The 144,179-nt window shown below is 40.2% G+C and overlaps 8 protein-coding genes across 15 annotated transcripts in view; 7 read left to right on the forward strand and 1 right to left on the reverse strand.

Annotated features, from left to right (window-relative positions):
• The first annotated feature begins 19,793 nt into the window (after nucleotides 1–19,793).
• Nucleotides 19,794–29,645, forward strand: LOC128456178 (uncharacterized protein C21orf62-like). Its single transcript, XM_053440260.1, is given in 5 exon segments — nucleotides 19,794–20,022; nucleotides 24,204–24,341; nucleotides 24,344–24,467; nucleotides 29,298–29,393; nucleotides 29,552–29,645. Coding segments are annotated over 5 exon segments (681 nt in total).
• Nucleotides 29,646–32,659: 3,014 nt separating this feature from the next.
• Nucleotides 32,660–47,796, forward strand: crfb1 (cytokine receptor family member b1). 2 transcript variants are annotated; one of them, XM_053440707.1, is made up of 8 exons: nucleotides 32,660–32,802; nucleotides 33,508–33,628; nucleotides 33,808–33,928; nucleotides 39,375–39,538; nucleotides 40,171–40,331; nucleotides 45,129–45,285; nucleotides 45,811–45,935; nucleotides 46,355–47,796. In XM_053440707.1, exons 2-8 carry the CDS (start codon nucleotides 33,580–33,582, stop codon nucleotides 47,186–47,188), a joined length of 1,611 nt encoding a protein of 536 aa, XP_053296682.1. In that variant the 5' UTR covers nucleotides 32,660–32,802; nucleotides 33,508–33,579; the 3' UTR covers nucleotides 47,189–47,796. The 2 variants fall into 2 exon arrangements, with proteins under 2 accessions (XP_053296682.1, XP_053296683.1); XM_053440708.1 differs by lacking the exon at nucleotides 32,660–32,802 and having other exon boundaries at nucleotides 33,808–33,903.
• A 1,216-nt stretch (nucleotides 47,797–49,012) lies between these two features.
• On the forward strand, nucleotides 49,013–62,974 carry LOC128456509 (interferon alpha/beta receptor 2). Its single transcript, XM_053440709.1, has 8 exons — nucleotides 49,013–49,092; nucleotides 49,663–49,757; nucleotides 51,139–51,259; nucleotides 55,473–55,648; nucleotides 56,459–56,607; nucleotides 57,713–57,872; nucleotides 60,477–60,592; nucleotides 61,029–62,974. The coding sequence occupies exons 2-8, from the start codon at nucleotides 49,709–49,711 to the stop codon at nucleotides 61,722–61,724; spliced, it is 1,467 nt and encodes a 488-aa protein (XP_053296684.1). The 5' UTR covers nucleotides 49,013–49,092; nucleotides 49,663–49,708; the 3' UTR covers nucleotides 61,725–62,974.
• Nucleotides 62,975–63,230: 256 nt separating this feature from the next.
• LOC128456515 (interferon alpha/beta receptor 2) lies at nucleotides 63,231–69,174 on the forward strand. 2 transcript variants are annotated; one of them, XM_053440720.1, is made up of 7 exons: nucleotides 63,231–63,409; nucleotides 64,013–64,164; nucleotides 64,738–64,913; nucleotides 65,100–65,260; nucleotides 67,381–67,543; nucleotides 68,307–68,428; nucleotides 68,751–69,174. In XM_053440720.1, the coding sequence occupies exons 1-7, from the start codon at nucleotides 63,362–63,364 to the stop codon at nucleotides 68,769–68,771; spliced, it is 843 nt and encodes a 280-aa protein (XP_053296695.1). In that variant the 5' UTR covers nucleotides 63,231–63,361; the 3' UTR covers nucleotides 68,772–69,174. The 2 variants fall into 2 exon arrangements, with proteins under 2 accessions (XP_053296695.1, XP_053296696.1); XM_053440721.1 differs by having other exon boundaries at nucleotides 63,236–63,409; nucleotides 64,013–64,145.
• Nucleotides 69,175–70,384: 1,210 nt separating this feature from the next.
• LOC128456513 (interleukin-10 receptor subunit beta) lies at nucleotides 70,385–82,493 on the forward strand. Of its 4 annotated transcripts, none has more exons than XM_053440713.1 (7): nucleotides 70,385–70,588; nucleotides 73,124–73,247; nucleotides 74,382–74,581; nucleotides 76,690–76,844; nucleotides 77,795–77,945; nucleotides 79,063–79,208; nucleotides 80,297–82,493. In XM_053440713.1, exons 1-7 carry the CDS (start codon nucleotides 70,531–70,533, stop codon nucleotides 80,528–80,530), a joined length of 1,068 nt encoding a protein of 355 aa, XP_053296688.1. In that variant the 5' UTR covers nucleotides 70,385–70,530; the 3' UTR covers nucleotides 80,531–82,493. The 4 variants fall into 4 exon arrangements, with proteins under 4 accessions (XP_053296688.1, XP_053296689.1, XP_053296690.1 ...); XM_053440714.1 differs by having other exon boundaries at nucleotides 70,387–70,588; nucleotides 74,400–74,581; XM_053440715.1 differs by having other exon boundaries at nucleotides 70,552–70,670.
• A 3,515-nt stretch (nucleotides 82,494–86,008) lies between these two features.
• Nucleotides 86,009–116,350, forward strand: LOC128456510 (interferon alpha/beta receptor 1b). Its single transcript, XM_053440710.1, has 8 exons — nucleotides 86,009–86,203; nucleotides 88,885–89,056; nucleotides 93,949–94,139; nucleotides 95,050–95,210; nucleotides 99,992–100,145; nucleotides 113,658–113,815; nucleotides 113,982–114,154; nucleotides 114,346–116,350. Exons 1-8 carry the CDS (start codon nucleotides 86,149–86,151, stop codon nucleotides 114,554–114,556), a joined length of 1,275 nt encoding a protein of 424 aa, XP_053296685.1. The 5' UTR covers nucleotides 86,009–86,148; the 3' UTR covers nucleotides 114,557–116,350.
• A 1,026-nt stretch (nucleotides 116,351–117,376) lies between these two features.
• On the forward strand, nucleotides 117,377–125,699 carry ifngr2 (interferon gamma receptor 2). 2 transcript variants are annotated; one of them, XM_053440718.1, is made up of 7 exons: nucleotides 117,377–117,583; nucleotides 118,145–118,265; nucleotides 118,519–118,688; nucleotides 120,399–120,544; nucleotides 120,870–121,014; nucleotides 122,771–122,919; nucleotides 124,625–125,699. In XM_053440718.1, exons 1-7 carry the CDS (start codon nucleotides 117,544–117,546, stop codon nucleotides 124,712–124,714), a joined length of 861 nt encoding a protein of 286 aa, XP_053296693.1. In that variant the 5' UTR covers nucleotides 117,377–117,543; the 3' UTR covers nucleotides 124,715–125,699. The 2 variants fall into 2 exon arrangements, with proteins under 2 accessions (XP_053296693.1, XP_053296694.1); XM_053440719.1 differs by having other exon boundaries at nucleotides 120,873–121,014.
• A 3,598-nt stretch (nucleotides 125,700–129,297) lies between these two features.
• The window catches only part of wdr4 (WD repeat domain 4), a 23,804-nt gene continuing 8,922 nt past the window's right edge, over nucleotides 129,298–144,179 (reverse strand). For both annotated transcript variants that reach the window (XM_053440711.1, XM_053440712.1), the window contains exons 6-11: nucleotides 143,746–143,806; nucleotides 140,746–140,850; nucleotides 138,818–138,882; nucleotides 137,824–138,010; nucleotides 135,491–135,560; nucleotides 129,298–129,609 (exon numbers count right to left, since the gene is read on the reverse strand). In XM_053440711.1, coding sequence (XP_053296686.1) covers nucleotides 129,440–129,609; nucleotides 135,491–135,560; nucleotides 137,824–138,010; nucleotides 138,818–138,882; nucleotides 140,746–140,850; nucleotides 143,746–143,806 — 658 coding nt within the window. In that variant the 3' untranslated portion in view covers nucleotides 129,298–129,439. The remainder of the gene's footprint in view (nucleotides 129,610–135,490; nucleotides 135,561–137,823; nucleotides 138,011–138,817; nucleotides 138,883–140,745; nucleotides 140,851–143,745; nucleotides 143,807–144,179) is intronic.

The raw sequence follows: 144,179 nt of genomic DNA on the forward strand, positions 1-144,179 counted from the left end.
TCTACTAATTATCATATAGCAAATGATAAAAAATACTATAATTATATTTTGTTTTATTCGTTTGATATCATTTTGGGGATGTCAGAAACTGACACAATAATTATAATTACATTAATACAACCAAAATTTATATAATCGATAATGGGGATAAGATGATGTAGTTGGTATTCCGTTTCTATTGCATTGTAATTCAGTGCAGTTTTTTATTAATATTTTACCCATTCTCTAGTGACTACATGTATTAGTTTGAAAACAAATGATCAGTATGTTACAGTAACTGCCTAATTGAAGCACAAAATGGACTTCCATTTGTTTTTAATAATGTAATTTTACATGGTCAGCCCTCCAACGTCCCTCTATCTTTCCAAGACCATGTTCCTGTCCCAAATGTATGAAGAGGTAATTTTATCAAGTTTTCTAAACAACTTGGCAATAAATATTGTAAAGATTTGCTAAGCATGATCGTCATTTAACTGACTCAATCATAGATATGTAAGTTTGTCTATGAATATATCCTGATCATTTTCCAAATTCTTTGATTTTTAAATCTTTTGGAATGGAATTATAGGGTCTGATAAAAGCAGCAGGATGTTTGCATATAATGAAAGTTTGTGGAATTATCAAGCTCTTGTAAAACCTTTTATACCAACTTCATTTCTTAGGGTGCATGCAAGGGGAAATATGTAGACACAGTATAGTTTTTCCGGACTATGGTTTTGAGGGTCTTTATATATTAAGAGTGAAAAGCAAATATTTATTTACTATCCTGCTGCTGGGGAAACTAATCATATTTAACACAAGGCGAAGATTGTTTTAAAGTTGTGTACCCCTAATAGTCATCTATATCACAAGGATTAGTTAAAGTTTCCACAGTGGAAGACTTAAAGTCAGTTAATAAATTGTAAACCTCTGAAAAATGCTATATTAGTACCATAAATATTAAGACGGGTGATACGGGAATTTTATTAATGCTTCCTGAGACAATCTGTTATCCACCAGAAGGGTCGGAATTCAGGAGACATAATTGAAACAGCACCAAATTCTAAAAACAAAATAGCTTCAATAATCTTGACGAACAGATTCCAACATGTTCCTTTTTTATTTTGTTCTGGATGGCATTTGATGCACTGTTCTTTTCCTGCCTAACTTCACCCGGATTATGTTCGGGCCCAGTCCTGTGGCTGTTGGTGGCCAGGGAGAGTAAAGAAGAAGCCAGCCAGCCCGTCAAAACCAAGGTAGCACACCTGGTGGAAGCTGACGCAAGGCCCACGTCACAGCCAGGGGAGAGAACCCTGCGGACCGGCGACACATCCAAAGGTAGAAGGAGCTGCAGCTTGAAGGGGGCCACAGGAGACCGAGCATCTCAATAAGCTGCCGAAGGTTACGAAAATAAGGACAGTTGTGTATCATCACAAGAAGTTTCTCAGTGCATTATGAAAAAAGTAACAGAAAGCCCGCCATTTTGGATTTAGTGGCAATTTTGGCCATATTCCACATTTTTACTTTGATGTACTTGTCGTAGAGCTTTCATCGGATCAACTTAAACACGCCATCAAAACACAAGCTTCTGTATCTTGGACATATTTGGTCCAATCGAGTCCAAACTACACATGCAAGACAAGAGTCGCGACCTGATGACATCTACAAAGAAACCATGACTTAAAATCATAGCGCCACCTGCTGGCTACAGGAAGTGAAGCGTTAATCCTTGCCGCAGTGCTCAAACCCGTCCAGACGGATTGCAGCGGAGACGAGCGCTTGGTCATCGAACTCTGTCTCTGCTCGGGCCCGTTAGTGCTACAACGTAGCCCTAGTTTCTACTTGGAGCTGAAACAATAAATCTCTCTTGTTAAACACGACTCTGGGAGGAGACGTCAGTCTCCTGGTTGGATGACTGGGCTCAGCAGCGAGTTGTCATGCCAAAAAGTAGAAGTTTGGAAACTCTGTGTCTGCGATTTGATCTAAACGAGCAGAAAGTGAGAAGTTTGGAAACGATGACGTAGACCCTGAGCGTGTGGATGAAGCCTGGAGAAATCTGAACGTATTCAGGACTAAAAGGACCTGTTCTCTGTTCTTCAGGTCTTTTCTCACCTCACCTCCGAGGTCACAAGGTCCGATGAGGTTAGAGTTTTCCACAAAGTAAAAATGTCAAATAACTGAGTGGAACTCTGCTTGATTCGTTTCTGAAAAATTTGACCTTTAGTTTTTAAGTAAAGCACAAAGTAGTGTGCTCCATGTCCCATCTGTTAACATGAAGGAGGATGGTTTATGAACTGCAGCCAGACCCAAGAAGAAGACACAGATTATTTGGCTTCACTTTTTGTTTTAAAAATTCAAGATGTAAACGTTGACACACACGTTATAAATGTGGTTCTTCAGGTTCCTCAGGTGAGAGAAATATAAACGCCTGAGCAGCTGAGATCTCTTCCTCAATTTCAAGAAGAGTCTGAGCAGCAGAAAACACCACCCTAACCCTAACCCGGAGCCCAGATCCCGAGGGCCTCAGAGCTCCATATTACTCTTTATCTGAAAGCTGAATTAACAATGTATTTACATTACCACAGCAACTGCAAAATATTACATGCTGCCCTGAATCCCTCACGGTGATGTCAGAGCAAGTCCAGAGACTCAGAAAGGATCAGTGTCTTTTTACTGAGATTACCTTCATATGCTGTTTTTGACTTCGACTCTGCAGTGAAATATTAAATAATAACTGAATAAGTGCGATTGCATGAGGATTGACGAAGGGGTCAGAGGTGAAATTGAAGGATTACAATCATACACAGGAGATCAGGGAGAATGTGGACTGAGGTAATGACTCCAAACCCAAGGTCGGGTAGTAACATTTAATCAGAATGATTTAATCAGATTACCAAATAAATTGTTACTACAATCAGCTCAGACAGAAATTTGTACTTAGATCAAGTATTACATGATTGTATTTTCTCCCAAAACTTTGAAAATATGGCAATTTCACAATGATAACAAATATGATCAAGTAATGAAAAGGCTGTGTTGCTGTACAGTGAAGGGTTTCTCTACTTTGAGGAAGAGCAAAATAGAATGGTGTCAAGTTACACTTTTCTACAGCAGAGGTTGAGTCCAGCCCCCAGTCCTGCTCCTCCAAGACCCAGTCCAGGTCTGTGAGCTCTGCAGACACAGAGCTGACCCCGGGTCTGAGTGTGAACTCGCTCACCAGCTGCCCCAAGCTCCCTTGCAGAGACGTACCACTCGGTTTGGATCAGGCCGACGTCTGCTCTCAAAGAGTCCAAACACACACCCTCTGCAGGAGACATACAGAGGCTGACAGATGTGTAAATACACAAATAACGAATTTTTACATTATTTATTCTTAATGTGTCAGAGCCTGTGTTGTGAGGTTTTGATGGAGGAAAAAGTTGACAGAAGAGAGTAGATAAAAAACTGGCACCACGGAAAACAATATAAATTAAATACTTTTTTATAGCCAATTTTTTACTCTTATCTGATTCCAGAAACAACCTAAAATTACAACGTTATTCTGAGTCTGAGTTTATGCAAAATAAATGAAATAAATGCAACTTAAAAACATATTTCAGGAAAGAAAACTCAAACAGGAAACTACAATTTTTAGGACTGCAAAGCAGCACTGAACGTACCCGAGCACATGCATTTTGAAGCGTTTCATGCGTTTTGCACACTGTAGCAAGGATAAATGCTTCACTTCCTGTGTCCATCACGTGATGTTGATTCTTGCCTGCTAATTGCTCATTACGGTCAACGCTATCAATTGCAAATTAAATGATAGTTGTAAAACAAAGCTTATTTCCTGTTGCTAGTAGCTGGCGCAATCAGTATTATTATGTACTGACTAATATATCTGTTTAAGTAGGGGCTCTGATGTAGCGTGAACAATTTTGGGTCAATTGGACAATGTTACAACAACTTCATTTTCACACTGATCAGTAGGTGGCGCTATGACCCTGAGAAAATATTGACACAGGGCTGTTCAGGCTTGAAATCTATTCATGAGACAGACGTTTGGTGGTGATAGGACAATGCACAGTGGAGTTATGACAACATCATCTCCTTTGGTGAAGAATGAACCTTCGCTGTACCTCAATGTTTACACTGTTTGAGGAAATGTTCCAATTCTGAGAGATTTTTTTTGTGATTGTGATTTTTCATAAACACTTTATTTACATATTTTTCATTTTACAAACACTTGCTTACAGTAATACAGTATTATTCAATAAATAAACAAAAAGTGCTGATGTTTAAAAAAAACTCAGTCTGTTAAAAAGTGTGGAAAGGACAGGACAGTTGGTGACGGTGCAGAGTATATCGTTAAAACACCAAATTCTTATAAAAGACTCTAGATCAGATACCATTGTGTAAAAGCTGAACTCGAGCCGGAGTCTGGCCCGGAGGTTTATCACCCACACCGCCCCCGCTTCCTGCCCGTCTCTGTTCTCCACCCTGATCTTTCTACTGATGTAAAAGGCCATCTTGGCCTCACCTGAGAGGTGGTTCAGGAGCTGCCACTTATTTTTATTTGTTTTGTTGTAGGCAGCTCCCATGATAAAAACATTCTCAGTAAAGTGACGTTAAAATTACTAAAAACCGCAGTTAAAAGAGCGAAGAAACTTGCAAGTCTCTTGCACTCAGTAAAAAAGATGATAAATAGTCTCACACAGGTCGCAAAATGGGAACTTGTTAAGAACGTTGGGATTAAGAATAGAAATAAAAGCGTTGGAAGTGACGGCGCCGTGTAAAATTCTCCACTGGAGGTCGCCTGTTCGTTTCTTGAGGGGAGGTTTGTATAAAATCCTCCACTGCGGGCTGGGTCCATTTTCTCCCCACCTCTGTGACCACAAAGTGGGGGGTCTGTTGCTCAGTCCGGTCTGGTGGATGCTTTTGACACACTTCCTGTGTATCGTTAGTTTGTGTTTGTTTATTTCAGTTAGTAGGGGGCCGGTCTTTTCTTGGGTGCAAGGGTCCGTCGTCGGTCCGCCGCCCTTTTTGCACTGATAGAGCTTCTTAGAAGGAACTCACGGACCCCCAATCCAGATCCGACAAAACCGATGGACGAACCTCTGGGCAGAGGGGACATTGACCTCCTCCTCTAGTTCGGGGAACAGTGGAGGTTGGTAGCCATAGGCACACTGAAATGGAGAAAGGCTGGTAGATGCAACCGGTAACGTATTGTGTGCATACCCAGATGAGATGATTACTCCAGGTGGCCGGGTTTTGGGAGACCAGGCATCGTGGTCCGGTCTCCAACTCCTTGTTCATCCGCTCTGCCTGGACGTTGGACTGGGGATGTTATTCGGAGGAGATACTGACTGTGGCGCTGAGGACGGAACAGAACGCCTTCCAGAACTGTGAAACAAACTGTGGACCCCGGTCTGACACCACATCTTTCGGGAACCCATGGATGCGAAAATCATGCAGCAGGACAACCTCCGCAGTTTCTTTGGCAGAAGGCAGCTTGGGCAAGGGAATGAAATGAACCATCTTCGAGAATCTAACAACAACTGTTAAAATAGTGGTGTTACCTTTCGAAGGAGGCAACCCGGTAACAAAGTCCAGAGAGATGTCAGACGAGGGGCGATGGGGCACAGGAAGTGGCTGCAGGAGACCAGAGGGTGGACGTTGCGAACTTTTGTTCTGGGCACAAACAGGACAGGCAGTCACCTATTCCCTGACCTCTCCCTCCATGGACGGCCACCAGAAGCGTTGTCTGACCACAAAGAGAGTCTGCGGTATCCCAGGGTGACAATAAACCCGGGAGGTATGAGCCCAATGGATGAGCTGGGAACAAAGTGGAACAGACACAAACAACCGGTTCGGGGGACAGCCGTCCGGCCCCTGACAATTAATATTTGCCTGTCTGACCCTTTGTTCAATACCCCAGGTAACGGCCCCTACCACACAGGATGGAGGCAAGATTTTAGAGGGAAATCTCTGGGCATTCTTTGAACCAGGGCGATATGACAGGGAGAAATTAATTCGATTAAAAAACAAAGCCCGGGTTTTTCAAGATGGCGGCGTGAGGGAAGGTCACGTTCGGGAGAGCTGCTGCGCTTATTAACTAATTTATTCACTTAATCCTTCAAAAATAGCACTCCAACCTCTTAATGGTTCATTAGCCTAACATGAACATTGACAGCTACTTTCTGAGGCAATCCGACAGCATGCCACGTAAAAGAAATCAAGTTCCCGATGATGCTGAGCACAGCCAGCAAGCTGGCGAGGTCCATGCGGGAGCTAGCATCATAGCCGACACCGGAGCCGAGGCTAGCTTACGGGCGCTTCGCGAAGCGGTGGGTGAAATTACAGCCAACATCTCTAGAGTCATCGACGAAAAACTCGGCCCACTGTCAGAGCTCTTAAAAATACACAGAGAAGAACTGGACAGCCATGAGAAGCGGATAACCGAGGCCGAGCAGAGGATTTCAGCGCTGGAGGACGTCACGGACCCGGTGGAGGAAAAGTTGAAAGCTCTGGAGAGGTTGGTGTCTGAACTAAGCGACCGGTCCGACGACCTGGAAAACAGAGGACGACGCAAAAACATCCGTATCATCGGACTCCCAGAGGGGGCTGAAGGAGATGAGCCGACTCAGTTCTTTGAGGCTTGGCTCCCTAAAATCCTTCACATTGAAACTAAGTCTGGCCGCGTGAAGTTGGAGAGAGCGCACCGCTCGCTGGCCCCGAAGCCCCCCTCCACCCAGAGACCGCGGCCGGTGCTGGTCAGATTCCACAACTATCAGGATAAACAGCGTGTGATGAATGCGTCGTGGGAGATGGGAAGGAAAAATCAAGCGCTGAAACATGAGGACGTGACGGTGATGATATTTCAGGACTTTTCAGCTTCCGTTTTCCGCAGGAGAAAGGGATACGACGGAGTGAAGAAACAGCTGAGAGCGCTCGGCGCTGAGTACAGGCAGGTGTACCCTGCGTCACTGAGAGTCACCTGTCGCGGATCCACCAAGATGTTTCACGACCCAGCCGTGGTGGAGAAATACATCCAGTCACTGAAGAATGCCCCCCGTGATGATGATGATGTGTGAACATTAATCTAAGTTTTCATGCTGAGCAGCGGATCTGTCGGACCTTAAGTAAGTTTTGCAGTTAGGTAATGGATATGCATTACACTTGATTTGGAGCACTGATGATGTCTTTTAGCTTTGTAGGATCAATATAAGCAATGACTCCGGACTTCCCGGATAGATATCTTTCTTTTGTTGCTAGAGAAGCCTTTCGCTCGAGCTCTTCCAAGTTTAGGAGAAGGACAGTGTGTACAATTTATGCCAGTTTTAGGCAGAGGGTGCCTTAGATGCACTATTTTTTGTTATAACCTTTATAATGTTTTGTTTTTGGTTTTGTTCTGTTCGGCTCACATCATTATGGATTACATTGCAGGCAGTGTGTTCAGGCAATATTTTAGTCCATAGCCCATGATCACGTCAGCTTTAAAGCTATGCACTTGGAACGTAAACGGTGTTCATACACCTGTCAAACGGAAAAAGGTTCTAACTTATCTTAAAAAGGAATGCGTTGACATAGCGCTATTGCAAGAGACACATTTAAATGACAGTGAACATCTGAAACTACAACAGGGAGGTTTTGGACAAGTTTATTTTTCATCTTTTACTTCAAGGAGTCGAGGCGTGGCCATTTTAATCCAGAGGAATGTACCATTTAAACTTCTAGACTGTACAAAAGACACAGCAGGTTGTTATGTGATTGTGAGAGGCATACTACATGGGGAAGAAATTGCTATAATGAATATTTACAACCCACCTGGATACCCAAGCGACCTTCTTACTTCTTCTTTCTCTAAAGTGATAGATCTTAATGTCAGAAACACGTTTATTGGAGGAGATTTTAATTGCCATTTAAATCCTATCATGGACAAATCTCCACCCGGTAAATTATCACTTTTACCTCAAGCTAAAACGATCTCAGCACTTTGTGAAGACCTAGACTATGCAGATGTGTGGAGAGCCCAACATATTGCTGAGAAAGAATATACGTTTTTCTCAAATGTTCACAAATCCTATACAAGGATCGACTATTTCTTTCTCCCGAGAACTCTACTGCCGTCAGTTATCTCCAGCTCTATAGGAAATATAGTTATTTCTGATCATGCTGCTGTGTTCATACAATATAATTTAGAGAACCCAGCCAACCAAACCAGACATTGGAAGTTCAATCCTTTTATCCTAACAGACAGCAAGTTCTTATCTTACTTTAGAGAAGAATTTCAGTCATTTATTTCTGTTAATTCAGCCTCCACTAATGACTCCTCATTGTTGTGGGAAACATCTAAAGCTTTCTCCAGAGGTATTATTATATCCTATATGTCCACTAGGAGGCGAAGGCAGGATGGACAAAGGAAAATCTTAGAGTCCAAACTGAAACATGCTGAGAAAGAATATGTCAAAAGCTCATCTGTACAGAAACTTAAGGAGATTTCTGCACTTCGGTGTGCTTTAAATTTACTATGGACAAAAGCTGCAGAAGGTAAAATCAGACTTGCCAAACAAAAAATGTACGAACATGGAGATAAAGCTGGGAAATATCTGTCATACTTGACGAAAAAGAAGGCTGACTCCCGAGTTATCGCTTCAATCATAGACAGTCGGGGTAAACAGACATTTAACACTGTAGCCATTAATGATGCATTTAGAACTTACTATGAAAGTTTGTATAAATCTGAACTACAAACTGATACAACCGAAAAAATGAACAATTTTTTCTCCTCTCTTAACCTTCCTAGCTTATCTGAGGACCAGAAAGCATCTCTTGAAACTCCTATATCTAAGAAGGAGGTACTCGATGCTATTAAAGGATTACAGTCTGGTAAAGCCCCAGGTCCAGATGGATTCGGTAGTGAATTCTACAAAGAGTTCTGTGATTTACTGATTGACCCACTTCTAAATATGTTTAATGACTCTTTTAAGAGGGGCGTTTTGCCGCAGTCTTTGAGAGAAGCGCACATCTCTCTAATTTTAAAAAAAGGTAAAATCCCCGAAGACTGTGCGTCATACAGGCCTATCTCCCTATTGAATACTGATCTGAAACTTCTCTCCAAAATACTAGCAACAAGACTAGAAGGCTTACTCCCTATTCTTATAAATGATGACCAAACTGGATTCATTAAGGGTCGTAATTCATACAATAATATGCGCAGATTATTAAACACAATTCAGGTTTTTCAACAGCAGTCCTTGAATGGTGTAGTGCTTTCTTTGGACGCTGAGAAGGCGTTCGATCGCGTAGAGATGGCTTGAGTGAAAATTTTACAAACTGGATAAAGTTACTTTATACAAATCCCCTGTCTGCAGTGCTTACCAATGGGTTACAATCTTCTAACTTTCCAATTTTTAGAGGTACAAGGCAAGGGTGTCCTCTGTCACCCCTGCTCTTCGCCTTAGCAATTGAGCCACTTGCTGAGGCTATCAGGATAAATGATAACATACATGGTCTCACCTTGGCCACTAAACAACACAAGATTACTCTTTATGCTGACGACGTCCTGATTGTTTTGACTGAACCTGAGATATCTATTCCAACCCTTATTGAGACCATTAATATGTTCAGTACTTTTTCTGGTTACAGAATAAATTTTAATAAATCGGAAGTGATGCCATTAGGCTGTCTGAAACAGATGCCTAAAACCCCATCTCCCTTCCCGTTTAAATGGTCGCCAGAAGGTTTTGTCTATTTGGGAATACGTGTAACACCCTTGTTTGAACAGCTATACAAAGCAAATTTCCCACCCATATTTGAGCGCATAAGGCTAGACCTGGAAAGATGGAATACCCTCCCAATTTCCTGGTTAGGCCGTGTCGCACTTCTAAAAATGAACGTTCTCCCTAGGCTACTTTACCCCATACAAATGATCCCAGTCATGTTCCTCCATAAGACTATCAAACAGTTAAATAGTTGGTTTAGCTCCTTTATATGGTCTAAGAAGAAAGCCCGCCTGAAAATAGCTACATTATGTCTTCCATCCTCAGAGGGGGGTCTTGATCTCCCGGACATTAGAAAATTTCAGCTTAGTGTTCATTTGCGTATCATAGCTGACTGGGTGCATAATAAGTCCACGTCTCTCTGGTTGGATGTAGAAAGTTCAATGTCTAAACACCCTTTGGTTAATCTTCTGTTTATTAGGAAAAATACATTTTTGAAGTCTGCTTGTACTAACCCTATTACAATCTCCACAGTTAAAGCATGGTATGCCATTAGAAAATTAGAGGGCAGATCTCGATTCACATCTGTATTCACTCCAATATGTGACAATCCTGAATTTCCCCCTGGACTAATGGACAATAACTTTCGGATTTGGGAAAATAAAAGAATATCTACTTTACACAAACTATTGGAAGGCTCTACCATGATGTCTTTTAGTCAGTTGAAAACGAAATATGATATTCCAAAACAGGATTTCTTTCGATATTTGCAAGTGAGAGATTTTGTCACGAAGGATACCTCAATCCTTCAGTGTCAGGATATCTCACGCCTAGAGAGACAGCTCTTTTTGCAAAAATCTGTCAGTTCTATTAGCCTATTCTATAATATCCTTAAGGAGTATAACATCACAAACACCTCCTCTTTGAAGGGCTTATGGGAAATGGAACTTAATGTTAGGATAACAGATAATGACTGGAATGATGCTTGGAAAAGTTCTAAAATACTGAATATCTGTAACCGAGTGAGAGCTATGCAACTGAAGCTCCTACACAGGGTTCATATCTCTCCCTCTCAGCGTAATAAATACAACCCTAATACATCTCCACTGTGCCCCAAGTGTAAGATAGAATCTGGGGGTCTGACACATTGTTTGTGGAATTGTAGAAAAATACAGCAGTTTTGGCAGGTCATAGGGCAGGAAATTAATAAGATTCTGTCTATTAACAGTAATAATATCCCTTTATACCTGCTACTTGGTATATCTGACATGTCCATCACTGACAAATTTAAAAGAAGACTTTATCAGACACTTGCTTTTTGTGCTAGAAAGTGTATTCTTTTGAATTGGATCACAGATAAAGCTCCATCTAAGGCTCAGTGGCAAAGGGTTGTATTTGAATATGTTGTGTTGGACCATTTGACATGCAAACTTCACAACAATGATGATGCCTTTCGTAAAACATGGGAACCCTTTCTGTCATATGTTGGTCTGAATGTTTCCACCATTCTCACAAGAGGGTTTGTATCATAGATCAGAATGCTCTGCCTCAAAAGAGGCACTCTGTTTTACCATTTAATTGATTTACTTTTATTTCTGTATACTTCTATTTTACTCTGTTTTTAATTTTTTCTTACTTGTATAGGACGTGATCCCTGAATCTTCTGCCTGTATTGATTTGAATATGTGTGTGAGCCAAATGTTTGTCTTGTTTTTGTTTTGTTTTGTGTTGTATTACCTGTTGGAAAACTAATAAACATATATATAAAAAAACAAAAAAAACAAAGCCCACCTGGCCATGAGTGTCCTCATCTGGGGAGAAGATGAGGATATCATCCAAATAAACAAAGATATATTGGTTCAACATGTCGCGAAGTACGTTGTAACCAACGCCTGGAATACTGCTGGCGCATTAAATAAACCGAATGGCATCACGAGGTACTCATAGTGACCATTGGGGGAATTAAAGGCTGTCTTCCATTCATCCCCTTCTCTTATCCTCACCAAGTGATAGGCGTTCCTCGGGTCCAGCTTGGTGGAGACCTTAGCATTCTTTAATAGCTCCAACACAGAGGAGATGAGGGGAAGAGGATATTGATTATTGATGATAATCTCATTTAATCCCCGATAATCAATACATGGGCGGAGCGTCTTATCTTTCTTGGCAACAAAGAAGAACCCAGCTCCAGCAGGAGAGGAGGACGGCCGAATAAGTCCTGCCGCCAGGGAATAGTCAATCTATTTGGTCATAGTTTTTACCTCCGGGCAAGACAAAGAATAGAGGCGCCCCCTAGGGGTTGAACTTCCTGGTTGCAGGTCAATGGCGCAGTCATAAAGTCGATGAGGCGGTAGAGAGGTAGCCCTTGTCTTGTTGAAGACTTCCTTGAGGTCTAGATAACATGGGGGGACTCGGGAGAGATCTGGGAAATCAGCGTCCGACGAAGCTGTGCGGGGAGAGGTGACAGCAGATCGAGAAGCAGGAAGTTCTAGACAGCTGGGAGATGAAACCTCAGAGGAGTGGGATTCTTTGGAGATGGAAACAGCGTGCATGCAGGTTACAGAACAGTTCCTGTTCCAACTTGTTATCTCCCCTGTGACCCATTTCATGTGGGTGTTATGTTTGGAGAGCCATGGAAAACCCAATATGAGAGAGTGTGACTGAGAGTCGAAAAGGTAAAAGCTCAGAGATTCAGAATGTTGTTTTGGAAATAATCATTTGAATCGGATAAGTCCGGTGAGTTATCTTACATAGTAAGCGTCCATCTAGAGCGTGAGCCTTTAATTGCATTGGAAGATCAATTCATTTTAAATTGAATCTCTTAGCTAACCTCCAGTCCATAAAATTCTCATCAGCCCCGGAGTAAACTAAGAAAGGATTAATGACAGTCTAAATGACAGGAGCCGGAGCTCGCCAGGACTGTTGAGTTGTAGTCGACTGCCCCCTCTGGACATGATCAGAATAGTCCAATCTGGATTTCCCACGGTCCTGGAGATGTTTATCAATCTTGACGACCATTGCTATGAGAGAGTCAACATCTTCTGGCAATTCACAGTTGATTAGCTGATCCTTTATGGGCTCCGCTAACCCATACAGGAAAGAGTCAAACAAGGATTCCTCATTCCACCCACTATCGGCTGCCATTGTGCAAAATTCAATTGCATAATCAGAGACACGCCGATTGCCCTGGCGAAATCCCACCAGTGCTCTCGTCGCCTCTCGACCGGGGTTAGTTGTGTTGATGATCTTGCTCAGTGTCTCCATAAACAGCTGAACCGAGGAGCAGATGTGCGAGTTTCTTGCCCACTCGGCTGTCGCCCATCTCTCTGCCCTGCCAGAGGGACATGAAATTACATAAGCCACCATGGAGCGTTCTGTCTGGAAAGATGGTGCATTTAACTCAAAGTGGAGACCACACTGAACCAGAAAGGGCCGACAGTCTCCAGAATCCCCAGAAAATCTTTCGGGACGAGAGAGACGGGCGGGACAGCAGGTGGAGTAACAGCGGGAAGTGAAGCTGGAGCTGGAGCTGGAATTGGAGCTGGCACAGCACTCGGAGCGGTGAAGGTGTCCAGTCAATCTATGAGCCGTTGGAAGGGATTAGTCAGAAAACTAACCTGACTGTGAATGTTCTCCTGACGTTCCAGCATCCCTTGCAACTCGAGGCTAACAGCTTTAAATTGTTCCTCCGTCTGCTGAAGTAATGGTGCCGGCAGGACAGTGCGCCCGGAACCGGAGTCGGCTGAATCCATCTTGTTGGCCAGTTCGTATTGTAATGTACTGAGAGGTGTTGGATTCAAATGCTCGAAGATTATGGTACACGGAGTGGCAGTCCAGGGACAAAACAATTCCAATAAGGGTCGGGCAGTAGCAGAAGTCGAGGGAGACCCAGTCCAGGGTCGGTACACGGGTAGACAATAGAACAGGCAGAGGCACAGACAGGGAAGAAGCAGAAACGGAGTCGGTTACATGGTCCGGGGTCGGAATCACGGGAAGCTTACTAATCATTGGAATCGCTGGAACGCTTGAAACAAAGACCAACTGTCAAAGCGACACAGGAACACGCAGACTAAATACACGAGAGGACAGGTGAGTAAAACAATAACAACACAGAACAGAAGAATAAAGAATTAAGGCCAACTTAACCTCAATAATCAGGACTGGACGTAACACCTCTGGGCAACCCGGGTAGACTGTAGCCCCAGCAGGGAGCCAAGGGCCTGGGTGTTGTTGAGTGCCGGCCTTACTGCATCCACCAGCTGCTGCAAGGTCACCGTTCCAGACCGGGTCAGCGCCGCCATTAGGCCGGGTGTTGATGTATTGCTAACATCAAGTCTGGCTCCATTTACGAGTGGTTCTTTCAACAACCAGTACAGAGAGTCTGCTTTTTGGCACCTTTTTTTGTTAAAAAGGGCCCATGAATTAAAAACACCTCAATAAAAAGGAGGCAACCCACTTAGTTTAAATAATTTAGAATCTGTTAAAAACAGAGCATCATCCAACCCCAGGTTAATGGGCAGTCTAAGGATGCTGCTGGCCACATCTCTCCACACCATATCTGCTGGACCTGTGAGGTACTTTTGATTAAATTGAGGTCTAAAAGTTGGCCAGGTGGACAAGGCCCTGTCCCCCCTCCTCCCTGGCTAAAGACAGCATCCCTTGTGGCACCGAGTGTAGACCTCCCCAGAAAAAATCCACCATTTTTTTTTGTAATTTGGCAAGCAAACCTGGGGGGGCGGGGGGGGGGGGGGTCCACACACATTAGACGGTGCCACAGTTGAGATACCACAAGGTTATTTAAAACCAGTACTGTCACACCGCAGTGAGGGTTGTCTTGTCTTGGGGTTTCTGTCTCGTAACTTCCTGTTTTATTTTGAAATCCTAACTCTACTCTCGTTTCAGGTCACTTGCCCTTCCTCATGTGTCACTGATTCCGGATCGTTTCCACCTGTTCCTTTCACCCTCATGTGCTTATAGTCTGCGTCTCCCCTTTGTCTTCGGCCAAAGTGTTTCGTACTTGTCCGTGCACCTAAGCCCTTTTCCACAGTCATTGTCGTTTTCTGCCTATGAGGTTTGCTAGGCCACGTAAGTTGTTTTCTGTTTCCTCCTTGAGAGTGATTTTTCGTTTGTTAAAGTTTTCTAGTTTAGCTTCGTTTTGTGTTGTTTGTAATCTGTTTTTCTTCCTCCCTTTTGGAGCGATTTATGTTTAGAGAGTTTTAGTTAGTTTGATGAGCCTCCTGTTTAGGTGAGCCTTTTCTTTTGTACCGATTCATAGTAGTTTGGTTTTCCTCCTTCGGGAGCACTTTTGATTTCTTGCTCTAGCCTTTTGTTTGTCATCCTTCGGGAGCGATTTATGTTTTATACCTCTTTCTTTTTTTAGTGAGTGTTTGAATGTATTAGGGAGTTTTTCTATCCCCGAGTTATTCTTTCAGGTCTTAGATATATTAAGTGAGTTTTTTCGTAGCCCGATTGTTTTGTCACTCTTCATAGAGGATCAGAATTCAATAAAGTGTGCTGGTACGTGTAATCCTCTGCATCTGAGTCCTCATTTCAGTCCAGGCCTGACAAGTACCCTCTAAGAGACATTTTTGGGAGCAGCCATTTCCATTTTAGAAGCCTGATTTCTATTTTTCAGTGACATTCTCTCAATTCTTCTTACATATGTCATTGTTTCCTAAAAACACCCGAGCTATTTTATTCCCTCCCGCTTCCATTATAGGTATTGGGGGAGAACTGGGAGAACGCCAGGCCACTCCCTGACAGCGAGGGCTTCGCTTTTTTTCCAGTTGAACCTCCCTGCTGATGCCACGCTAAAATCTTTTTATATTTTGGCTAAAATATCCACGTCTGTCTGGTATTTAATAAAAACAATAAGATCATCAGCGTAAGCAGATAAAATCATGTTGCCACTAAAACCAGGATAAAACACACCTTGAATATCTTCAGGGGGGGGCTGTTAATACACACATGTAGTTTGAGGGAGGTTTAACCTCGAACCAAAGTTATAGCAATTTCTTGTGTCATGGCGAGCTAATGAACTTTGATGCCACGCCAATAATAATGCGCTTCATGAAAAGTCACGGTAATCTTATGCCTAAATTATCAATGTCTTAAGACCCATTTGACACAGTTTGACAGTTTCGCAAAGTGGATGAGGAGGAATACTTCCAAGTGTAAGACGTTCCAAAAACAAGACATTTCCTGTTGCTTGTGCCGCTGTGATTTTCAGTCACGCTTTCTGTGTAGATGTGATCAGGTCGCGACTCTTGTCTTACATGACTAGTTTGGACTCGGTTGGACCAAATATGTCAGAAATACAGAAGCTTGTATTTTGAGGGCGTGTAATCCAACTTGGACGCCCAGTCACACCGTGTGACGAAAAATCGATCTTTGAGTTACTTTTTATCTCCATCTTGTTGTGATGAAACTCATCTCATTTTGAATCTGATGTAAGCCCTGGTAAAAGTACCGCAAAGTAAAAATGTGGAATATGGCCACTTACTGCAAAATAGCAATTTCCAATTGCCCCTATAGACTTTTAGTTTTTCTGGTCATGAAACACCTGGGCTACGATTTTTGTGAAGATCGGTGAAAGCTAACTGAGGAGCTTTTCCTTAGATGGTGCTGTTGAGCCATTTTGCCACGCCCCGTTCAAATTACTCCAGAATACAATAACTTTTTGTGGGTTTTGAATTTCAAAACTTTGGTAAGAATTTGACTGTCTAGGCCCTGAAAAGGCCCAAAAGGGTAATACAAATACTTTGAAATACAATAGGACCTCCCTTCGTGGGTGCTCGGGCCCTTATAATCCTTTCAATTTCAATAGGGCCTCACCCTGTCTCACTCTGTTCAGTGCTCAGGCCCTTATAATAATCCTTACAATTTCAATAGCAAGGATTGTCCCTGTCTGTCAGTGCCTGTTAGTGCTCAGGCTCTAATTACCATCACACATGTGCATAAGTGAGTGCTCGCATGTCTTTTATCTGTGCACTTTTCAGGTAAGGGTGGAATATTTTGTTTGTGTATGTCTCGATTCCCTCTTTGGCCTGACTTCCATCTTGTTGTGATGACACTCATCTCACTTTGAAGTCGATCTGATCGACAAGTACCTCAAAGTAAAAATGTGGAATATGGCAAAAATGGCCACTAAATGCAAAATAGCAGGCTTCCTGTTGCGTTTTTCAAATTGCACCTCAATACTCTTTTGTTTGTCTGGTCATGATACACATGTATCGATTTTTGTGAAGATCGGTCAAAGTGAACGCGTTCCAGGGGTCTGGGGGGCAACGTAGTTAGAGCTAATTAGTGCGCCAGAACGTTACTTGTTCTATTTTATGACACATGACACACGGAGCTTCTCTTTCCAGTTTCTCCTTCCTCTTCTCCATCCCTGTCCCCCTTCCCCGGAATCCCTTTGCTTTATCACCCGCAGATCCAGGGCCTCTGTGGCCGCACCATGGATTGCAGTTTGTGGATCGCGCACCGGGGGTTGCGGTGTTGGATCCAGTGTGGCGGATTCTGAGTCATGTGGGCTGATCGTGGTGCTGGTGGCGGACCCTGTGTCGCGTTGGCATTGGGCACGGGCGGTGGACCAGGACCACGGTGGTGGCTTGTGATGGGTCCTGATGGGCGGCGGTGGACGGTGACTGAGGACTGGAGTGGCGTCTGGTCTGGATGGTGGATCGTGGTCTAGATGGTTGCTGAGCATGGACTGTGCTTGCAGCGGGACTGCTTGGCATGTCATGTTGGGGTTGTCCTTCGAGATGTCTACCCTCATCAAATGCTGCTAGAGACTTTGATTATTGATGATGTTCTCCTGCACGTGGCATCTATTGCACTTCTGTCCGTCCTGAGAGAGGGATCCCTCACATGTGGCTCTCTCTGAGGTTTCTACTTATTTTTACCCTGTTAAAAGGGTTTTTAGTAGTTTTTCCTTACTCTTGCTGAGGGTTAAGGACAGAGGATGTCACACCCTGTTAAAGCCCTATGAGATGAATTGTAATTTGTGAATATGGGCTATACAAATAAAATTTGATTGAACGTTGAGCCATTTTGCCACGCCCCTTGAAAATTCCTCCAGAATGCGTAAATGTTTACCATTTTCTAATTTTCAGTAAATTTTGGTAAGAATTTGAGCATGTTAAAGCCCTCAATGTAAAACCTATATTCACATTACAGTATCACTCGAATGACAAAGATCATAGACATATAGATAAAAGGAAGGAAAGCAGACAGACAAAAGAGAGAAAAGAAACTTTAATCATTAGCAGTGGTAGTAATAGTTATCCACAGTTGCTCTTTGATCCCGAGCCAACATATCCATAGGCAGTGGTTCTCAAAATTCTCTCAAGCCCCACTTTGGAGCTTGAATATTTTTCATGCCCCACCCGCTCCCCTTCCCCAACAAAATGATGACAAAATAGGCCAAGTTTAACATGTGTATTTACATACACATGAAAATTAAATCCACATTACTTTCAGGAATTTCCGACATCCAAATTTAAAAAAAATGTCAAACAACTTTTACTGACCTCTGTCATGTCCCTTGAGCCACAACCTCATGAGGTGACATGATGCAGCACCTTAAGGTGTCTTGACATAGGTTGCATTTTTTTTTTTTCTTCCAACAGGGCTGGCTGATATGGCCGTGCACATCACCAACACTTTCCGTCAGTCTTTATCCATTATTTTAGCTGATCCTTGTGAGCTTATAGCAGAAGTTAATAAAAGGGACAAGTGTTATTTTAAATATACATTTTTCAAGTAAATTCGTGTTATTTTCTAAGATTTCACAGGAAAACAATCAATGCAAACAAAACCGACAAAATGACAAACACACACACACAGTATGTTAAGTGTGTTTGTCATAATACAAGACTATAAGTAAGGAGAGGAGAAAAAATGCTAAACGGTCAAATCGGAATGATATTCCTACTTACATCACTACTTTTCTATCTCATTCTGGGAAATCTGAAATATTGTCATAGAACATTCTATAAATAACATCCCATGTGAGCAGTAAACAGGCTTGTGGGTCTTTGGAAAAAAGTCCATGTTGTGCACTTGTCACCAGATGTGTCCAGCTTTAACATTTCTCTCTTTTAAAGAAAAAGACAACAGGAGAAAAGCTGACTCTGCTAGTCAAGACATCTTATTCAGTCAAATTTTCCAATGTTCGTGAATACGGACATAAAGAGACCAGTGCTTCATTATTCCTAAACAATTAATGTAGCTGGTCACTGCCAGTTTCACCACAGCACAGTGCAGGATCAGCTGTATGCCATCCAAAGTGGCATGGGGCCTGTAGGGAACAAGTAATGTGTGTGTGCGTATTGTGAGGGGCCAGCCTGTGAGCAGTGCCCCACATGGCTGAGGACAGCCAGACAAGAGAGATCAAGGGGTGTGGTGTTGGATGGGCGGTACTACTCCACAGGATCATCATAGGGAACTCCTCCCCTCCCAGGTGGCTCTGATTATCCCTCACAGGTGAAGGGAATCAGCCGGGCAATCTGGAGCCATCTTAAAAACCCCCAAACAAAGGAGTGAGAGGCAGAGCTGCATAGGAAAGAGACCCAGACGCTTACAGCCAAACACTATCAGGGTAAGAGGCCAGCGGCCTGCCTGTCTACTCTCATGAAGAAGAATAATTGCTGTCTCTCTCTCTTGTTGGATCAGAAATAGCCCGACGGAGCCCCAGATGCAAACTGCCAACCAGGTGAAGAGTTTTGAGTTACCTTTGGATGCCCTCCTCCCTTTTCCCCTCAAGTTATAAATAAACCTTATGTTATATTCACCACAACCCCTGCGTCTGACTGCTCTTTTTCTGGTTTTGTGTACCCACTGTTTGCTTTTGCAAAGCCAGGCTCCCACAGTATGCGTGTGTGCTTGCGTCTGTGCAAGCTTGTGTGCGTGTGTTTGTGTGAGAGACAGAGAGAGCTGGGGTGGACATTATCCCTATTTTATCTAACACTGTGACGTTATGGCTACATGACGATACAGCATACAATATCTTGTACAAACACATGGTAACTTTACTTCTGTCTGTCAACGGGGTTGTCCAAGTCTGTATTATCCACGCTCCCTCAGCATGGTGAAGATGTAGTCTGTTTGATCTCCATGGAGATGTCTCCAAACAAAGGTTCCTCTCCCTTGTTGCTATGGGTATTGTGGTTGCTAGTCTTCAAGACCAACATCATTCAGACAACGGATTCTGCCCCCACATCTGAAACGTCTCTGCTGATCAATACCACCTTGTTGTTTGAAGGTGGAGCCCCAGGCTACAACCTGCAGAACTGTAGCTGCTCCACAGCTGTACAGGAGTGCATGAGACTCTTGCCGACCGGCTGTGCATACAGTTGCAATCAGAAATATTCAACCCCCCAAAGATTTTAAGGGTTTATCAATTAAAGTTGACAGAATCTTGCTCTTTGAGCAAGATTCTGCTTTGGATGACTTCTTTATGAGTTGAGTGATACATAAATTCAACACGGAAAATGCATGATGTAGCATTTGTGTGTAGCAGTATATTTTGTGAAGATAGCTGTTGTGCAATAGTAGGAGTAGAATTGACGTTGGCTAATTATTAATAATCATGAAATATGATTATTAAAATAACTTATTTCTTAAAAATAATCAAAAATGATAAAGCTATTAATTAAGAAATGTAACACATTTAATTAGAAATGATACGGTTATCCATTAATAATAGTTAAAATAATTATTATTAATGAAAACAATAAAATTATCAATTAAGAATAATACAAATCTGTAATCATTGCTTATTGTCGCGGGGCACCACCCTGGTTACAGGGACCAACGAGTCAATCTATAAATATCAGTCTCATAATGATAAATGTCAAATCAATAATCTCAATATTTAATATTAATAATTATTTAATTAACAGTGAAGGCTTCTAAGTTCGAGCACAGGCAATCATAATCCAGCTGCAATCACATACATATGCACAAATAATCACAGACTACAGATACTTTAATTACAAAAGCATTTATTAAAAAGGGGAAATAAAGTTATAATGTTATTCAATGATTCATCATTTTAACAAGCTCCGATATTTCAAAGATAAACACAGCAGCAGCACTTATCACAATTCAGAAAATACATGTAAAACCGGCGGTCTACCTATGTATGTCTGTCTCGGTGTGTGTGTGTGTGTGTGTCAAAGTGTCTCTCTGTGTGTGTGTGTCTATGTGTATGCATGTGAAATAAAGTTAGTGTTATTTAATGATTCATCATTTTAACAAACTCCCATATTTCAAAGATAACAACAGCAGCCGCTTATCACAATTTAGAAAAACACATGTATTCATCTGTGTGTGTGTATCTGTCTGTGTCTATCAATGTGTCTCTGTGTCTGTGTGGGTGTGTCTGTGTGTGTGTGTGGGTGTGTGAGAGAGCGAGAGAGAGAGAGAGAGAGAAAAAAAAGGGGGCGTGGCGATGACGCAGTCACTTGGTGACGTCACATCTAAGATGGCGGCCGATCATGATTCGTGGAATCAAGGCCTAAAAACTCTCAAAATGGCGGATTGACTACAAAACAAGATGGCGGAGCCGTTATGAATTTAGAGCCAGAATGGGAGGAGAGGGAGAGAGGAGGCGTGGCAATAATAGATTCAAAATGGTGGTTTAACTTGCGTTATTCAAAATGGAGTCTATGTTAATGACACCATGTGGCCGGAGCTCACACTGGTGGTCGTCACATGAATTACACCAAGGGATTTTCAGACAAAGAGAATTCTTTGTCTCTGCTTTGGCGTTCGGCCGCATGGCTTCCAGATGTGTCCAGCCTCTCTGAATATAGATTTAACTATGTTACATGAACTGTATTCTAAATACAGGTCGGATGTGTGTATAGGTCGGTTTAGAAGGAGAGAGAGCATACAAGGAGAGAGCAAAGCTCTTAAAAGCACCGTCAGAGACAAGTTACATTTACTTTAACACTCAGCACCCAAGTGGCGTTGTGTGCTGAGGTTTGACCGGTAAAGTCTCTTTAAAGTTGTTCAAACGGTCACAATGAGCTGGAGACGCTGCTCACGGCGCTTAAAAACTGTGGCACAAGGCCGTAACCGGAAACCGGAAGTGGCGAATCGCCGCTAAACATTAGAGACTCGGCGGTCTCATACAAAACAAATACGTTCAAGTATTAAAACAATACGCTACGTATTAGATTAACATCTGCCCAGACAATAAAGCCTCTTACTGTGACCTTCGCGGTGTTGCTTGCGCGTGGCGCGCGGATTTTCCAGAAGTCCAGTGAATGATCGTGGCCTCTCAAGCTCGGTGGCGCTGGTTCCTTGGTTGCAGCGGCGTCGGCTGGGCCGAATAGGAACGGATTCGTCTTGCTCCTCTACGGGATGAAACATCGTCTCTTCTGCAGGGATGATCAGCTGTGGCGCAGTTGTGGGGATCGTGAAAAAGAAAGTCTTTGTCTCGGCCTGCGAGTGGACTTCCTGTGGCGATCTCTTTCAAGTTAAAATAAAAACAGTCTTTCAAAATAAGATTCAACTTAAGATAAAAGAAAATAACTCTGATTGCCTCCTTTAGAGCTGGAACATCTGGGAGGCCCCGAAGGGGCCTGGTTGAAATCCTTAGCAGGGAGAAATGGCGATTGCCTCCTTTAGCAACTAAACCATCTAGCTAGACCGGGAACGGTCTATTGACGTCTTCAGAGAGCAGGAAATGGCTGATAAACTAAAAGTTAAAGTTGCCCCCTTTAGCAACTAAATCAGCTGGGAGGCCCCGAAGGGGGCCTGGTGTTGTCTTCAGAGCAGGGTAAAATGGCTGCGATTATTGATGTCTCAGTGGTTTTGTTCTACCTGAGAGGTCCTCCTCCTTGAGGAGTTGGTCATAGGAGGATGCTGGCTTTAAGCCAATTGAGTGTCAGAAATGGATCTGAGTGGGCGGGGCTTGGAACTGAGCAGGGGTTTCTGGGAAAACCCCAGGACATTTTTCCACCACCAGGGGGAGATTCTTGAGCCTGCAGGAGGATGTTTTCCCGCCCAAAGTTTAACAACCCTTTGTTCCTCTCGGCTCCAGTGTCTGGTGGCACCCCGCTGGGCTCTGGCCCAACATAGCCATGTCCCAATTATTCAACCCCTATATAATATTGTTGTTTTTAAAGCTGTCTTGACAGTTATTTTGTCCTAAACTTGAGTTGAAACATTAAGCCTTTGGGAACTCTATACTGATCCTTTATTTGCTTCAGCTGTGATGCATATATAAACCCCACCCATGAAGGTATTCAAGGTGAGTTGCAATCATGGGAAAGACAAAGGAGCTTCCACAAAAGCTGAGAGAGAGGATTATTTCATCACACCTGAAAGGCCTTGGGTAGAAGAAAATTTCCCTCAAAAATGATATTCCAAGAGACACAATTGGGAACATTATAAGGAAGTTTAAAACTGATGGAGCAGCTTCAAACCTGCCTGGCCATGGAAGAAAGCCCAACATTTCATCAAGGACCCTCAGCAACTTAGTCAGAACAACTCTGATAAACCCCTGTGTGACTACAAGACACCTACAGGATGACCTGATGAAGGCTGGTACAAGTGCGACAGTGGCAACTACAAGACGTGCACTGAATAAAAAAGGACTTCATGACCGGCTTCAAGAAAGACTCAGCTCTTGACCACAAGGAACATCAAAAGTCGACTAGAATATGCCAGGAGGAATTTGGATAAGACTACTGAGTTTTGGGTGACAGTTCTATGGACTGATGAAACCAAACTGGAACTGTTTGGACGTATGGACCAGCGGTATGTCTGGCGTGTGAAAGGCCAGGCTTAGGACCAGAAGAATACCATCCCCACAGTCCAGCATGGAGGTTGGTCAAAGATGATGTTGGGCTGTTTTTCTGCGGCAGGTACTAGCAATCTTTATTTTGTACATGGCATCCTGTATTCACAGAAATACCAGGCTATTTTAAAGAGGAATGTGATGCCTTCTGTTGACAAATTAAACCTTGGTGATCATTGGACTTTCCAGCAAGACAATGATCCAAAGCAAAACCTCCAAGTCCACCAAAGCTTGGTTGAGAAAAAGATCCTGGAACGTCCTGGAATGGCATTCACAGTCACCAGATTCAAATTTGATTAAAAATCTTTGGTGGGATTTAAAGAAGGCAGTTGCCGCATGGAAGCCATCAAACATCACTGATCTAGAGGCTTTTGCACTCGAAAATAGGCAAAGATTCCAATTGAGAGGTGTGAGAAGCTTGTCCGCACTTACCGAAAACATTTTTTAGAAGTTATAAAAGCTAGAGGATGCGCCACCAAGTACTGAAGCTGGGGGGTTGAATAATACTGCACATGCACATGTGTTGAAAGAGTTACATTTTTCATTTGAACTTCCAAGTCAAGTCAATTTCTGTTGTCAAAATAACTAAAATACGTATCAATAAATATCCTTTGTTTGATGAGGTTTTTTTGTCATTTATTGTCATTATCTGTCATTCACATTACTATAATGTCTATTGAGGTGAGGGGGTTGAATATTTCTGATTGCAACTGTATGCCACACTGTCTTGCACTCTGCTTTGACCCTTTCTGGGCTCGGAGATCCTGGACGACTTATCGTCTGGGTAAAGGATCTCTGGGTTCTGGATGAGCTGCTGAACAGAAGCAGGGTTGGCCATTTACAGCTGTCTTTTTTGGAATAAAACCAATGGGAAGACAGTACATCGCTTTGCTTGGTCTACAGACCCTTAGGATTCACAGTTCAGCACCAGAAGCATCATTACCGGATCAGGAAATAACAATTTTCTCTGCTGTGGAGTTAGAGACACTCTCCTTTGACCGTTCCTCATTCTTTTTTGTGACCATACTGGATGCAGCAGTGCTTAATGCAGGGGTGTCCAAACTTTTTGTCCCGAGGGCCACATTCCAAAAAAATGTGAAGGTCTGGGCCACTCACGCAGCCACGCCCCCCTGCCCTGGAGCGGACTGTTGAAAGTGCGCCTCAATCGTGTTGCTTAGGGCGGGGGGCGTGGCGCCACCTACTGTCAAAACTGAGAAGTACAATACAGTGGGCCATAGTCCATTACATTACAATTCATTTAGCTGACGCTTTTATCCAAAGCGATTTACAATCAGTGCATTCAAGGGAAGGGGAGAGCGGGGTAATGTGAGACACCCCCTGTATCTAGGCAACGGACACAGTTGTGGTCATGTGATCATTACGTTTTCAAGCCCCTCCCATTCCACCCTTGCCATGAAGGAGAAGTTGGTGCAGGTGCTGTGGTAAGAATGTTTTTTCACAAAAAAATTTCTTGCATCAACTCTTGTGTCAAAACAAATAGATTCAGGTAGAAAAACTTATATCATACATGTTGATGAACTTCCAACATATAAAATCATTTGATTGATGCTAGCTGAAGATTAGCCTGAATTGCTAAGAGATGTTGTTTTTTATAAAATGTTGGCTGTGGGGTAAAGTGAGACAAATGCTGTGGGGTAAGGTGAGACATGTAGCACAAGTTAGGTTTAGTCTTAAAAATATTTTAGTGTAATATTACATTACATATGTTTTATTTTTAATGTCAAAAACATTGTATAAAAGCCATCATGCTTAGAAACTACACCAGGAAGACAACCTGGGGCCAAACACCCCTCGCAGAGATGGAGAGTGTAGCTGGTGAGGTCATGCAAGGAAAGAAGTCCTTAAGAAAAGCTGGACGGGATAGAAATATTGATAAGAAAACCCTCAAAAGATTCATAAAGAAAAAAGAGAAAGGGAAAGTAAAAACAGTTGCCAGGGTGCAGTAACTTAGGCAAAGAGAATATTCACAGATGAGATGGAGGAGGAGCTTGCCAATCACTTGAAACAACTAGCTGACCAGTTCCACGGCCTTGCTCCAGTTAAGTGCCGTGAACTGGCATTTGAAAATGCAGAGAAAAACAATGTCCTTGTCCCTGCCAATTGGACAGAGAAACAATGTGCAGGTAAGCTAGGGTGTGCAAGAGATCACATGAATCATAATAATCATAAATGTGCCTAATTGACCTATTACAACATGTGTTGTTATGGTATTTTTAAAGCGGAAAAAGTAAGTGGATCACTTTACCCCCTTGATTTCTCTGGTCTGTCTCACTTTACCCCTAAGCTGGGGTAAAGTGAGAAACAAGACCACTTTTTTAAAAACAATCATATTTTCACTGCCCTTTGTCCTGAAGACATTCTGATAATTTCTATTGCTAGGAAACATCCTGAATTAATGGGAAATGTGTAAATTTTACTGATATATAATTTTAGCTCGCCTAGAGGGGAGCAAATGTAAAAAAAATTATCATATTACCCCGCTCTCCCCTACCCGAGGGTACAAACCCAGAACAACAAGAATCAAGAAAGTACAATTTCTTCAAAAATAGAGCAAAACTACAAAGTGCTATTAGTAGGTGCCATTTAAGTGCTACGAAATTATTAGTTTAAAAAAAAAAAAAATTAATATATATATATATTTTTTTTAATTTTTATTTTTTTGAGGCGGGCCAATTTAAAATGGATGGCGGGCCGCAGATGGCCCGCGGGCCGTAGTTTGGACACCCCTGGCTTAATGGGTTCTCTACCCTGAAGGCGTACAGTGTTGTAGGACCACATGCTTACACTTTCTCCTAGCACTTTCCCCACCTGACCATTCCCCTTCCTCAGCCATCCTCTGCTACTCCCGATGACCTTAGTGAGAAGTATGCAAAGTTTCTGCAGAGCCTGTTCATTACTTTTGTCAACCAATAAAATGTTTCCATTCAAGGGCACAGTTAGGTATGCACAAGTGATACACCGGAGTTACAAAGAACACATCTGGATGTTTTTTGTTCTTTTTTGTAAAGACACATATAACTGACGGCCGTGCTGAAGTTCTCTTTTAAGGTATGGCTTTGAAGTTTGACTGTAGGGACAAAAACTTCCCTTTTACTGGTGGAATTTCCTCAGGGACACTAAATTTTATTTGTGATACACTTTGGATGCTGTTTTTACATCCCTGAAAGAAACTACCCAGATATTTCCTCTCTCATTTCATCCCTCATCCTTTTCAAGTGTATTATAATCTTGCATGCTGTTCTTGGTGATGGCATATTAGAACATAACATTTTGGCTATCTCCTCACTAAGCCCATTAATTATCTACCCACTAACCTACCTACCTACTCACCTAACTACCTACAAAGCTACCCACCCACCTACCTACTAACCTACACTATACCCACCCACCTACCTACACTACCTTCTAAATTACAACTCAAATGCATCCTACTCAGCTGACATCCTTTTACACAATAAACCAAAACAATTGTACTTCGATTTATTTGTTGTCAACACCACAATATAAACACTGACTTATTAACTATATTTGAATTATTTCAAATAAATTAAATAATGGGTTTAAATATTTTGATTCACTAAGCCACCCCCTCAGTCTCAGTGCATATTAGGTGCATTAACACCTGTATTTAAATCTTTCAGGATCCCCAAGATGACTATTGCTACTCAAGGTTGGAACAGGTCCAAAAGCATGTTTAGTCACTCAGGTCCATCCTCAGTCATTATGTTTCCCTGGTTTTAACTTTCAGTATAGTCTGTACATGGTCATACAAATGCACTGTGTTTTGAGAGTGTGGTATGGCACAGTTTTATATTGTATCTATGCAGTGCTGCTGCTAGCCATTTTGGTGCCCTAAGCATAACTCCTTTATGATTAGTTTTTTTTAACAATGATTAAACATGGACTTACCTGAAAGTGATGCACGGACATCATCTCGCAGTTTCTTTCTCCTTCTTTTTTCTGCCCCTGACTCCTGTTGTCTTTTTGAGGCCATTTTCGAAAAGTTGACCTAGCCTACTGTCAAAGTTTGATGATGATTTTTCAGTTGCTTATTTTGTGGTGCCCCCTCAAAGCTTGGTGCCCTACGCACAGCGCGTAGTGCGCGTTATGGGAGCGGCGGCGCTGTATCTATGTACAGTGCCTTGCATAAGTATTCACCCCCCTTGGACTTTTTCCCATTATGTACTGTTACTAACTGGAATTCAAATAGACTTAAATAAACTTATTCCCGTTTGATCAACAAAACATGCATAGTACTTTGGAGGTGCAAAATAAATTTTATTGTGACACAAACAATAATGAGAACAAAAAAGTTGACATCTGTTGGGTGCATAAGTATTCACCCCGTGTCAATACTTGGTAGAACCCCCTTTCGCTGCAATTACACCTGCAAGTCTTTTGGGGTATGTCTCTACCAGCTTTGCACATCTAGAGATGGAAAGGTTTGTCCATTCTTCTTGGCAAAAAAGATGAAGCTCAGTCAGATTGGATGGAGACCGTCTGTGAACCGCAATCTTCAAGTCTTGCCATAGATTCTCTATTGGATTGAGGTCTGGGCTTTGACTGGGCCATTTTAAGACATTAACATTCTTTAATCCAAACCATTCCTTTGTAGCTCTGGCTGTATGTTTAGGGTCATTGTCCTGCTGGAAGATGAACCTCCGCCCCAGTCTCAAGTCTTTTGCAGACTGCATCAGATTTTCTTCAAGGATTTCCCTGTATTTGGCTCCATCCATCTTTCCCTCTATTCTGACCAGTTTCCCTGTACCTGCTGAAGAGTTGCATCCCCACAGCATGATGCTACCACCACCATGTTTCACTGTTGGGATGGTGTGCTCAGGGTGATGGGCAGTGTTGGGTTTTCGCCACACATATCGTTTTGCAATTGAGGCCAAAAAGTTCAATTTTGGTCTCATCTGACCAGAGCACCTTCTTCCACATGTTTGCTGTGTCTCCCACATGGCTTCTGGCAAACTCCAAACGGGATTTTTTATGGATCCCTTTCAACAATGGCTTTCTTCTTGCCACTCTTCCATAAAGGCCAGATTTGTGGAGTAGACGACTAATAGTTGTCCTGTGGACAGAATTTCCCACCTCAGCTGTGGATCTCTGCAACTCCTCCAGAGTAACCATGGGCCTCCTGGTTGCTTCTCTGATTAATTTTCTTTTTTCAGTTTGGGTGGACGGCCTCCTCTTGGTAGGTTTGCGGTTGTGCCATATTCTTTCCATTTTCTTATGATGGATTTTATGGTGCTCAGAGAGATGTTCAAAGCTCTGGATATTTTTTTATAACCTAACCCTGCTTCATATTTCTCCACAACTTTATCCCTGACCTGTTTGGTGAGCTCCTTGGTCTTCATGATGCTGTTTGTTCAGTAATGATCTCCAACAAACCCTGAGGCCGTCACAGAACAGGTGTATTTATACTGAGATTAAATTGCAGACAGGTGGACCCTATTTACTAATTATGTGACTTGCAAATGTGACTTGTGAATGCAATTGGTCGCACCAGATCTTTGTTAGGGGTTTCACAGTAAAGGGGGTGAATACATATGCACTCAACACTTTTCAGATTTTTATTTGTAAATAATTGTGAAATCCATGTAATATTTCCCCCCACTTCCAAATGATGCACTATTTTGTGTTGGTCCATTACATAAACTCACGATGAAATAAATATTAATCTGTGGTTATACCATGACAAAATGTAGAAAAGTCCAAAGGGGGTGAATACTTGCAAGGCAAGGCATCTCTGTACCGCTTGGTTGTATCATCCTTCAACATAGTCTTAACTTCCACTCCTACGCCGACAACACCAAGCTCTATCCAAACCCTCATCCATCCAAGCTCATAGTTGTGGCCCTGAGGCTCTGCTCCATAAGGTTGGAGATATCCTCCTCGACATTGACAGCTGCTCACTCATCTCATCCCATCTCAAGGTCCGCAAGCCGGGTGTTATTCTTGACTCCACCCTCTCTTTCCGATCCCACATAAAAGGTGTTACGAAATCTTCTTTCTTTCATTTCAAAAACATCTCCAGACTCAGGCCTTCATTCCTTGACTTTGTGGCAGAAACCCCTGCTAATGCCTTCATCACCTCCAGCCTAGATACTGCAGATAGATTACTTTATTGATCCCTGGAGGGAAATTAAACTCAAAATGCTTTACAGTATAGTTTTGCCTTTCACCCATTCACAATCAATCATACATTTCATCTATCTGTTGCACTTCCTCTACTACACACCACACACTGCTGGCACAGCAATCTGGCACAACAATCAGGGGAAACTTTGGGTTGAATATCTTGTCCAAGGACACTGTGGCACACAGCAATTGAACCAACCTTCTGGTTAATGGATGAGTAGCTCTACCTCCTCCTGCCATAGCTGCCTTATAAAAATGTTTCCTGTCTCCTCTGACTTGCTTCAGAATAATACATTTCCATCACACAAGCTGGTTTTTGTACACCTGCCACCAAAACCTCCCTGGCATTCAAGAGCACATGACACTCAGGGATTAAATGTGATCCCGTGGCCAGAGAAAGCCCAAATGGTATACAATTTGGGCTTTCTGCCATCAGCAAGAACAGTACGCAAGATTAAAACACACTTGAGAGGGATGAGATGTGGATAGGTAGAAGGTAGGTAGTGTAGGTAGGTGGGTTGGTAAAGTGTAGGTAGGTGGGTGGGGAGGTAGGGTAGGGTAGGTAGGTGTAGGTAGGTCGGTGGGTATGTGGGGGGGTTAGCGAGTAGATAGCCCAAATGTAATGTTCTAATATGCCATCATCAAGAACAGTATGCACTATTAAAACACACTTGAGAGGGATGAGATTCAGGTGGCTAGAGAGGTAGGTAGAGTAGGTGGTGTATGTAGGTAAGTGCATAGGTAGGTAGTGTAGGTAGGTAAGTGGATGGGTAGGTAGCAAAGGGCAGGTGGGTGGGTATAGTGTAGGTAGGTAGCTTGCTAGGTAGGTTGGTGAGTAGGTAGGTAAGAAGTTGGGTTGGTGATTAGATAGGTAAGTAGGGGGGTTAGTGAGTAGATAGGTAGGTAGGTAGATAACTCAGGCAGCTTCATTCTAGCGTAGCTGTAAGGGATAAATATACACTTTCATATGAGCAGCATATGATAGCAGTCTGTAAGCATGGACAAGTTTACTCTTTGCAATATTTCTTAAATTATATATTGTTTTTTACGTTTTAACTATGCTTTTAATTAGGGATGCACCGATATGGAAATTCTTGGCCGATACCGATATTTAAAATAACAATCTGGCCGATAGCCGATACCGATATTTGTTTATTTTCTTTTTGTTATTATTCATTCACCTTTTTGTGCCAGAAAAATAATTAAATCATTATTTAAAAAGCACTATTTAAAAAAAATTCAGCCCTTCATCACTCTTATCTTTTAATGAGCACAAATTGAATCAGATTTATGAAACAATCTTTGATTTAACTAAACTTTATTTAACAGAGACATATTATGCCCATTTTACCGCAAGTTGAAATGGTTCCTCGGGATCTTAATGAAATGTCTGTAACATATTTTGGTCAAAATACCACAAGGATAATTTAAAACAGCACCTTTTTACCCTGTCTAAAACAGCCCTGTTAAAGTATCATTATAGAGAACGCTCTTCTCATTGATTTACGGTAGCAGTATTGCCCTCTTATTAGATGTGTTATGGCTTCTGTGTGTATGACGTATGTTGTCAATTCCCTAGTCACCTTTGCATGAGACGGATGAATAGAGCCGATGCAAACGAGAATAAAGTACTGACGCTACGCTCATAATTTTTTCCCAAAGTTACACTGCGTGAGTCAAGATAACTTAACAAGCCCTCCTCAGTTTTACCTGTTTTTAGTGTCGGGCAGAAATCCCATCGCGTCAACACCCACCGTGGCCCTTCGCGATGCTTGTTTTAATTAAACAGTCGGATTCCCCTGGTCCGCACCAGTTCTCAGTCAGCTGCTAGGCGCCAGCAGAGGCGCACCGCAGGGTGACCCCTCCCCCCCCCCGCGCGAACAGAGGGTTCCCCCAGCGGTCGCCGTAGCTGAGGCGATCCGCGAGAAGGGCCCGACACGCGTCCAGAGTGGCCGCCGCTGACCGCGTAACCGGTCCCCTCCAACGGCCCGCCTTCCGTGCCGGCGATGGACACCGCCCCGCGGTCCAAGAGAAAGAAAGCCCCCGCACCAGTGACGCCGTGAGGTGCCACCGGATGAGGACCTCCCGGTGCCGCACACTGAGCCTCCGGCGGCGCGGAGAGGAGGGCGACGGAGGGACTGCTCCCCCAGCCGCGGCACGTGCCCAGCGGTTTTACAACAAATATGAACATCGGCCAATGATATCGGTGAAAGTCAAGTTTATTACCGATAAGCCGATATCAGTAAACGAGGCGAATATCGGCTGCTACCGATGTTCGGCCGATAAATCGGTGCATCCCTACTTTTAATGTGACTGTGGAGAGAAAGGGATTTCTGACCTGTTTCCAGAGACTATAGTGACAATTTAAGAGATTTCCTTTCTGTTTGTTTTTGCCCCAATAACGGTGACTTCTGACTATTTAACTGAAAACTGTCACTTTTTAACTGAAAATGATGAGAGTTCTGTTAATCACTTCCTTCAATGCACTCCTATAATGTACAAAATATAATCCATCAAATCACTTGAGATCAAATCTCACACTTGAGAGTGATTTGATTAAATAAATGTTGCTTTTAATGTATTTATTCATGTATAAGTTTAACATAATTTCATCAAATCACTGTCAAGTTATTTGAAATTTGAAATAAATATATAAAGCCAACATTTTAGGCCAAATGTTTCTTGAGTGTATTTATAGGGGTGAGATCATTGGAGAAGAGAGACATATATAACATCCATAGATATGGTACAACATGTGTTTCTAAAGTTGCAACAAACACAGATTAACCACCCTAAACTATTTTTTACCATAATTGGTTTATACAGGCAAAGGCTTTCTATAATTGCAATGGAGTGTGCTTCGTCTTCTATTACTGGCTCTAGTTTGGATTATGAGAGACATCGGCAAAAGTTTCTGTTCCGACTTCCTCAAAATCCGCTGATCATTTAAAGATCGTGTTGGGACCGTTTGTGTGTGCGTGTGAGTGTGAGGGAATTTACCCCGGCTTTTACTTTGAAGATGACACAGGAAGTCAGGAAGGTGTACATCTCAGGGTTGGACTAACAGATGAGTCCACAGGAGAGTCCCTTCGCTTTTGCTTTTCGAATACTGGAAAGACGACAGGCGGCATGGGCAGGTGTGTCTGGGTAAGTCACTGAACATTTACACCATGACAAGGGATGTTTGATCGCGTTTAGTCGGTCGCTACAACCACGTCTTTACGGTTAAAAAGTCTGAAGGAACCGCTCTTGACTGACTGACTGATTATACGTAGTGGTTGTGATGACGTATTCAACTTCTCAAAGCGCTGTTCTCAGAACTCTAGACTCATGTCAGGAGAAACTGTTCTTGGCTCACTTACACATATGTGTCCACACAGTTACGTTATATTTGATCAATCGGAAATTTGTTTTAACACCTACATATAAGCCTGTAATTACATAAGCCCAAACATAAAGTGAAGTGTGGACATCTCTCAAATCTTAGATACATCACGATGCGGACGTGGACTACTATGCGTTTATGCATACGTTAATCATGTTCCAACACTTAATTATAAACAGTGCTGCTTCAGGATCTGACAGACGCTCTTCAAAGGTCGTCAGAGGCTCTGTCGGAGTCTGCTTCCGCCTCTGACCTGCGTTCACTTTACACTTTAACAATAAACACCATCACTGATCACAAGTTATTAGGACACGTACAGGACCGATGTTTACTTTCCGTTTATTTGAGTGGCTCTAGAGTTCATTAGACACATCTTTTATGCTACACAACACGAGACGTAACGTGACGTAATGTCCACCTGACTCCTCTGCACTGAACTAAAGCAATATGTTGTGGTATGTTTGCAGAGAGTACCAGTGCAGTGACCAGAGTGTGATACATACAGAGGCTTCTACCTGGTGCTTACTGAGTATGCAAGGATGCACTGTTTGGCTCTCATTCTGTGTTCCATGTTACTGCCTGATTCTGGTGAGTTACTCAGACTAGCTAATTGTACTTCAGAATAGCTCAGATACCGTTCTCCTCAGCTCAACCACTTAATCAGTGCTAGCAACTCATGATAGTGCTCTGTCATGTGTTTTGTACCTTGTAGTTTCATCGCACCTCTGAGTCAGACTGCATCACATGTGAACTTGTTGCTCCCACAGCTTCCACTGGCCTTCCTGTTCCACTCAATGTTTCTGTCATCTCTGTTAACTTCCGCCATGTCATGCGATGGGATCCTGGACCTGGCACCCCACCAGGTACACAGTACAGGATTGTCACAAGGTAATTTCCCTGTCCAACGACGTAATACATATGTCCAAAACGTATGTATTAAGTTTTCCTTTACTTTTTTTAATTTTTGTTAAAACAAATTCACTTGACAGTCTCAACAAATGTTCTAACAATTATTACTCCTTTTAACAACTCAACAGCTATAAAATCCCATTTTTCTTGTTCAGAGAGAGGAGTGAACTCTAGCTTAAGCTGTCAGCTTTTAAAATCTGGGCTGGCATCGTTTTATTTTGTTTCTTTGATGCTTTTAACAATTGCTACAGTCTGATAACATATTAGACACACTGTTTTTGCCCTGCGCATGAGAAAAATATATAAAGAGGGTCAATGAGTGTCGTGGGTCACTGAACAAATACCATAAAAATGTTTTATTAGTTGAAGTTTCAGGTCCCAATAGGACAGCAACTGGGTCTGGCTGTGGGCTATGCGCCGGTTATAAGTGACCCCTGCTCGAGCAGAACTTAACTCAGTTGTTCCCAGTTGTTGGGAAGCCAATGCCTTGACCGGTTGGAGAGGAAGGAGATCAATGGGGAGAGAGGAGAGGTGGATGGGAATGGGGGAGAAAAGAGAGAGAGGGGGAGCCATCTTGTTGGCTATTACTGCTCTCATTTCCTACCACAACTGCATTATGCCATTTCCTCTTTTGGCTAGAGACACTGTCTCATTCGACTGTTCTTTTGATTCTGTACATTTGTCTGTAGCACCAATAAACACAGATAACAATGAATATCACAATATGCCAATGACCATATTTCCCAGTCCTTGTGCTGAAATGAGGTTATTGAGGTTATTAAAGATATCACAATAACATCAATCACAAAAATATAGTAAACATAAAGGAAAGTAGGGGAAGGAGTGAGAAGCATTGAAGAATTTTAGTTCTTCAATAATGATACCCTGAATAAGAAAAGAACATCTCTTTACTCCGGAACAAATCTCAAAGGTTCCAAAATGTACGCAACTTGTTTTTTGTGAAGCAGCTTAGAAGTTCTGCCTTTCAGCCGCTGGGGAATTCTACAGCAGTCTGCTTTTTCCCCCTATCAAGTGAATATACAATGTCTATCTATTAAGTAACAGAAGATAATTAAATACATTCAACTTCCCTTTGCAATTCACAATACTCCAAATTCTTGTATTGAAAAAAAACAAAACTGTCTACATAATAATACAATCAAGCTGCGCTATTGGTTAAGAAAATCAAGTTTTCACACTACTGTAGAACAGGTAGAAACATGGATCATCAGGTGTTTATTTAATATCACAATAAATAAGTCCAGCACAAGTGGACAGATTATCAAACATTGACAAAACCATCCACGTCTGTCTCGCCTCAGCCTTAGTCTAACATACTTGCCACAGTTGCATGCCCTCGCAGTTTTCTGTACTATGAGAGATTCAGGGCTGCCATTGTGCTTTAAATTTCTTTAAATTCTGTTAAATTGAAAAAATGTAATACATTGTTGTCTTTGTCCTAAAATTTATTGGAATTGAGCCTTGAAACTAGTTGAAAACTCTTTGAATTTGATGTATAAGAAGGTGTTGGAACCCATGGAGAATTGTAGCAGCAAATTAAGGTGTATTCACTTTCAGTTTTACGATTGGAAGCTGATTTTAATACATTTTTGGCTTTTTTAAGGATTTCAGTTTTTATCAGCCTCTCTGACGCTCAGGATTTTTGTGACCTTTAAATTGGTCACATTTTCAGTCGGAACATGGTCTGTCTGATAATCTATGGTTTACTTTAGCATTTCCTTTGATGGAATATCTGTGAGGTACCTTTTCTCTCTAAAAGCTCAGCTTGGGCTGTTTCAGTTTCCAACCAGTGTTTGTTTCCATTGATGGAACACATCTTCTGTGTCACCTCACTGTGTGATCTAGCTGTGACCACAGAGAGGCCAGCTGATACTTTAGAGCGGTTATTCTCAAACTGTGTGGCGCGCCCTAGCATAACAGGTGGGCGTGTGATCGGTGGGCGTGCGATCGGTGGAACTAATGTTGTAGCGGAATTAATGTTTTGACGTCAAAATCTTTTTAACGGCCGAACAGTAATCGGATCGTTCTTTCACCGTAGCTATAGTGTTCGGTCAGCAACAGGGACGAAAGGAAAGCAAGCGATGCTTCCGAGACAAACAAGACAGTGTTCAAAAACCAAGTTGAAGAGAAAGTATGACGAATCCTTGTATCTTTCGATTGGTTTCACAGTTACTGCGGTAGGAGATGAGGAGAGACCAGTGGTTATTTTTATGCCTGAAAACTCTGGCAGCTGACAGTATGAGACCCAAAAAATTAAGAAGACACTTGCCCTCTCCAGTAAGACAGTTGCAAGACGTATGCATATTTAACATTTTAGATGACCTCGAAGAACAACTCACCAAAAACAATGAAAGATAAACAATTGCTATCCAAGTGGACTGGGCTACTGATAGCAATAAAGTCTGCTTATTTATTGCTTATATTCGCTTTGTCACATCAGAATCACTGTGGGAGGATTTGTTGTTTTGCAAGTATTCAGCAGTGCTGTTTCTCAGCGAAGCGCGGTGGTTCTCCCGAGGTAGTGTTTGTCGCAAGCCTTTGAGCTCAGAGTGGAAATTGGGGTGTTTTTGTTGGAGGAGAGGATGCATGCAACTTAATTCAGTGATGAACTATTTATGATAAAACTGGCCTACCTCAGAGATGTATTTGGAAAGCTGAATGAATAAAATCTTCAGCTTCAAGGCAGAGACAAGCACCTTCCACACCTGGCTGACAAGATCAGTGCATTCACCCGAAAGCTCGAGATGTGGGGCAGGCGACCTGATCAGGGAAATACTTATTCCTTTGAGAAACTGAGTGAGTGTGCTGACATCAGTGATACTGGAGCCACCACAGTGATTCCATGTCTTTGGGAGCACATCTTTTCACTGAGAGGATTCTTTCAAAAGTACTTCCTAAACAACAGTGCTCAGTAAGACTGGGTGAGAGATCCATTCAGTCCATCACCTCCTGCTGAGTGAATTCTGGCTTGGTGGGGAGAGGGAGCCTCCACTCATAGGGCAGAGGGCTGTGAGGATTCTGTTCCCTTTGCCACATCCTATGTCTGTGAGATGGGCTTTTCTGTTGTTGCTTCATTGAATACAAAGTATAGATCTAGGCTCAATATTGAAAGTGACTTAAGAGTGGCATTATCAAGCCTGCAACCCATTCTGAAATGATGTGTAGTGCAAAACAGTCTCATTGCAGCCACTAATACAGTTGATAAGACTTAAATTCTCACATAGTGACTTGCCCATCTTTCTTGCCAAGAATCTTCATATGTTGTTTTTGGTTGAGCTTTATCATCTTTGTGACAGAGTGATTATAATTTAATTAATGTTTTCTCTATTTTTTTTTAAGTACGGACTGATGTAGCAAAGTAGTGACAAATCTCACAAAAAGTTGTTGAGAAAGGTTTTTTATCTGCACATCAGAAAATACTGAAAGTAAGGTGAAATTAATGTTTGTGTGTATGTTATGTAAATACACAAGTTAAACTTGGCCCATTTTGTCATCATTTTGTTGGGGCAGGGGAGCGGGTGCGGCATGAAAAATATACTCGCTCCAAAGTGGGAAATGACAGAAAAAGTTTGAGAACCATTCGACTCTAAAGCAATGGTAACCCTAACCATAACCCACTAAAGTTTAGAGGAACCAATGATTCAATTGTTTTTTTTGTTTTTTAGTTTTGGATATTCTAATGGTCTTCTTTTTACTGACATGAAGGTTCACATTACATTTAATTGTACTTGCCTGCATGACAGAAAGGAATACAATGGCCCATTTGATGGGTGGATTTGATTTGTAACAAGCCAGAAGATTATGTTTCAAAATGTTGGTCACATTTTTTCTATTTTAAGAAAACGTAGAGGATAAATCTGATGATATATTTCCTGTTTTCATCTACGTCTGGCAGTTTATAGGCTCAGATTTGTGTAAAATTGATAGTGTGAAAAAACCTGCAGACTACTTTAATAATAATTTTAAAATAAGAAAAATGTTCAAATTAACTTTGGTAACACTCACTCGTTTCATAATAAATTCCATAATAATCAAGAAAATAAGCCATAAGCTTAGTTTTTATCAAATTAAGAAGTGAACCTTTAAATGGTTTTGATTTATATAGTGCTTTTCTAGTCTTGATGACCACTCAAAGCACTTTACAGTACAGTTTTACATTCACCCATTCACACAAACATTCATACAGTGCATCTATTCGCAGCACTTTGTTATTCTCTGGGGGGCCATTCAGGGTTCAGCATCTTGCCCAAGGACACTTCGGCATGCAGATGTGTCAGACTGGGGATCGAACTGCCGACCTTCAGGTTGGAGGACAATCATTTTACCCCTCAGCCACAGCCGCCCCTTTGACTTTCATAAGCTGTCTTCTCTGTCACACTTTTTTTCTTTTCATTTTCCGCTGGCCCACTAGACTACAGTTATATTTGGCACCTTGTGTTTTCCCCCATAATTTGAAAGGAGCCCTATATTGCCACACTGATGACCGTCTCTGTAAGATTATCCAATATGTAACTACATGGGCGGGTGCTTTGTTATATTGAACCATTTAAAATTTGTAATTTCATGCAATCGGATACTATTTTATTGATGTTGACATTCATTTTCTATTGTAAATTTGAGTGAGCCAAGTCTATAAAAGCATTTTTAACCTCCAAATATATTTTATAAAGGACAAAATCTTCAATATTTATTTTCTGTTCTTTTTGACACATGTAAAAATGGAGGATGAAATGGATGGTTTCAGAACTTGCTTGAATAGGCACAGATTGACAAAATTTGAATGAACAGACATTTCTGACAACATGATGTGATGTCTATCTGGCCCACTAATGCCGACGTGTCTCAATTTGGCAGATACTTTGGGGGGTAATATTTCAACCAAATAAAGTCTACAACTGCAATTCATGAACTTTGCCAAGTCCCTCTAACACTGAAGACAACCCTATTATAAAATGTTCACTAATAGCACAAATTAGAGCCAAAGAAACTTGCAAAGTTGTCAGCTCAGTGAACATGCTATTGACATGATATAATATTAAAACATAACATCACCTCTCTGGGAATCGGGTATGTCTTGCTCACTCAACAGTGAGTTGATGCAGAATGGCCTTGTGCTTCTCTCAGATAGAATGAATAAGTATTCCTCAGTGTTCCTCATATTCACTGTTAACTTCTCTTTTCTTTGCCTTACCAGTTTAAAAAAAATTTGATCTCTGAGCTCTGACCTCTATTGAGTATGTGTGTAGTAAGATATAACTTAACCTTATAAAGGGTAGTAGGCTCTACCATTACATTTTCACTTAAATCAATATTACTTATGTGGTGAGAGAGATAATAGGCATAAAACTAAGAGTACAGGGCTAGCGTGAAATAAAAGGTTTGAAATCTGTTTCTTATTTTGCAGGGTCTATGGGGACAAAACAAATAAACAGGAACTGAACTCAACGACAACATCATTAAAGCTGAAGCTAAGCAACGAACCCATTTATTACCTGACTGTCCAGGCATTCTACAACCAAACCTCGTCTCCTGTGACCAACAAATACCGTTTCAGCCCTTACAGAGACAGTATGTCAACACGATTGTCCTTTGAGTTGCATGCATATATTGAAATTGTTCTGATATTGCTTATTCGTCAGTGGTAAGTCTGTTCAGTCAAGTAAGTAAGTTAACCGTTAACTATACTGAAATGATCAATTGATAATAAAAAAAAATTGAGTAGAAGAAAAATAAATCCAAGTAGATAATTGGTCATATAAACAAACCAAGCAATTATCTTCTTTATTTTCATACATTTACTGGATTAAATTGATTATAAATTATCTGTCAGCATCAATCAGTTTAGTGCTGATTGGCAAATGTTAACATGCTGACTTGCTAGCTAAAATATACATTACTTCATCTATACTCAAAGCACAGCTGTTTCTAAGACCAACATTGCAGAGCTGCCAAATTGGCTGGACAGACTTCAATCAGACACCTTTGTGTTCAATCCTTTTATCCCTGTGTCTCCTACACATTTTTCAGACTAATTAATTCTATTTATAAATAGAATATTTCAGTTCCTATCCTTTGAGTCTATCCAAAACTTAATTGGCTTAAGTAGCTAATCGCATAGAGATCTACTTGTGGTCGGAGAAAATTGCCCTTGGTAAAAAAACATGTGTGCAATTTATTTTTGTGTTTCTTCTTGTGATAAGCCACAATAGGTCCTCCAGAAGTCTCTCTTGCTGGATGTGGCAACTGCATACAAATCAACATCACCTTGCCAGAGGCTGACAGGAGCTCAGGAATTGATGATATTCAGAAATTCTACTATTCCCATTTCAGAATTGTTTGCACGAGGGGAGAAAAAGTAGTGGTAAGAAATACATTTTGTTCCTATTTCACACCACTAAATTCTTACTGGTTCTCAAGTGTTTATGAAGTACACTAGTGAGCACTTTATTAGCATGTTCATACTAATACTGGGCAGGGCCTCCATTTGCACTCAGACACAGCCTCAGTTCTTTGTGTGGGAAACCTCTTGTAGTATCTCATAATTTCTGCAGATTTACCGCCTCTCTGCCGCAACTCTAATGTGTTCAACAGGAGCGAAACTGTCGATGTGGTCTTTTCTGTCTCAGAACATCCACCTCAATGTTGGGCTGGTTGTCAAGCCTTACATGTAGAAGACACTGAAGTAAATGTCAAGATATCTCATGGTGATTGGAGCCCACACCAGTGTCAATGTGCTGTAAACAAAAATGTAATCTCCACAACAGAATTTATGTTACATCCTGCCTCTGTCTGCTGCACCATTCCTCACCTGAATCCTCTGGAGGATTTTTTGCTCTTGAGAACGGAGAAACTCCTGCTGCGTTGTTCAGTGTCAAAGGCCGGAAAAAATGTGGACCCAATTCTCCCGAGTTCCTCAGCAGGACATGTTTGAAAAATATGAGTGTGTGCAATTCAGTGAGGCTGAGGACCTTGAATGAGGAATGCTGAGTGCTATAATTGCTTTATCTCCATTCTATCAATCAATCAATCAAAGATTATCTGAATAGCCCGTATTCACACATCACAATTTGTCTCATAGGGCATTAACAAGGTGTGACATCCTGTGTTCTTAACCCTCAACAAGAGTAAGGAAAAACTACGAACAAATGAACATAGAAACCTCATAGATACCAGCATGTGAGGGATTCTATCATCCCCGGCTGATTGATGGTCTCACTCTCCTTTACTTATGGGTCACAAAACTTTATTGCCATCTCCATACATGCTATGTTAAGTGTGAACACACTGTAAGAGCTTGGAGGAAAAGAAAACAAATATTACTTCCCTTATGCACTTATAAACGACCTGTATACCCCTTTAAAGTAGTGCTAATATTACACTACTGTCTTTAAGATCATCCTGCATAAGACTTTAACATGAATTTATACAAACATCAAATCCCTATGACCTTTTATGTAGCTATTTCTCTTCACAAAAATAAGAAACTCTTAATAGAGGGCTTCATGTAAACATATTCAACTTAAATTAAATGATTTGTCACTTTATATACCATATTATCATAAACATAACGAAAATTTCTCTGAATGATACACAGTCTCGGTATGAACATACTTTGTACAATTGAACACATACACATATGGTAATGAGCAAACATTTTCCCCCAAGTGTAAAAAAGCCAGGGCATGCTAATGGTACGTTTACATGCTGTTATTAGGGCTAATACAGTTTACACACAGTGGTATTGATAGTTTACACTCACTCACACAGTTGTCCTTAAACTCAGCAAAACTGCAAATGTACATTTCGAATTCAGTCTATACTAACAAAAATAACCCAACAAACATCTACAAACCTTGTGCCCTTATCAACCAAATAAACAATGAAAAGTAATGTTTTTCATTAATTTGCGGGTCACATCTGCCATATTATCGATCATCTTTTGTTTATCAGAAATATATTTTTAAAATAAGAGTATACTATTTCTCCCTAGCGTCTACACCCTTTCAAAAATAAATGCATCAGATTCCAATAGTGCATCTGTTTGGACAAAATTAACGCACAATTCGTAATATATCTATAAATTACATTATAATGAAAACAAAATGTTATTTAGTTAATTTACAGCAGGGGCGTCCAAACTACGGCCCGCGGGCCATCTGCGGCCCGCCATCCATTTTAAATTGGCCCGCCTCAAAAAAATTAAAATTAAAAAAATATATATATATTATTAAATTTTTTTTTTTTAAACTAATAATTTCGTAGCACTTAAATGGCACCTACTTATAGCACTTTGTAGTTTTGCTCTGTTTTTGGAGAAATTGTACTTTCTTGATTCTTGTTGTTCTGGGTTTGCACCCTCGGGTAGGGGAGAGCGGTAATATGATAATTGTTTTTACATTTGCTCCCCTCTAGGCGAGCTAAAATTATATATCAGTAAAATTTACACATTTCCCATTAATTCAGGATGTTTCCTAGCAATGGAAATTATCAGAATGTCTTCAGGACAAAGGGCAGTGAAAATATGATTGTTTTTAAAAAAGTGGTCTTGTTTCTCACTTTACCCCAGCTTAGGGGTAAAGTGAGACAGACCAGAGAAATCAAGGGGGTAAAGTGATCCACTTACTTTTTCCGCTTTAAAAATACCATAACAACACATGTTGTAATAGGTCAATTAGGCACATTTATGATTATTATGATTCATGTGATCTCTTGCACACCCTAGCTTACCTGCACATTGTTTCTCTGTCCAATTGGCAGGGACAAGGATATTGTTTTTCTCTGCATTTTCAAATGCCAGTTCACGGCACTTAACTGGAGCAAGGCCATGGAACTGGTCAGCTAGTTGTTTCAAGTGATTGGCAAGCTCCTCCTCCATCTCATCTGTGAATATTCTCTTTGCCTCAGTTACTGCACCCAGGCAACTGATTTTACTTTCCCTTTCTCTTTTTTCTTTATGAATCTTTTGAGGGTTGTCTTATCAATATTTCTATCCCGTCCAGCTTTTCTTAAGGACTTCTTTCCTTGCATGACCTCACCGGCTACACTCTCCATCTCTGCGAGGCGTGTTTGGCCCCAGGTTGTCTTCCTGGGGTAGTTTCTAAGCATGATGGCTTTTATACAATGTTTTTGACATTAAAAATAAAACATATGTAAGGTAATATTACACTAAAATATTTTTAAGACTAAACCTAACTTGTGCTACATGTCTCACCTTACCCCACAGCATTTGTCTCACTTTACCCCACAGCCAACATTTTATAAAAAACAACATCTCTTAGCAATTCAGGCTAATCTTCAGCTAGCATCAATCAAATGATTTTATATGTTGGAAGTTCATCAACATGTATGATTTAAGTTTTTCTACCTGAATCTATTTGTTTTGACACAAGAGTTGATGCAAGAAATTTTTTTGTGAAAAAACATTCTAACCACAGCACCTGCACCAACTTCTCTTTCATGGCAAGGGTGGAATGGGAGGGGCTTGAAAACTTAATGATCACATGACCACAACTGTGTCCGTTGCCTAGATACAGGGGGTGTCTCACATTACCCCGCTCTCCCCTTCCCTTGAATGCACTGATTGTAAATCGCTTTGGATAAAAGCGTCAGCTAAATGAATTGTAATGTAATGGACTATGGCCCACTGTATTGTACTTCTCAGTTTTGACAGTAGGTGGCGCCACGCCCCCCGCCCTAAGCGACACGATTGAGGCGCACTTTCAACAGTCCGCTCCAGGGCAGGGGGGCGTGGCTGCGTGAGTGGCCCAGACCTTCACATTTTTTTGGAATGTGGCCCTCGGGACAAAAAGTTTGGACTCCCCTGATTTACAGGGATCCCTCTCCCAGGACAGACAGAAGTGAGATAGAATCCACAACATGATTAGCTGATTGGATAATTGTCTGAATATTTAGGATTACAGGTGTTTCTAATAAAGTGTGTGTGTGTTCACATGGTATATTACATTTAATATCTAAAATTAAGTGATATAGAAAACTGGTTAACCAAACATTTTCCATTGGTTGCTCTTCTCTAGTGGGAGAGATTACGGCATTGGTTCAGCTAATTCTTAGCGGACTATTTAATGTAGGGATACCTTACTTAAAAATTACACCTTTGATTCTCCTTGAGCTTGCTTTATTGAATACTGCACATATTATCTAAGGTTATAACATGTGCTACTTGCTTTTTTTATTATTTCATTGGTATGTTATACCAAGTTTTTGTGACTTGCACACAGTGTCCAATCCTCATGACTTTGCAAGACAAACTTTTATTTTGTAATATACATCAGTATATAATTACAGATTATTTTACAACTCAGCCTTTAACTAAACATTCAATTAATTTCAATTGTATTTGTATAGCGCCTAATCACAATATACATTATCTGAAGGCTTATTAAATAGTAATTGAGAGAAACCCAACAGTTCCCACAGTGAGCAAACACTTTAGCCACTGTGGAGAGAAAAAACTGGAAGAAACATCTCGCAGAATCAGACTCAATCTGGGCAGCCATCTGCCTCGACTGGTTGGGCTGAGTGGGTGGCAAAGTGGGCAGAGAAGTGAGAGGGGTGCATTCTGTCCGATATTCTTTCTCTGGCCAAATCCTGGAAGTAATCCTGGGCAATTGAACAAAAAATGATTCTCATTCTCATGTTGACCTTGTTTATACATCAAGCCCCCAGTGGCATTAAACCTGCCAATGGCTAAGACTAAAGGTAGTGTTCCTGAAAGCAGTGTTGCACATACAGATCTTTGTCTTTTATTTAAATGATGGGATGGCCATGCAAAGTATCTTAGTGAGAGTCTCTCTCTTATCAGACATCGTCATGACTTTATTCCAAAGTTACTAGACTACCCATTCACTTATCTCTCTACCTTTCTGGTATAACTCAATGTAACATATGCTTATTTCTACTATGAGAACAGCTTAGGATCTGTAAGAAATTAGTAGGACTACCAACTCCCATTTCCTTCTTGGAGTGGAAATATTGCCACCTGTGCACTGCGTTACAATATTGTTGACTGCTTGGAAAGATGAGACAATGGCCTGAAGTGAAACCAAGCAATAAATCCAATATTGTGACTGAAACTGTGAGTGATGTATTGAGTGCTAGGAAATCATTTAAACTAATTTTCTCTTTATTTAAAATGCAGGGGACCTACATCATACAAAACAGGAGTTCTACTCTTCATAACCTTAACAGAGGTGAGGAGTACTGTGTACAAGTACACACAGAGATTAACTTAAACAAAAACACGGAGCCATCCTCTTGGAAATGCATCTTCACCAGCACCGTGGAACAGCGAAAAGGTTAGCTGAACATTGAGACGTGAATGTCATACTTTTGTAACAGTGTTAGGGTATTAATGTTTAGATGTCAGTGTTTCACATAGAGTTTACTTGGGAAAGCTGCCTATAGGCACATTAATAGAGGACACAGTTTATTTTATCTGCTAATTTAGCCTTTCTAAACAATGTTTTTTTTAATCCATATGAGAGAATGGTTAAATATGCTGTCATTTAACTAGTGGACAATGGACTGTTCATCCTATTGCATGAAGGGTCTACTTCCAGTTGCTTATACTCTGCAGGGAAACACAATTTTTCTGTTATTACATTAGAGCTAAGGAACACCCCACCCCAGTCAATTACCACTGGAATAGAAGTCTAAATAAAATTGGAAACATCGAAGGTTAAGCTGAAAAATGAAGTTTGTGGGCTCTATTGTTGTGATTTAAGCACAGTAAAATGTAAGTTCAATGTAAGTTACTTTTGGTTATTCTCTCTCTCTCTCTCTCTCTCTCTCTCTCTCTCTCTCTCTCTCTCTCCCCCCAGACCCTGTTGTTTTAGGTGTAGTTGCTGTTCTTCTGATATTATTTGTAGGTGTCTCCTTAACCATCATGTCCTGCCTGTACTACACTGGATTCCTTTGTAAACTGAAGGATCTGCCTACAGTACTAGTAAGTCTGTATTTCTGTCTGCCTGTCTGTCTATCTTTATGTATGTATGTATGATGGTCGGTCGTGGCAGGGCCAGCCCTGGCCATGTTGGAGCCCTAGGCTCTAAATCAGCCTCTTGTCGCGCACTCTCTGCATTCTGCGCCCTAGGCAACCGCCTATGTCACCTATGCCAGGGGTCGTGGTATCTAGCCATGCAGATGGCTAGGATTTCAGATATCTATCAAGATTGTATTTGCCACTGCCCCAATAAAATTGAGCTCATTAATGCAATATTTTGTGGTTTATGATCTGTATCTGGATGTTTTATATTAAATGGGTAATAGATAATATGGCACTGTATTTATTCTTACTTTTACAATTGTCTCACTGCTATCTTCATCCTGTGAGTATTAAACTTCCTTCTTGTTCCCTCACTCCAGATGGCTCTTGTCCAAGGCTACACCCTTACACCAGAGGAAACAATCCCAGACCCAGTCTCCATTAACTCACAGATGGAGAAACAGAGGCAGCACAACGAGCCCACAGGGCAATTTCATGCCATGGGAAATGAGGATGAAGATGAGGACGAGGAGGACGAGGAAGAGGAACAGATAAACATATACATGGACCGAGCTGCACGGTGTTCCACGGGTGAAAGTTTGTGCTTGGGTTCTGGCAACATGTTGATGCAGAGGGAGCCAGCTTCAGCAGCAGACTGTGGGAGTTTGACAGAGAGGTTGTCAGCTGAGGTGGAGCTGTCAGATGCAGAGTTGGATGATGGGGTTACACTTGTGGGTCTAGATGAAGATTTGGTCAAAGCTGCAGGAACAAAGGTTTCTATCGGGCCTGAAGAGAGTCACATGAGACTCCAGGGACATGTCACAGGTGGGGAGGTGGAGGAGAAGGAGGATGAGATGAAGAAAGAGAATGTGTTTGACAGCTCTGGCGATGTCAATCTGTTTTCGGTCACCCTTGCTGCACTGATTGTAGGAGAAGAAGAGGAAGAAGAACACAACAAAAATGAGCCTTTCTCAAACTTTCTGAAACTACCTGATCCAGAGCCTCTACAAAGTTTAAGCAACACAGACTCACAAACTCAATCAGACGATCAGACAACTGTGGGGTTAATGAAAGAAACACATGTAGACTTTACTGTGACTGGGTATGAAGGCATGCGTAGAAACACTTCTGGCTGCATCAATACGCAACATGAAGAGAAACAAGAGGGAGAGGAGGACGATGAAAAAAACTGTGAATATATTGCACACAAGTGATATAGTATTCAGCTCTGATGTGTGTAGTAAGTATTAGAAACTTATACACTGTGTATGAATATTTATTAATGTTTTTCTTCCCAGCAGGTCCAACTGAAATACTGTAAGGGCCCCAGGACATGAAATATGCCTCCCATTCTGTATCTCTGCGTTATTTGCTAAATATGTTGTAAAAATTAAAATCATAGTAAAACAAGTCTTTTGTTTCCTGTAAAATAAGGCCTAAACAACAGAGAGCAGCCATGAATTTTCATGTTGAGCTGCTAGTCAACTCATGCCACAGGGACATTCATGTTTTTACTGGACCCCTAAACATGTGAAATGAAACTGCTCGAAAATCTGTTTAAGGCAAAGACGCAACGCAATCATTACCTTTCCCAGACAGCTACAACTTCAATGTTACCACACAAGTTGGCAACTTCTGAAGGCATTAGTGATTTGTAATAAAGGACTTGTGTAAGTGAGTATCTTGCGCCGTACACACCTGAATATGTCTCTTGTGACCACTTGTGATCGGATCTCAATTCCCCACTCTACACATGCAAATTAACAAATATGTAATTTGTGTTAGTAAAGACCAACAACTGTTTTGAGCCAGTCTGAGTTTACAGATGTGTCCGAGGTCACTGTGTGTGCGTGTGTGTTTGTGTGTGTGTGTGTGTTGAGATGATGGTGATGTTGAATGATCTCTAAACTCTGTTTGCCAACCACCATTACAAATCAAAGAAGAACTTGTTTTATTGACCAATGAGGCTCTCCAATCTGAATGAAGCGCACCCCAGTCTACAGACACTCAAAACATTTGCAAGCACTACTTTTGCTCTACTTATACTTAGATATATACTTATAAATATCCGACAGGTGTTCAATTCTCATTGATATATTGTCAATATATTGCACCATATTTGCTGCAAACGTTTCATCTCTCTTATATGAGGCTTCTTCAGATCAGTTCACCTGGTATTGTCCGTAAAGAATGAAAAAGGGGAACAAAATAGTAATCTCCTAGCTGGTCAGGAGCTAGTTCCCACTAATCCTCATTAATGTCACCAAGGGGGCTCTGAGCATTTCTCAGCTTTTCCTGGATTCTCCTTTCTATCTTCAATAAATGGAACATATTGCTCTTTGCAGCACACATACATATCAACACTGATACTTAACTGAGTTGAGTTTTAGGCAGTTTAGGATTTCCCCACGTTTTAACGTCGTCTTCAACCAGTCAAATAACATTCTTAAACAACAGGAATGAGACATTTATCATCATAAATAAACACCAACAAACGAAATTATATCGTTTTTAAACAGTACGTTGCCATAGAGTTGATTACGACTGGGAGTGTCTTTACTCATATAAGGTATTTCCGCTCTAGCAGTGCGCGCTCCCGCGAGGTACACTCAGTATGCTGGTCCTAAGCTCGTTCACTTCTGCTTAGTCACATGACTTTCTATCAGCACTTCCCCAGACGATGCATTTAGGACCTACCGGAAAAACTGCAACTTTTATACAACCAAGGAGTATTTGGGTTACCGAATTCAGTAAACATGAGGAGGCGAACTTAAATTTGAGACGGATAGAGCACAAGACTCTTGTGAAAATGCTTCGTATTTTTTTTTATATGTATTTGCATTGTATCATACCATAAGAATAACCTCCATTATGCGTGTCTTCTTTCAAAGGTTTATGCTAAAATACTTAAAAAGACAGTCTAACATATCCATACAAACAAAGTGCCTCTTAACCACTTTATCTGCAAAAGAAAAGTAATTTATAAATAAGTCTATTAGTTTTATTGTGTTATGAAGTGAGTTTTTTTGGGGGGGTTGCAACTGTTCCAGAGGTTCATAAAGGCATCAAGAGTAGCCGTGAACTGTAGCGGAAATAATGATGCATCGAGGGTCTTGTGGTAAGGACAGGTCTACGATATTACAAACATTTTACACTCGTTTTGTAGCTTCTGAGTAATTGTGAAAGCTTCGGCTTGTCAGTTAGCTCACATGTTTAGAAAGGAACATTCTACACAATGGGCACCTGGAGAGAGGGATGAAGCTTTGTTGATTTCTAGACACATTCTTTAATATGAACGCATTTTGCCGCTTGAAAATAACGTTCAACTGAATTTATGATGCTAAGATGACACTTAAGGGAGTTGAAGACATTTAACTGTCATGTTAACTGTTACTTATATGAAAACAGACTGAGGTGGCAGAGACTAACTTCACAGCAGAGATAACTTAAAAAATAAATTAATATAAAACTTAATGTAACTACTCGATACACGCGGCATCTACCTCAGTCTCTGTCCGTCCTGGGAGAGGGATCCCTCACATGTTGCTCTCTCTGAGGTCTTCACCCCTGGCTAAGCACTGAGACAAATTGTGATTTGTGCATATGGTGTATACAAAGTTTATTGATTGATATAAGAAGATGTGTTTTAAAAGTCTTAGTTAGGCTAACTGCAAATCTCTGATGACAGACATGGTTAACAGAGGTGTGATGGCTGCAGTTCTGCTCCAGCTGTCATGACTCCTTTCATTTGGATGCTCACATGGCTGCTTCAGATCCCGTTAGGTGAGTACACAGTTAAGTGGTGTAGTTAAACCCAGCAAGCAGTGTTGAACGGGCCCTTCCTCAATTAGGGTGCTTGCAGGATGCAAGTTGATGCAGATGTGCATCATGTAAATAAGCGTACAAATTAGTTAAGATATTATTTCCTGTGTTAAGTATATAGCCTCAGACATGATGTGTTGCACATTTCTACCAGTTTTCATACATGTATGTGAAACAAATGGGAGGGCTACTTCTTTGAAATGTTGTAGGGACACCATCAAACCATTTAGCCACAGCCTGTCCTTAAATCCATATCACCTTTCAATTCACAACACATCTTACATGTTCATGCCGTGCTTTGCATTGACCATTTATGGTTGAAAATGGGCGTATGGAAAACGGATTTGGAGGCAGATCCACGTACCAACGTTTCCAGGTGGACTGTGATTTATAAATCAATCAATCAATCAATCAAATTGTATTTGTATAGCCCATATTCACAAATTACAATTCGTCTCATAGGGCTTTAACAGGGTGTGACATCCTCTGTCCTTAACCCTCAGCAAGAGTAAGGAAAAACGACTAAAAACCCTTTTAACAGGGTAAAAATACGTAGAAACCTCAGAGAGAGCCACATGTGAGGGATCCCTCTCCCAGGACGGACAGAAGTGCAATAGATGCCACGTGCAGGAAAACATCATCAAGATTAAAGTCTTCAAGATTTAAGATTAAAGTCTCTAGCAGCATTTGATGAGGGTAGACATCCCAAAGGACAACCCCAACATGACATGCCAAGCAGTCCCGCTGCAATCACAGTCCATGGTCAGCAACCAGCAGGACCACGGTCCACCATCCAGACCAGCCACTCCAGTCCTCAGTCACCGTCCACCGCCACCCACCACGAGCCGCCGCCGCGTTCCTGGTCCAATGCCCGTACCCGATGCCAACGCGACACAGGGTCTGCCACCACCACCACGATCAGCCCACACGACACAGAATCCGCCACACTGGATCCACCACCGCGACCCCCGGTGCGCGATCCACAAACCGCAATCCATGGCTCCTACTCTACTTTTAGAGAGGAGCACACCTGAACATTGTGTTCAGGTGTGTGTGCACATGGTTTTATAAGTCGTGATTTTCTCTTTGATCAAATCACCACAGATAAATCATGGCCTGAGTGAGACTTCTGGGTTTCCTGTAGGCATTCAGTTGTTCTAAGCACATTGCCTGAATCCCAACAATACCTTTGGATATTTCTGGATTGCACATAATGGCTTAGCACAGAATAAAATATACTTGCAGAGACTACAAACAGAAATAAAAGTAAGACTTCAGTACAAATACATTTTGATAAGTTATTATATTTGTATTTCCATTGACTATCTGATTGTACTTGCAGCTATGAGTGAACTGCCCCCACCTGTCAACCTTATCCTGACCCCAAGCCATATGTTGAAATGGCAACAAGGACCAAGGACCCCCAGTGGAGTGTACTACAATGTCACCATTATCACTGACAAGTGGGTTTTATATGCATTTGTATGGATATATATGTTTTTTTTCATTACTGTTAATCTTATTTAGAGCTCTCGCATGCTGAAATGGCATATCAGTAATAGCCAATACTATTACTGATATGCTATTACTGATATTGGGGAATAAACAATTTCACATACTGATATACAGTGGATATAAACAGTCTACACACCCCTGTTCAATTTCAAGGTTTTTGTGATGTAAACAAATGAGACAAAGATAAATCCTGTCCAAACTTTTTCCACCTTTAATGTGAACTATAAGGTGAACAATTCAGTTGAAAAACAATCTGAAATCTTTTAGGAGGAAAAATAAAAAATATAAAACTTACCATAACCTGGTTGCATAAGTGTGCACACCCTTAACCTAATACTTTGTTGAGGCCCCTTTTGATTTTATTACAGCACTCAGTCTTTTGGGGTAGGAGTCTAATAGCATGGCACATCTTGACTTGGCAATATTTTCCCACTCTTCTTTGCAAAAGGGCTCCAAATCTGTCAAACTACAAGCACATCTCCTGTGCACAGCCCTCTTCCGATCACCCCACAGATGTTCAATTGGAATCAGGTCTGGGGTCTGGCTGGGTCATTACAAAACATGAATCTTCTTCTAGTGAAGCCATGCTTTTGTTGATTTGGATGTGTGCTTTGGGTCATTGTCATGCTGATAGGTGGAATTCCTCTTCATCTTCAGCTTTCTAACGGAAGCCTGAAGGTTTTCGGCCAAAACTGACGGGTTTTTCTTAACTGTTCATAATTCCCTCCACCTTGACTAAGGCCCCTGTTCCAGCTGAAGTAAAACAGCCCCAAAGCATGATGCTGCCACCACCATGCTTCACTGTGGGTATGGTGTTCTTTGGGTGATGTGCAGTGTTATTTTTGCGCCAAGCATACCTTTTGGAATTATGGCTGAAAAGTTCAACCTCGTTTTCATAAGACCATAACACATTTCCCCACATGCTTTTGGAGACTTCATGTATGTTTTTGCTAAATTTAGAAAATCTTCTGTCTTGCCACCCTGCCCCATAGCCCAAACATATGAAGAATACGGAAGATTGTTGTCACATGTAGTACACAGCCAGTCCTTGCCAGAAATTCCTGCAGCTCCTTTAATGTTGCTGTAGGCCTCTTGGAAGCCTCCCTGACCGGTTTTCATCTTGTCTTTTCATCAATTTTGGAGGGATGTCCAGTTCTTGCTAATGTCAATGTTGTGCCATATTTTCTCCACTTGATGATGGCGGTCTTCACTGTGTTTCGTGGTATATCTAATACCTTGGAAATTATTTTGTACCCTTCTCCTGACCGATACCTTTCAATAATGAGATCCCTTTAATGCTTAGGAAGCTCTCTGCGAACCAAGGTTCTTGCTGTAAGTTGCAACTAAGAAAATGTCAGGAAAATCCTACTAGAACAGCTGAACTTTATTTAGGATTAATCAGAGTCACTGTAAATGATGGTAGGTGTGTACAGACTACTATTTAACATGAGTTTGAATGTGATTGGTTAACTTTGAATACAGCCACATCCCCAGTTATAAGAGGGTGTGCACACTTATGTTACCACATTATTTTATTTTTTTATTTGTATTTTTCCCTCTAAAAGATTTCAGTTTGTTTTTTCAATTGAATTGTTCACGTAAAAGATCACATTAAAGGTGGAAAAAGTTCAGACAGGATTTATCTTTGTCTCATTTGTTTACATCACAAAAACCTTGCATTTTAACAGGGGTGTGTAGACTTTTTATATCCACTGTATGAGCCAATATATTGCCCCCCAAAATGGAATTTCTGTAAAGCAACAGCAATGGTTCTCTTAAATAATAACTCTATTTGTATAGGACTTATCTTAAAAAGGTAACAAGAAAAAAAGCAATCCATGACAAAAAAGACTTTTGATCCACCTCTTCAAAGGTGTATCAAACTGTTACCTCTTTACTAAATGATTTGTTATAATTATGTCAGGGGCATTAACCCATGGAGAACTAATTTGGCTTTCAAAGCTCAAATTTGGGGCCTCCAATACATTATATTGTCTCTACTCCTTCATATACACTGATAATAATAATTTTTGTCTGTCAATCTGATTGTGAATATGCAGTGAATTATTTTGAATGAGAATTAAGAATTAGAAAAGTAGGAAAGGAAATTTTCTTTTGACAAAGCATGAGAAAATGACTGACAGGATGCACCAAAATGGTCTCAGATGTAGGGAAACATATTGATAATATATATGTGTTTGCAGGAAGCTACATTGCATAATAATTATTCTATTAAACATGATTTAGAGCATCTGCCATTACAACTACATACTGATTCAACATGAGCAACAGTAGCGTTCACGACAGCAAAGTCTCAGTTAACTCAACAATTTGTGACTGGAAACTAATCGAACAATTAACTCAACAATCTGTGACTGGTAGCAAATCTAACAACAATTCAGTCAAGTTAATAAAATAAAAATAATCATAAGGAAGTTTACTTTGAATTAGGGACACATACATGCATTAGTATCACTTCTCTGTCTTCACTCCGATGCTGCTGCTGCTGCTGTGGTTTACTGCATTCAGGTACAACTGGTTGAGAGAATTTGGGTGGTGGTTTGTCTGACACAGCAGCTAAGTCTAAAAGATTTTACCAGATTCTTGGTGAACAGACATAATCACTTAGACTACAGATAGACAGCCTTTATTCTCCATAACAACTCAGCCATATCTTAACCACCTCGCTGTGGTTGGGAAAACACATTGCAAGGAGACTTCAAACCAAACTGTTGTAGCTATTACTTTTCTACATGTTTGTGGAACAGCAGATTGATAACATTGGCCTTTTACTTCTGACTTACTTGTCAACTCAAGATAACCTCACCTATGCTGGTTGAATGTGGGGGGACTGGAAATTGGCAATGTAGACGTGAAGTGGTTAATTGAAGCCAGATTATAGAATTTGGCAAGGTGCTAAACGCTCCGTCCAGTTGCTGTAAATATATAAATTCTTCTGTGACACTCATGCATAATGTTGGCACTGTTAGAGGACTGTGCGAATTTAAGGATTAGGAGGAAACAAGTGTTCAGGGACCACAAAGATTTATTGGGCCATGATGATGACTGGCATGAGCTGAGTAAGATTCCCTAGAGCTGTGCTCTTCGATCTATTTGCTAAACTGAGTCCATTAGACAGACTGTCCAGATGGAAACAGTAACACCTCAAGCATCCCTTAATTTGGTTTTCTTTGATATGTTTTCAGCTTTTCACTTTTTTTTAAGATAGCATCAGGGACTGATCAGTTTTGTCATAATGACCGATCTTTAAAGTTGCAAAGAAAATCCCTTTTTGATTACAAATTTGCTTCTGACCACGATTCTGACACTGAGTCGCTGAACAATGAAAAGTCATTGTGACAACGTGTATTTAAGGTTTAAAATGTCAGGGCTTGGTGCTTACAGTTTTCCTAAGGAGAACATTAACAAATTCAGGGACAAGATAAAAAATATTGTCTTATTTCTTTAATAATGGTAAACAAGAAATATTTACAAGCAAAACTCCACCTAAAATGGGACTTAATGCATACATTTGTCACACTCATTCAGTTTAGCATGTTTCGTAGCTGTAATGAAGCACAAAGTTGTTGTTGGTTTTTCATCGCCACAATAAGTCCTCACAAACTAGGCACACTGGCTTCTACTTTATCCTTTGTAAATTTTTTTAACATTTGGCACCTACTTTTCTTGATGCTTACCATGATACTTGTTGGTTCGAATGGCATTAATCATTATTTGCACTTTTCAAATGTGTAATACACAAACCAACATGTCAAACCTAACCAGAATACAACTTTTTGAAACAGTGGAACACTGGCCACACATCATTCAGTCAAATCAAGCAGTTGTCTGTTTTGCTCAGTTCATCTAGTGGTAAGTTTAAAGCTGCAGTTGATTCTTGACCATTTCCTGTATTTGCTTCAAAATAAATGAATTTAATGGATAGGCACTCATAGGCCTATCCATAAAAAAAATGCAATTTTGCAAAATGTGTAATTGCAATCGGTGATAATGATTTTAGAGGTAAAATTACATTAGTAAAACATACTCCCTCTCTACCCCTCTCTGTCAAACTTACATCCCCAGTACATTTTGGTACAAAGGATACATTTTGTTGTTGTTCTTTTCACACCATTAAGTCATATTCTTTCCCTCCTGAAGGGGAACATCCTGGGTTCCAGTGGCTGGCTGTGAGAATGTCCACTACCCTCTGGTTTGTGACCTCACAGGGGCTTTTTACGACCAAAGAGAAGTCCACTTTGTCCGGGTCGTGACAGTGCAGGGAGGACAGGCCTCACAAGCAGTGATTAGCTTAGGATTTATACCCTTCAAAGACAGTAAGTGGAACTGTGTTGAAATAGATGATGTTCAATAAAAGGAGTAAATAATGAGTAATAACAGTCCTGCCATTGCATCCTTTTCTCTCTTTGGATTTGATTACCTCCACCAAGGATGATGTGTTAGAATAATTTTTGTAAGCAGTACTCCGTAAGACTCCAAGATGAAACTTGGTTAGAAAATCGACTTAACCAACCAGACATTGTTTCTGGTTGGTTAAGTTAAGACATAACTTCCCTTATCCTTTCCTTTAAAGGTTAGGCGTTTAGAATTTAGTGGTGCACCGTGCAACTGTGTAGTGTAAGGGCTGTTAGAGTCTCAGTGAGAGGGAGGGGAGGGATGGATGGGGGCTGTTACAAGGTAAATCTGTAAACTATCTATCAACCATTCCAAATTCACATTTAATTTCATAGGATATACCTACTGAAAGGGAAGGATTAAAGTATAAAACTAACTGCTAACACACACAGTTCATCAATATCAGTAGCTCCCACAAGTAAAGAAATATACAGCAATGCAGACAGTCTGTGGTTTGGTAAGCACATTGTTCCTATGTGTCATGTTGGTAATGTTTGCCTCCAGCAGTTGAAAAAGGGTTTATCATTCCCTCTGATAAGAATCTATATCCTTCATAAAGATACTCATCAGAGTAGGTAAAAGAATTTTGCCAGTCTCTGAAGACCCTTTTCCTCCTCAGAGACCCTCTAACAATCCGCACCCAGCTCAACGTTAACATCCGAAAATTTACTTCAATTGTATTGGATTCGGCTGCAACGCTGTTTACCCTGTGTCTGGTCTGTGTCCTCCAGCTCAGTTGGAACTACCACACCTGACTGTGACAACCTGTGGAAGGAATCTTTGTGTCGACCTTCACCCCCCCATGGAACACAGAAGAGAGATCTATGACACGCTCAGTTACAAACTCAAGATTGAATGTAACAGTGCAGAAAGAGCCAAGGTATTGTACATCGGCTCACATAGTGTCTTAACAACTTTGATTTTTCTCCTTATGCCATCACAACTAAGAGGTTTAACAGGGCATTCAAATTAGCAATGGCTAACAAATACAGCAGGCTGTGTTGATGTTGGCGTTATGCTGCTGATACAGGTGAACTTAATCAAGTCGAGATTGAGTCATACATTCAAGGGTTGTTGGACTTATCAGACACCACAAATGATTTCAAAAGATCTCTTTCAGCTGTGAACTGTTATTTTATTTTGGTGTTCAGAGGTGCTATTCAATGCTTTTCAATTCAGAAAAAAGAAATGTATATCCAAACGGAAAAAAAATTCCCACCTTAGTTATATGATGGAAATCTGGAAATACAACAGGCTGGAAACACCACAGTTATCTACATTTATTTAATAAAGGGGACACTTATAATGATCTTATATAGGAGGACTAAGGCTATCTATCTCAGCCAATCCAGACTGGTTCTGTAGGCGCAGGGAGAGAGCTATCTAAACACAGACATCTGATTTACAGTTTCCTTTGGAGATAAGCACACATACATTCAGTTCTTTGGGGAATCTAAAGGGTCTGACAGTTTTCAGGTCATACACAGTTTAGACCATTAAAACCGTCCAAGTCATAAAGTAGTTAGACAGGTTGTATCTGTGTGTAGATAAAGGTCATAAAACATACTTTTTAACTACAACATTTTTACACATAATTAGTTAATTTTTCCATTACAGTTACTAAATCAACCAATTAACTACTTTTGATTTATAATTGGTCACTAGCCACAGGCATGATTACTACTGAACGTGTGTTAATTGACTGGGTCAGTCCAAAATGCCAGAATTCTTTAAAAGCCAGAGAGGAGTGAAAACAGTAACCTGCCGCGTGCACGTTTATAATGCTAGAATGTTAGGCATAAAGAATCACCAAACAATTCTCACAATTTAATAATTTATATAGGCACAGATAAATATACACATGTGCATACATTATGTATAAAAATTAACAAATGGCTTACTGAGTGTGAGTAATGCTGTGTTTGTCTCGATGTTTCATACTAAGTCTAGTACTTATCTAACAGCGGTCTGTCATCTCTGTGCAGTTTTTCAAGGACATCAGGTCCCTGAGAAGACAGATTTTGGAGGACCTGGCCCCTGGCAGACAGTACTGCGTCTCTATCTGCATCTTGGATACACTAGAGTCCAAGGCTTCCAACTACAGTCAACCTGTATGTTCTTCCACCTCTGGCATCTATACTGCAGGTACAGGTCATGGGGTCTTTGTGGTCTTACTTAACATGTTTGATGGTTTCATTTGAGTAGAATTAACCTGTTAGAATTACACTAGGGCTTAAAATTATGCATAGGTGATGGATGAGTGCTGTTATGGAACTTTTCTGGAAGCTGGTGAAAGGAGAACTCAGGCAGCAGCTGATGTATTATGCAGATGATTTTAATCTTGACTTGATGCATCAAGTCCACCAGAAGGTGGAACAATATACAAATGCCAGCAGAGTAACATGAGCAGTTGTCACCCACAAGATGTCTCCCACAGCATATATATGTATATATATACCCAGTATATCTTCCTCTACTTGCGTCACCCATTCTAATAGCACATCCATGAATGGCTAGAATTGCTGTCATTCTCTATGTTGCATGTAGGTGTTTGCTAACTATTGGTTTGTGAAGCCTAAAGTATGCATAACTAAATCACATTTTGTCCTTGCGTCTTGCCCCTGATGAAATACGCAAAATAGATAAAGTCGGTGAGAGTTGAAGTTGGTGTCTCTCTGTCTGGAGCATCTGAGTTAGATATGAAAGTCTCTCAACATAGATGCAACAATGCATTGTTGGTTGGCCCTTTATCTTTGACCTAACCATGGGTACTGAGAGAGAAGAGAAACTGTGGAATTTAGACAGACACTATTCTCCTGTAGAAGGTAGGCAACCACAGTTAAGAGAATTAATCGGAAACACTGTTGGACACAGCAAGATAGGGCATTAGCCTCGCCAGAGGTATGCACTCTCACAGCGCTATTCATGTTGTTAATGTTCACATAAATGTTATGTTAATGTTAGAGAACAGTCTCTTTGCTATGTGGTTGCTGCGATATTAGTACTATTATTGTCAGCCATCATTATCCAAATTGCTGTGCAGGCGTGTGGCTTTTTAAAAGAATCAGACAATGATTTGATTGTTTTCAACACTTGACTAGAGGTTTTTGAGGTTTTGTGTGTTGGACAACTGTTTGTTAACGTTTTGTCAGTACTGGAGTTAACTGCCCTACTTTGATAACTCTTGTCTATGCTGATTAATACGACGTGTTATAAACAGCAGTAATGATGTATGTAGCAGTAGCCTATAATAGTTTTTTCCCAAAGTTTCATTATGCAAAATACAACAACTTTTCATATGTTTATGGTATTATGAGATGGCATCATTAAAATGTGAAATAGTTTGCTTTGCATGATAAGGGTATATACACTGTGCATGGGGTATGTACATTATGTAAGTAGCCGTACACCTTTATCCTAACCCTGTTCAAGAAGTACAACACATAAGGAAGTACATAAGATATAAAAGAACTTGGACATATAGTGCAATAAGGGAAATGGGAGGAGCTCTGACTACAGTTACATATATATATATATATGTAACTGTAGTCAGAGTATATATATACATATATATATATATATGTATATATATACAAATTATACCATGTAAATAGCATATAAATACACAAGAAGGGAAAAAACACTGAATGAATATGATCAAGTGCAAGAGTCAGACAGTCCAAATATAGAATATAGTGCAGCTTACAGGCACACTGATAACCTGATCTTACCTACCGTTATAGAAACAGCCATCATCAAGGACGTATTTATCAGAGACATATTAGTCAATATCATCATCATCATTATCATCATACAACAGCCACATTGTCATGTCCTTCAAAACAACCCTACACTGCACACTTAGCCAAGTGAATAGCATTGGTCTCACTAACTCTTCCCCCATCCTGCATTTAAAAGAGAAAGGCTGAGGGGATGAGTGCTTGTACCTGCTATCTTAAAGGTCCTGTGTGTAAGATTAAGTTAGTTAGTTGAAAGGGATCTATTGGCAGAAAATTGAATATTCTATTGAATATAAAATAATTGTACTGATCTTTTCACCATTATGAAATCATCTAAATTGTAAGATTTGTTTTTCTTTACCCTAGAATGGGCCCTTTATATTTGAATACTATATTTACATCTGGATCAGGTTCTCCGGCGGCCGCCATGTTTTTTACAGTAGTCAAACCTGGACAAACTAAGTTTGAGTTATTATGACGACTGAATGCTACAACAGGTTCTCTTTCATGTTTCGAAAGGGGAGGGGGAAGGGTATTCAGCTGCAACATGCAACCTAACCACTAAGTTCTACACACAGTTGGAAATGTGAATAGAGAGCCGGAAGGCAAAGTCTGGAATTCAGAGTGTAGGGGTTTTGAGCTGTTGGATAGAACATTGGCCTAATGCCGTTGTTTCACCCATCAACTTAAAGTTATTGCCTAATAATTACAAATAAAGTTTGAGAATCAGTTCTGAATCCTAACAGAGAATTAGAACTATTTTTATTTACTCATAGTTGTATGCATTCAAAATAGGATACAAGCAACACACTTGCAGAGCATTGACTTTCACACAGTAAGCAGCATATTAATATGTATTAATATGCCTTTCATTGATACCATCTATAATTGGTTTATTCAATTGCAGTATCATCAAAATCATCTGATAATAAGATCATCTATATCACAACATTTTTACCATAATACTTTAAAACCTCTTGTTGTTGTGAACCATCTCTTGTTTCTATAGACCAGTGGCTCTCAGCTGTATTATGTTCATTGCTGATGTTGGGTCTGGTTATCCTGGCGATTCTGGTGATCACTGGATCCATCTGTCTGAAAAGGAGGCCACTACCACTGGTCCTGGTGAGTAAAAGATGCATTTAGATTGTAGAAAGTTGTAGGTACGAGTGAAGTACAAGGTTGTCCAAATGTTGGTGATCGCTGTTGTGTTCGGTCACCCCATTATTTTAATTGATCTTCTACAGGCAGATTTTAAGTGCATAGGTAGGTCCAGTCTTGCTGGAGCCAATCCCAGTTGACATTGAGTGAAAGGCATGGAACACCCTGGACAGATCTCCAGCCTATCATGGAGTCAACACACAGAGACAAACTGTTGTGTACTAAATTGATGTTCATGACATTATGTTAAATTTAGGTTCTGGAACTAAGACGGGTTCAGACATTTTAACTGATAAAGGATTCACTATCTATCAAATTTAAAAATCTTCATGATCAATAACCTGATTCAGCTGTTCAATATCTGTTGTTTAACTGGTCTTTTTTTATTTTTCTGACACAGACAACCATTAATCATGTTGAAGGGATTCTGGTCATTGATCCCTACAGCTCGTCACTCCCTTCCTTTTTGAATGTTAAGCCAACACTGATCTCTTCAAGTGAAAAGAGGAGCAACCAGTCATCAGATGAGAGTGATGTTGAAAGTGGAACAGAAAGCCATGATGGGTGCAGAGGAGATTATCCACTGCGGGTGGGCTCATCCTCTTTGTCAGCCCCCTTGTCTCCAGAGACTGAACCACAGCTCAGTATCTTTTCAAACCAAATATCAGACTTCAGTTCACAGCCTGAAGTCCTCAATTTCCAATCAAAAGAGATACATTCCACTGCTGGACTGAACCATAAAAAGAGCACAGACACAGACAGTTTGACAGTAGGAATAAAAGATACGGATAGAGAGAAGAAGGAGGTGATGAGAAAGACACACAACCAGGATGTGAATCTCCTCACATTAACGTTTGGAAGGAATGAGAAGAAAGGGGTGGACGAATCTCATCCAGACCTGGGAGAGGTAGAGCCACAGTCTCACTCAGCCTCAGAGGAGAAAAATATCAGTTTAATTCAACCGTCACAAACGTGGGATACTAAGGAGGTGGCCATAGAAACAGTTTCCTGCTCTTCTATTGAAGATGTGGAGGAAGAGGTGCACTCTGGATATATGGGGCGTCCATGCACAGATGTGTTACAGAATTTTTTGTAGAAATTTACAAGTTTTCCCATTTGGATAATTACATAATGTGATAAATCCAAAGAAAGACTGTCAATGATCTAAATTCTGATTTTGACAACTGATTTTTGGTTAGTAATTCTCTTTAGAGAGACACCTAACTTTAGGTCAAACCGTACGCTTTGTGCTTCTGTAAGTGCTGTTTTACTTACTCTGTGTTGGCAGCTGTATGAATATTGTATAAGGTTTTGATTTAATGACTGATTGATTTCACATCAAGTTTGTGCATTAGAGACAGAAGAGATTTTGTTGAATCAGAATAAGTGTGAAAATGCTGTCTATATCCATGTAAACAACACAACCTTACACATTAGTAATTGTGTTTTTTTTTACATACAGTACATACATTTCCATGTTGCTTGTTAACTGAGGGAAAGTAGGTACACTTGACAACATTTCTTCAGCTGTAGTAGTCTCAATATCACTGATGACATTTTCCAGTGCAAAAGTTTCTTCAAATGGGATTTTAACTTACGACATTGTCTTTCAGTAAATGGTTTTGTATTTATATAAAATACAAAACCATCTTGATGACCACTCAAAGCGCTTTACAGTACAGTTTTACATTCACCCATTCACACACACATTCATACAGTGCATCTATTCGCATCACTTGATTATTCTAAGGGGGGGCCATTCGGGGCTCAGCATCTTGCCCAAGGACACTTCGGCATGCAGATGGGTCAGACTTGGGATCGAACTGCCGACCTTCAGGTTGGAGGACGACCACTCTACCCCTCAGCCACAACCGCCCGACAGTGGGCTATAGACAGAGAGAAAAGGTCAATAAATAGGAATAGTGCGTAAAGGTCCTAAGATAATTCACTGTCTCCAGAATACGTATTGATCTTGAACTAGAGCTGAAACTAAATTGAGTATTGTAAAAAAAAAAAAAGTGATGCTTTGATAAAATTTGTATGGATTAATCATATGGTCATCGTCATGGTCAGTGTAGAATCATTAACAATGAACCTATGTAAAGTTACATATTGCCACAGGATATGTGTCTTATTACTGTTACATGTGTCAGTATGATTGTATCTGTATGATTAATCAAACAATATATTAAATTCAGAAACTGTGAAAATGTAATTTTACATATTGAGTGTAAAATCCTGCCATCCTTTAAACTCAGTGCCGAAGTACTCAATGTGTCCTGTTACTCATTCTTAAGCTGTACACATGCATTTTTCACAATAATAAAGTAGTATTTTATTTGGTAAGTTGTGTTCTTTCAATTGAATTATTGCAGGAAAAGTAACAACAAGTTAAAAATCTGTAATTTGTTAAATTTCACTCTGTACAGACAAGTACATCAGAAGGATAACAATACAACTGGGACAGAACAGAATAAATTAAAGGCAATGTCAGGTTTGCCTGTTTCTGTCCAGTGACAATAAAACTCACTGAGCTAGTTGCAGGATTTGCAGGGCAGTGTACAGAGGGAGGGCCTTCTGGGGAAATAGAAACTCAGAACGCTACATGAACAAAACAACACCACTCGTACCCCCAGCTCCCTCCCACCCCTTTCTATATGTCGTGTGCTTGAATGCAAAAGGAGTCATAATAACTTTGCACAAGACATTTAACTGCTGGTCATAACGCAGTCTATGGACAGACAATGGGTCTTTGGACACTTCTTCTGCAGTTACACCTGGGTAATGCTTTTTGTCTTTTGTTGATTTATTTATTTAATCAGCTGCTTATCTGTATTTTTTACAGTTTTGCTCATATACTTACAGTGTAAGCTGTAGAGGTGTGCGTGTTGATGTGTGTATGTAAATCTTGGAAATTCATTTTAATCGTTCAGAATTAACTTAGAATGTTTCTTACATTTTGGCAGAATTTAACTGTCTGTAATGCAAAGTTAAAAAAATGATGAAGACAGGACTGAGTCATTTAAAATTTAAATAATCACTCAGTCTCTCTCACTTGGACTATGGACAGAAAGGTCTCTGGTTCGACTCTGGTCCAACTCCACGGAATAAAAACAAAAGACGAACCTGGATTGATCTGTCCAAAAATCCAAGAGGATTCTCCCTACCCTGCCTAGTGCCCCTGAGCAAGGCACCTTACTCCCCCAACATCTGCTCCCCGGGCGCTGTACATGGCTGCCCACTGCTCTGTTTGTCCTGCATCAGATGGGTTAAAATTTCCTAAAACTGCATGAGTGTGTCTGTGCATGTCTGTGCATGTGTTTGGGATAAATAAATGTATCTTAATCTTCTTAATCTTCATGTTCTTATTCTCTCCCTTTATAGTGTTTGCTGTTTCTCTCACACCACCTTCTGATGTTTCCATCTCGTCCTTCAACATGGAGCATACACTCAACTTCCTGCCAGGTCCTGGGACCCCCTCTGACACACACTTCACTGTCCAAATCGTCAACGACAGGTATTCAATCAAGAGACAGGTAGAGAGAGGATATAACACGTTGAGTCAGACTCAGTACCAATATGTATGACCCCTTGATTGCACTTGCTGAACTACCAATGTCCTACATCTTAACATCTATCACGGATGCACAGATTTTCTGATGATTTAACTACAAATAACAAAACCATAATTATATAATGACATCTTCTTCATTATCACATCGCTTACAAATCAATTGTCAGCTGGATGTCAGCCCATCGACTGTATGAATAGGCCTCTTATAAGAGGTGTTAAATGTAACAGTTTTAATATTTGTATAAAACAAAGTTAATGTAAAAAAAGTAACACAAAGTACATGATGGAATAAAAGCAATGAAACTTATTCGTTTGTTTAGCTTCCGCCTCGTTCTGTACAGTGTGTCATGTTTAATTGTTGTTTCTGAAGCTTTTCTAATTCCTTTAACAGTCCAGTTTTTAAGAAGCTGTAAACAACATCAGTGGTGTCAGCACTATGTTTCACTTGCTGTGGTGATGATATATCAATCAACAATGTTCTCGGGTTATGATCAGTCTTTCTCTTTCCGTTTCTGTATCTTCTTTCACTTTGAAGGAAGAACATGTGGAGACCAGTGGTGGGTTGTTTGGAGCTGACAGCTGGACAGATGTGCAACCTAACCAGAGTGTTCACTGACCCATACACTCACTACAAAGCCAGAGTCCAAGCCTTCACAACCACCCAGACATCCAGCTGGACCGAATCAGGCTGGTTCCAGCCTATTTCAGACAGTGAGATACCACAGACACAGTTCAAAATATGTTACACACAAGTTTTACAACATGTTGCCCAACATTTCCTCATTTCCCTCAAAGGGCAACCATCATTAGGGGGCTTAATTTTTTTAATGACCATTCTTTGTCCTGGGATTACTCTTGTCTTTGTTGATGAAATTAAATAAATATTTCTCCCCATAGCTGTGCTGGGACCTCCTGATGTGTCTGTGTCTGGCTGTGGGAACTGTTTGATCCTGCAGCTCAAACCTCCTGCAACAAAGGGCCTCCAGTGTAACCTGCAGCTGGAGAACCTATACAGAGGAGTGATCCTACATGTGCGAAGGACCAGGGATGGGGCACAGGTATTTGTTACACAGTTGCACTTCTCAGTATTTTCATATTCCTATTTTGACTCTACTGTAGGATTGTTGTTTTGGTTTTTCCTAACCTTCAGTTTCACTTACAGTGTTTGCAGCACTAAAGAGCTTATGTGTAACTATGAGAAAGGATTTCATTATTTATTAGTTAATCACTAGAAAATCACTAGAAAACTAAAAAAATCATCAGAAAAATCACTGTCTTTGGAAGTTCCATACATGGCACAAGAGTAGGAACGATACAGACTAATCAAATCATCAAACAATGGAGCAGCTATTCTTTGTCTCTTTCAAGGACTTGTTTAAAGTCTATACTGTTTTGAAACACACTTGTTGCCCCATATATATTGTAAGATGGTTGTTTTTCAGATTGTGTGTGGTTTTACCCACGTCTTCCTCTCGCTGACTTGTGTCTTCCTGTGTTTAAAAAATGTTCAGCCGGATGAGAACAAAAATAAATTCATTTTCACATCCGTATATTCAATCTTTTGGCCTGCTTTCGTGCCAGGTAGAATGTACAAATATGATGAGATGTAAGTGGAGGGCTAAACCATTTTTTAAAACAGAATGATGGTCAGATCACACTTCCTGCCCCAAATTAGTGTTAAAAAGCAGGAAAAATCTTTGATTCTTTAAGCAGATATAGGTTAAACATCCAGGGGATGTGGGTTCTATTTTCTTATCTTTACCAACTTCGAGTTTTACAAAAAATAAAAGATTTGATAAACAGACTAACTGCTGCATTTTACACTTTAGTGGATATGTTGTTGTTTCTTTTTCTTATTCTGAACATCAGGTATGCGGCCAACTCTTTCTTGAGAAAAAATCCAGTACTTTGACGCAGGAAATGATTTTCATCACTCTTACTACGGCAACAGTTTCTGTTAACACTTTAGAAATGGGTGACAGCTGAACAAAAAGAAAAAAAGGTGCACCACTTCAATAATAATAATAATAATAAATAAAAAGAATAATAATGAAACTGTACACGTTTGCCGGTAACAAGTAAACTTTTGAAGTTCTTTAAGGATTCACATTCTGCACTAATTTATTCTCTTACTCCACTACAATTCAAGGGAGAATATTAGACTTTTAGGAAAAAATTACTTTCCTTAATATTACTTTATAATTACTCTACATTTATTTCGCAGCTATAGGTAATAGTTTCCTTACAGATTTCACATACAGAGTAAGAACATGTGTTGCACCACAATATACTGAAGCATTTACTTCTAAATACATTAGTAACCAAACTCCAGTAATTTCTCCAAAGTCCAAACATTATATTCTAAATGCTGTAAACTCAGGCTTGGTAAAAACAACATTATTTGGTTTTAACCTACACCAATGATATGTTAATTTGCATCTAGAGCGGGGAAGTGACATCTGATCTAAGTGGTCACAGGAGACACATTCAGGATACGCTTTAATGCCAGACATGAACACACGTACTCAGTGCTGGCCACTTGTGATCAGATCTTTCAGGAAGGATGTTAGTACCAGGTGTGTACAGGGCTTTTAAGATGCTCTGTTGAATTACAGAAGCTCTTCCATGTTTTTTAACAGTAACACAGGTGGCACCCTGTACAGGTGAATAGAGACGGATTTCTGATTCAAGATCTGTGCAATCAAAATTCAGACAGTTGCAATAAACATTTATTCTTTTACAAGTCATTTTGACCAGCTGAGAATGTGTTTCTTGTGTTTGACATAGTTAAAACCAACAGTTTTTTGTATGAGATCTGTGTTAACTGTTTTGAAAGAGGGTGTAAAACATGTGCGACCCCAATGAAAAGGTGCCAACACACAGAGGACCTCTGCTCTACTAAGCAGGCAATTATGATCAAGTGGATCACTCCTAACAGTATGTTTCAATATACAAGAAGGATTGTAAGTGAAAAAGGAAAAACCCAACATACTTAACATACATACATTCAAATCTTGTAATACGGTCACATCGAATGAGGATATATCTTTTGCCTGTCATGACATCAGTGTTTATATTAAGGATGGAGCAATACCAAATATTCAGACTTGCTCAATAACACATAATAATTTTTTCCTCACAATTTGTTCTTCACAATCTCCTGGTTTGTATGTTTCAGTTCAGACTGAATCTGCCGTTCAGTGAAGAGAAAGTGATAATGTACCTGCAGCCAGGTGTAGAGTACTGTGTGAGCATCTCTGTGACAGCACTCCTCAAATCCAACCATGTCGCCAGTAAACCTTACTGTGCATTCACCAGCCATCCTCCATCGAGTAGCTCATGTATGTCACTCTTGTTTACTTGAATACTCAGCATCCCCAAATGAAATAGCCAAAACTATTCCTTTTTCTCCTTTTGTTCCATCAACTTTGAAATGTTGACTGGTGCAATATACCATCAGGACATATGTCTCTTCACCTTTTCTCTACCTGCTTTGTTCATTAAGGACATTTATATAAAAACATGGATCTTGTGATACAAATATGATGACAGTTTTACATGGTAAATGGACAGTACTTATAAAGCCCTTCTCCAGTCTTATCCACCAATCAAAGTACGTTATAGTGCATCTATACAAAGCACTAAATCACACATCTTTCATACACTGGAGGTGCTGGTTGAGTTTGAACATCATTTACTTTAGTACAACATTTTCAATTCGTATTTCCCTGGACAGTGAACGTTTTAATGTACATTTGGGAATTTGTTTTAAGATAACCCTCTGTATAAACGTTTCCTCTGCTGTGAAGTGATGTACTCAGCAGTCAGGTAATCAGGTGTCACTAAAGCGGTCTGCATGAAAGTAGGATTTATTGAGTATCTAACTGTTTTACATCTTTATGTCACTATATGTTTGAATATACCAAGTTCTTAGTTTAACGTTGAAGCATGACCACAGTAGGTACATGCCAATTAGCAGTTAAAACTGAAATCTAACAGAATTTTCAGTGTTTCCACATGTAATACCATTTCGGGTTTAACTAAAAATGTATGTTCCAAAAAGCAGAGTTGAGTCATCTGACATATTGTCCTCTTTTCTAACAGTGTATTTGGTTATTGGCCTGCTGGTTTTTTTTTGTATACTGGGCTTCCTCATCACTGGATTGGTTGTTAATGGTGGTCAGAGGAGCTTCACAATACTAAGACAACACCTATTCACATCTCTGGTAAGTAATGCAACTGTGCTGGAACACAGATAATTATTGGAAACAAGGTGAAGCTTAAACTATTGAATGTAGCAGGTGAATGAGTAAAGGTCAATCAAAAGTAATGCAATTTTTCAGGATCTCCATCCAGATCACAATCATTATATAAAAAATTTAGTCATTCTTTTATTATATTTCCAGAATATACGAAAAAAGCAGCCTACCAAAGTAAACACAATATCAAAACTAGGACAGGGACGTGAACAGAATGCTCCGGTAAGGATTTCTGTAAATTGGTTGATATAAGTGTGACTGGCTCTGTCATTGTCTCTTTTATCTCCAGTCCTACACAAATACATCATGAAGAGCCCTGAGGAGCAGCTGTGAGAGGGAGAGGACGCCTATGAACTGGCAATATCCCTAAAGATCAGAGGAGCTAGATTGGGGCAGCTGGTTTTAAAGCTGGCCGAAGCTCTGAGAGAAAAAGCTCTTGTTAAGTATCAAAGTTAAAAGCTTTCGCAAATTGATATAATACTTTCTTTATGTTAGTATTTTAATTTTTTTCTGACTCCAATGTAATAAAGTGAATGAAGTACCAGATGAGCAAAGTGGTACTTTTTCATTATTTCTTCACATGGTTACTGGTTTTATTAACAAGCTGTTGGACTATACGATGAGAATATGCCATTTGATGATATAAATATTTCATATGCCTCTTTTAGGTTTTCATTAAACAATTTTCATTAAAATGAAGCATGTTGACAAATTTTCTGCAGTTCACCATGTTTTTTCAACAAATGTATTTGATACTTTTACCTAATCTGGATGTTGATGCCTTTATCATGGTGGCACACCACAGTGATGTGTGCAAAAAATTGGGAAAGGTGCATTCACAACTAAAATGAAAATAGTAAACCAGCTTTGATGCAATTACCATTCATTCAAAATCAGTTTTTCAATTAATAATTCAACTAATAAACTTTTTTCTGAGATCTGATGTCATCAGTGCTCTGGGTACATAGGGTTAATTGACTCTTTATCAAAGTCTAATTTGGATCAATCTTGCTATTTTCTTTGGCTTGCGTTTGATTTGCTAATATTGAAAAAGTTCCACATTAGCTTTCATTCAGCCATGTAATTCCAAAATCTCTTTGGGCTCTCTTGTAATATGGCGTTTGCTGAGCTAGGTTCATGCTCATTGATATAGAAAGATAGATATCTCATTGACCAATGGTACACATGTTGCTGCCATGTGTCACTTTATTTGCCATATTGGAGAGGTCAAAATTTGTGAGTAAACAAATACATGTGAGAGATCCGTATTTGACCATAAATTCTGAAAATCATTAACAGAGGCTTGGATAATCTCAAAAATATGTCATACATCTATTTCCCCCTAAAATAGATTTGTATTTTAAAGGGTTATAATACTGGAATTAAAATAATATTTGGTAAGTCTGAACAGAACTGAAGTTGTTTGAAAAGAAGTGAAAAATATGATCAATATGTAAGCAGTTTTGATGGGTGGTTGTGGAACATTTTTTGCTGCTTATCAGTGACATGTGCCAGTCTGTGTTAAGACAACAAAAAGAAATCCAATATCTTTTAGAATTTTGGAAAATAGTATTTTTATTATTATTGTTGATTTCTTTCGTGATTTCTTTAAAAGTTAATAAAAAGTTGGGGTATTATATTAACAAAGTGCTATTTTAAAGGGTAAAATACTGAAAATAGATATATATTTGGTATTTATGATCAGGAATAATGTTGGTTGAAAAATTAAGTCATTAAAAGTGGAAAATGAATCATATTTATATATAATTTATAGTAATTAGGGAGGGAGACATCCCTTGGAAATCTTCCTCTGCTCTCCCTCCCAACACACACGCCCACACACCTGCAGTAGCCCCTCCCCTTGTTGAAGCCGCTGTCAACATGAGTGGCCTTTCTTTATAGCGTCACCAACTGTCAGATTACTCGAAGCCTACGGCAGTTTCGTTTCCGCGCACACTCCGCCTCTTGTGACTGAACTCTACCAGGAAACACTCGGCTCAGATGTGCAGAAACAGCCCGTCACACATTTGCTGGACTTAATCTTAACCTCAGAGGAGCCTCAAAGAAAGATGTCAGCCATCATCACTGCCTTCCTCCTGACTTTTTCTACACTTTGCAAGCCCACAGGTAATTTCACTTTGTTGCGGAGCCACTCTGGGTCAGGTGTCAACTGTTCGGGAAACTACGTTGATGAACATTTGATACTGAGGTATTGATCACCTGCTCAGAAAATGAATGTTATGTTTCTTAATTCTGGTCCATATTATTCATATACCTCGGGTAGAGATTCTACTGTTGGTGAAATAATGTATGTAGGAGCGAAGAGTGAACTTTGATACCCTGAGGATGATCATAACAAAGGCAACACAAGTAGTAATGGCTTTATTCAAGGTCAGTAGCCATGACCATGACATTACAGGTTGATATAAGCACCATTTGAACATTCAATGAACACTTTACTGATCCTGGGTATAGTTCCTGCAACTGCTGTCTCACAGCCTCAGTACTTCCATGTTGAGATGATGACATCACATAATGTCTGCAGATTTGTCAGAGTCACCAGCTCCTGTTCTATCACAGCCCAATGGTTCTCCTGGATTTGCATCTGCTGACCTTGGAGGGCACTCAAGACTACTGAGCTCACTTTCATGTTAATTACACCAGGTTTAGTTTTTTGCTTTGTGACATGGAGCATTATCTTAGAACCTGTACCTGGTATTAACATGTGTTTGTTTGTGTGGGAAGTTACCACATTGCCTTGGATAAAGAGAGTAAGTAGAGACTCTGTGTATCATGGCTTTTCACTTGAAAATTCAGCACATGTTCATTAAAGAGGTAAATTTGATCCAAATTAATATTATCTTGAAGATATCCGCGGGATTTATCAGGGTAACTGCAGGTTTACTTAAGGGTTTTCAGTCTATGGACCATGTTCCCTTCTTATCGGGGTAAATCACCATGGTAACTTATGCGGAACTCCTAACTTTATGGTTAAATTGGAGATTAAAGATAAACCTGTATAAAAGCACAAACCACTGACCAATCAATTCCTTTGAATCATCACATAAGCATTCTTAGAGGATCCAATGGAGCAAAATAAGATCCTATGAAGGGTCTTTAGTGGCCGACACCTTTTACCTACTCCGATGAGTATCTTTATGAAAGATATAGTCTCTCAACAGAGGGCATGATAAACCTTTGTCAGTTGCTGGAGCCAAACATAACAAACCTGACACATGGGAACAATGTGCTCACAAAACCACAGATGGTCTGCATATTCCTATGTTTCTATACTTGTGGGAGTTACTGATATTGATGAACTGGGTGTGTATCTCGTTTCCATTCGTTATTATGTTGGGTCCAGGTGATATATACTATAACATCAGGGGGTTCGACACAATCAGTTTTTTAGGAGCTGTCCTTCCTGCATTTATTAGCTGTAACTGTGTTTTTTGGTCCGGATAATCTGTTTATACTTCCCATATTTTTCAAATATATCAGTTTGCTCTTCTTTGCTGCCAGTACAATTGTCCATTTCGGTGATTGGTCATATGCAGTAAAAACAGCCCCTCTTATGTTTATGCACTCAAATTAAGTGTAGGAAAGCATGTGTAGCCTTACAATATTAATAACCAGCTTTGTGTTATCGATTAGCCTGACAAAGTTTGTTGGGTCCCGATCGTAATCTGGGGGTTAGGGTTAGGTAGGTTGATGGCTAAACGGGGGCATCGCTTCTTCTGCAACAGTGAAGTTGAAACACTGCGTTGCGTCATAATGTGCGGAAAGATCTTCTCGCCTCTGTCACTCTTCACATAGACAAAAACAAGCACATTTATTTAGTTATCATTCGATGATGTCGGATAATGAATCGAGATCGTTCCTTTCACTTTAACCCTGATGTCCTGGCTGTGTGCTCCATGTCTTGTCTCGCGGTGTGTGTGGTCGAGAGCGAAACAAACAAACACAAAGTAGACTTCAGTACTTTTCAGATCCTAATTACGTCTGATTACTGTTCGCTAGAAACACTTTTGGAGTCTCAGGGATAAACAGTGTAGCTGATCTAAGTGTCCGCAAGCTCCGACATTCATATTCGTCTTGAAACGACATCATTAACATTGTGTTTTAAGCCTAAAAGTCCAACAGAAGTGCCTAAGCTAGTGGACGTTAGCATTTCGGACAGCCCCTGGATGCACCCTCGTCGGGAAGATATCAGCGGACATTTAGGCTTAAAACACGGTGTAAATGACCTTGTTTGGAGTCAAATTAGAATGTCGAGTCTTGCAGACACTTGGATGACACCACACAAGCAGTATGGAGGCAAGTTATGGTTTTTCTGTTGTTTTATTACATCTGAAGAGGAACTCACCATTGACTTTGATTTTATCTGATTCTGCTCTAACAAAGTTTACCCCTGAGACTGCAGAAGTGTTTTGTGGACTCAAATATTGGTGAGTAGATGATGACAGAAATTTAATTTATGGATGAACTATCCCTTTAATGTGAACATTAACTGACAATTGCATTGATGCACATGATTAGCCGTTTGGATTATTGCATGGGGGCAGGTCTACGTAGTTGGCAAGTCTCTAAAGTCTCCATCCCTGAGAGTAATGATGATAATTCTTACTTTAATTGTCTATGTTTGGGTATGTTTTTTTGCAGTGGTATTGGGAATCCTCAGCCGACCCACAAATGTCAACTTGACCTCCTACAACATGAACCTGGTGCTAAGGTGGAATCCATCTAAAGGGGCAGCCAACAACCTGGTCTACAGAACGGAGTACAAGTGAGTCAACACTAACATAAGCACCAAGAAACCCTGTCAGGGCCATGTTGATCAGTTTGTGTCTGTTTCGATTTTTTATGACTTTACTTATCAGTGCTGTTCCACATGCCACCTCTCTTAATTTATAGAGATATCTATCTATTGTGCTGCTGTGTCATGGCCACAAATATTTAATACAGTTAAGTAAAATGAAACTGTGTTCTACGTTTGTTCAAATACTGCCACAGAGTCTGAAAGTAGATGTTTCAAGCCAAGTGTGAGTTGAGTTGACCGCTTTCATACTAAAGGAGACAGAGCTGAACTCCTGGAGGGTGAACAAGAGGCCAGATGTTTGTCCAACACCAAATGGCAGACAAATAATCACCTTAATAAACTTTGAAGACCAAAACTAAGCTGTAAAGAGAGGCGGACACATTACACTTTCATCAACCTCAGTTTCAGTATAGCAGGCAGCTGTGCGAAGCCACTGTCCACTACCTGCTCAGCAGAAAACAGAGCCTGATATTTCCCTTAGGACAGGTGAGAGTCAATATTTTTAATTGGACTTGAATTCCTCAGAAGAAATTTAACACAAGTTCAAATGAATACTAATGCTGCTTTCAGACATGCACTGAACTCCGAAGATCATCAGCATTTTTTTCCAGAGGAGGTGTAGGTGTGAACACAAATGTCCAATTGAGAGCCTCTGCAAACTTTATTTATGCAAAAGGCTTAAAGTTGATCTGGAACAGCAGGATATTTACTGTGTATAAGCAGTTGTTTTCTAACAGACAGTTCTATCAGTCATATTAAGTGAATGATAATAACATGTTAAATATGTGATCCTCAGTCTGCTGGATTCTAGACACACACACAACTCCAAATAAAGTGCTAATGTTGCTCTGTGTCTGTTTGATGTTGCTTGTATGCACAATTGGGGTGATCAAACGCTAAATGTGAGGGTATAAAGCGACAATAATGTCTTCAGCTCAATTAATGATACTTTAAAAATGCTAAATAATCTAAAGTATTAGCAGACTTGCTTGCAATCAAGCCCAGGGTCAAACATCATGTGTTCCTCAAGTACTTTTTGTATGTGGTAATTACAAACACATTTACTAACTGAAATCATTGCTGGGAAATTGGTAATACCAGTACAATATTTGTTCACAGAACTTCAGTCACACCTTACACAACAGGGTGTGTGAACATTTCCACCCTTGAATGTGACTTCACTCGACTCATCCATCCATCCATCACTGAGAATGGAAAGTATACTGGCAGAGTGCGGGCGCAATTGGGGTCAGAGAGTTCTGCCTGGATGGAAAGTAACCACATTACCTTGGACAAAGACAGTGAGTAGAACCACTGTGTATCATGGCTTAACACTTAAACTCTGCACGTGTTGATTTAAAGAGGTCAATGTTAAAAAAAGGTGCACAGTGACTGTACTGTATCTGGAAATACAAGTGACCTTCTCTCAGAGACATATCTTGTAAAAACTTATGATGAGATGTATTCAAAATAATTTTTTAGCTGATTCATCAGCAACCAGAATTCAAATAAAGATTAGATAATTGATTGGTCTACCAAAAAATCAGATGTAGTTTAATGTAATGTAGATAAATAACTGTAATTTAACTGGTGCCAAACCCACTGAAAAGTCAGCTCACCTCTGTGCATTTTATAGTCTGGTAGAACACTGTATTTTAACTTTTATGAGCTTCACACAAAAAAAGAGCTACCAATGGATGCACTGTATGAATGTGTGTGTGAAGGGCTTTGAGTGTCATCAAGAATTAAAAACAGGTCACTTTATATACATAAAGTCCATTTAGAGACCATATACTGTTCTGGTTCAGGCTTCATAGCGCTCATTTAGTTATTTTCAAACAGCAGGAGGTATACTTTTTTTAAGAACCAATTTTACACAACCATTTAAAAAGAGCAGATGGAGATAGCTCATCCTGTTGAACACAGTGAAGTATTTAACAGCGAAAGAGCCAAATATTTTCCTCATTTACTATTAATTAAGCTGGGCTGGAAAGGCCAATAGAAGAACTTTATTTAAGTAAGAAGAAATTTTACTCCAGTGCTAAAAAAAATGTACTGAGACAAAAGTACAAAGTATTTCAGTTAAAATGTTGATAATGCGGATATTTGATGAAAGTATTAAAATAAAGGAAATCAATAGGTTACCATGCATAGGTAATGGTATTGTTCTATGTGAAAACAAGAGTGGTAAGCAACTTAAAGCCTCTGCAAACAGTTGATAATGGATGATTACATTAGATAATGGTAACTTAAAGCCATAGATTAGACAACACTGTTAATTTTCATAAACTGTATGTAGCATTAAGCTACTTAGATCAAACTGCTGCCACTTATAAAATTAACACGAGAATAAAGCAGCTCAACAGTGAATTATAACAAATGGTTGATTTGTTGCACACACCTATCTGAACAGCTCTTTGTAATACTTTTGCATAATGAGGTCCTCCACAATGTGCTCAGGATCCAACTCCTCTGCTCTTTCATTCTGAATGTGAAACTGTAAAAACTGTCCACTTAGAGTCTCTGTCTAAATGTAAAATATAAACCTGTCCACTCAGTCTCTGTCTCAATGTAAAATATTACCCTGTCCACTCAGTGTCTCTGTCACAATGTAACGTATAACCCATCCACGACATTCACTTGGACTTTAGGACTAGATGTACATGGTCAAAGGTCAAAGTCTCTTGACCTCACATTGGGCCTCATTCACAAACAGTGCGTACACACAAATATGGGGTTAAACCTTGCGTACGAACGTTTGACGCATGAATCTGGGATACATTAATATGTTCTCACCTAAATTTGTTCACAGAGTACTATCAAATTTAGAACTTCCTCAGACCATGCATACGCACAAATGATGAAGGCTAAACTGTCCTAGAGAATGTACAACACGCACCCCTTAAATGCATAGTATATTAAAACTCCCATCAATTTAAATAAAAATAGTAGATAGACAGCAATATTGTAATTTGCTAATGCATTGACCAAATGTATTATATATACTAAAGTGTTCCTGGCGATTGTTAGGGCTACTAGTAGGACTGTGTTGAATTTGTGCTAATGTTGTCCAGATTACCGAGTATACATACAGAAGGGGATAATGGTATATCGCAGCCATGAATAAAAAAAAAGCGAAACTTGCCTCATTAAGGAATCAAATCAACTTGAGATTCAAAACGTACTGCTCCTAATGTGGTCTTAACAAGCAGCTTTAACACACAATACATAATTTATATGTCAAATCAAGTCAATAACCTTTTTTTATTTACAACTACGATCTGGAAATTTAGATTTCCATTGTTTTATTTCAGTACCAAAGCTTTGTTAGGTCTTGAAGAACAGCTTCATCCTTACTTTTTGTGCCATTAAAGAAGTTGTGACCCACTCTTTTCTCTTTCTTCCTCAGCCATCATTGGTTCCCCCAATGTCTCTCTTTTGTCTAATGGGGCCGCTATTGAAGTCAGCATTATAGACCCAGTGATGGTGATCTCAACCCTCAGGAATGTCTACATTTTTGCCACTTACGAAATCACCTACTGGAAGGACAGCCAGAAACACAAGGTGGATACATGTTTTTTATTTCTAAGTAGATCTCTTATGTAGATGTATAGATTTGTGTGGAAGACTTTTAGGAGCAAAAGACAAAAGCATTATGTTTGGGGCAATGATTAATTGCTTGACACTTGACAAACCAATCTCTACCCAAGTATGCTTTGTGTCAAAATAAAGACAGTAAAGTCATAGTATCTTCAGAGGTTGTCCAAGTGTACGTAGGCAACTGGACTTGCTTGTGTTTCTTGAAGATGTTCCACCCCTCTTCGAAGAGTATTCTTCAGTTCTAGATCACTAAGTCCAGTTAAACTAACTAAACTCGTACAATTTCTGAAGATACAATGTGGTAAGCATCTTGAATTAATACATGAACTTTCCTTAGTCAGATTAACATGAGTTTTTTTTTCTACTCTTCCCATTATTTGTTTTAACTGGCAATGTTAATGTTAGCACACCGTCGTTTCGAAGGTTATGTTTACGATGTTGACCTAATTTAACATGTTTTGCTAAAACCATTTATAAAACTAAAGTATCAGTAAAAGTATAATTTTGGGATTACATGTGGAAATCTCATTAGCACTGATACACAAAAATAAAGAGCCGCTACAGTATATATCTTATGTAGATTGCATATCTTCCCATCTTCGCATACCATTCTGGGAAAGCAAAGTGTTACTGTGCAGGAATTGAGAAATACAATTTTTTTAATAAAATGACATGAGCCACTCAGAAAAGAGAGGTGTTTCAATGTAGTAATGCATTGTCACAATATTTTTTAAGTTTATATTTACCCTTGTCATGTCCTGTTTCTATATCGAACTCAGATCCATCAAGTTCATTCAGATGCTCAACATATATTCTGTACTGGAGGATGAGATGGTTTTCCATGATTATGAGTGGCTTACTATATTTGACTCCTTTCATTACTTTGTCTCTGTGTCGTCTATTGCTTCCTACAGGCCAAACACATTAGCAATATACAACAAAACCGAGTGGTTCTGAATGACCTGGACCCATGGACCAAGTACTGTGTTAAAGTCCAAATCAAAACAGAAAGGAACCCCAGCCCCAGTAAGCCCAGCAGAATTTTCTGTGAAAGTACCACCAATGGTAAGTGTATTTGCAGGATTAATATTAATTAATTTATTAATAAAATTACAAGGGTTGGGCTGTTGAAAATCCTGCCATTCACTAGAAAGTTTTACCATGTCCTAAAATGGTGGGGCATCGAGCTAACCTTTCATATGTTACCGTAATTACAACAAGACACAGATTTTTAGCTATTGCAGTTGCAGGGCTTTAGGGATGACGGTGGCAGTTTAGGAGTTTGGTTCAGCATTCACTCGGACTTTAGGAGTAGATGTATATGGTCAAAGGTCAAAGTCACTTGACCTCACATTGGGCCTCATTCACAAACAGTGCGTACGCACAAATATGTGTAAACCTTGCGAACGAACGTTTAACGCACAAATCTGGGATTCATCACATCAGTAAGCACAAATGTGAAGCATCTAAAAACTTTGATATAAAAAGTAAACAAGTGAAATCGTGATAAACATTCTAAAGCCAACATGTTCAGTTCTGCAGTGACAGATTCAAATTCAAACAAGTACCAGAATCAGAATCAGGCTTTATTGGCCAAGTAAGTTGCACAAACAAGGAATTTGACATGGTGAAGTGGCTCTCAGTGTGCTTACATAGAATACACATCACAACACAAAACAATACAAACAGTAAAAACAGTGCGATGGTCTAAGAAAAGAAAGAAAAAGAAGTGCAGGGATAAATATTGAACGGTATGAGTATTACAGTTATACAGTGAGGGTTAAATAAATAATATAATTGAATATAATTACAATATGATATAACTTCGGGAGTATTTGTAAAGTGGTTTTTAAAAAGAGCCAGGGTTATTGCAAAGTGCCACAGTGGATTGGCTGTTCAGTAGTGAGACGGCGAGGGGGAAGAAACTGTTTTTGTGTCTGGAGGTTTTGGTGAACAGAGATCTGTAGCGCCTCCCAGAGGGGAGGAGATGGAATAGGTTGTGTCCAGGGTGTGAGGGGTCTGCAGTGATCTTTCCTGCCCGTTTCCTGACTCTGGAGGTGTACAGGTCTTGGATGGTGGGCAGGTTGGCACCGATGATCTTTCCCGCAGACCTGACTGTCCAGTAGATTTAAATAGAAAAATACTGATTACTTCTGCTGTTCTTTGTCTGATTTTTCTGTAGAACAAGAACCTCCTTGGGTGGCAGCAATGCTGACATTTGTCTTTATGGCAATGGCAGCGGCTCTGGTTGTGATTGTGGTGGTGTATCGGAAAAGTATATCCCGCTTTCTTTGTCCTACAGATTCACTGCCGCAGCACTTCAAAGAGGTGTGTATGTTTATATGTATGTGCGTGTACTGTTTTTGTCTGCAGGGTTCTTTTGTAATCACAGATTCACCTTTCAAATTCGTACAATTAATTTGGCGAGAAACAAAGCATAATTTTAAATGTTCACAAAATTGGCATGCTGATTTCAGATGTATGCATGTAATTGGATCTTAAATTTTGGCATTCATGCAGTTAGACTCAGAAAGTGTTCCTTCACTTGGATATTTAAGCATTTTATTAATGACATTTTGTCTTAATTAATATAAATTAAGTTTTTCTCAATTGATAAGACACTTAAGGAAACTTGTTTCCCCTTGATCTTCATCAAAACCTTCTTAGCACAGCAGAAGTCTTATCAGTCGGAGGAGGAGGTGTATGTGTGAACGAAAATGTCTGAGTGAGAGTCTCCTGAGTTTTCTCGGTCTTTGTCTGCTGGCCCCCTTGTGCAAAATCAGCAGAAACTTTGGAGGAGATTATGTGTGAATACAGCTGGGGATCCTCCACAGTATTGACGTAGGCGTGCGTGCGTGCGCGCGTGCGTGCGTGCGTGGGTTGATGACATTTCTTATCCAACAGATGCAAAATTAAACACCTTAAATAAAACACAGACGAAGATGTCAAGAGGCTGGTGTTGACAAAATCAAGTGATCTCCGCAGCAGAATTGATTTTCTGTCAATTCTGCCTCTAACTACTGCGTCAACCCTCACCTCAGTCTTCCGGAGGATTTGTTGTGGACTCGTCTGAGTGGAGAATCTACTGCATTGTTAATGTGGGAAAGGCAACCTCGGGAGATAGTCTGGACAAAGTCTCTTTTTTTTTCCATTTCAACAGATAATCATAAAGAAGGGCAGGGTTACATTTTTTGTAAATTAAATAAAATAGTAAAATTATCTTTGCTTTATTGCACATACTGTAATTACGATTCATTTGACTGACTAAGCCTAAACTAAATGTATAATTTTAGATTGTCTGCCTCTGTTTCAGCCTGTCTGTTAACTGTTTTGAAAATGAGTGAACATGACTGTTTAAGCAATCAACAAAACCTGAAGCACAAATCTGAATCAATTTGCCTCTTTCCCTGCTCTAGTATCTGCTGGCACCCCCCAACTCCAACATCTACTTGGTCATGCAGAATTCCCACCCACCTGAGGAGATCTATCACAAAGTCCGAATCATCGAAGATGACAGGACTGTGGAGGAAAGAGGCCCTCTGGTGGTAGAAATGACCGCCAGCAACAAAGAGTCTGATGTCCCAAAGTGTGGGAGACACAAGGGAGAAATTATCAGCAGGGGTGACATTAAAGCCACTGAGACACAGTGAAATATCCTGCCCTTGCTTCAAGTAACAGTTATAATGCAACAAACACTGCTACAACGTCATATTATTCCTCAACCCAGTTCTTACTGTGAATGATGTATAAGAGTCAAAGAGACATACAGGAGTGATAGGTCATGCAGTTGATGTTGTTTTTGCACTAATATTGCTCACAGATCAGAGGTGTTGTCGTATGCCCCATTTCAGCTTCCCACACTTAAGTATTTATTCATTATTTAGTGGTGTTACATAATGCCCAACCGCCATTCTCTGTGTTTTGTATTTTCAATATATGGACCTAAAAGTGTTACTTTCTCGAATTTCTAGTGTTGGATGTCTCTCTTGGGTCGTAATAATGTTGTGTTGATTGGGGCCTATCGTCCCCGTCTACTAACTTGAATGCATTGGAAAAATTGGTTAATCCTTTATCTGGCTACGAGACCTTTATTGGGTGATCTTTACCTCGACTGGATGAATTTAATTCAACTCATCTCTTCACCCACTAGGCCAGACACCACAAATCTGGAAAAGGGGGATCTCATTGATATAATCCTAACAAACAAACCCCACACATATATACTTAGTGGTGTTTTTGCCTTAGACCTGAGTGACCATTTTCTAATATTTTGTATTAGAGTATCCAGACAAAAAAAGACTCCACCACGTGTTATTGTAAAGAGGGATTTCAAACACTTTGTTGAGCAGGCTTTCCTACATGACTTGTTTATTTGTGACATCAACAGGTTTTACTAAAGTTTTTAATTCCTCAGCAAATAAGCGTGCTCCCTTTAAAAAATATCATGTAAAAAGCAGATTTTACCCCTGGTTTTCACCAGAAATCTCTGAGTTGTTGAAGTTATGGGATTTGGGTAAAAGCACAGAGCTCAAAGACTCCAACGGATTGGCAAAATTTCCAACAGTTGAGAAATAAATGTGTCAGGGCAACAAGAAATACCTGTACCCTTTAGTTTAAAGTTTATAATCTAATATTTGGAACACACAGAAGATCTCTGCCCGAGGATTCTCAATGTGCAGTATATGACGGCTCATAAAATACTGAAAGATCTGATATGTAGCTGGGAGAAAGGCCATGGAGAGAGAAAAAAATCTAACATAAAGACCGTAGAACAGGAGTAATATGTCATGTTTTTTGGTTCTGGTAAGAAGAAAATAAGCGAGAAATGTCAAAAAAAAGTTGTTTGAAAAAGGTTTTTTATTATCACATCAGAAATTCCTGAAAGTAATGTGGATTTAATGTTCATGTGTATTTTGTCATCATTTTGTTGGGGCAGGGGAGCGGTCGAGGCATGAAAAATATTCTAGCTCCAAAGTGGGGCATGACAAAGTTTGAGAACCACTGGGTCTGTTGGTTTAACACGGTACTCTACATAAAAATGAAATGAAGCACCTTGCTTGTTTATGATGAGACCCAAGGGGAGCATGCATGAGGAATATATAATTGGACCCCAAAACTGACCCCTGGGGAACACCATACTTCACCTCTGAAAAATATATTATTTAAAGAAACACAGAACCTTATGTTTGTGAGGTAAAATTTATACCAATCTAAAACCATAACAGAAACCCCTACCTAGTGCCTCTGGCTGTCCAATAAGAGGTAGTGGTCTATGGTGTCAAAGGTTGCACTCAGGTCCAGCAGTAGAAGGACTGAGCACATGTTGGTAACTTTGAAATTGGCCACTAATTCTGAAGGAGGGAGGGATCTAGTCCAGTTTTTTTTAACCGCAGATGAGCACACGCAGTCAGGGACAGAAAAATTGGACAGAGAACATCTCACAGTCTGCATCATTATTAACTGGGGCACAAGGAGGAGGTAAATTAACCAACTGATTGACCTATATTCAAATAAACATCTAGGGTTGCGTTGGTGGTTAGATATCAATTCAGAGAAATAATATGTTCCTTAGCCATATTGTTGTAATAAAAAATTTTTTTTTTGATATTGTAATGAATTGAGGGTCCAGATTTACTCCATCTTCGCTCTGATTTCCTACAATCCCTTTTACAGCTTCTAAAATTGTCATTATTCAAGGTAGTTTTCTCTCAGATGCCTTTGTCCTAGCTTTAATTGGAGCAACAATATTTAAGGATGACAGACACACAGAGTTAAAAGATCATTGGCAAGAGAATATTAAGACAACTGCTTTGGCAATCAAACATTGGGCAGAACGTTGAAATGCTGTGCTCATTAAAGATGTGAGTGTACGACCAGTGGGTTAGGACAATATTTACCACTGGTGATCAGAGTTGAATAATAAACATTTGTGCTCAGATATTTAAGAAATCTAGCAATTCGGCAAAGGATACTTTCAAACCCAGGGTGCATACGAGGTCCAAGGTATGACCACAGTTTGTCTGCATACATGTAGAAGAGCAAGAAGTTTAAACAAGAAAATATCAGCACCCATCTTTAAAAAGCACCTAACTGTAAACACTGTTGAAATTTGTTTTAAAAAACGGTGTTGACTTATGGTTAAACGTTCAAAGGTGAGAGTAGATGTGATTGATGAATCCAACAGGAAACTGCGGGTGATATCTGTTAATCGGAGGCAAGGGATCCCTCTGGAAGGTATTAGGAGATCCAACAGAGTAGTGAAAATGGCGGAGGGTAGGCACAGCTATGCTGTGAATGGGCCAGAGTGGTGAAAGTATGAAAATCAGCCAGTAGGGCGAAAGAAAAAGAGAAACAAGGACATTCTTGTGAAGTGACAAGTTCAATAAAAGAGTAATTTGGGGACAACCACTTGGGGTGTCCATAGACAAAATAAGAGCAAGTCTGAAAGGTGGGAAATAGAAGGATGCACAGAGGTTACAGGCCTTCAGAGAAGGAAAGCAGAGGGATAATGAAAGCTTATTGACGGAATTTGAGGAAGAGAATCTTCCAAAGAGAGTAGTGCTGGGATACATGGCATACATTGTAAGGGAATATATACCAAAACCAATAAGATACTTTAAATGTCAAAGATTTGGTCATACTGCTATGACATGTAAAGGAAAAAGAAGGTGTGCAAGATGTGCTGAGGATCATGAGTAAGAGCAGTGTGGGAAAGGCATGCAACCAAAATGTTGAAACTGTTTAAGTACTTATCTGAGATGGGAAATGGGGAAATAGACTGAAATCAAGACATAGATTTTGGAGAAACTACACTAAAAATAATCAATCCCTAGAGGCAAAGGGACTATGAGTAGGAAAGCAGTCCCATGGTGGACAGTGGGGTGTAGTTAAACCATTAAAGAAAGAAATTGAGTTTTTAAAGAATTAAAGAGAAACCACAATTTTACAAAGCACAAAAGATGAGGTGCATTCAAAGTGAGTGGCAGTACCCAATATTAAAACTTGGAGAGAAAAATGCAATAACAAATGAAGATAAGGTAGAAATAATGGTGAAGACGTTTGCAGAAGTTCACAGTTCTGACAATCTAACAGAGGAAAGGAATCAAGGGAGCGAAGAAAGAGAACAAACAAACCCTTGGATTATACAGAGAAGAGAAAAGTACAAATGGTGTGATGGATGCACTTTTTACTTTACCTGATGAGGAGAGCTGTAGGAATAACTGGGTTAACATTTCCGGGGAAAGATCAAATCTGTTACATAATGTTAAAACATTTGGGGAAGCAGACAGAAATCAAACTTTTAGATATATTAAAATAACGGAAGAGGGAAAATTACCCATTAACTGGAAGGAATAAGTTATCATACCTATAATAAACCAGTAAAGGATCCGACAAAACAAGCTACAGACCAATTGCACTTACATCGCATATTGGAAAAATAATGGAAAGGACGATCACTGAGAGAATGACATTCCATATTGAGAGCAGGGGCTTGTTATCTCCTTATCAGTGGTGGGTTTAGGAAAGGGAGGGGAATAATGGATCCAATAATCTGTTTAGAGACAGAAATTAGGAAAGCTCAAGTTAATAAAGAATTTATAATGGCAGAGTTCTTTGATGTTGAGAAGGCTTATAACATGGTATGGGAAGAGGGTTTAATGTTTAAACTAGAAATAATGGGAATAACAGGAATCAATCAACTTTTAATTCGATAAAAAACTATTTATTTGATAGATATATCCAGGGAAAGATAGGAACAACTATATCGACCAGGTATAAGGTAGATAACGGAATGCCCCAGGGCAGTGTGATCAGCCCAGTACCTTTTTCCGTCATGATTAATGATGTGAACGTTATTATGTATGGACAGCAAATAAAAATATACAGTACACCAGCTCCTTATCCATTTACACCTACATGGTTATTTCCCACAGTAACATTCTACTTTTATATCCAGGAAAAAGTGAAGATAGACAAAGGAAAAGACAACTGGGCAGATATAGTAGAGGAAAGCCTGAGGATTACACACAATACTCTGGTCCCAATATACACAGATTGGTCAAAGGAGCAAAAAAATTGAAAAACTGGATATGCTTTTGCTATCCAAGACCTAAACGTTCATGTGGATCCCAGCTCACAGGGGCTTTGAGGGAAATGAAATGGCAGACTGTCTTGCCAAACAATCATTAAAACAGGAAATAACTATGTAGGTAGCATTCAGTAAGGACGAGGCCAAAACAATAATAAGGAGTAGCATGATGACAGAATTGCAAAAACAGTGGGATGAGGGAGGAAAAGGATGCCATCCGCATCAAATAAAGCAAAAAGTGGGAAGGATGAAAGCAATGGGGAAAAACACTAGAGAACAAACAGTTATAGCAAGACTAAGAACAGGACTAAATACAACAATTAATAGGGAAAGAACTTGGACTATGGGCAGAAAAGGTCTCTGGTTCGTCTCTGGTTCGACTCCACGGAGAAACAACAAAAAGACGAACCTGGATTGATCTGTCCAAAAATCCAAGAGGATTCTCCCTACCCTGTCTAGTGCCCCTGAGCAAGGCACCTTACTCCCCCAACATCTGCTCCCCGGGCGCCGTACATGGACGCTCACTGCTCTGTGTGTCCTGCACCAGATGGGTCAAAAGCAGAGGTTACATTTCCCTACCTGCATGAGTGTGCCTGTGCATGTCTGTGCATGTGTTTGGGACAAATAAATGCATCTTAATCATGTCATCTGTCATTGCCAAAAATATAACACACAGAGACAAAAACTACAAACGGAGCTGAGGAGATATGTGGTGGAAGAGTTTAACCTAAAGAGTTTGATTAGTATTGGAGAAGGTAAATATTAAATATTGTTTGAGTTGTTAAAATAAACTGATTTAATGAAGAAGATAAAAGTTAAAGTTGGGTTTTTTGCTTTTTTATGTAATTCCGCAGGCCAAAAACTCTGACTCATACTCCAGCGTAGTAGGTGGCGGAATTAAACAACAATTAAACAACAAAAGGAGGAAGAAGAAGAACACTTTTGTCAGCAAGAAACTGTCGCATCTTAATTTTCTGAAATACTCCAGCCCAGTCGGTGGCGGTAATATATCTGTAGGCGGGTTTTCCCATCTTCAAAAAACACCAACGAGGAAGACATGCTGACAGCGAATAGTTAGCTTTCTGGCAGCGGAGGGCCGAGTTGCTTTCGTCAGGCAGAACCTCAAGAGGAACTCAGAGTACACGAGAAGCTTTATGTGTTTCAACACGAAACACCAACATGTCCTCAGCTTTGTATGTCGGCCTTCTCCTTGTTTGCCTTCAAAAAAGCGTTGGTAAGTTATTTTGCTGCTTAATGCTTAAAGCTGTTAATACATTTCACTACGACGCCAACACAGCGGTAAATTAGTGACATGGATACATTTATAAAATACAAATAACTGCAGAGTGGTGGATGTGTAAGTACTACATGATGACAAAACTGCATTCATTTCGAGCAGCTACATCCTGTTCAATAGCTACATCCCATTTGAGTCTGATAATCAGCTTCATTTTTGATGAGGAAGTAAACAAACTGTTGCAATCTTTAGGCAGTTAGAGTTAACATCTGCCAACATTCAGGCCCAATTGCAGAATCTGGCAACAACTAGAATACACGCCCCAAAAATGTTGTCTACACAGGGATGACCGTGTGTAAAAAGAGAAAGCAAGTTTTACAGTTTTGTCGGGCCAAAGCATATCACAAGAAAACAAGTGTCTCTTTGTATTGAAGTGTTTAGCTACAAAGTCAAGGAAGTATATAAACTAACCAGTGGTTTTAAAGCTGCTCAACTAAACATAGATGACAGAATTGTACCTTGTAATATGGTGAAACACCATATCCTGTCTGCATAAAGCTAAATTGGTGGATTTTTTTGATTATAACATCTAGATACTCTATCAGTTAAATATAAATCATCTTAACACCTGCAGCTTCATGAAAACCTGTGCCAGAGAGAATTAGTGTTTGGCAGGGATATGCCTGATGGCTGAGGTCAAGTCATCACTTTTGTTTTTCTTTTATCTGTTGATAATTTCTTCGATTAATCGATTATTAATCAGACCCTATACATTGATATTTTTGAGGGTTTAAAAGTCAATTCATGGCTGCTGGGAACCATCTTTCTTCTTAACAAAGAAGAAACCTGCCTTTGCAGTGGATGGAGAAGGTCGAATGAGTCCTCCAGCCAGCGTCTGCTGGATGTATTGTTCCATGACCTCCTTTTCGGGTTTAGATTGTACAGTTTAGGTTGTACAGTCTGCTGGAGGGAAGTGTGTGATCAGGAAGGAGTGTAATGGCACAATCATAGGGTCGGTGAGGAGGTAATGTAAGGGCCTTGTCTTTACTAAACACTTCCCTCAGGTCGTGGTAAACTGGAGGAACATGGGATATGTCCTGGGGTTTGGAAGGAGGTGAGTGCTAGAAACCTGGAGACAATGAATGCTCCAACCCATCACTATGCCGCATCTCCTAACGACGTGGAGATTGTGGAGTTGCACCCAAGTTGACGTAGAACCAGGGGAGAGTGGGGTGTGGTGAACCATAAATTGGATGATTTCTTGGTGATTGCCGGAGGTGATCGGAATAATGGGTAGGGTTTGGTGAGTGATTCTAGCTAAAGTTCGGCGCATAATTCTGCGTTTTCAGGGGCCCGCAATCGCAAGAGCCATTCCGGGCCCCTTACGTGCGTCGCCCAATTTTTCTGCAAAGTGAGTGGGAAAAAAAGGCCAAAGCAAGTGTCAGTGCAGCAGTGCCTATCCAGCGGGCATTTGAGAACTGCAGGAAGTTTGCTAGATACAGTCCATAGTCTACATCACGGGTTTTCAACCGGGGGTCCGCGGCCCCCTGGTGGTCCGCGACGGCATTGCAGGGGGTCCGCGAAATTCGCTTTGATATTTCAACACATTTCCAGATTACTCTTGAATATCGTGAAAAAGATCTAAAGTAAGAAAAATATGTCTAAAATAATATAAAGGTGACGAGGGGAACCTTGATGCGGCTTGGGGCTAGAATCTGACAGTAGTTTTCCCCTGTGCATGCTGGTTAAAGGTAGATGTAGAAGAGCGGTTGAGCTAGGTAGAAAAACTCTCAGGAGGTCGTTTGTATGATGGGGATTATTATTTTCCCAAAAAGAAGGCCCAAAAGGGCAGAATTAATAATGAAAATATTAAATAAAACAAAAGAGCGAAAAACAAAAACTTTGTAATAAGAAAAATAAATTGGCATAATAGCAAAAACAATTAATTGCAATAACACTCAACTTTACCACGTTCGCTGGTTGAGAAACAATTTCTTAGGAGAGCTCTAAGACTAACGTCTATCCAGAAGCAGTTCTCCCGATAGAATGAATAGACACGCTTAAATCGGGCCTAAGCACGCCCCTACAATTGGCACAAACCATTATTGTTATTGATCACCGTTACTTTAACGTTCTCGCAACATGTCAGCTACATGTCTGTACATTTAAGTCATGAACGTTATATATTGATGTACATATGGTTCTGAGATGCAGTACAAGCACAAACTGCATTTTAATTTTGTTTTCAATTCTTAGGCACTGAAAGTCCACCGTTTTTTTTTTTTCTAGATTTGTTTGAGGTTTTTAAATAAAACCAACATGGAAAACCAAATGTTAAAACTTCCTTCTATCCACATGCATGCATGCACACACACATACATAGTCACACGTAATCACATACCTGCAGCTCCTATTTTCAGAATAAAAATGAACAAATAAACTAAAAGGTCAACACAGTGTTTTTCATTAACTACTTTGTAACTACTGCAAAGTCATTGACAAATTGTTCCAATATGGAAATCAGTATGTCATTGATAACAAATTCAGAAGATATAACATTTTCAATCATGTCGTGAAAAATAAAAAGCACAATATTTACACATTTTAGAAACAGGAACCAGTAAATGTGTTGCCTTTTTGTGTCTGTTCACTTCTGAATTTGTTTTATTTTTTGACAGAAATTAACTGTATTGCTGTAACAACTTTGGCAGCAGTTGGACCAGAGCTGGCCCCACCACGGGACCTGATCATGATCACTTTGAACACCAATTATGCATTAAGCTGGGACTGGGACCGGGACCAGAGTCACGCAGACAGTCATGCTGTCACCTTTACCACACAATATGTTGGGTGAGTCTTACTCACACATACACACTGTACATCAGTTATCGCCAACCCGTTGATCGCGATCTACCGGTCGATCTCCCAGTCTTCACTGTCTATCCCCAAACTCTCTGGACTCACTGGCTGTCGTCGCGCCGCGTTTCAGCTGTGTGTCGGTTGTCTGTTTAAAAAGTTTTTTAAAAAGAACGGAAGATGCACGGCTTCAAACTGGGTAGTAAAGGTTTTTATTTGAGTACAAGGGTCTTCCTTCATACAAGGCAATAATCATATTTGTTGCCATATTCAAATCAAAGCCTATATGTTAAAACTTTGTGCTGCAGAAGCAGCTCCTCTACAGATCATGATGTGGAACTGAGAAGCGACATATTGTACATTGTAAATATGAATTGATATTAATTTGAATATTGTGTATTGAATAGAAAATTTGCACAACTGCCTCTCTTTGTATATATTTATTTCTTGTGGTAGATCTCGGCTTACGTTTGGAATTAAAAGGTGATCTTAGGCTCGAAAAGGTTGGTGACCACTGCTGTACATCAAATATAAAGAAGAGATACAGCAATTATCAGCCAAGAAACAAGTTGGTTGTGACTAGCTTGATCTCAAATAATGTTGGTCGGTAATGCCAGTATTGTAGTTCTTCAAGCCAAGAAAATGGTGTAACTGCAATCAGTGTTGTTATGGTTAAGAGTCTGAATGTGTGATAAAGTTCTGCTTAATAGTTTATAGCTGTATCATAAATATGATTTACTCTTTACACGCTCATTACATCCAACATGAATGTTAGTAGATTCAAGGCCGATGTATGCGACTCCGAGTCCATTACGAGCGGGGGACAGATGGATCGGACAAACTCTTTTTCATTTATGATTCTCTGAAGGCTGTGGGTGCTGAAAACTATTCACCGCCTGAACAGTAGGTGGCGCAACTTTTTTCTTTGTCGAAGACGACCTTAGAGAAGCCTACCTCGTGACATGTTTATATGTAGAAGAAGTCCACGTTTATTTATATACCTGCTCCCGGTTTCCTCACACACAGTGAACGATGGCAAGTTGGCAACTAACAGACAAAGGCTGTTGATGGAGCTGGGGCTGCTTGACATGGAAGAGGACTTGCTTGGCACGAGCTTATAGAATCGTAGTTGACTCTGAACACGCGTAGAAAGACAGTTTTGGCTGAAATAAAGTGGCACCCAGCGGGTTAAAATGTTTATGTTATCGTTTCTTAACGTAGCGGTTACCCGGTCTTGTTTCCGAACTGCTAATTCAGTGTCATGATAGCCGTGGAATTAAAGTCGTGACAACGGGTTTTTGCGCTGTTACCACCGCAGTTAGCATGGTGGCTAGCAAGCTAACGCCGTTATGAAAGGGCATTATAACCGTATGTGTCCTTACCCACATGCCGTTAGTGCTCTAACCAGCCACCGTCAGCCGGACAACTCACACTTGTCAAATTAATCGTAGAATCGTAGTTGTGTTAGGGTTAATTGTGCTATAGGGAATGAAACAGGAAGTTGGAGGTTCGAAAATGTGAGATTCCGGAATTGATGTCGTTCGGAAATGCTGTCGTTAGCGGACCAATCACAGCCGAGGTCTATCCCTAGGCTCTCCGAAATGCCAACGGATAGTTAGAAAAATCAGAAGGCTCGGAGAGGGTGTTCCACGGCGGCGAAGCCGTTCCCATGTGTCTGTCAAAATGGAGTAGCATATATCGGCCTTAACTGTGATAAAAGCGCTTCACGACGACATTGGTACAAAACAGTATCACATAACCTAAGTTAATGTTTCTTTGTAGAAATGTTTTTGTAAAGCAGTTGGATGGACTCAATAGTAGGGATGCACCGATATGGGAATTCTTGGCCGATACCGATGTTTAAAACAATAATCTAGCCGATCACCGGTAACGATGTTTGTTTATTTTATTTTTGTTGTTATTCATTCACCCTTTTGTGCCATAAAATAATTAAATCATTATTTAAAAAGCACTATTTTAAATTATTTCACCTCTTTATCACTCTTTTCTTTTAATGAGCACAAATTCAGATTTATGTAACAATCTTTGGTTTAACTAAACTTTATTTATCGGAGACATATTATGCCAATTTTATCACAGTTGATATGGTTCCTTGGGGTCTTAATGAAATGTCTGTAACATATTTTGGTCAAAATACCACAAGGATAATTTAAAACAGCACCCTTTTTACCCTGTCTAAAACAGCCCTCCTCAGATTGACCTGTTTTGAGAGCCAATAGTTACTCCCGCCGTTTACCCGCGCTTCATTGAAATTCTTCACTTTGACATTCAGAGCACTGGGCAGAAATCACATCGCGTCAACACCCACCTTGGGCCTTCGCAATGCTTTGTTTGAATTAAACAGTCGGATTCCCCTGGTCCGCACCAGTTCTAAGTCAGATGCTAGGCGCCAGCCGAGGCGCCGCACCGAAGGAGGCCCCCCCGCGGAACGGAGGGTAAACAAGGCGAAAATCTGCCACTACCGATGTACAGCCGATACATTGGTGCACCACTACTCAATAGTCATAATTTTTTTAATAATTAATTTCACTAGATAATGCTTTCAAATAACTGAGGAATTTTGTTCAAGTTTTCCTTCAGCATTTCACTTAAACTTGTTCCAGTGGCTGCAAAAACAAGGTGAGCTGTGAGTTACTCTGCATCATATCAAGACTAACATTAGCTTTCAGAGCTATGAATAAATGAAAGAAGAAAGGAGTAAAGGTGAAAGGTCCAGACGGTTATTCAGAGAGCAGGGACCGGAGTCAGAACAGGAGGAGCTGGAGAAGGGAAATGGAGAATAGTATGAGGATCAGGTAAAAAGGGCTTAATGCGATATAGCAAACACAAGTACCGATAAAGTCTTGAAGCGTAGCAACACTAACTGGTAGCAGAGACTATGATCTGGCAGATGAGGTGCAGCTGATGAGGCTCTGTTCTGACTCACCCACACAGGGAGAACAACTCCGGGAATGGTAGCAGGTTAGTAGTACCCAGAACAAGAGGTAGAGGGCATGGTAGAAGAAGTGCGAGGGGCAGATGTAACAATTTATACACTGCTCAAAAAATTTAAATGAACACTTTGAAAACACATCAGATCTCATTGTGAAAAAAAGTATGTTGGATATTTATACTGATATGGACAGTTTAATGTTTTAGGAACAAAAGGATGCCACATCTTTGATGGAAATAAAAGTTTTCAGCCTACAGAGGGCTCAATTTTATAGACACCCCGAAAATCATAGTGAAAAAGTGATGTGGCAGGCTTGTCCATTTTGCCAAAATTCAATTTCTGCAACTCAAAATGCTTCTCAATATCTTGTGTGGCCCCCACGTGCTTGTATGCATGCTTGACAACGTCAGGGCATGCTCCTAATGAGACAACAGATGGTGTCTGTGGGATGTCCTCCCAGATCTGTCTAAGGGCATCAGTGAGCTCCTGTAAAGTCTGAGGAGCAACCTGGCGGCGTCTGATGGACTGAAACATAATGTCCCAGAGGTGTTCTATCGGGTTTAGGTCAGGTGATCGTGAGGGCCATTCAATTGCATCCATTTCTTCATCCTCCAGGTACTGCCTGCATACCCTTGCCACATGAGGCCGGGCATTATCGTGCATCAGGAGGAACCCAGGACCTACTGCACCAGCGTAGGGTCTGACCATGGGTTCAAGGATTTCATCCCGATACCTAATGCCAGTAAGACTGCCGTTCTCTAGCCTGTAGAGGTCTGTGCGTCCCTCCATGGATATGCCTCCCCAGACCATCACTGACCCACCACCAAACCGGTCATGCTGAACGATGTTGCAGGCAGCATAGCGTTCTCCTTGGCTTCTCCAGACCCTTTCACGTCTATCACAGGTGCTCAGGGTGAACCTGCTTTCATCTGTGAAAAGCACAGGGCGCCAGTGGCGGACATGCCAATTCTGGTGTTCTATAGCAAATGCCAATCGAGCTCCACGGTGCTGGGCAGTGAGCACAGGGCACACTACAGGACGTCGCGCCCTGAGGCCACCCTCATGAAGTCTGTTTCTGACTGTTTGGGCAGAGAAATTCACACCAGTGGCCTGCTGGAGGTCATTCTGTAGGGCTCGGGCAGTGCTCAACCTGTTCCTCCTTGCACAAAGCAGCAGATATCGGTCCTGCTGATGGGCTGAGGACCTTCTACGGCCCTGTCCAGCTCTCCTAGACTAACTGCCTGTCTCCTGGAATCTCCTCCATGTTCTGGAGATTATGCTGGGAGACACATCAAATCTCCTTGCAACGGCACGCATGGATGTGCCATCCTGGAAGAGTTGGAAAATCTGTGCAACTTCTGTAGGGTTAAGAAATCGCCTCATGCTCCCAGTAGAGATAATGACTCTAGCTAAAGCCAACACTAACGTAAAACCAGTCGAAGTGATCAAGAGGGAGAAACTTGAAATGGCCTCCACATGCAAAACCACTCCTATTTTGGGGGTCGTCTCATTGTTGCCCCTCTAGTGCACCTGTTGTTAATTCCATCAACACCAATGCAGCTAAAACTGATTAACAACCCCCTCTGCTACTTAACTGACCAGCTAATTATCAAAAAAGTGCAATTGAATTCATGCCATACCCTGATAAAAAAGTGTTCCTTTAATTTGTTTGAGCAGTGTATATATAATCTATCGAATTCCTCCGGTCTGTCCTTATATTTAAATATGTTGGATTTTTTTCCGTTTTTTTTTCTTTTCCGCAAACAAGAGAAAGAGTTTCATGAACAAAGGAGACCATGTGTCTCAGCCCTGGAACGTGATCAAGCCAACGTCATTTCTGATTTTTTTCTAATAAAGGACGTCTACCTCAAAATGGCTAGTGTTTTAAGTTACCATAAATTATGCCTAAATGTGTGTTTTCTAATCTCCTCAGGAAGTATAAGCTGGAGTCGAAGAAGACGAGTCCAAACTGGTCCACAGCCTGTGAGGAGAAGTCACACAGGTCATGTGATCTTACAATGCTCGGCCTGCACTACCTGGGGATCTATATGCTTCGGGTTCGGGCCAATGCAGATAGGCATCACTCCAAATGGGTGCAGTTGGAATTCTGCCCTGATAAAGATGGTAAGAGAGAAGGGATGAAATGAAGACAAGTGAATGAAGAGGGGAATGAGAGAATGAAACACTTCCCTTAAATGTTTTGGCAGCTTACAGGAAAGAGTGTAAGGCAGCATGTAACCTTGGATAGTAAACCACAGACCATCAAAATTAAAAAAACATTATTTGCTAGACAGAGAAGATATAACCACAAAGAGATGTTGATAGAGCCATGCACCACATTTCTTAGAACGGAGCCTTGGTGTGTTGTCAACAGTCTCAAAACACGCCAAACTATCAAAACAACAGTGTAGAGTTCAGTGGTAATCATGCAAGGAGTCTAGGTAAAGTCTGTTCATTGTGGGTGTTGGATAGTACCTCAGTAAAAGCACTGTAAGCAATTAATATTTTGTATGCATTTAGCAAGTTAAGAGCAATGTATTTTCTTTAGTTTAAATTGGTATTGTTCTTTATGGTATTCTGCTAACTTTTATCTAGTATTGGAATTATTTACAAACTTCATTGAGCATTTGTTTACTGATATAAATAATCAGTGGAAATTGAAAAACAGTGTGGTACCAGTTGTATTCTAAAGATATGAAAATCTGCCTACTTACTGCTATGGAGTATATTTTCATGTCTATTTTTCATTTACTCCCATTTGCACTAGAACCCACCAGGGTTGCACCTGAAAGAATAAGGTTAATTATGGATTGGAAATGGATTAAATTATTGAAATTACCAGTTAATTGTATAATTATTAGTTGTTTCAATGCTTATCACCCTACATTTCTGTGGTTAGAATTTATAAAAGAGGTACCATTTTTTTATGCATTTATTTTTAAATTAATAAATACTTTGTTTGTGCTTTGAGGAAAGAACACACAGTATGACAAACCTTAATCTATTCACTCCTGGGTCTTATCCTGTGTTTCAGCTGCTCTGGGCCCTCCTGACAAAGTGGACCTTGTACCTGCTGGAAGTGACCTCGATGTTTTCATCTCTGAACCATTGACAAGCATCAACACCTCCATGAAGGAACATCTTTCCCAAATGTACTACAACATCCTCTACTGGGAACATTCTGAAGACTCAAAGGTAGGCAGCTCATCCTTCTGACCTACACCCATGTGAACAATATTCGGTCTTGTCTTTGTGGCCACTGGCACATGCTAATACCACTATTTCATCATATTTCAAGTAATTTATCTGCCTGATCATACAAATTTAAATAATTATTGTAAAGGAGAATTAGGAAACAAAAAATTAAAAATTAACATTCACTTTGGTTCACACAACGCAGGATTTAAACTGACAGAATAACCACAAATGTAAAGCATGCATAAAATGTATGATAATGGAGAAAAGTATAATTTAAATTCATCATATTTGTGTGTGCACAAACGTCTATTGCATCATATTTTATTTATGAGCATCTGAAATCAAAACTTAAGTTTGCCAGAACTCAATTAGTTTAATCTGCACGCTGTGGTTTTGTAAAACATGTCAGAAGTAGAATCTCACTTGTCGACATGTTTGTTGAGTACTAAGTATCTTATATATCAACCCTGCATTTATCATGACCTAATCTAGTTTTCTGTGTTTCTTATTAACCCACCATAAGGAGCAGATAGCAAAAACAAAGCCAATTATAAATCAAACAACTAGGGGATTATCTTTAATACAGACCTGCCTGCCTCAAATAACAGCATGTAACCTTTTTCACTTTAGGTAAAGAAAGGCCCTGTACACTGTTTAAGGAAGTACTTTAATAAAGTACCCAGCTGCACCAAAAAAAGTATAATTATGTAGAGCTCTGGAAAAAAAACAATAGTTTATTTTATTTACCCTTTCCATTTTCTTTTCAGTCCCTAAAGACACATAGTGAAACCCCTGAGAGTGCAGCAGCCACATAAACAAGTATTACCTTCAAACATTCATGTTAGCGGAGTCCCTGTTTTCTGTGTTTGTAATGTATTTTCATTTGAGTGTTGGTTTATTGATTTTGATTTGTACTCTTCACGCGTAGCAGAGATGTTTCCTGTCTGTGCTTAGCGTACAACATGAGAACGAGTGACTTGACTTCATGTCTGGTGCTGTTATTTCCTGATAGCTCCTTTCGCATCAAATTATTTAGCAGGTGTGTCTTAAAACTGGTTTGACAAGGAGAAACCATATCATTACAGTGCATTCTAAAATAACCCATCACTTGCTCAGATCTGAAGAGTTGGTCAGATCATTTGCTTTAAGGACAGATTGCATGCAAAATATAATACAATGGAAGCTTCAGTCTCTAATTTAGGAGAAGATTGTTATTTGAATCATCAAATTTAATCATTTATTTGTGGGAAATTGTTGTTTCAAAGCCAGTTTGTCTGGACACGATAAAATAAAAAAATTGCTTGGTGATGATTGGCTATAAAAGGGTAGACTTTTTAGATCTGGGTAGAGGTCATTTTAAGTTAACCCTAACCCTGTAATAAAATGTAGGGCTAAATACAAATATACCATCATCCCAATATCATCCCTATATGTGTTGCACAAAACTGCTTGTCTGCCATAAATGTTATTCCATGTGCCATGCATTCATGCTCTGCATGTCAATACAGTATATTTGGCCATCAGATGGAGCCCCTACTGCCCTAGATAATTCAGTTCAATTCAATTTTATTTTGTTTGTATATCGCCAAATCATAATATACATTATCTCAAGGAACGTTACAAAGAAGGTCAAGACCTTCAAATTGAAAAAGAAGCCAAACAGTTCCCACAATGAGCAAGCACTTTAGTGAGTGTGGAGAGAAAAAACTCCTTCATTAACTTGAAGAAACCTCTAGCAGAACCAGACTGAGTGTGGGCAGCCATCTGCCTGCTGGTTTGGGTGAGCAGGGAAAAATGAGGAGAAGAGGAGAGCTGGGTGGAAAAGAGGGGAGAGCGAGAGAGGAGAGAGAGACCAGGAACACTTGTGTACCATCAGGTTTCATCAGACTTGTGATTAGCTATGATGAAAACAATAAGAGTGTAAAGATGCTATTGATTATTAATGATAACAGCAACAATTCATAAAATAATTAATTAATAATTGAAATTATTATTGTTAATAATATTAATATTTAATAATTGTTTTCCTGCAGCTCTGGAGTCAGAGATACCTGCAAAGAGAGAAAGAGACTGTAGGGAGAAAAGACACATAGACGCATAAGTAAATGTGGTGGGGGGCAGTCTAGACCTATAGCAGCATAACTAAGGGATGGTTCATGACTTACCTGATCCAGCCCTAACTATATAGGCTTTATCAAAATGGAAAGTTTTAAGTTTAACCTTAAATGTAGAGATGGTGTCTGCCTCCCGAGCCCAGAGTGGGAGCTGGTTCCACAGGAGAGGAGCCTGGTAGCTGAAGGCTCTACCTCCCATTCAACTCTTACTGATTCTAGGAACCACAAGATAACCTATATTTTGGGAGTGAAGTGATCTATTTGGATAATATGATGTAATGGCTTTTTTGATATATCAATGGGCTTGATTGTTTAGGGCTTTATATTTGAGGAGCAGGATCTTGAATAATATTCAGAATTTTACAGGAAGCTAATGCAGACAAGCTAAGACAGGAGTTATATGATCTCTCCTTCTAGTTCCTTTCAGCACTCGTGCTGCAGCATTTTGTACCAACTGGAGGCTTTTCACAGACTTACTGTGACATCCAGATTATAAATAATTACAGTAATCAAGTCTAGAGGTAAATACATGGACGAGTTTCTCAGCATCCTTCTAAGACAAGATGTCCTAACTTTCACAATATTGGTCAGTTGGAAGAAAGCTGTCCTAGAGTCAAATTACATGTCCTGGTCCAATATAACTCCAAGGTTCCTCAAAGTGGAGCTAGGGGCCACAATTATACCATCCAAGTTCACTTTCTGGTCAGACAGTGTTTCTCTGAGATGTTAAGGGCCAGTTACAGGCTGTGATGTTCTTCAGAATCAGAATCAGCTCTATTGGCCAGGGTGTGACATCCTCTGTCCTTAACCCTCAGCAAGAGTAAGGAAAAACTACTAAAAACCCTTTTTAACAGGGTAAAAACATATATGAACATGAAAAACACAAAAACACTTTGAATGAAATGGTGAAATAGTGCAATGGTTTATGCAGAGGGCAAATATGCTTCAATAAATATGGAAAGATGTCACAGGATACTTTATATACATGAGGTAGGTGGAATATATATATATTAAATTTTTCTGCAGACCTGACTGAATAGAGAATTTCAAGCTGCCTCGTCTCCTGACAAAATTCTAGTACATTTGAAATTGCTAGTGAACATGTTTTCCCCAGACCAAATTGATGTCTATAAGTTTTTTCAATAAAACCATGTTGTTGGAATTGGAAATAATGCAATTTCAAAATAGGCTACTCAGTGTATGTGTACTATGTTGGCAGTAAAACCAAAGCAGAGAGACTTTAACACCATATACTTAAACATTTGTTTATTTATCATAAGTCATATCATCTTCCCAATATTCAAAAACATTGTTGCATATCACATGTTTTCACAATTTTGTGCAGCCTTTTAAAAATGTGTTCAGCTTATCAAATTTACACCTGGTATTAATCCTTGTCAGCAGTGTCCACATTTAGATCTGGTAGGAATCTGATAGCACTTTCAAGCTCATGTTACATCTTCTTCTTGTTTGTGCTGCTCCAAAAAAAGATCAAGAAGAAAAACAGAAGATGCTGGCCATCAGTGCTGCTACATTATTAGATTTTCTTGCTTTTCACGTACCGACACCAACTCAGCTTACGTCTCTGACCCTCGACAGTTTAAACGTCTGTTTGTTGGAAATTACCTCCACAATATCACAACGCAACAAGCACTCACACACACAAACCGTGTGGTCGGCCACATCTGTAAACTGTAAGACTGGTTTAAAACAACAGAATTTGTTGACTTAGACAGGGCTCCAGACTAAGTTTTTTACATTGGTGGATTTAGGTGCACCAGCACATACTTAAGGTGCACCTACAATATTATATTGCAATTATACCCTTTCAAAGAGCAATGAACTTTAAATCCTTAGGAATATTCAGTCCAACATTTGAATTACAATTAGAATGTTCGAAATTTCCTAAATAAATAAAACAAACAAAATAAACCACACACAACCAAAATAATAAATATAATTGACTATCTGGCTATGTTAACAGCTCAGTAAAGAGGGTGGGATGGTTATTATTTGGATGAGCTTCTAAGTCATGTATTGCATTAGGTTAGTATGTCAGCGTTTCTTCTAGGAACTTGTGTGTGTGTGTCTGCTGGTCTTTGTCACTCTTCACACACACACACACACCGACAATCACATTTATTTAGTTATTAATCGATGTCATATCATGAATCCGGATGGTTCCTGTCCCTAACACTGATATCCTGGCTAAGCTTCTCGTGTTGTGTGTGTTACGTGTGCACTAAATGTTCATGTGTTTAAATAACAAATACTCATAATAACACAACGTTGGTACTGTTCAGATCCTAATAACTTGTGATTAGTGTTGGTGTTAAAGTGTAAAATGAGCACAGGTCAGCAGGAGTATGGAGGGAGGACACCGAGTCATGAGACTCTGATGAGATAAATTATATCAATTTCATAGAAATAATAAAAATCATCACTTCAGTACGTACAAGAGCGCCATTACGGGATCAAATAATGTATAAAAGTGATCTTTGTGGTTGATTTTCATCTACCAGAGGAATATTTTTTGAAATTTCTTTGACCTCATTTTCTATCACCTCCTTCCAGACATCACATGAAAGATCCTAGTGTTGTTGTGTCATGGCCAAATTTAATTAAAGCGTAATGTTTGATTAACCTGTCCCATGTGTCCCTCAGGCCTTAAGAACCCAGACGTTAAGCAGCGAGGCCAAATTGGTGACTTTGCCTGGCCTAAAGGCTTGGACGTTGTACTGTGTGAGCATCCAGTCATGCAACAACTTCTACAACAAGAGCAGTAGCTTCACTTCGCCCCAGTGTATGCAGACTGAAGGTAACTGATCAACACACTCTCTAATAGACCAAGGGGGACTGAACTACTGAATCAATCTGTTGATATGAGTGATTAAGAATGTATGTTCAGGGTCACTGCTAGCCATTTGGGTGCCGAATTTACTATTACTTTGACAAAACTTCAAACTGTCCATAATCACAGCATTTGTCAGGGGTAAAACAAGTAAAAACACAACGGTGACAAAGGACACAAATGTTTCAGTGGGATATCAGGCTCACATGCATATTTAGCATTTCAAACAAATTTACAATTAACTTTGATCAGAGATACAACCAACTTTTCTGTAACTGGATTATAATGAAATGCCTGTGATAATATAGGCCATAATGTTGAAGAGTGTCCCTATTTAAAACCAGTCTGACATTTAGACAGGACACATTTTAATGGGTCTATGGCTGGGTAATATAATAACCCATACAAAAAAACATTCTGTGAAAAAGAGCGAAGAAGTCAATAGTATTCACCATTACGTCACAAACCAACATGGCTACGTGCAGAGCCCCCTATCTCACAATGGAGGAACAGCTGGTCTGTTTATAGCTGTTAAAAGAGAAATGTCCACTGTGTGTCTGTGTTGATGAGCTGCTGCATCACATTGAGCCATTCATAACCCATGGAGGGACCCACAGCTAGCAGATAGGGCACGCAGTAGGGAAAAGGGCTTGACTCAAATGTTTCAAAATGGTACAATAACAAATGAGTAAATTCCGTAAAAAGTTGATCATAATTGTGGTGCCCAGTCTGGAACTTGGTGCCCTAAGCACAGTGCAGATGCACGTGGTGGGAGCGGCGGCCCATTGTGTCATCGGTTGGTTGACAGCCTGTCCAGCCTGTTCGTGACGTCATTGCGGTAAGCGTGCTGCGTCATTTCCTGTTTTCTTGCCACTGGTGGTGGTCGCTCTGTGAATTAGCTCCGCTGCTAAACACAGCTGTTTCTCTGTAGCACTACGGCTAAAATCACCGGTCTGTAGTTAAACACTCGCACATACCAAACCTTACTCTATCGTGCTTAGTGATTCTGTGTTCTGTCTGAGCTCACCCTCATAGCTCTATAGCAGCGATGTCTTCTCTCTTTCCCTGTTGCTCCGAGTGTCTCATGTTTACTTACTCCTCTGCCTCCCTTAACAGTAGTGGTACATGTAATAAATGTAGTGTGCGATGGAGGCGAGGCTTAGCGACTTAGAAGCTCGGCTCCGCAGCCTAGAAACTCCGTTAGCTGTAGTTAGCCGGCTCCCGCTAGCCGCAGAGTCTTGTTGTTGTTTAGCACGTAGCTTAGCCTTAATGAGCAGCCGGGAGCCCAGGGCAGCTGGGTGACGACCCGGAGGGGGCATAGTGCTAGACTTAAAAAGCCCACGATTAAATAGCCACCAGCTCAGGTTTCAAATAGATTCGCTCCACTCAGCGAGGCACCCGCTGATAAACAAACTCTGATTATTGGCGACTCGGTTCTGAGAAACGTCAGGTTAGCGACACCAGCGACTATAGTTAATTGTATCCTAGGGGCCAGATCCGGCGACATCGAATCTAAAGGTAATGGCTAAAACTAAAAAAGGTAAATACAATAAAATCATAATTCACGTCGGCAGCAACGACTCCCGGCTTCGTATGTCGGAGATCACTAAAGTGAATGTTGAGTCCGTGTGTGCTTTTGCTAAGACGATGTCGGACAAAGTAGTTTTCTCTGGCCCGCTCCCTAATACAACAGATGATGACATGTTTAGCCGCATGTTGTCTTTTAACCGCTGGCTGTCGAAGTGGTGTCCTGTAAACGGTGTGGGCTTTATAGATAATTGGCAAACTTTTTTGAGAAAACCTGGTCTTGTTATGAGAGACGGCGTTCATCCCACTTGGGATGGAGCAGCTCTCTTATCTAGGAATATTACTCAGTCTATAACATGACAACCCATAGTTGGGACCAGGAAGCAGAGCTGCAGTGCTAAACACTTCTCTGCGCTCCCTCTGGATCAGTCACACAACCCCATAGAGATTGTGTCTGTTCACCGTCCGATTAAATTATTGAAATTAAACAAAAACAGAGCGAGAACTCCACTCAAAAATCTAATACAAATTAAAACAACCTCTGAAACAACACAGGAAACCCAGACTTTTAAATGTGGTCATTTAAACATTAGATCACTGTCAAAAAAGGCTCTTTTAGTTAATGAAATAGTCTCCGGTTACAACATAGTGTTGCGGGTGGAAATCAAATGCAGGAGTCGTCGTTCTCAAGTTAAAATTAAGCAGGTTTATTCAGAGGTCACAGGTCAGGAAACTGCGGTGTCCAGCAAATGAGCATGCATGGACCACTGATCCTACCCAGTAAGCTGCACAGGAAAAATGGCGCTTAGACAGAGTGCGCACATAGGTTATATATTAATATATTGGGCGTGACAGGGGTTCTTCTTGGATTGGTCAAAACTAGATGGAGGCCGCTGCATCTAGACGGGGCAGTGCCTCATCCTCTTGGAATGTCGCGTGATGAGGATACTGTACGTGCACGCCATTGGGAAAATTCAACCGACCAGGTGTCCCACTACTGTGGCCTTGGCAAACAGGGAGTTTGCTACAGCGTGACGGACACAGCCTCACCTCCCCCTGCTGTTGGTCCTACACTCTGTGCTACAGAGTGTGATGGTATGTGTATCTGACCACACGTTAAAGTGTGTGTATGTCAATAAATCCCCCTTTCCACACCTGATAGGTGTGGACAACACGGGGAAGGCAAAGGGCAGAAAAGGGCAAGGCAGAAAAACAAACCCAACTAAATACTCCAAAAATAACAAACGTCAAAACATAGCTGTGATTATAAGAATCACAGCCAGCAAAACAAATATATCAAAACAAACAATCCAACTTAAGATAAAAACGTCAAACTATAGCTGTGATTAAAAGAATCACAGGCAGCAAAACAAAAGTCTCAAAACAAACCTGACTGTAAACATTCGGAACAAACTGAACCCAAACAATGTCATACTGACTTTGCACCAGAAGAGACAGCTCCTGGAGCTCTGTTTGATGTCTAATGCAGCTAAGGAAATTATGCTTTAATACAGAACGAGAAATGAGAACAGGTGAAATATTCATTATTAACACTAAGCAGCAACAGTTATTAAAATCATTTGTATGAAGCATAATATCTAGCTAAAACTGTTCCTAGCTTTATTGCTTAAGAGTTCAATCAGACACAGACTATAGTTAAAAGTTTGAAATCCCTCCAGACCCTCTTTTAATTCCCCTTTAGGGTGTGACCACTTACTGGGGAGTTCATGTACCCCTCAACCTTCATCCCATCCAGTGCAAACACGTCCTCATACATCATCATCATCGTCGCGTCGTCATCTCCATCGTCCTCAGCTTCCTCAGCTTCCTCAGCTTCAGCCTCACAGCATCAGCTTCCCCATCCCCAGTTCAGCATCCACAGAACAGCTGGGGATGAGGCACGGTTTCCTTCATCAGAGCCGTGGCGATCTATTCAGCAATTTCAGAGTCTACAGCCATGTCATGTCATGGTGCGTAGAGGTGGAGAGGGCACTGGTCACCCAGCCACCAGGGGCAGTTTGGAAAAAAATTATTTTAAGAACTTCCTATAGTAGTGCACACACATAACCCTCTCCTGCCAGTAGCAGATCCACATCAGATCCACATCGTTTCTGTGTGACCACACAGGGTACAGGACTAAGCTGTTCAGATATCAGCTTCTGTCAGATCTGCTCCAGGAATAAAATTGTCAAGAATTGTCAGTGAGGCTTTTTCAATTTTAAGAGTCAGTGATCTGGATCTCAGCCTTGTAAAGATCCTTTCGTGGAATTGATACTCGCCTACAGGACAGGTGTTTAAGCTTGCACTGTACAAGCCAGGCGCAGGGTGTAGTCGGTCAGGGTGGAGGAGGTGGAGTTGACACCGGATGGGAGTGGATTGTGAAGACATGAAGCCCAGATCCCAGAGTTTGAAAGGAAAACAAACAGAAAAGTGATTAATTTACTGCGATGCGTAATTGAGATTAAAATAGATTATATAAGCTTATAATTGAAAAGAAACAAACAAAATAATCGAAACAAAACATACATACCCTCCTTTTGTGGTCAACAATTTCAATAAAACTTTTGAGGAGTGGTCGGCCAAATCAGTGGACATTAAAAATAAAATTAAACACGTGGCATAAGAGTGACAGAAATCTTTGGCATTTCATAAAATATTAAATGATCAACAAGCTGGATTTCAATAAGCAGCAGATATGACAGCGTTTGAGTATTTGAGTTCAAACCATTTTCCAAAATTCATTTAATGCTTCTGTACGATAATTCAGAAGCTTTGACGTCAAACTGTCCTGTAATAAAACAGGAATCACATACCAAGGACAAATGTGTGAGAGATTAGATTCAATCAAACGTTTCAGAGTTGTCAGCTGAAACAGAACAAAACAATTTAAAAGTTATTCTGCCACAATTTTCTTCATGATAAAATAAAAACAATAAGTAGACACCTTTCAAATTAAGAGCATAAGATGTTAAGATAACGTATAAAACAAAAATAAAAACCCGTCTTCCCTGAATTTAAAAGTTAAAGGGTCCCAAAGAAATTAAACTATAATTATAGATATGGCATACAAATAAGTGTGTAAACAGAGGGGCTTGTATTATGGTTTCTACATTTCATTTAAGATGAAACAGGCTATGAGTTAAAGTGTATTTGACCTCTGACCTTTAACTGGATTTTAATTTATTCGTCTTCCCAATGGTGAAACATATTTATTTTAGGTCTCCAGAGTCTAACAAGAGAAGGTGAATCAAATTTTAGTTTAAATTCCAACTGTAAATAGATTTAACTTGTCTTGCCTATTGAATTTTAAATGGATGCTTTGGATGTGGAATAAAAGCAACTGCAGGTTAAACTGAAAAAATATTTAATTCTAGGCAGCACAGAATTTAGTTTAAAGTTAAGTTAGAATTTCTCATCCTGATATGATTGATTCGGTTTATACAAAAACACATTATTCAGCTCTAAGAAAATAAAAGTCTATAAAACAGCATTTTAACAACCAAAGAGAAGAGCTAGATTTCCCTTCTCATCAAACCTGAGCATCGCAGAACAGATCAGCTGTTATCTAACTTTCACTGGGCTCATTGCATCGGAGCAGCAACTTCTCCAGACTAAAAATAAAAAAAAACATTGTTATCTCATTCTCACAAGGCCACAGTTGCGGATGAAACTTTTGTATGGGTGTAAGTGGCTTAAATATAATACAAACAGAGAAAGAAAAGATAAAACATTGCACATTAACTGTAATTAGAGATGGGCTTTAAAAGGACACCTTAATGTGATGTAGTGAATCACTCATCCTTGAATTTATATTACGAATCCAATTAACTTGTGGAGTATTAAAATGGTCTTTACTATTAGCCCTGCTGTGTCAGGTAAAAAATAAAATAAGATATTAAATGATTCCTCTTTATGTAGAACTTTTGAGGCCAAAACCTTTCTCCTTTCCTCTAATAGATTAGATGTATTGGAAATATCTGAAACAACAAATTTGTGCCAAAAAGTGTAATTTTAACAATTCAGTTTGGAATTCTTTACTTCTGAATGAAGCCATATTAAAACAAACAAACAAACAAACAAACAAACAACCTAGAAACAAACAACCAAGCCTCTTTGTGATCTTAACGCCAGTTGTAGGCTGTAAGGCTTCTGGCCCTCCCCCTTTTCATCCTCTGCTGTGCACGTCTTAATCTTTCTTTGGCAAGTCCTAAACACATTTACCCCTCCCGCCCATACATACAACATATATCAGATGGCAAGCGCATATACCACCTCTAGTTTAGGAAAAAGTCGTTTTCCAGTCAGTTTGTCGCTTTTTTTCTGTGTCTCACTCAGCCAGCTGACCTTGACACACATTTTCTCGTCTCTATTCACAGACACACACTCCTACTCTCACACACACATCTGAGAGGTATCTCCCTGCACACAGACACACAAACATTCACAGCCAAAGCGTGCTCTCTGCCACTTTTTTTAAAAATTTCGTGCAGAGACAACAGCACTCTTTTGAGATTCAACGGGCCGCGCCCCAACAGTTTCTACCATAGTCACTCAGTCAGTTTTTCTATGTCTCAGTCAGTTTTTGACCTTGCCTCCTTTTTCTCTCCTCCTCTCTCCTTTCCAACAGGCACACACTTCCATTCATACTAGTTACTTCACATCCTCTCTATATTATATAATCAATAGTAGTATAATAATTTTTATATAAGTAATTTCCTCTTTCAAATCCTTATTCGTAACAGCCTAACCCTAGCCCAATTGAAACAATGGTGTGTCTGGTTAGTAAAGCTCCTGTTGCATTATTCAAATCAGTTCTTATTTCAGCCAATGGGCGGGAAGGTGAAGGTGCTGGGGTACAATGTGTCAGGTGGTGCCAAGGAGCGCCTGATTTACCTTTGACCTGGGCCGAGTGTGAAGTAACTTCCTTCACCTCGTACGGTCCAGTCCACCTGGGTTCTGGCCACTTTCTCTTGTGAACCTTGACTCTTACCCAGTCACCAACTTTTAGCTTCTGTCCTGCAGCTTCTTCCGGATCAGTCGCCAGGGCCCTGGAGACCTGATTGGAGAGAGCTACACTAAGAGCAGTTAAAACCTTCATATAACTCGACATTTCAATCTCAAGAACATCCAAGGGTGGCACGTGACCTCCATCCCTGGGTATTCTTTCGTTTTTCCTCAGCCACTCTCACACCAACCCTTTTGGATCGATTTTACAGTGTAAGCTGCCGGTAATCTTTTCTTCAGCTACTCTCACACCAACCCTATCGGATCGATTTTACAGTGTAAGCTGCTGGTACTCTTTTCTTCAGCTACTCTCACACCAACCCTATTGGATCGATTTTACAGTGTAAGCTGCTGGTAATCTTTATTAAAATATAAAAACACAATTTGCACAATACACAGCTGTTTCAGACCATTTAATTACTTTGTTAAATTTATCATATGCAACTTGTACTCACCCTCAGTACTACTGATCAAAAATTTGTTTTTTTTCTATCACGACAATATGCAGATTTCAATTAAATAGGCTCTGCTTACCTTTTTATTAGTACAGCGCTGTTTGATCAGGTTCCCAAGGAGAGATAAGTCACTTCAGGACGGTTCTTTCCCGTCCGAGAGACGACCTCCTCTCCCACTGGTTGATTCCACTCCGCTCTTTCAATCGTCTAACCATCCTCTGCTACCAATTTGTTGCGGGTGGAAATCAAAGGCAGGAGTCGTCGTTCTCAAGTTAAAATTAAGCAGGTTTATTCAGAGGTCACAGGTCAGGAAACTGCGGTGTCCAGCAAATGATCATGCATGGACCACTGATCCTACACAGTAAGCTGCACAGGAAAAATGGCGCTTAGACAGAGTGCGCACCGACCAGGTCAACCGACCAGGTGTCCCACTACTGTGGCCTTGGCAAACAGGGAGTTTGCTACAGCGGACGGACACAGCCTCACCTCCCCCTGCTGTTGGTCCTCCACCTTGTGTGTGTGTGTATGTGTGTGTGTGAAGTGAAACTTGAAAAAAGAAAAGGGTGCGAATGTGTGTTACAAAGTGTAGCATCTACTCCCCCAAGTCATATCAATTCACAGGTTCCTAGAGAAATTGGGCGAGGAGGGGGAGTTGCTGCCATTTTTAACTCTAGTCTATCAATTAATCCTAAACCTAAACTCAGCTACAAATCATTTGAATGTCTGGTTCTTAGTCTTCCACGCCAATCCAGGAACCACCAACAGCCAATCCTATTTGCTGTAGTTTACCGTGCTCCGGCGGCTTATTCTGAATTTTTAAAGGAATTCCCTGAGTTTTTATCAAACTTAGTCCAGTGAATATATGCCACTAATGAAAATTCATTTTCTAGATTCTCTACATTCTCTACCTGATAGTGCTGTAGCTAAATTTAAGGAAATAATTCCAATTACATTTAAACCCGTATTAGCAGTAGATATAAACAACAAATTCTTTAAAAACCTGAGCTCCATTGAGATCGACCACCTCGTCGATAGCTCTGCAGACTCATTACGATTAACGTTAGACTCAATAGCGCCTCTAAAAAAGAAAAATATCAAACATAATAAATTAGCTCCGTGGTATAATTCCCAGACAAATGAGTTAAAACAATTATCAAGAAAACTAGAAAGGAAGTGGCGCTCCAGCAACCATGTTGAAAATCTAATAGACTGGAAGAATAGTGTTAAAGAATATAAAAAGACTCTCCACAAAGCAAGAGCTACTATTCAAAACTAATAGAACAGAATAAAAACAACCCAAGGTTTCTTTTCAGCACTGTAGCCAGGCTGACAGAGAGTCACACCTCCACCGAACCCAGTATCCCTCGATCCCTAAATTAGCAATATCTTTATGACCTTTTTTAATGATAAAATTCAAACTATTAGAAATAAAATCAACCATCTCCTGCCCTCAATTGGCACTAACACCCTCCAAACAACAGAGATCTCAGAAACGGTTGAGAATCCTACCCATTACTTAGACAGCTTCTCTCTGATCATGGGTGATCAGTTTACCAAAAATAATCTCAGGTTCTAAACCAACAACCTGTATCTTAGATCCCATTCCTACCAAATTACTTAAAGAAATTCTGCCCCTAATTGATAGTTCGTTACTTAACATTATCAATCTGTCATTATCATCAGGTTATGTACCACAGTCTTTTAAAATAGCTGTCATCAAACCCCTACTCAAAAAACCCACCCTAGACCCAGAGGTTTTAGCCAATTACAGGCCAATATCTAATCTCCCTTTCATGTCTAAAATCTTAGAAAAAGTTGTAGCCAATCAGCTCTGTAAGTTTCTCCAGGAAAATAATATATATGAAGACTTTCAGTCGGAGTTTAGAGCCAATCACAGTACAGAGACAGCCTTGGCAAAAGTCACTAATGACCTTTTAATAGCCTCAGATCAGGGACTTGTGTCGGTCCTCGTTCTGTTAGATCTCAGTGCAGCATTCAACACAATTGACCATCAAATTTTATTACAAAGACTCAAACAGTTAATTAACATTAATGGAACCGCCCTTAACTGGTTTAAATCGTATTTTTCTGATCGCTCCCAATTCGTGCAAATTAATGATGGGTCATCTGTGCGCACCAAAGTTAACCATGGTGTTCCACAGGGCTCTGTGCTCGGCCCAATTTTATTCTCATTATATATGCTTCCACTAGTAAACATTATCAGGACACACTCGGTAAATTTCCACTGCTATGCGGATGACATCCAGTTATATTTGTCAATAAAACCTGAACAAAGTAATCAATTAACTAAACTTCGAACATGTCTCAAGGACATAAAAACCTGGATGACCCGCAATTTTCTCTTATTAAACTCAGACAAAACAGAGGTTATAATACTTGGCCCCAAACACCTTAGAGATACATTATCTAATGATATAGCTGCGCTAGACGACATTGCCCTTGCTTCCAATGAAACAGTCAGGAACTTGGGAGTGATCTTCGATCCTGATTTATCCTTTAATTCTCACTTAAAACAAATTTCTAGGACCGCTTTTTTTCCACTTGCGTAATATTTCAAAAATTAGACATGTCCTTTCACAGAAAGATGCAGAAAAACTAGTCCACGCCTTTGTTATATCGAGACTGGACTATTGTAATTCATTATTATCAGGCTCCAGCAGTAAGTCGTTAAAGACTCTACAGCTTGTCCAAAATGCCGCAGCACGTGTCCTGACGAGAACAAAGAGAAGAGAGCACATTTCTCCAGTATTAGCATCGCTACACTGGCTTCCAGTTAAATCTAGAATAGAATTTAAAATTCTCCTCCTCACCTTCAAGGCCCTTAATAATATAGTGCCTTTTTACCTTAAAGAGCTGTTAGTACCTTATAAACCCACTAGAGCACTCCGCTCCCAGAATGCAAGCCTACTTGTCGTCCCTAAAGTCTCTAAAAGTAGAGTAGGAGCCAGAGCTTTTAGCCATCAAGCCCCTCGGTTGTGGAATAATCTACCACTTTCAGTTCGGGAGGCAGACACCATCTTTTCGTTTAAGAGTAGGCTCAAAACCTTCCTTTTTGATAAAGCTTATAGTTAGAGCTAATTAGTGCGCCAGAACGTTACTTGTTCTATTTTATGACACATGACACACGGAGCGTCTCTTTCCAGCTTCTCATTCCTCTTCGCCATCCCTATCCCCCTTTCCCCGGAATCCCTTTGCTTTATCACCCGCAGATCCAGGGCCTCTGTGGCCGCACCATGGATTGCGGTTTGTGGATCGCGCACCGGGGGTCGCGGTGTTGGATCCAGTGTGGCGGATTCTGAGTCATGTGGGCTGATCGTGGTGCTGGTGGCGGACCCTGTGTCGCGTTGGCATTGGGCACGGGCATTGGACCAGGACCACGGCGGCGGCTCGTGGTGGGTCCTGGTGGTCGGCGGTGGACGGTGACTGAGGACTGGAGTGGCGTCTGGTCTTGGATGGTGGATCGTGGTCTGGATGGTTGCTGACCATGGACTGTGATTGCAGCGGGACTGCTTGGCATATCATGTTGGGGTTGTCCTTCGGGATGTATACCCTCATCAAATGCTGCTAGAGACTTTGATTATTGATGATGTGTTCCTACACGTGGCATCTATTGCACTTCTGTCCGTCCTGGGAGAGGGATCCCTCACATGTGGCTCTCTCTGAGGTTTCTACGTATTTTTACCCTGTTAAAAGGGTTTTTAGTAGTTTTTCCTTACTCTTGCTGAAGGTTAAGGACAGAGGATGTCACACCCTGTTAAAGCCCTATGAGATGAATTGTAATTTGTGAATATGGGCTATACAAATAAAATTTAATTGATTGATTGATTGGTTGAGTCTTAAAGTACATACCCACTATATGCACTGGGAACCCAGGACTGTCTCCTATTGGATGCTCGGCCTGAGCTTTGGATATGTTTACAAATGCTTGCGGCAGAGCTCAGGTTCATATACAGTGCCTTGCATAAGTATTCACCCCCCTTGGACTTTTTCCCATTATGTACTGTTACTAACTGGAATTCAAATAGACTTAAATAAACTTTTTCCCGTTTGATCAACAAAACATGCATAGTACTTTGGAGGTGCAAAATAAATTTTATTTTGATGCAAACAATAATGAGAACAAAAAAGTTGACATCTGTTGGGTGCATAAGTATTCACCCCCCTGTGTCAATACTTGGTAGAACCCCCTTTCGCTGCAATTACAGCTGCAAGTCTTTTGGGGTATGTCTCTACCAGCTTTGCACATCTAGAGATGGAAAGGTTTGTCCATTCTTCTTGGCAAAAAAGATGAAGCTCAGTCAGATTGGATGGAGACCGTCTGTGAACCGCAATCTTCAAGTCTTGCCATAGATTCTCTATTGGATTGAGGTCTGGGCTTTGACTGGGCCATTTTAAGACATTAACATTCTTTAATCCAAACCATTCCTTTGTAGCTCTGGCTGTAGGTTTAGGGTCATTGTCCTGCTGGAAGATGAACCTCCGCCCCAGTCTCAAGTCTTTTGCAGACTGCATCAGATTTTCTTCAAGGATATCCCTGTATTTGGCTCCATCCATCTTTCCCTCTATTCTGACCAGTTTCCCTGTACCTGCTGAAGAGAAGCATCCCCACAGCATGATGCTACCACCACCATGTTTCACTGTTGGGATGGTGTGCTCAGGGTGATGGGCAGTGTTGGGTTTTCGCCACACATAGCGTTTTGCATTGAGGCCAAAAAGTTCAATTTTGGTCTCATCTGACCAGAGCACCTTCTTCCACATATTTGCTGTGTCTCCCACATGGCTTCTGGCAAACTCCAAACGGGATTTTGTATGGATCCCTTTCAACAATGGCTTTCTTCTTGCCACTCTTCCATAAAGGCCAGATTTGTGGAGTAGACGACTAATAGTTGTCCTGTGGACAGATTCTCCCACCTCAGCTGTGGATCTCTGCAACTCCTCCAGAGTAACCATGGGCCTCCTGGTTGCTTCTCTGATTAATTTTCTCCTTGTCCGACTCTTCAGTTTGGGTGGACGGCCTTCTCTTGGTAGGTTTGCGGTTGTGCCATATTCTTTCCATTTTCTTATGATGGATTTTATGGTGCTCAGAGAGATGTTCAAACCTCTGGATATTTTTTTATAACCTAACCCTGCTTCATATTTCTCCACAACTTTATCCCTGACCTGTTTGGTGAGCTCCTTGGTCTTCATGATGCTGTTTGTTCAGTAATGATCTCCAACAAACTCTGAGTCCGTCACAGAACAGGTGTATTTATACTGAGACTAAATTGCAGACAGGTGGACCCTATTTACTAATTATGTGACTTGCAAATGTGACTTGTGAATGCAATTGGTCGCACCAGATCTTTGTTAGGGGTTTCACAGTAAAGGGGGTGAATACATATGCACTCAACACTTTTCAGATTTTTATTTGTAAATGATTGTGAAATCCATGTAATATTTCCCCCCACTTCCAAATGATGCACTATTTTGTGTTGGTCCATTACATAAACTCACGATGAAATAAATTTGAATCTGTGGTTATACCATGACAAAATGTAGAAAAGTCCAAAGGGGGTGAATACTTATGCAAGGCACTGTATCACATGTAGGAGCAAATACACACTTGAGCTACTTAGAAGAAGCTAACTGTTGTGTCGTATTGCAGTTGTTGTTTGTGGTTTTAGCCGAAGACTGTGTATAAATATGGACATAGTGTCCGTGACGTCACCCATTGGTTCCTGAAGAGATTTTAAGCTCATATATGCGTTTTACCCGTCGTCATATTGCTGGTGACTGACTCCTCCTTGTTCCTGGCTAATCCAAAAATGGCTAAAGGGGTAGAGCAAGTCGAGCTGAGGGGGTCCAAATGAAGACTGACAGCTGAGGGGTTTGGTATCTTGCCCATTTACATTTTGACATATGGAATGGGGAAGAATGGGATCGCACCCCTGACCTTCTGGTTTGAGGAGTACCCGCTCTACCCCCTGTTTGTGTGTTAGTGCATGCATGCATGCATGTTTGTGTGTGTGACAGTGAGTGTGTTTGTATGTGTAAAGAGGTAGTAAGTGATGGAGAAGGAAAGATGGGAGATCAGGTCATGTTGTTAACAACATCACACACCAGCTTCAGCTGATGTTGTGCAGCTGTATCCTGAATCCAGAAATGTATTTGGTGAATCAAAACACTTTGTTTATTCGATCCGTGATTGAAAGACAAAGGTCTAAAGTTTGGCTTCAAATCTTTGGGTAAAGCGTCCCATTTTAGTATCCAGGTCAGCTCTTAATTATAGCAGATAAATCTGTAGTTGTACCAGTAGTGCAGTATAATCTATGTAAAAGAAACATTTTAAAGAGTTCAGTTCTCTTATGGCTAAGGGGTAAAAGACCCTCATACAGTATGTGGCCTAGGCCACATACTGTATGAATGTCTCATTAGAAAAACTGTAGAAACCCTATGTGAGTGATTCACTGCTTGTGTTTCTGCACTTTAACAGGTAATACTCCATGGTGGCAGATCATCCTGTACTTCGTGGGCTCTCTGGTGATCTTCTTCCTTGTCATGCTGCTCTTACTCTACATCCCCTTTTGGTGCTACAAAACACTCAAGGCAACGTTGTACCCCTCAAACCAGTTGCCTCCACATTTCAAGGAAGTACGTTAGGGGGGACAGTATGCAATTGTTTGAATTGTCTTAATGCTGCAGGGCTATACAACCTCAATATCAAGTGGGATAAATAGAATAATCACTGCGGGTTTGTGCAAATGTGTGTCTCATCTCAGTCTCTCTTCTCTTTTCCTCCCCTTTGTCCCCCCTCCAGTATCTCTATGACTCTCCTAGTTCTGACATTCCTCGCCTCCTCACTCCGGTTTCAGAATCAGAGCTGCTGTGTGATAATGTGATCATTTGTGCTGAGCCAACAGTCCTGGAAATCCACATATTTCATCCTGATGCCATGGCATCTCATCCATCAGACCTGAAGTCAGATACCAGGTTGATTTTAATCTATGCTACATCTGCTAACATGTTCCATTGATAATTACAACGTGTATTTGATAGGAATGTAGACATTATATTCTAGTATTTGTAATGTTTAATTTCTTTACCAGTATTGATGAAAACTAATACAACTTTAGAGAATAAATAACAAATGATTAAATATACGTTATCCTTGACGGTTCCAGTGGAAGACACAGTCGTCAGGACAGCAGCAGCAGCAGTGGAGACTCTGGAGTTTATTCTACCGGGGGAACCTCCAACCTGTCACAGGTCAACAGCAATCAAACCTGCAGAGGAACGGAAGACCTGGAGCAGGTAAAGATGCTGGAAATGACTCCAGGGCTCGAGACACAACTTCTGATAGCAGATGAGGGCATTGTAGACATGTGTGTCTGAACCTATGCATTGAAAAATATATTTGTTGCGAAGAAACATAAAGCAAGGATTATGTTAAGGAAACTGGAGGTTTGTGGATAATGTACAGTGTGGCTTTTTGTTCCGGTAAAAACAATTTCTAGAAAAAAACAATGTCACGAATAACTTACTCACACAAGGAGGTAAACTGTTGAGCTATCACTCACCATCTCACTTTCCAAGAAGGAAGTGTGTTGTTAATCTAAAAAGAAACGACTTCAGTGTTTGAGTGGCTCTCTTTCAAATCGCGAGTATCGAGTACTGTTTTTGCTCATCTTCAGCAGCCATTGTCTTAAACCTGATTTTATTCTGTGAGTGGTTGACATGTCGCTGTAATATGACTGTCTGAGGGATTTAGTGTATATTTTTTTTTAGTCTGCATTAATTATGTTTTTGAGTGTAAAATCATGTTTTTTCTGTCTTTTAATATCAATAAATCAATCAATCAATCAATCAAATTTTATTTGTATAACCCGTATTCACAAATTACAATTCATCTCATAGGGCTTTAACAGGGTGTGACATCCTCTGTCCTTAACCCTCAGCAAGAGTAAGGAAAAACGACTAAAAACCTTTTTACGGGGTAAAAATACGTAGAAACCTCAGAGAGAGCCACATGTGAGGGATCCCTCTCCCAGGACGGACAGAAGTGCAATAGATGCCACGTGCAGGAAAACATCATCAAGATTAAAGTCTTCAATATTAAATAATTTAAAGCGACTTAGACCCAGTCAGATTTTGAACTGGGAATAATTAGCCTGATCCAAAATGTACTGGACAATTGATGATGCATCTCAATTTCCTCCCTCTGGTCCCACCAATATACCCACTTGACGGTCTCAGCTGTCAATCATGATGTTTTTACTCTGTTTTTATAGCACCAAATTACTTATTAAAACCAAACTTACAGGAAAAATGAACATGCCTTGGTGTGATAAGACCTACTTATAATGACAGAAACCATCTTTGAGAAAAATGGATTAAATGCGTACTCCTGTCTAGCTCGCACATATCCGGGCCAAGTCTCCTGTTGTGTGAGTAGAGTCTTTTATCACAAGTCAAACGCCAACAGAGATTTTGAGTCAGTCCATGAACCCTCAAAACATGTAAACCTTGAGTTTCTACATATATCCATGTAAATATATTGTATGCCTTGGGCAGTGCTGGTCATTGTCACTACTGACACAATGATATTTAAAATGGTGCGGTTGTTAAACATTTTCTATAAGATGTCTCGTAATCAAGGTAGTTATCAGTCCATCCATAAAAGATCCTCTAAATAGTTATGTTTTATTTGCTTGTGATGTGGATCTGAGAAAAGCTTAAACACAATTTAATTACATTTATTCTTCCATTTATGATCCTAATAGGATCTTGGTGCCATTTTAGTTTTGCTTGTTCTGAAAAGAGATTTTTTTCTCATATTTGCATATAACTTAAATAAAATATGATTTCTACTTTTGCTGTTCTCATGTTTTCTGTGTATTTTTAGGCTTTGATGGAGAAACCTGGTTGAGTTAGTTATAAATGTTACCTTACTTGTTTTTCCAGATGACCTAATCCATGACTTTACATTCAACTAAGATCAGAAGAACCGTAGCAATTTTTTTTAAAAATACGTTCATGGTTGTTCCTGAATTTCCTTTGCATTGTCTGAACATATTTTCTTTGTTGATATTGTGTCTAAGCCTCTTGTGAAGCTTTGTGTTGGTGAATCTACAGCAGCCATGGTAATGGACAATCAAAGATAATGAAATAAAACATCCCAATGCGAAACCTCTGTGTCTAATTTAGTGACTTTTCTGCATATTGATTCTCTCTCTATGGCATGCACTTACACAGGACTGCGACAATGTTTAACCTCAGTAGGGCTGCAACTATTGACTCTTCTTTTTCAATTAATCTGTTGTTTTGTGTGATTGACAAATCAATGAGTCATTGCACCTCTGTACCTGTCACATTTTTCAAAGTGATTACATTTTTTTTATAATGTCAGTTTTCCCAGTGTCACATCCTTTAATTGTTGACTTTCTCCATCTCCGTTTAGTGGGTAATAACCAAATATACATGACTTTGATTGAATATTTAATTTCCGACACCCTAACTATACCAGATTTTTCCGTCAGATTTTAAAAAATATTTTAGGAAATATTACAGCACTGGCTGAATTATCACCCTCTATTTAAGCCTGTATTTTCCCCCATATGTAATTTATTCTAACATTAATTTAGCAGTGAAGTTTTCCTTTGTTCCTGTTACAATTAGTTTGGCCGCAAATGTAATTGTCTGTAATAAGCTGCTTGTACAGGTAACCTACAGTCTCTGTTAGAGGATGAATTCACATATCGCCCATCACCTACACTGAAATAGATTCTCTGTACTGCCACGTTTGACAATAGGGATGATTCCAGCCACTAGTTTTTATTTCACGTTAAAGGTTTGTCTTTTTCAGTTTCCTTGTCATAGACAGGGGCAGATCATGCTAAATTATTTTATATCCACTTTATATGCAGTGGCACATGTCTCTACATGGAGGACAGGAGGTGTTTTATATTTTTTTCAGGAGGAGCAGCTCAGTTGCTTCTATCGTTGAGAGAGATATTGTCAGATAGCCAACAGACATGTGCACATACACTTGAGTGTTTGCTTCTGTAACTTGCTAGAAACTATATGTTTGGACTGATTGCAGAACACAGCGTTTTGCTTATGGGATTCAGCTTTAAGTTTATTAGAACTACCCTCCAGAACAGTTGGTGGCGGTAAAGCTCCAAATCTCTCTCTCTCTCTCTCTCTCTGTCCCTCTCCCTCTCTATTAACGTAACTTCCCATACAGGCTAGTAACTTCCCAAACGCTCCCTTTAGGGAAGTGTCGCAGTAAAAAATACGTCTCTGCCAAAGTTATAGTACAACATATACATTATGTTTTCAGTGGAGACAACTTGATTACTCACTGAAATGACGCAGTCGCTATGTTTCTCACGTTGCTCTGTATTCAAGCCGTCGTCCAAGGTAATTTCAGTTTGTTATATCTCTCGTCTTGTATTTTAAGTTTGACTCTTTTTTTTAAATACACTGAAATTTGTTATTTGGCCTCAATACCCTGCTTCTGTTACTTGTCTTTCAATGCAGTGCACTTATTCTTGTCTCATTTTTAACCTTTTTTAAATTACCCTCTGGATCAATAAAATATCTACCCGCACAGATTGAGAGAGACATGTAACTACGAAAAACAGCAGCTACAGGAAGAGGAAGCTCACTCTTAGCTCCATGCTTACTTTTCTTGTGACTAATGACTGCCGGAACTGTTTTTTTAACAAATAACGCTTCAGTTTTTGAGTGTCAATGTAATGCTGTAAGAGCCATGAAGGCATTGCATTTACAAGATATAACAACATTAAACTACATTTTATGTACATTCTGTTATTAAAGACTGTTGCACAGTGGACTGGAACAATCAAACCTTTAATCGAAATGCATACAAAGTGATCCTCTTCCCATCAAAATAACAGCATGATTCTCAGAAACAAAATTAGGCTTTTTGTTATTCACTGGTTAATTCATTCCCATCAGTTCCAGTGGTGTCTGAGGCTACGCCGGCACCACCACAAAACCTTCATGTTGATAAGTGGCTGCTGACATGGACTCCTGCCACTGAAGAGAGAGATGTCACCTACACTGTTCAGTACCTTAGGTGAGGATGTTCAATGTGCAATGATTTCATTTTGGCTGAGACTGAGTAATCACAATATGTTTATGTTAACACACAACAAGTGTCTTTGCTGGTTGTGCTGTACTTTATTTCAGTTTAATATATGAAATGTAATTTTACAGCTGCAACAATGATTCAATCAAACAAAAAGTTGAGTGACACATCAATAAATGATACTGTCATTATCCAGGTTCTAGACTGATGTAAATGTGTTGTTTCTGTTCCCCATCCTCAGCTTTGATAACATTGTGTGGAAAGATGTACCAGGCTGCAGCCAGACATCTTTCCACTCATGTAATGTCACTATCACCAGAGATGAGAGTGAGGATGGCTGTGTTATGCTCCGTGTGCAGGCAGAGAGACACGGGCTGACCTCAGAACCAGTCAAATTCTGTAGCAGATATGGTAAGAAGCCAGGACCTGCCATGTAAACAGGAAAATGCTCATTATCTTTTGCTGTACATATACATATAGGCCTAAATACACAATACATCAAGTAAATTGTGCAAGGAAAAATTGCACTTGGTGCAAAAATATTAGGGTAGGCCTGTCACAATAGCAAATTTTGATTGCATAATATATTTTCCCAGAAGTTATTCAAAGGGAAATACATTTTTAATTCTAAAGAATACTCCATATGATATTTGAATTATAATTAAAATCGTGAAATATCCTCCTGAATAAATTAAACATTAATAAAATAAACAACACACAACCAAAATAATTAATCAAATTGAATATCTGGCTCTGGTAACAAAAATCGCTCTTGAATAAATATTAAACTAAATATATTTTACCAGCTCAATAAACTGGATGGGATAGTTATGATTTAGCTGAGCCTTTAGGGTTGCATTGTATAAGATCAGTCTTTCAGCATTTCGTCTGTGTGGGTGTGTGTGTGTCCCTGTTACTTTCCGTCTGCTCCTCTTTGTCATTGTTACACACAACCTGGCGATTACATTTATTCAGTTTTAGTTTTAGTTTTTTTCATGAATCCAGATCAATCTGGTCACTTGAAACCTGATGTCCTGGCTGTGGGCCGCTCGTGTAGTGTGTAGCAGGTGAAGTACGTTTCCAATGTGTTTCAATGCGTGACTCATGCACTCTGGATTGTTTTAAACAAACACAACGTAAACTGCAGTACTTTAATGTTTCTACTCTTTCTGCTTAATGGAAGTTTTACATTTGGTTATGATTGAATGAGATTTGTCCACAAGTGATATATTGTGCACTCATGTCCATTATGTTTCTCAGCTACACATCGGTGGTAGTTACAGATTTGTAGCCGTGTTTGTTACCAAACAGCAGTTGAAATGCTCCCCACTTATGATCATCATCCTAAATATCATTCAATATGATGAATTGGTGAATGATTGAGAAACCTCAGAGACACTGTTATCGCAAGACTTAAAGATGCATGACTATATACCATGAGTACTGTCATGTAGTTGAGATCAATACCAAGGAACACAGTTGTTATACCAGAACAGCATTATAAATACTCCCTCTGTGAACAGTCGTGAAATGCAGCAGAACCGCGGCGGAGCCGTCCTGCCCGCTACCGCAGCCAGTTTGGCCTGGGTGTAAGAATGTTGCTTAGATCTTGCTTAGCAACCGACACTGAGGCTGTGATGTGCGTACTCTGGCTGGGCCAGTGGAGGTACATGTGCTATGTCCCTGTGTTCCTGCCCCAGCTCTGTGAGGTCTGCCTCAGGCTGGAGAGCTATGCAGGACATCTGCATAATCCCCCAGGCTTTGTGGTCCAGTAGCCGAGATGTACGCCCCCTGGGTCCCTGCCACGTCTCTCTGTTCTCTGGCTGGGGCAGTTGAGCTGTGCAGGGCTCCCTGTGTCTCTGCCCTGTAATGAGATGCAGATGTGTGCGTATGTAGAGCGTCCTTTTACTGCTTAAAATGCCTGTTCTGTGGTGCAATATACACTTACCTATGAATAGTTAGTCAAGTTTTGTAACTTTCCTTCTGTTTTATGTGACCACTTGTATAGTTCTGATTTTCTTGTTTTTATTCATATTTAATTTTAACAACAGCAGCAACATGGATAATTAAAGGTTTGTAAATGAGATTTCCTCAGTGAATTTGTACCCTCTTTTTTTCAAGGTGACTCTTGTAGCCCTGAGGTAAGACTAGTGGCACGGCCTGGCTCACTGACTGTAAATCTGAGCAGGAACCACAGCATAGTTTGGGAGAATGCAGACCATGTAAAACACAAGGTTTACTATGGCAAGGAAGGAGAGTCACTGCAGGTGAGACTTATCTTCAACTTAGCAAGAATGCAGTATGCTGTTTCTTCTTTTCTATGTGTATGGGACTAACGTTAAATTCACATCTGTTAAGTAATAATAAGTAAATATGCGATACTTATAGAAATATAAAAAATATAAATGGAATACAAACTAATATATACAATAAACAGAATATATACAGTGTGAGAGTAAATACAGGACTCCAGAAGAGCTGTAGGCAAAGGCTTTTCTGCATATACATTAACACACACACACATTTTTATCAATATTATTATTATAGGCGTGTAACAATTAATGTGTCATTGTAATCCAAACATCTCTTCAGCAGAAGTATGAATATGGTACTTCTTCAGTGACCATCCTAAAGCTGGAGGAGGGTCAACGTTACTGTACGAAGGTGCAGTATATTCTCTACGATAAACCAGTTGGACTGAAAAGTTGCACCCAGTGTGAGGTCATCCCTGTTTCAAGTAAGACCATGTTAAAGTTTTTATGAATTGCTAAAATGCATTTCCTGAATCTTCCTTTCCTCAAAACAGTATACACAAACTCTAAAATTCAAGCTACAATCACAAAACCTTTTACTTGAAAAAATCAAACAATTTATTCATCTTTATGCCAGCCAATACGTAAACACTACTCAGCAATCATTACACACTCATGAATAAATGCAGCAAAAATAAAAAACAACTTTATGCACTATATGATTTTACAGAAAGCAATGTCAATACCTCATTACGCCACAGGATCATGCCTATGGGCTGTGCCAGACCACAGGACTTCATCTGTATCACAGGCAATCCCTCCCTTGCTAAGCAATGGGAAAATCCTTATTCATGCTGAATCCCACCATGAACCGATCCAGATAGAATAGATTCATAATCATCACAGGCTGCATCCATTTTCCTGGGTATAGGGGTTTCGGTCATAACACTTTCCACTGCCATGCTGAGAATACATTTTTTGGGGGGGGGTCTAAGAAGGGAGAGTATGGTGAAAACAAACATTAAGAAAATGCTGATTATTGATATAGTAAACTGTTCACGTATTCTTTCACCACAGTGAAAGCTCACTTGTTCTCAAATGACAATATAAACAGGATGCTACAGCTGCTCATGACCTTTCTGCTAATGTCTAAGCAAATCATCCCGTAGACCAGGGGTGTCCAAACTACGGCCCGCGGGCCATCTGCAGCCCGCCATCCATTTTAAATTGGCCCGTCTCAAAAAAAAAAAAGTTTGTAGCACTTAAATGACACTTACTTATAGAACTATGTAGTTTTGCTCTATTTTTGAAGAAATTGTACTTTCTTGATTCTTGTTGTTCTGGGTTTGTACCCTTGAATGCAATGATTGTAAATCGCTTTGGATAAAAGCGGCATCTAAATGAATTGTCACTGTATTGTACTTCTCAGTTTAGACACTAGGTGGCGCCCAACTCACCCCTGACCTGCCAGCTGTCCCTCAGAACGCCGCCACGCCCCCGCCCTTAGACGCGATTGAAGCGCACTGTCAACAGTCCGCTCCAGGGCAGGGGGGCGTGGCGGCGTGAGTGGCCCAGACCTTCGAATTGTTTTCTGTATGTGGCCCTCGGGATAAAAAGTTTGGACATCCCTGCCGTAGACCTTCAGGAGTATTGATGACTTTTAGTCTTGTGTGGGCCTAAAGTAACATGATTGGACACGTGTGTATTCAATTTTAAGTTGTTGTGTGTTACCAATGACAACAGGGTGTTACTTGTTTTTAAGTTTCAGGGCCTGTGTGTGTGTCATTCTGGGTATAGTGCACTACACTGCTGAATGTGAATTGTGAATGAGAATGTGTTAAGAGTTTTGCGAAATGGTTGTTTTAGATTTGTAAAGTGTCGATTAACAGGGTTTAAAGTTCTGTCAACTATGTGATTGATCCATAAAGTTGTTCTGCCATTTGACGTTTTATTCACCTGCTGAATTCACTGCACAAATTTTCAACTTGAGTTAATGAAGTATTGAGGGATTGTTTGAATTATTTAAGTGAAGCGTACCTTTTATCTGCTACAACAAAAAACAGCAAAATGGTGCTGTATAAGTCCAAACGTCTCTAACCATTTGTAACATCTATGTTTGTTTTATCTTTTTACTGATATTTGTTTTTTATTAAGATGATTCAAAGTTTAAGTCGGATCATGATGATAAAAGTTGTAATGTTTCTCGTGTGTGTGTTTGTGTGTGTACCTTACCTTTTCCAGGACACAAGCCAAAACAAACATATGTGATAGTAACTGTGGTGGCTGTCATTTTCGTGGCCTTTCTGATATCTTGGATAGGGTACGTCCTCATCTTCCGACACCAGAGAATCAAACATTGGCTTCAACCTCCTTGCGAGATCCCACAACACGTGAGCATGAAAACCATTAACCATACAACCACTAGGTCATACGGTGTAGATATTGACTGTGTATTAGGTTAATAAGATATATTGTATAAGACAGGAAGATTTCATTGCTTTTACAGTGGCATGATAGGGATAAAGTGTATTTGTATCAAACCTCTCTGTTACCGTGGGTTTCTCGTCATGACCACAGGTATGATTTCCGTTATGCTTTCTTTATTCTTTGGTCTATTCACATTCATATATACACGGGTAATCTCTCCAGGCGTTGCCTTCCTGCTCCCGGGGCCACGCGTCCCAGCGCGCTACTACTGATAAAGAGGAGAGAGCTAGTAGTTGGCCTGGAATACCTGTGCACCGATCCCAGAACCCTATCCCCACCCCCTCCCTCCTGCAGCCGACGCTGATCATACCCCACTAACACAGTATTATTTTCTCAATTTCTACAATTTAAGAATGAAAAAATATACCATCTAAAGGTTTATCTGACCAAAGAGAGTTAAGATCCTAAAAAGCAAGAGAGTATGGATACTATGACTCATGTCTTTTCCCAAAAATCAACAGAAATGCCCTCCTCTAATCAGCTGCCAAGCAGTCTGAGAATTACAATCATTGATGCACATAATGCTGCACAAGGCATTCTAAGGATAATTCACCCAAAAATGAAAGTGTTTGAGTCAACAAAACACGTCATCCTAGGCCCGACATTCAAATTTGACTCGAAACGGCATCAAGATGAAAATCGGTTAAATCTGTCTATGTCCGTGTTCTCCACCTTTTTTTAAATTGTTCAGGGTAGAAAATCCTCTAGTCTGCAGCAGCCATTAGCGATGGTCGAGTTTGTGTGAAGACCAACTTTTGTGCCAATACACAATGATTCCTGTGACTGACGAGAGTAGGAGCGATCAGCGAAAGTCCAATGCCAATAGTATCTGTCTTCTTTCCCATTAATATATTGAATATCTTTGTTAACCTCATTAAATAAAACGCGGGGGGGGCGAGTGGACGAGATGCCTCTGACCAATATTGCACAGCAGGTGCAGTTCACATTCTGAAAAGTGTGCAGCGCTGTTTCGATTAGCACCTACCTTTCAAACTATTAATTACAGACACAGTCACAATCACCACAATTATTTGCAGGCTTTGTAAGTCCCAATGCGTGTGCTAAATTAAAGTATTTGCATCTAATCCTCCCAATAATTTGCGCACTCCGGTAGAAACGCCCGATAATGAATATTCATTAAGGCAAACACACTAAATGGACCTCACGTTATTCTGCACGTAACCCTCAGTGAGCACCGTTATTAGATCAACTTGCATGTTTTTTTGCAGGTGCAATCCAGTTTGCACACGATTTCAGGCATTCACAGTCTTGAAGTTGAACTAAAGTTGAACTGAACTGAACGGAGCCATTGTGAATGTTATCAGTAACACATACTTTTCCTACTATAACGTGTCAAAATGTTTGCAGTGGATTAAGCAGCTTGCTACACAATAAAGAAACCATGCCTATCATGGAAAACTCACTGTATGTAATGGTGTAGCTTACTAAATTCAAGCATCAGCATTGCCCACACATTCCCACTACTTGTTAAGACAGGAACTCAAAAGATGTTGATGAAATACATAACATCTATAGAAATAGTAAATCCACCACTAACCCTTGAACAACTTATATTGCTTTTAACTTAAATACTTTTTTCTTTTCCAGTTTCTGATGCCATTTCCAGGGCATCAGATTTGCAGCTACACCAGCAGCATCCGTGAGGAGCACTGTGATATAATTTCCCCTATTGAATGAAAGCAGCCTGCCCTCCCTCTGCTCTACATCCATGTGTCCTGCTCATTTAGCTGTTGTAGGGATTAGGTTTGACCTGTTTCAGATGCTCTCCGACACCTACTACTGACTCCTGACTGACTACAGTTGTACTGTATGTAATCTGCTTCTCCCTGAAGCATCTATCTTCACTTTCTGCTGAGATAGATTTGGATTCAGGATAAATCAACTGAAGGTTATAAACACTAAAATGTATTCCTATCTTGACAATCATTAGGGCCATAACGGATTTTGAATTCCAGAATAGTGCCGTTGTAGGAGAAAATATAAATAGTTATTAAAGTAGTTATTAGTTTTAAAAAGTTAAACAAATTGAGCGAAATTACATAATGACTATATTTGGCGGCATTATTTTCACTGTTTGGATGAATACATATGTAATTATGATTACTCCACTAAAAAACTAAATGTAAACTATGCCCTGTCTACCTGCAAAGAACCAGAGTCAATAAATCAGCTATTCAAAAAGAGTTGAAACCAAAGCAGACAGCAGTTACACAGAATCAGTGTGGCTTCTGCCTATTTGTTTGACACTAGTTTTAGGGAAGATCATCACTGGGGAAAAAACATGAATCTTAAATATTTTGTACTTTTAAATGGTGAATTTGTTTAATTTTAAGAATTTCAATTTAGTCTCCAACCAGTTAAAACTGTAATGTTGCTGTTGTCTGTCTCTAATAGTGGCCACCACTATAATTTCTCTCCACCTACATGACCAAAACTGCTGAATGTCCTGTGCTGATGAATTTAGGATGTGTCTGTTAGTTGAATGTTGCAGGCTTTGGACTTAGTGACTTTGAGTCATGTCTCAAACTTATTGCCATTAAATAGCTAATATTAAGTATGCCAGCTAACAAACAAAGCTGTCCTTTTTTGAAAAGCAATCCTAAGTCATCTTCTTGTGTTTGTTGTACAAGTAACAAAAAGATTAAACGGTCAGTATTCCTAATCATGGAATCATATTTGTCATTTCATATTTCTAGCCTTTTTTTGTGTTGGTTATAAATGCCTGTTTGATGCTTTTACACCTATATAATGATTGAATGAATGAGATGAATTTGCACCCAAAGTACATTATTATTAGTAGGAGTAGTAGGTAGTGGTAGTTGTTGTAGCATTAGTAGTAACAGGAAACAGTTTCTGACACACCTTCTGTTTTTAAATAAACAATTTCCAATAAATTGTATATGTATAGCACCAAATCTTAATATAGATTATCTCAAGGTACTTTATATAGGAGGTGAAGACCTTAAAATGTATAGAGAAACCAACAGTTCCCACAAAGAGAAAACACTGTAGCAACTATGGAGAGAAAAAACTTTTGCAGAACCAGACTGTTTTTAATGCTCCAAGAACCACAAAGTTCGGTTCAACTCTACAGTATTTTGGGATATTGTTGAGTACGGTATTGTTAAAACAAAACTGCTGGAGAATGATATAAGATAAACTCATTAACCCATAAATTCACATGATACAAACATAGCAGACATTATTAGAATCTCCTTTAGCATGGTAGAATTTAACATTGAATAATTGTTATAAAACAAGTCTAAGGGATTGTATTAATATTAATTTGGATGCTCTCTTTTTGATGTACTTGTTATGAAATTAATTTTGAATTTCTTATTAAATATTGATCAAGGATTCAATGACTGATGTCTAATATGACAGTAATTGTTAATTAAGATCAAGAATGTGTCAACATTGTGTGTACAATTTGTTCTACTGCCTGTAATTTGTAAAAAAAAAAAAGAAATGTTAAATGTTAATATGCAATTTCTGAAAATATCCCTATTATTTTGTATTTGACATGCCAAAAGTTTGCAACTTGGTCTTGTTGAAACCATGGAATTATCTAAATAATGTAAGCTGTTCAGATTTTAAGACTTAAAGGGCCCATTTTGTGTCAAATAACTAGAAGGGGGTCAGTACGGACCCTCAAAGTATGAAAACAGTCACTCAGCTGACTTTGTCACTTAGTACATTTTAAGAAATATGTCATTGAAACGTCACGTTTCGTACTTCCTCTCCGTATATCATTATGGAATCGCACTCGTCTCTCAGCCCCACCCAGCCGGTACCAGTCCAGCCTCCGAACGCACCACCCCTCCTCCCCACCGAACGTGACACCAAGCAGACATGTTGCTGAGTTAGCAGCTTGTTAGCTACCACAGGTTAACCACAACAAGGCTTGATAACAACTCTGGGAAGTCAGTTAAAAACTCTGAATAAGCCCTAGGAGCATGGTTAACTACAGCAATATGATTTGCTGTTGTGATTTCTTGGATGGGTGTGGAAGAGTAAGAACAAAACTTCAAATGACGTGTAGCTTAGTTTAGGTTTAGGATTAATTGATAAAGAGTTAAAAATAGCCGTAAATCCACCTCCTCAGCCAGATTCTCAAGGAATGTGTGTATTTATATGACTAGGGGGAGTAGATTAATTTAGGCTGTTATATTCTTCATGATTCAGCCAGATCTCAGTGAGGGATAATAAATCAATATTGTAATCTGAGACTAATTCATTCAGTAAAAGAGCCTTTAATGACATTATCTTACGTCTAAGAGTCTACATTTAATTTTCTTTCTTTGTTGTGTTGTTGCAGAGGTTATCATTTATTAGTTTTTTTGTGCGGTGTTCTCCCTCTGTTAATGTTTGATTTGACAGACATAGTCTCTATAAGGTTGTGGTTGTGTTACTGATCCAGAGGGAGTGCAGAAAACTGTTGGACTGCAGCTCTGCGTTCTGGTCCCAACTCTAGTTATATTCCTAGATAAGTGAGTCGCTAAGTGGGATGAACGTCGTCTCTCCTCACGAAACCAGGTTTCCTCTAAAAAGTTTGCCAAATGTCTACAAAAGGCCAATACCATTATGTTTAAAAAAAAACATATTAGAAAACCAACATTACAATTTCTAATGTTACAACTTACCTGTCTGTTCCAGTGGAAACTCCAATCCAGATTCAAAGCTGGATCTGAAAAAGGCTTAGCCTTCATTGGAGTTTGAAACCTTTCTTGTTACTGCGACAGTGGTCTACTCCTGTAGCAATTATACTGGTATAGTAAATTACCTGTTCTATTGAAAACTAGAGACTTCAGTGTTGGACTGAAACCCTTTGTCTATCAGTAGAGATTTCCATCCACGAGGCAACACCAGTGTTTTTCCTTTTTTCTCTTGTCATATTTCCCAGCAGCAGTTGGTAAAATTGAGCCATAACTTCTTGTTGTCCCCTTAGGTGTGAAACTCTTTTTGAATTCAAACTCCCCTGATCCCCCAGGAGCTGCCTCTGACGTCACGCAGGTAATAAAAAAAAGTCTGCTCCGCAGCTATGTGCTTTTTCCTTGTGTGCCGCTATAACTAAGAGAAATCTCTGTAGAAGTCGTGACATGGTCACAAAAGGGAGCCCCCAACAGACGATTGTTTTACTTTTGGTTTAGTTTTTATTTCACATTTAGTTTTCTTTTAAATTATTTAAAATATAAACGACTAACTCGAGCCAGACCGAGCGCTGCCTGCCATCTCCTCCTGCTCTCCATACATTGCCAATGTATGGAGCAAGAGACAAGCTTATGAATGAATGCGCAGCTATGAAGAAAGACTTTACTAATTTAAGTGTTTAAAGTATTCAAACAAATCAACGATTACAGTACTGTGTAGATCCAGAGTAGAAAAGTGCTGTATAAATACTGAACATTCCTTGACATGTAGAGTAGCCACCAACCTGGCCTTCACACACCAACTGTGTGCCCTACCATGGCATGAGTGCACATATGACTCACATTGCCTTCCTTCTTGTCTGGTGGACTGGATGATGAGCAATGGACACCATAACCTCGGTCACCTGTAGAAATTAGGGAATTTTGGCTAAATTATCTGAAACAGTGAAAACTTACAAAGCACCCATCTCAATGTACTACTTACACAAGACATGCCAATCGCCACTATTTTGCAGTACAAAGTATCTATGTACTTCCCTTGCCATCGCTATTAGGAAGATAGATTGATAAATGTAGAGTTATAATTCAAATTGCAGTTACACAGAATTGTGTCGACATAATTATGGGGTGTAATTATTATACTTGTTTATACCTGCTTCAACCTATTGTAATATACAATGCATGAGTGAAAAACTTTATTTAAATAACAGACAAATTTCACGTGCCAAGTATCATAAATTGTGTTCTTACCTGAAAGAAAATTCAAAACAAATTTGTAAATGTGGCAGATTTCCTAAATCACTCCTACACATTAATTAACAAATCTGTTCATGCATGAGGCCCAATGTGTCCAATGAGATATTGCGTTCACAAGCATGAGACTAAAGAACAGAAGAACAGCCAACCCATAGAATACCTCCTGCTCGACTGACGCTGGCATGGAGGTCAAAATTTAATTAAAGTTTAACTATATAGTGCCTAATCACAACATACATTATCTAAATGCAATTTATTTAGTTAATAAAATCAAAGCAGAGAGTGAAGAGCAGCAGTAAATGTGGGGAGAGGTGCACATTTACGAGCAATGATGAAGGCATTAACAGGTCACAGTTAAATGTCAAAAATGTTTATTTTGAAAAATCAATTTACACAGGTAATATGGCAAAGTACACACTTTCAATGCGTTCATCAATGCACACATTCAACTTAGATTCATTCAAGAATCAAACAAAGGAAATAATGGTGCTGTTGATTATTGATTTACAGTAACCTTCTTGGCCCTCTTGTTGCTAGTCTTCTGTGTTATCGTCCTCTTCAGCTGCTGGTCCTCCAGTCTCTGTTGCTTCTTCTGTAGATATACTGTCACATTGTCAAAACTCATTTTGAACAGATGCTCGAACCGGTTTTTTGTCCTGGTGGAGGCTGTTGTGTAAGAGAACAGTAAGAATGTTGGTGACAAGAACCACCGCTGCACACATGGTTAGGGTAATACAGTGTAATCAAAATGTTCTCCTCTTAAAAGATAAAAGAAAATGTCATATATATTTATGTTTGTGTGTGTAAGCAGGGCAGTTGCTTCTGATGCTTCGTGACCATCACCAGAACAATTGAGAGTGTACTGCAGTTTAAGGTAACTTCAGAAAAAAAAAAAATCAAACCTTCAACTGCTGACAAGCCCAGTTAGCTCGTCTAAATCGGCAAACACCAGGTTATACTGGATTTATATATAAACATTAGTGTTGCCACGATACCAAAATTATGACTTCGATACTATACCTGCCAAAATATTACGATACCCGATACTTTCGATACCACAAATACGATACAATACCACAAATACGATACGATACTGGTTTATCTGATCGTAATAAAAAAAACATCTGTAAGGTTCCCTGTTTTACCAGCTTGTTCCTGCCCAGCTATTTGAACACTTAACAAATGGCATTCATATTAGTATTAGCCTACAGGCCCACATAAGTAAAATTGAAGGTTATTTTGCATGTATAGCATTTTCTTTCTTAATTTTTTTTCTTAATTCTTAATTAAGTTTAAATTTGACAATGAACTGGGCTACGTTCTTGCAGCCAAATTGAAAGCTAGATCAACGTCTTAAACGAGAATACATGGAATAGGGCAAGAACACATTCAAGTGACTGGGGTGTAACTTTTCTAAGTGCGCAAAACACACACGCGTAACTTGAGGGAACGTCACATTCATTTGTCAAATTAGCATCGTATCAGGCCAATATGATAAAACCAGGAGCCGTGACAAATTAACGTGACGCTCCCTCACGTTACCGTTCAACATATGAACAGTGTACAGGGAGATGCTGCAGAGGGGCTGAAGAGCCGCGGGTTGCGGCCCCTGGCTCCCGAGAAAGAATGACTGACTTTTTTTTACTGCTCCGCCATTAAAGAGATGCGGACGTCAAAGCATTAGTTGCGCCTCACATTCACCCTCCCACTCGCACGCCCCACCTGTTATGTCTCCGCCCGGTCGCGCCACATAATTTCCAGATTTCACTTCAGGCATCTTTCTTTTCAATAAGTCGAGAACGTTCATCAAGAGCTCATGCAGATTATGCCATGTCTCCCCTGAGATCACTCGCTGTGAGTGAGGGCTGCCTGCATGTGTGAGAGCTGGCGGCCCCGCCCCTCGCAGTCTGCATGCAGAGTGACAGGGAGCGGAACAGCGAGTGCGCTCTGATTGCTGCTATTTCAATGAAGTACCGGTACTAAAAATATACAAAACCGTATTGTTTTTAACGTAAGGGTACCGCGGTACCTTTCTAGTACCGGTACACCATGCAACACTAGTAAACATACCTACATATATATTAATACATACACACACGTACAGAAAACAAGGGTCAGGTCTTTTACATTTCATGCATACTCTGTGGTGTTAAAGAATATAAAAAGGCCCTCCACAAAGCAAGAGCTGCCTACTTTTCAAAACTAATACAAGAGAATAAAAACAACCCCAGGTTTCTCTTCAGCACTGTAGCCAGGCTGACAGAGAGTCACACCTCCACCGAACCCAGTATTCCACGATCCGTAAATAGCAATATCTTTATGACCTTTTTTAATGATAAAATTCTAACTATTAGAAATAAAATCAACCATCTCCTGCCCTCAATTGGCACTAATGCCCTCCCAACAACAGAGATCTCAGAAACGGCTGAGAATCCTTCCCATTACTTAGACCGCTTCTCTCTGATCACGTGTGATCAGTTTACCAAAATAATCTCAGGTTCTAAACCAACAACCTGTACCTTAGATCCCATTCCTACAAAATTTCTTGAAAATTCTGCCCCTAATTGATAGTTCGTTACTTAACATAATCAATCTGTCATTATCATCAGGTTATGTACCACAGTTCTTTAAAATAGCTGTAATCAAACCCCTTCTCAAAAAACCCACCCTAGACCCCGAGGTTTTAGCCAATTACAGACCAATATCTAATCTCCCCTTCATGTCTAAATTCTTAGAAAAAGGTATATCCAATCAGCTGTGTGAGTTTCTCCAGGAAAGTAATGTATATGAAGACTTTCAGTCGGGGTTCAGCACAGAGACAGCCTTGGCAAAAGTCACTAATGACCTTCTAATATCCTCAGATCAGGGATTTGTGTCTGTCCTCGTTCTGTTAGATCTCAGTGCAGCATTTAACACAATTGACCATCACATTTAATTACAGAGACTACAACTGTTAATTAGCACTAAAGGAACCGCACTAAACTGGTTTAAATCTTATTTTTCTGATCGCTTCCAATTCGTGCAAATTAATGAGGAGTCATCTGTGTGCACCAAAGTTATACTTGTCAATAAAACCTGAACAAAGTAATCAATTAACTAAACTTCGAGCATGTCTCAAGGACATAAAAACCTGGATGACCCGCAATTTTCTCTTATTAAACTCAGATAAAACAAAGGTTATAATACTTGGCCCCAAAACACCTTAGAGATACAGTATCTAATGATATAACTGCGCTAGACGACATTGCCCTTGCTTCTAATGAAACAGTCAGGAACTTGGGAGTGATCTTTGATCCTGATTTATCTTTTAATTGACACTTAAAATTAATTTCTAGGACAGCCTTTTTCCACTATCTAACATCTCAAAAATCAGACATGTCCTTTCGGAAAAAGATGCAGAAAAACTAGTCCACGCTTGGTTACATCCAGACTGGACTATTGTAATTCATTATTATCAGGCTCCAGCAGTAAAGGCCGGTGCATGCTTCTGCGTTTTCAGGCACACGCAAGAGGCACGCAAGAGCGACGCTTGGGTGACGCACGCAAGGGCGTGCGTCGCTCAATTTTTCTGACTATATGACAAAGCTACTCTAGCCTCACGCAGCCCGCAAGGCCAAGATTGGTCTGCTAACTACAATCTTTCAGGAGTCACATTTCCGGTTTCATTCCCCATAATAGCGTAGGAAACCACGGAAGCTTTAGAAGAACGAATATGGATCAAATAGAAGAGCGTTTAGCAGAAGAGATCCGAAATTATGACCACTTGTATAACCCGTCACTGACTGGCAGATTTGTCTGCCAGTAAAAGGCTATGAGGAGCTGCAGTGGCGATGTAAATAAACAGTCGACGACGACTGCCACACACAAAGAAGGCGTCTCTAAGGCCGTCTTCGACAAAAACGTTACTCCGCCTAGTGTTCTGGCGGTGAATTGCTTTGACACACTCGCAGCCCTTGGAGAACCATAAATTAAAACAAGTCCGTCGACACAGGTGCATGACAAGCTGCAGCCGCAGTTTCAGAAGCATTTGCCGGCCTTAAGTCTCTAAAGACTCTGCAGCTTGTCCAAAATGCCGCAGCACGTGTCCTGACGAGAACCAAGAAAAAAGAGCAAATTTCTCCAGTATTAGCATCGCTATACTGGCTTCCAGTCAAATCTAGAATAGAATTTAAAATTCTCCTCCTCACCTTCAAGGCCCTTAATAATATGGCGCCTTTTTACCTTAAAGAGCTGTTAGTACCATATCAACCCACTAGAGCACTCCGCTCCCAGAATTCAGGCCTACTTGTCGTCCCTAAAGTCTCTAAAAGTAGAGTAGGAGCCAGAGCTTTCAGCCATCAAGCCCCTCTGCTGTGGAATAATCTCTCACTTTCAGTTCGGGAAGCAGACGCCATCTGTATGTTTAAGAGTAGGATTAAAACCTTCCTTTTTGATAAACCTTATAGTTAGAGCTGGTCCAGGCATGTCTTAGACCTGCTCTGAGTTATGCTGCAGGTCTGGAAGGTCGATAACATCAACTGGCGGTATGCATTAATAAGAGCGGCAGAACGAAACTTGTCCTATGTTCTAAAATGGGAAGTGTTTAATTAAAAAAGGCATAGAGGTATTGATGTCTAATCTACTGAGTGGGCCACATGGCTTTCATAGTACTGCCATACAAACCCGTAGCCAGTCAGATTTACCATGAGCTTCAGTGTACCCTCAACTTCGGCCTGTATCATTGTATCATTGATTGAAAGGTAAAAACACCTGATGCCGATATGGTGCAAAGTGAATTTATGACACATGACACACGGAGCTTCTCTTTCCAGCTTTTCCTTCCTCTTCTCAAGTCATTAACACATCAAAGTAATTCATATCTCATCAATACATGTTTCTGACTTGACCCCTTCCCCGGAGTCCCTTTGTCTTATCACCCGCAGATCCAGGGCCGCAGCTGTGGCCATATCATGGATAACAATCTGTGGAATGCGTATCAGAGATTGTAATGTTGGATCCAGTTTCTATATCGTGCTGGCTGATCGTAATAATAATGGCGGATCCTTTATTGTTGGCATCTAATAATGGTGGTGGACCACGATCGAGGTGGCAGCTGATGATTGGTCCTAATTGGCGGCAGTGGAAAATGACTGGACTATGGTGGCATCCGATCTTGACGGTGGATCATGATCTTGCTGACTGCTGACCATAGACTATGATTGCAGCAGGACTGCTTGATATATAGCACACTTGACATCTATTGCACTTCTGTCCGTCCTGGGAGAGGGATCTCTCACATGTGGCTCCCTCTCTCTGAGGCTTCTATGTATTTTAACTCTGTTAAAAGGGTTTTTAGTAGTTTTTCCTTAACTTGAGGGTTAAGGACAAAGGATGTCACACCATGTTAAAGCCCAATGAGACAAATTGTGATTTGTGAATATGGGCTATACAGATTAAATTGGATTGATTGATGATTGACTCTCACCAATTTGCATAAGTGTATATCACAGGAATAAAATAAGCTCTAGTGAGTTAACAATGTACATTTAAATAGAATGAGAGTGTATGGCCACAATCTATGAAACAGAAATGTCTGTAAACCACTGCATGGCAATCGTTCTCATAGCATTTTACATTTTTTTAACCTGTATTAAAGTAATGGGCTGACACATGCCTGACTCTGCTGCCCCCCCCCCCCCAGCATAATTTATAACTATATATTATTGGCACTATCACCAATCTCTGCACCTTAGAGCCGCACATGCCCATAACTCACGTACTGTATATATTGTTGTTCTATATTTTTGTTTTAGGTTGTTGTTTTATGTACAGTGCAACCACACCAAGGCAGTTTCCTGTATGTCCAAATATACATGGCAAATAAAGAATTCTGATCTGATTCTGATCGAATGTATTCTGGTTCCAGATGTCTGTTCACATGAACCTGAAAAATAGACTATTTTTATGCTATATTTAGGGTAATAGCGGTTTATAGTCTTTATGAAATAATAATGGAGCACAATTGATATGTATACAATATCTTTTTCTTATGTAACATTGTCATTTTTTATGAGTGCAGATTTAAACTGTTTAATGTGTAAAATAAATGTCCCGAAACAAAAGTATATATCAAATGGTGAATTGTGTGCAGAGAACAGCCCTTTGTGAGTTAGTTGTAGAGGAGGATGCAACATTATCCAAAGCGTCTGTTTTCGTTTGGAGGAGAACCACAGCAGGTTGAGCCAGAGATAGTTTTCCAAGTCCCTAAGTCAACATTTAGTGATCCACAGTTTGACATGCTGTGTTCATTAGATCATTTAAGATGTTGCACTGAAGAAGCAGATCATTATGAAACGAAAAGGTTCTGTATGTGGTCTGTGTTAGCAGCTCAAGATGCTTAGGGTGAGTTGGCATGTGATACATGATACATGTCACAAGACCTCACAGTTATTTTTTAATAGAGGGTACAAGTGGGATGAGAATTAGAGCGCAGACAATTAAGATGCACTGACAAGCCAAAACGCTGTGGTGGTGGTGTTTGTGTGTGTGTGTTTGTTTCATGACTCACCTTCAATTGTTTCCCAATGTGGCATGAAGACTTCAGTGACTGTGTGGAGTTCAGGGCTCTCAGAATCACACTAGATGAAGCAGGAGAGCAAACAGATTATTGAGAAACAGTGCAAACAGATGGAATTATAGTTAGAACATGTGAACTACACCAAACTGTTTTTGAGTGGCTAGATCAAAGGCCAGAGCCCATAGAACATCTATGAATAAAAAGATATCAGTAGACAGAGACATCCATCCAATTCTTGTAGAGCAAGTGAATACTTTCAGGAGCAAATCTGTCAGAATTTAAGATAATGCCAAATCAGATGCGAACTATGTGATTTAAAGGGATACTTCACCAAAAAGGAGGGGTGTGTGAAGTGTTTGAGAAAACAAAACACTTTTTGAGTATCGGGTAAACTAAGCCGAATCCAATACAGTTGAAGTAACTGGTGACTCCCTCTTCAGAAGAAAGAAAAACAGAAAGAAAAAAAGCCTCCATACTGCTTGTGTGGTGTTATCAAAGTGTCTGTAATCCATGACATTCAAATTTGTGTCAGTTTTTCTGCACCATGTATTTGAACAAATGTCCTCTGATATCCTCCTCAGACCCGCGTTCACGACTCCAACTGCACACAGTGCAAACAAGCCCTTACCCAAGGGAAAAACGCTATTTCAAGTCAAATTTTAATGTCTGATCTTCTGGACACATGGATGACACTACAGGAGCAGTATGGAGGCATGTCAGTTTTTTTCTGTTGTTTTATTACATCTGAAGAAGAGTTTTCTCCTGACAATGAATTGCACATTTGACAGACTAAACATGTGTAACTTTAGCTGAAACTTTTGCACAAAATTCAGATGTGCAACATGTTTGTGTGTGAAAAGGTTTTTGAGCATGGGAGTGCCCAATTGACACGATTGCGCCACTGTGGAACGTTTTACCAAAATGGTTGAAAATTGTTGGGCATATGCCCAGATGCACAAAAAAGTCAAGGGGACCCCTATTCCAAGCCCAACAGGAAGTCAGCCTTATATGATTGAGTGTTGTTTGGCGAAAAAACTTTACACACGTTTGATTAGCATCATGGCCTGAACATATCTACATACCGATAATCTGACATAGTAATAGGGCCACCTACTGGCAACTAGAAATTACATATTTTATACTGAAATTTACTCCTCACAGCAGCTTGACCACATCCAGCCACATTTAGACATGGTTGATGATAGGTTCATGAATATTTTGTGTATCGTAAACGCTGTTGCAACGCGCCAAAAGTTGGTGTTTAACTTTAAAATTGATGCATTTTTGGGGGGCTAAACATGCACACGTCGGAAATTAATAATATTTACTTCCGATATGGCAATGGGGTTCTTGCATACAGGTGTGGAAAAATGGCTCCATAACTATCCCTACAAAATGTCAACAAAGCAGCCCCAAACGGCATGTTTCACAGACATGTATGAAAATCGGTAGGCATATGTATCATGGCCAGACTTACAAAAAAGTTTCTTGGACCTAGGGCCGGGGCGATAAAACATTAGCAATAATAATTATAGTATAACATTCCTCGATAGAAATTTAAGACATGGTCAATATAACATTGCTACAACTAATGCCATCCATGTTTTGACATACAACAGGAACAGCAAATGATAATGAGAATAGCCCCCATCAAACCAATCACGTGGCTGGAATAGGGTCACAGCTAAGTCTGGTTAGGTTGATGCACATGGCACAGAGTGTACGCGGAGCAGCAGACGTGCTAATGTTTGGATACCGTGTACATACAGGCTGATGTTACTCAGACATCTTGGTACTCCTAACCAGATTCTCACATAGGAGTTGATCTTTCGCTCCATTTTTCTCAACTCTTGTGAGCAGAACGTCGGCTACTGTAGGTGGCCACATCAGTCAGGGTATTAGGCCAAAGTGACAAGGAATGGTCAGTATGAACAAGCCTGAGACTGGGAGATGTTTGGTGGAAGTGGGCCAGTGGCTTACCGTCTCAGCACATATTATCACTACCACCCTAAGACCAGACCTGATACTCTCTCACTGCAGAAAGATCCCAACTGGGAAAAATGTTATTGAAAACCCATAGCCCTTTTCAATTACAACAAATTTGTAAAATGTAGGCTTTCCACCATTATTAGCATTCCTATGTTCGTTCAATGCTTATTTCAAAACCATTTCGACATTACACCAAGTGCTCCAAACCATTGATCAGTAGTGAACATCTGTAATAATTTGAAAATCCTTCTGTGGATTTTGTGCATAAAGCAGCCAACATTAATAATATTAACTTAGGTCAATGTCTAAATGTGTGTACATTTATCGAACTGTACCTCCCAGGAGCCTTGTCTGTGTGAGAAGATTTGGAGTGGTGCATCATTGGACTCCATCAGCACCCAGAGCTGTTTCTCTGAGTCAAAGGTCATGTCGAGGGGACAGTGTGGCAAGGACAGCCGACTATGTGGCATAAGCTTCTCTTTACCCACCAGGTCCAGGGTGAAAAACTGAACTGCAGATACTCTGGGGACACATAAGAAACATTAGTGATCAACTGGTCCCGGAGTGGATCCATCTGTATTTAAGAGGCCAATTCTGATTGTGGAAGAGAGTAATGATGATTTCACTGATTAGCCAGTTTCTGCAGACTGTCTTTAAGAATCAGCTCTATAGCCTGGGAAGAGGTGTTGCTGTCATACAAAAGATATAAACAGCTTCAATAACACAGTGTTGCTGAAAAGGATTGAGTAAACTTAGATTAACACATTATAAGGCAAACACTGTGAGAAACATGAATCTAGTTCACAGAAGAACCTTTCACAAGAAACCTCAGATACACACTTTCCTACTGTAGAGAACAGAAGGAAACAAAAGGGTAAACCCACTTTTTTTGTACAAATGAAATAACAATCTTTATTTTATCCAAAAACATTTCTAATGATTTTGTACCATATTTGAGCAACAATGGATATGAAGAATAGCACGTTTTTCATATTATGATGGGAGTAGCTCATACAAACATAAGAATGTATCTGAAAATTAATCTCTAATACCTACGAGTACCTCCATGTTTCTTTCAGAGATGAATACACATGGTTAAAGGAATAAACATGTTTTTGCCAAGTGTCAGCTTGGGGCTTGAGTGGGACCAATTGGGACACAGCAGGCGGCCCACGCTTTTGATTTGCAATTGACCGAGCTCAACTCCAATCCATGGTTCTTTATTATCATTCAGAACTTATCTCATCAATGTCTCCGACTGTGTGGTCCAAAAGTCTGAAGGTTTGAAATGAAAACAAAAACAAAGGACCAATTAACAGTTAGACTCACCTTTCACACTGCACAGCAATGAGACATCCATCAGGGGAGCTGATGATACGACACACAGTTGGCCTCTGGAAAATAAGACAAATAGAAAGTGGATCAAATGACAATAAAATTTGTTGACAGCTTTTAACTATGTTATATTAAATTCATGTTCCTGTTCGTAAGTTTAAGATAATTAACATTTGATAAGACTGGGGTTGGGTACCGAACTCACTACTTTTAAGGATAGCAACTGATTTGGGTATCGAGACACATCTTCACCACATGTCTGTAATTCCAGTACTCACCGAAGTGCTATTTTCAAGAAGGCACCACAGCCCGCTGCCTTTTCAGTCCCTCCTTGGAAGCCCTATATTAAAGAGCTTCAGAGGTGTTGGCCAAACCCTAAATTGCTGTCCCATCATACTAGTCAAATCACGCGAATGACGCATAACGCGACAAAGGATCCGCCATTCCCACTACTATCAGCCGGCACGACATAGAATCCACAACACTGGATACACCACCGCCCCGCGATCCACAAATCGCAATCCATAATGATGTGGCCACTAGGGATGGGCATCATTGATCGACGATCGATTATTGATCATTAAGAATTTCGTCGATGACATTATTTTTTCATTGACGATAAAATTGGATTTTGTTATGTGGCAGGAGGTCGGAATATCCGAGTTGCCCTGAACGTAGTACAGTGACGATGTTAGCAGCTGGAGGAAGAAGCCCGGAATTAGCCTCCGCTGCTCGCTCGGCTTAATGTCCGCACATGGACCCTCAGTCCACGGGGAAGGGAAACCCGACAGACCCGGGTCTGGGTGAGGGGCTCCGGGAGTGAGGACGTGACAACAACCGGACCGAGAGGTCGAGAACCATCAAATCCAGCTAGCTCTCAGCGGCTAGCTGCTGCTCTAATCGGGGCTAAAGAGTACAGCAGCGCATATTTTCAAGTTTAACTGCCAGAAGAGTTGTTCATCTTGTAATAAAGATCTTAATGAGGAAACACGCTGTTTTTTCTATTTTCACTGCATTTTAATATAGCCTATAAAAAGTGAATTTTAATATAAAAATATTAATGATTAATCGAAAATCGATCATTAATTCTCCCGACAATGCAAACATGAAAAAAAAAAACGGGGGGGGGGGGGGTACGTAGCTGTAGATTGAATGTCTGAAGGGGTACAGGACTTTAAAAAGTTTGGGAACTACTGCTCTAAGCTAATCGGTGGAAGCTTTTTTTCCCCATGGGTGCAGCACAGACAGTGCGGTCCCAGGGAGTTGCTTGGGAGCCGCTATTCTTCGTTTTCTGCAGTCATTGTTGGATACCGGCAGATGTGCATCTACCTTGAAAGTATATTCAGCTGCCATCTCAGAGAGAGAGTGGACAACCAGGCAGTAGGGTCACACTATGCTATGGTGGATTGTGGATCGTGATCGGGTTTCAGCTGATCATGGCCTATGTTTATAACAAGACTGCTCCTGTGGTGTCATCCACAGTGCCCAATTGTCCGCTGTTATCTTCCTACGGTTCCACGTTCGCATGTGGATCACAGTAGGCATTTAGGTTGAAAACATGGTGTAAATGTTATCGTTTTGACCACAGTGACATTGTGGAGGCATTTCATTTTTTTTTTCTTTTACTTTTGGAGATGTGGTCACCATTTAATTCAATTGTATTGGATTTGGCTGTTTTGTGGACTCAAACACTTCACCCACCCCTTCATCAGCATAGTTGTGAGTAGATAAGTCAGTTTTAATTTCTGGCTAAACTATCCCTTTTAAGAGAGCCAAACAGAATTGCTAATCCTTCTCACATTGTTATTTTTTTTGCATTTAGCATATCAACATGCTAACCAATTCATACTCCTATATAGTCTCTTCCGCATTCCTAGCGTGAATTGTTTAAGCAATGCTGTAGTGCAACATGTCGTGGTTACCTTCTCTTTGTCATCTTTAGAGCTTGGTGTCTCTTCAAGTTCTTTGAGGTCCCAGCTTTGCAGCCTAAGGCCAGACTCATACTCCCACAGCTTCAAAGTCCCGTCCTGAAAGTCACAAAAACACCTCACATTACGCTGAAATCCACTAGTTTTTAAACTGTACCTGATGAACACTCCGAGTTATCTTTGATGATATACAGTCAAAGTTTTCACCTGCAGTTGATTTTTGCTGCATGTACAGTGCCTTGCATAAGTATTCACCCCCTTTGGACTTTTCTACATTTTGTCATGGTATAACCACAGATTCAAATTTATTTCATCGTGAGTTTATGTAATGGACCAACACAAAATAGTGCATCATTTGGAAGTGGGGGGAAATATTACATGGATTTCACAATCATTTACAAATAAAAATCTGAAAAGTGTTGAGTGCATATGTATTCACCCCCTTTACTGTGAAACCCCTAACAAAGATCTGGTGCGACCAATTGCATTCACAAGTCACATTTGCAAGTCACATAATTAGTGAATAGGGTCCACCTGTCTGCAAATTAATCTCAGTATAAATACACCTGTTCTGTGACGGACTCAGAGTTTGTTGGAGATCATTACTGAACAAACAGCATCATGAAGACCAAGGAGCTCACCAAACAGGTCAGGGATAAAGTTGTGGAGAAATATGAAGCAGGGTTAGGTTATAAAAAAATATCCAGAGCTTTGAACATCTCTCTGAGCACCATAAAATCCATCATAAGAAAATGGAAAGAATATGGCACAACCGCAAACCTACCAAGAGGAGGCCGTCCACCCAAACTGAAGAGTCGGACAAGGAGAAAATTAATCAGAGAAGCAACCAGGAGGCCCATGGTTACTCTGGAGGAGTTGCAGAGATCCACAGCTGAGGTGGGAGAATCTGTCCACAGGACAACTATTAGTCGTCTACTCCACAAATCTGGCCTTTATGGAAGAGTGGCAAGAAGAAAACCATTGTTGAAAGGGATCCATAAAAAATCCCGTTTGGAGTTTGCCAGAAGCCATGTGGGAGACACAGCAAACATGTGGAAGAAGGTGCTCTGGTCAGATGAGACCAAAATTGAACTTTTTGGCCTCAATGCAAAACGCTATGTGTGGCGAAAACCCAACACTGCCCATCACCCTGAGCACACCATCCCAACAGTGAAACATGGTGGTGGTTGCATCATGCTCTGGGGATGCTTCTCGTCAGCAGGTACAGGGAAACTGGTCAGAATAGAGGGAAAGATGGATGGAGCCAAATACAGGGAAATCCTTGAAGAAAATCTGATGCAGTCTGCAAAAGACTTGAGACTGGGGCGGAGGTTTATCTTCCAGCAGGACAATGACCCTAAACATACAGCCAGAGCTACAAAGGAATGGTTTGGATAAAATAATGTTAATGTCTTAAAATGGCCCAGTCAAAGCCCAGACCTCAATCCAATAGAGAATCTATGGCAAGACTTGAAGATTGCGGTTCACAGACGGTCTCCATCCAATCTGACTGAGCTTCATCTTTTTTGCCAAGAAGAATGGACAAACCTTTCCATCTCTAGATGTGCAAAGCTGGTAGAGACATACCCCAAAAGACTTGCAGCTGTAATTGCAGCGAAAGGGGGTTCTACCAAGTATTGACACAGGGGGGTGAATACTTATGCACCCAACAGATGTCAATTTTTTTGTTCTCATTATTGTTTGTGTCACAATAAAATTTATTTTGCACCTCCAAAGTACTATGCATGTTTTGTTGATCAAACGGGAAAAAGTTTATTTAAGTCTATTTGAATTCCAGTTAGTAACAGTACATAATGGGAAAAAGTCCAAGGGGGGTGAATACTTATGCAAGGCACTGTACATTTTCCCCAGTACAACCTCTAGTCTTATTAGGCACCATTTCTTCACATTTTAATTGTTTACATGGTTTTGCATTGCCAAAATTAAAAAGTAATTTAAAAAATAAATGATTTTTTGCTCTTCTTCCAACAATGATTCAATGACAGAAAAGCTTGTCAATGATATTTATATCTTTAAATGTATCATCTAGAGCAGCAGGGCTCTAGCCTGACGTTGTCAGACTCACAATTCTAGTCAGAATGTGAGTCTGAGACCGCTCCATTGGGCTGTGATTATGGGGCGTGTTTCAACTGACCAGGAAGTAAAATTCTTCTTCGCTCAATTGGATAGACCTACAACCAATCAGAGCAACGTAGTATGTGACGTATGCTAAGCAACGCATTGTGAGTTATTTACTAACGCCGGGTTCACACCGGACGCTTCAGCGCAGCGCCAAGCCTTAAATAACAGCTGGCTCCCATCCACTCCCATGTTAAAACGTTGTGCCGGTCACACCGGAGGCTGAAGCACCGCGAGGCAGCCTTGGCGCAGCGCGGTGCTTCAGCCTCCGGTGTGACTGGCACAAAGCCGTGCAGCGACCTACTGGATCAACGGGTGATATTATTAGCCCTGCCTGGCGGTTCAGCGTCGCTTCAGTGTCCGTTGTGAACAGCCAAGCGCCGGGGCGATAGGGATTAGCGAGGTGCTTTGGCGTCGCCTCCACGTTCTGTGTTCCTCTTTCAAAATGAATGCGCTGTCGATGTCTTCTAAAACAGACTCAATGGCAGCATCTACACATCTCAGCTCGCCAGCGGCAGGCATGTTTGTTGAAAACGAATTCAACCCAAGGGCACTTTGATGACGTGGTTGATTACGTTACCGTTGATCATCTGTCAATCATCGTATAAAGCCCGCCCTGACAATCTGATTGGCCCGGTGGGGCATAATTTTTTCCCAACGGAGTGACTCCAGACCGAACCGCCCGACCTAAAATGTTGTGGGCGGGGCTAAGTTCGTCTGGCATCCAGGCTAGCAGGGCTCCATCTGATTGGCCAAATATATTGAAATGCAGAGCGTGAATGCATGGCACATGGAACACCATTTATCGCAGTTAAAGCACAGAGCAAAATGCATGTGTGTGTTGATGTAACTAACCCCTGATCCAGACAGCAGACAGTGGGGTTGAGCTGATGGGACCAGCAAGGCACTGACAAACCTAAGAGAAAATATGAAAAAATACATTTTTTTTTACATCAAACTGTAGTGAGCATGCACACAAAAAAATCTACTATAAAAATATTAGTGGTGTACGATATTAGGAAATCATGCGATAATTGAATTCCTTATATCGTGCAGCAGTAATTAGTATCCCCTTACATTATCGTGTTATCATCCTGATGGTTTGTCAGTCATTTGTAAAGAACAAGTGACTAATCTATGCTTTGTGTACTTCAGTACTGTAGCGAAGGCAGTTAAAAACATAATATTGCACACAATATACTGTTGGGCCAGAGCCCAGCGGGGGGCCCCCAGACACTGGAGCCGAGAGGAACAAAGGGTTGTTAAACTTTGGGCGGGAAAACATCCTC

This window comes from Pleuronectes platessa, chromosome 14 (genome assembly GCF_947347685.1).
Source record: "Pleuronectes platessa chromosome 14, fPlePla1.1, whole genome shotgun sequence".
In the NCBI taxonomy this organism is placed as follows: Eukaryota; Metazoa; Chordata; class Actinopteri; order Pleuronectiformes; family Pleuronectidae; genus Pleuronectes; species Pleuronectes platessa.

Bases quoted from the DNA above. Each gene is read 5' to 3' on its own strand.
- crfb1 (XM_053440707.1), top strand. From the start codon at position 33,580: ATGCACTGTTTGGCTCTCATTCTGTGTTCCATGTTACTGCCTGATTCT. The intron at 33,929-39,374 runs GTAATTTCCCTG...CTTATTTTGCAG, and splicing joins CAGTACAGGATTGTCACAAG to GGTCTATGGGGACAAAACAA. The intron at 45,936-46,354 runs GTAAGTCTGTAT...CCCTCACTCCAG, and splicing joins AGGATCTGCCTACAGTACTA to ATGGCTCTTGTCCAAGGCTA.
- LOC128456509 (XM_053440709.1), top strand. From the start codon at position 49,709: ATGACTCCTTTCATTTGGATGCTCACATGGCTGCTTCAGATCCCGTTA. The intron at 49,758-51,138 runs GTGAGTACACAG...TTGTACTTGCAG, and splicing joins GCTGCTTCAGATCCCGTTAG to CTATGAGTGAACTGCCCCCA. The intron at 57,873-60,476 runs GTACAGGTCATG...TTGTTTCTATAG, and splicing joins CTCTGGCATCTATACTGCAG to ACCAGTGGCTCTCAGCTGTA.
- LOC128456515 (XM_053440720.1), top strand. From the start codon at position 63,362: ATGGACAGACAATGGGTCTTTGGACACTTCTTCTGCAGTTACACCTGG. The intron at 64,165-64,737 runs GTAGAGAGAGGA...TTCACTTTGAAG, and splicing joins GGTATTCAATCAAGAGACAG to GAAGAACATGTGGAGACCAG. The intron at 65,261-67,380 runs GTATTTGTTACA...TGTATGTTTCAG, and splicing joins GGACCAGGGATGGGGCACAG to TTCAGACTGAATCTGCCGTT.
- LOC128456513 (XM_053440713.1), top strand. From the start codon at position 70,531: ATGTCAGCCATCATCACTGCCTTCCTCCTGACTTTTTCTACACTTTGC. The intron at 73,248-74,381 runs GTGAGTCAACAC...TGGTAATACCAG, and splicing joins GTCTACAGAACGGAGTACAA to TACAATATTTGTTCACAGAA. The intron at 77,946-79,062 runs GTAAGTGTATTT...ATTTTTCTGTAG, and splicing joins CTGTGAAAGTACCACCAATG to AACAAGAACCTCCTTGGGTG.
- LOC128456510 (XM_053440710.1), top strand. From the start codon at position 86,149: ATGTCCTCAGCTTTGTATGTCGGCCTTCTCCTTGTTTGCCTTCAAAAA. The intron at 89,057-93,948 runs GTGAGTCTTACT...TAATCTCCTCAG, and splicing joins TTTACCACACAATATGTTGG to GAAGTATAAGCTGGAGTCGA. The intron at 95,211-99,991 runs GTAGGCAGCTCA...TGTGTCCCTCAG, and splicing joins AACATTCTGAAGACTCAAAG to GCCTTAAGAACCCAGACGTT.
- ifngr2 (XM_053440718.1), top strand. From the start codon at position 117,544: ATGTTTCTCACGTTGCTCTGTATTCAAGCCGTCGTCCAAG. The intron at 120,545-120,869 runs GTGAGACTTATC...ACATCTCTTCAG, and splicing joins AGGAAGGAGAGTCACTGCAG to CAGAAGTATGAATATGGTAC. The intron at 121,015-122,770 runs GTAAGACCATGT...TACCTTTTCCAG, and splicing joins TGAGGTCATCCCTGTTTCAA to GACACAAGCCAAAACAAACA.